Source organism: Dendropsophus ebraccatus, chromosome 3 (assembly GCF_027789765.1).
Source record: "Dendropsophus ebraccatus isolate aDenEbr1 chromosome 3, aDenEbr1.pat, whole genome shotgun sequence".
Taxonomy (NCBI): domain Eukaryota; kingdom Metazoa; phylum Chordata; class Amphibia; order Anura; family Hylidae; genus Dendropsophus; species Dendropsophus ebraccatus.
The window spans coordinates 56,553,569-56,654,933 of record NC_091456.1 but is presented as its reverse complement, the minus strand read 5'-3'; the positions used below and the strand labels follow the sequence as shown (position 1 = coordinate 56,654,933).

Here is a 101,365-nt window from a genome sequence, read left to right as displayed (position 1 = left end):
TATCATGAAAAGGCCAATAACACAGGTCAATTGTTGTCACAATCTAGTTCCTTTGTTATCAGAGTAAGAAAAACAGCTTATCTTTGATTGCACCACCATAAAAATCATTGTCATGATATTAGGCCAGTATTGTCCAAGTAGGAAAAAATACTACCTGTGTTCTGTTAGGCATGTCATAGTCAATAACATTTTTAAAAACAATAATTCAAAGAGGCTGCTGTGAAGTTGAACAAACAATATACAATACCTTTCACTTAACAAGTTAGGACAGATACTGTACATTCTGCTCCAGGAACTTTCAAAGTCATATAAAACATTAAATCAAGAAGTACTTTATTGCTCTTAAAATGAACGAGCATCAGCAGCAAATCTGCAATAAAATAATTTTACCATAAATCTAGATCATATACAGCGTAGTGAAACCACTTAGTGTCAAATGATTTAAAATGTAATTTATTCATATTCAAACAGCCCTACTGGAAGAGAAACATGTAAAATATATGTATATATGCTCATACATATATATACATATTATTTATAAAGAGATACATATTTACAAATATCATTACAATGGCAATTTCTTCTCTATCTTTGGTTTTACATTGTAAGTAAAGTATTAGCTCCTTGATTAACATCATAATAGTGAACCTATCATTCATTATATGGCCCTTTTAAATAATGATAAGGAAGGATGTAATGGTAGCCATGTTTTACTCTTTAAGGGGAAAAAAAAAGACACAAACATTCTAGAATTAAAGTCAAGCACCCCAACCTATAAAAAAAAAATCATAAAAAGGTTTCTCTAATAAAAATGTTGTGTTGCTTTAAAAGAGCCAAGGCAACTCTGGTTATAACAAAACCACAACATAAGTATTAATAATAAAAAACAGGAACTTGTCGTCTATTTGTGCATTTCTCATATTGTACTCTATGAAATAGTCTCTTGAATATCCAATTGTAACAAACATTGGAGAGAATAATAAAAGCCAAAACGTGGGCAGAAAAAAGGAAATACAAAACGGAAAAAAAAAACGCACTTAAAAAGGTTTGTACACCACATTAAAAATAAGAAAACAGTAAACATCAGGGTGAATTACCGTCTCTCTTCCAGATTACATTTCTTAAGAATCAGAACACAGTACGTTTGTAGGAAAATATAGCATCTCATCTCTGTACTCTTGGGAAAAGGGGGAGGGGAGCTGGGAATGACCGAGGAGACAGTCGTCAGTACAGAATGACTATTAGGATAATCCACAACCTTCATTGTCCAGTTTTTACACTAGATTGAATTCCCTCAGGTTGAGCTGTAAGATAGTGTCTTTAACAGCAGCAAAGACAAAGCGAATGTTCTCTGTATCTGTGGCGCAGGTGAAATGAGAGTAAATGACCTTCTCTTTGTCAGGGTTCTGGTCTTGGTAGAGCTTCAGAATAAATTCCCGAGCTGATTTGGCATCTTGCTTGGGACCTTAAACAATAAGACAAATGTGGTATCAGTATTTCAACAATAGTAAGGTCTAGACTCTCACATGCAGTTATCAGCTACATTTTAAATGGGCATTGTCAGAGAGACATGACAAATGTTTTGATCGGTAGGGGTTTGAGTGTTCAGACTGCATCCAATCAGGAGAACAAACTACATGAAGTCCTTGTGCCATGATCACTCTTGGCTCTCATTTTCCGACCTGGTCAGCCCCGTAGGCTTACATTATGCAGCCATCCAGGTCACACAACACAGAGCCGGAAGAGAACGCACTATGCACAGACTCATTCTCTTGATCAGCAGCACTCTAATCAGACCCTGAGTGATCAAAACTTTTGACATTTCTCTCGGATGTCAAAAGGTTTTTTTTTATGACAGCTACTTTTTAAATGTCAGTTTTTTTGTTTTAGTCAGGAGTGGATAACAAACTGACAAAAGTATTGTAAAAGGAAATACTTTTACTTCTCTCTTCTGTTTTCCTGAGTTTAATTAGGAAAAACTTCATGTGTAAAGGTAGTCTAGGGCCTCCTTCACATACTTATTTTCACAATAGACCTGCCACTTAAATTTAGCTGCATGAAAACTGTTAAAATACAATGAAAGACACTTTTTTTTTTTCGTGTCTTCTGAAAACAGTGTGTAAAACCATCTTAATAGAATTACAACTGGACGTGAATAGAGAAGCTATAGCTAAAGAGCAGCAAGAAAACCTGGACTGAATCTGCTTTTATGATGGGCAGTTATGTCACATGCATCAAAAAAGCCACAAACCAAAGTGTACGCAGGTTTAACAGCAGCTGAATACATTGATCTGAGATGGCATGTATTACGCTAAGTTATCACTCCGTGTAACAGGGCCTTTAGTTAATTTAGCAAAATCTTTAAACACAACTGGCTGGGTACTAGAAACCATGGTGTTCTTTGTCTTTCTTCATCAAATTAATAAGATTTTCTATTAGAAGATTCACCTCTATTAATATTTAAACAAAATAAACATTTGACTATTTTGTAAAAAAAAAAAAAAAAAAATCATAGGAAGCTTCCTTCCATCAGCTATACACCGTATTTCATTTTTTTTCTTTTTCTGGAGATAAACAGATTCCATTTTAAGAAAAGGTTCGATATTCACAGAGACCATCCTTGATAGTGACGATTGCTGTTGCTTACCATTAAACTCTGGAAAGTAGTCAATTAAATGTGAGAATAAGATTTTCTCCTCTAAAAGATCCTTCTTGTTTAGAAACAGAATGACTGAAGAATTCTGGAACCAGGGGTAGGTTATAATGGTTCTGAACAGGGCTTTGCTTTCTTCCATTCGGTTCTATAACAACATACAAATAATGTTTTAATTAATAAGCCAATACCAATCCTAAGGAAATAGTGACCAAAACACTACTGTGTGAAAGTGGCGTAAGTCATTGTCTGTGGGTCTAGTATATGGTAAGGGGTATGAAGGCAACAGTGGCTACGGTCATCACTTATTCAGCATAGATGCCAGATTGTTTTAGCCTGTCTAATATCCAGTGTGGACATTAGAATGATCAAGAAGCCAATGACAGAACACAATGCTGGTTATGTAAACCTTTTACCACTGTAAAGCCATTTTTCTATGATGAAAAGAACAAACCATCTAAAACTAGTGTACAGGATCTGCTGCAGACATCAATGTATTTAAATGATGGAACACATCATAAAATCTGCTACAGATCCTGTATCTGTGAATGGACCTTTAAAGAGGATGTACCACCCGGTACATCCTCTTTAACCTGAACGCACGGATCGATCGGCGCCGGCACGGGGAAGCCGGTGCCGCGGTCCGTTTTTCGGACCACCGCCCGGTTCCCGTGCACGGCGCCCTTCGATCCAGCGGTACCGGCCGGTGCTGAAGCACTGGAGGCGGGCCGGGCCGCACCCAGTGGGAGGGAATTCCCTCCCCTGTATGACACGGCTCGCTTAGAATGAATGGAGCCGCATCATACAGGGGAGGGAATTCCCTCCCACTGGGGGCGGCCAGGCCCGCCTCCAGTGCTTCAGCACCGGCCGGTAACGCTGGATCGAACGACGCCGTGCACGGGAATTGGGCGGCGGTCCGAAAAACGGACCGTGGCACCGGCTTCCTCGTGCCGGCGCCGATCGATCCGTGGGTTCAGGTTAAAGAGGATTTACCGGGGGGTACATCCTCTTTAAAGTGAGTTGTTGTTCAAAACGTTAGTCCAAATAAAAACAGATACATTAATTACTTTAGAGTAACCTGACGGAGACCAAGCACCAATAGTAAACCAACACAGACAAGATATCCACTTCCAATATACTGATGTTGATCCTTATTATTTTAAGGAATATAAATACTTTGCATGCATTGCATTGTGAGCAGGCCCCTCATAATTTATTCTTACAGTGGGGAAAATAAGTATTTGATACATTGCCGATTTTGTAGACCTGCGCAAGGCTGGGATGGGCTACGGGACAACAGGAAAGCAGCTTATTGAGAAGGTAACAACTGTTGGCGCAATTATTACAAAATGGAAGAAACATAAGGTGATTGTTAACCTTTCCTAGGTCTAAGGCTTCAACCAAGATCCTGCCTCGTGGAGCAAGGATAATTCTGAAAAAGGTCAGGAATCATCCCAGAACTACATGGGAGGTCCTGATCAATGACTTGAAAAGAGCTGATACCACAGTCTCAAAGCTTACCAATCGTAACACACTATGCTGTCATGGATTAAAATCCTGCAGAGCAGGCAAGATCTCCCAGTTCATACCTGTTCAACCCTTCCATAGGGAACAAACTTGTTGGAGTAAGATATTTACAGTCTGTTAACAATAAATCGCATGAGCAAGGGGGAGGAGTCTATCCTCTGAAACGTCCGCCATGGGGAGGGATGGTTTGGACTGAGGGGAGAGTACACATCAGCCTGTGAGCATGTCCTTGTGTCCTGTATGAGAAGCCTAATAAAAAGCTAATCCTGAATTTAAGGTCAACACCTTTGTGAGTATAAGTTCGACAAGGAGCAAGAGTTCAAGCGTCACAGTACAATGTATTTCCCGTACATTATTGCACACATCTTATTGTATGAATTTGTACAGTCTGTTAACAAGCAAGGGGCTAATTATCTGTAAAAAAAAATCTTTGTCAGGTTGTCGTCATTTTTCAGCCAGGTATTCCCTAGGATTCATGTAGCTGGAGGAGGTCGGCACTCCGATGCCAGGTGGTGCCTGGGTCAGGATATAGAACATCAAAAGGAAAATCCCGGCACTCGCCAACTTCTGCAAGGTGATTTATTTTACAAGTGCATATACAGACGGACGGGTAAGGACGCGTTTCGGCGTAGAGCCTTTCTCAACAAGGATTCAGACAGGGCACAAAAGGGTTACCTAGGGTTAGGTTGGAGATGGGGCCACCGACCTAGGGAAGGTATCTTCAATTATTAGGGACAGGCTTTGTAAGGGGTTTTTTTTTTGTGATAGTTTAGGACTGTGTATATATTATTTCTAGCTCATAACAGTAAATAGTGAATTTTTACTGATCTAGTCTCTTTGAGACTACAAATAACAAAAGACACCAACGCATTAAACAGAAACATAATACAAATGTTTTCAGACTTACTTCATTATCACATTCTGCAAGAACCTGATCATATTCACTCAATGCCACCAGGAAAATGATGGAGGTAACGTTTTCAAAACAGTGAATCCACTTCCTTCTTTCTGATCTCTGACCACCGACATCCACCATCCTGTTTGACAAGATGAACACCATCATTATGAATGAATGAAAAAATAAATGGATATAGGAACATATACAGTCATATGAAAAAGTTTGGGCACCCCTATTAATCGTAATCATTTTTAGTTATCAAAATTTGTTTTTTGCAACAGCTATTTCAGTTTGATATATCTAATAACTGATGGGCACAGTAATATTTCAGGATTGAAATGAGGTTTATTGTACTAACAGAAAATGTGCAATATGCATTCAAACAAAATTTGACAGGTATAAAAGTATGGGTACCTCAACAGAAAAGTGATAATATTTAGTAGATTCTGCTTTTGCAAAAATCACAGCCTCTAGTCGCTTCCTATAGGTTTGAATGAGTTCCTGGATCCTGGGTGAAGGTATTTTTGACCATTCCTCTTAACAAAACAATTCCAGTTCAGTTAAGTTTGATGGTTGCCGAGCATGGACAGCCCACTTCAAATCATCCCACAGATGTTCAATGATATTCAGGTCTGGGGACTGGGATGGCCATTCTAGAACATTGTAATTGTTCCTCTGCATGAATGCCTGAGTAGATTTGTAGCGGTGTTTTGGATCATTGTCTTGCTGAAATATCCATCCCAGGCGTAACCTTAACTTTGTCACTAATTCTTGAACATTATTCTCAAGAATCTGCTGATACTGAATGGAATCCATGCAACCCTGTGGCGTGCTTGCAGAAACGTCTTCTTTCACATCACTCTCCCATACAGCTTCTCCTTGTGCAAAGTGCGCTGTATTGTTGACCGATGCAAAGTGCCACCATCTGCAGCAAGATGATGCTGCAGGTCTTTGGAGGTGGTCTGTGGATTGTCCTTCTTCTCTCGGCCTTTCTGATATTTTTCTTGGCCTGCCACTTCTGGGCTTATCAAGAACTGTCCCTGTGGTCTTCCATTCCCTTACTATGTTCCTCACAGTGGAAACTGACAGGTTAAATCTCTGAGACAACTTTTTGTATCCTTCCCCTGAACAACTATGTTGAACAATCTTTGTTTTCAGATCATTTGAGAGTTGTTTTGAGGAGCCCATGATGTGACTCTTCAGAGAAGATTCAAATAGGAGAACAACGTGCAAGTGGCCACCGTAAATACCTGTTCTCATGATTGGATACACCTGGCTATGAAGTTCAAAGCTCAATGAGGTTATCAAACCAATTTAGTAATTCAGTAAGTCAGTAAAAAGTAGTTAGGAGTATTCAAATCAAGAAAATAAGGGTACCCATACTTTTGTACCTGTCAAATTTTGTTTGAATGCATATTGTACATTTTCTGTTAGTACAATAAACCTCATTTCCATCCTAACATTACTGTGTCCACCAGTTATTAGATATATCAAACTGAAATAGCTGTTGCAAAAACCCACATTTTGATAACTAAAAATGATTAAGATTAATAGGGGTGCCCAATCTTTTTCATATGACTGTACATTTTATAAATAAAGCTGTATTATCTCAAAGTACAGAAAAAGTAACTTAACATAATGTAAGACTTATTTGTATTCTCATTGGGCCTTTGGATATAGCAAGCAATTCTACGGATATTTATTTTAGTTCCTAGAAGACCTGGGATATATAGTTTTCTATCTGCTTTACTATGCACTTGCATGCTCAATAAGGCTATGTTCAGACTAAGTAAAATACGGCCTTGTTTTTACGTAGTGTGAACCCTGCCTAAAAAAGAAGTTCCAGGGCCTCATTTTTTAGAACTTAAGCCATTCCTTTATTATTCTATGTTTTGTTGAGCTATATGACAAACAGATTTTTAAAAGGGGTTGCCAACTTTATAGTAAAATAGTTCAGTGTACAGTATTAGTAACTGTACTTACTGTATATACTGACAGCAGCTCCCTGTGTAGCTCATAGAGCTACAATTATACACCCCTCCTCCAGGGTGTGCTGCCCTGCTCCGTGGTGATGAGCGAGTTTACAATAATAACAAGGAGAATTGCTTGCTATCTCTGCAATTTGCTTCGTTATTATTGTAAATTCGCTCATCTCTAATTCCATCCATAAGTTGGCCAAACATAGAGGAGCACCTGTGTCCCACATAGGCATGTACAGGCTCAGCGCAGGACACAGGGAGGAAAATGATCACATGCTTGGTGAGCTTATGGACAGACTCACCATCCAGCAAACAGACCAGGATGGCACAGCTTGAAGGAGGGGTGCCTAATATCAGAGCTGTAAGGCACACCGGGAGCTAGTGTCACAGTATAATGAACATTTTTACACTAAAGCGGCCAACCCCTTCAATTCACAGCAAGAACCATGCCTTGACAACTGTACAACCAATTCCCATTATGTTCTAGCACAGTTTCACAGAATTTTTGAGAGCGCAAACTAATGAGGAATTCTACTAATTTAAATTTGTATTAAATAGTCATTGCTTCAAATCCCTTGCCTTCATTAGCTTAGATCACAGGTGCCAAACCTATGGCCCTCCACTGTTGCAAAACCAAACCTTTGGATGTCCAGGCATAATAGCAATTGTAGGTTTGCAACAGCTGGAGAGCCACAGGTTTGACACCACTGGACTAGATTACTCCTGCCACATTTGTAAATCACATAATTTACCAAAAATTACTCCTTACCCCCAATAAAACCTTTATAATCTTAAGGTCCCCATACACTTTGTACTGAAGGCTTTATACCTATTAGCTAGTCAGTATTTAATGTATGTATAGTTCATTCCCAGACAACATGCTATAGATCCCAGGCTGGCCGTTGCCCTAAAATAAATAGCATCTACTGCTTTGTCACCTGCGAAATGTGCTTTCACCCTATTTTCATCAGTTTTAAGAGAATAACTTACCTAAAAATAATATTCTCTAAATCAAAAGGATACTCAATGATTCCAGTAGTAGGCACTCTGACTCGAAGTACATCTTGTTGGGTGGGAATGTAGCCAGTAACAGAAATGCGATCTATGTCAGTAAGGTAGCTAGGAGGAAAAACAATTGACAAAATAATTAACCAGGCCAATTTCAATTTTTGTGTTTTCATTTTTCCCTCCTTGTGCTTAAAAAGGCCATAGCACTTGCATTTTCCACCTAGAAACCCACATGAGCCCTTATTTTTTGCGTCACTAATTGTACTTTGCAATGACAGGCTGAATTTTTTCATAAAGTACACTGAAAAAAACAGAAAAAAAATTCAAAGTGTAGTGAAATATTTTTTTTAAAAAAAAGCATTTCTTTTATTTGGGGTTTTTTCGTTTTTACGCTGTTCGCCCTGGGGTAAAACTGACTGGTTATGCATGTTCCTCAAGTCGTTATGATTACAACGATACGTAACGTGCCGGGGTGACAGGCTCCCGACCCCCCGTTACAGCCCCCTATACTCACCTGATCCCGCCGGGTCCGGCTTCCTGAGCCGGTCGGGTCACGGAGATATCAGCTCCCGAAGCCCGGCGCACGCGCTGACAGGAGAGTCCGATGCCTATAGAGAATGACGGAGCATCGGACTCCCCATTCATTCTCTATGAGCGTATCTCATATGATACGAGATATCTCCATGACCCGACCGGATCCAAAAGCTGGACCCGGCGGGATCAGGTGAGTATAGGAGCCTGTCACCCCGGCAGGGGGGGGTGACAGGTCCTATTTAACAAATACATGTTCCTTAAAATCTCTCTATTCCCATGCTTATAGCGCTTATATCCTTTGGTCTATGAGGCTGTGTGAGGTGTCATTTTTTGCGCCATGATGTGTTCTTTCTAGCGGTACCTTGATTGCGTATATGCGACTTTTTGATCGCTTTTTATTAGAATTTGTCTGGATTTGATGCGACTAAAAATGCGCAATTTGCACTTTGGCATTTTTTTGCGCTTACGCCATTTACCGTGCGAGATCAGGAATGTGATTAATTAATAGTTTGGGCGATAACGCACGCGGCGATACCAAACATGTTTATTTATTTTTATTTATAACATGGGAAAAGGGGGGTGATTCAAACTTTTATTAGGGGAGGGAGCTTTTTATTAAAAACAACACTTTTATTTTTACTTTAAGGGTATATTCACACGAACGGATCTCGCTGCGAGCCCGGCAGGTCCTGGCAGTTCCCATACACTACATACTTGCTGCGGTCTAAACGACCGCAGCGAGTATATAATTCTGCCGCCCTTAACCCCTTCTGCTCCCTCCCGGCTCCCCCGCTGTAAGCATACTTTACCTGTCCTTGCTGCACGGGTCCGGCGTCCTGCTCTCCCGTCCGGCCAATCAGTGTGTTGCCCAGCTGCAGCCACTGATTGGCCGGACGGGAGAGCAGGACGCCGGACACGTGCAGCAAGGACAGGTAAAGTATGCTTATAGCGGGGGAGCCGGCCGGGAGCAGAAGGGGTTAAGGGCGGCAGAATTACATACTCGCTGCGGTCGTTTAGACTGCAGCAAGAATGTAGTGTATGGGAACTGCCAGGACCTGCCGGGCTCGCAGCGAGAATCTCGCTGCGAGCCCGTTCGTGTGAATATACCCTTACACTTACACTAGAAGCCCCCCTGGGGGACTTCTAGTATAAGCACTCTGATCTCTCATACAGATCTATGCTGCATAGATATGCAGCATAGATCGATGAGATAGGCACATTGATTGCTTCCGGCTGCTGCAGCCGGAAGCAATCGAGTGCCGAGCCGGGATCAGCGCCATTACGGCACAGACCCCAGACAGGGTAAGATGTGTGGATCGCTCCTCCGGGAGAACATCCCGGAGGAGCGATCCTCCCCACTAGACACCAGGGAATGGCTGCATCAAGTAATCTGACTTTGACAGCTGCATCCGATTACTTTATTAGCGGGCAAGGTGATCGGACCGTGCCCGCTAATAGCCGCGGTCCCGGGCTACAAGCGGCACCCGGGACTGCAGCGGTTCAGAGTGCGGCCGCCGCGCAGACCCGCTCTGAACACATGGAGGCGGCCCTGGACGTACGGGTACGTCCAGGGTTGTCTAGGGGTTAAAAGCAAATAATGGGTTTACGGACAAAATTGTATCCAAAATTCTATGTACCCATAGCATCCTATGAACATTTTCCCATGAGAACAAAAAGATAGACTTATACTGCAAGTACTCCTCCTCAACGGCCCGTGTTCATGACATCTAACGGCCCTATTACATGGAGAGGGTATCTGTCAAATCAGTCAGATATTGCCCCATGTAGTGCAGTTCTGGCCAAATACTTATCAAGCTGTGTAATAGGCTCTGTAATGTAGCGCCAAGCTAGCAGATCAGCACTCGCTTATACCGCAGGGTGGGCTGTGTAATAAGGCCATAAGAATCTTAAAATCTGAATGTTTAATTTAAGGAAAAAAAACAATATGTGTAACAAAAATCAGAGCTTGTTAAGATATAAAAAAACCTGAGCTGTGATTGGTTCCTAAGGGCAAATTACAACAGTTTTTGTTTTAAACAGGTTGATAAATCTGGGCCTTTAGGTTTGGGCATAATGTTGCTTCCCCCTTGCTCAAGTTTGGGGCCTTAGTTTTCTTGTTTGAGCCTGAAGTTGGTCATAGTCCTTACAGTGCACTTACTATTTAGCAGAGTCTGACAGCTGGTACTCTCTCCTCCGATCATAGCACTCCTGGATCCCAGGGTCCTCCCAGAGTTTTTTAATTGCTTCTACGTGTTTCCTTTCCAGACTGTTTACTTTATCTACCTCTACTTCCCGGACCAGCAAGGCATTTTCCTATCAAAAATCAAAAGAAGCTCAGTTGAGAGAAAAATATAAAAAAAAAATGAGTAAGTTACATCAAGCAACAAATGTGAATTCATTTTTATATAAGCAAAACCCATAATTTCCATTAGTTATGTAATAAATAATACATTTAAAAAAGATTATGTCTCACTAACAATCTCATACAATATGCCTGTTAATAAGCAGAAAGTTCTATGCCTCTAGAGGGCAGCCTTCTCCCATAAGTGATATTTGTGATCTGAGCTTTCACATATCCTAAAACAACCTTTGAAACATGGCGGCAGCAGCAGCAGCCATAGGAGAATTTTTCTACTGCTTAGAAATTTTCATTACAATAAGGCCATATTCACATCTATTCTGTTTATTATGTCACTGGTATTTGGTGGGATCCCGGCAAAAAGGTATTTCAACATATACTGCGATGTACCCAACAGCAGACCCATTGATTTCAATGGACCAAACATAATCTCTTTTCTTTTGCAGGATTTTAAAGACACAAACTAGTTTTTTGTTCCCATAAACAAAACGTAAACACTTAGAAAACAGTCCAAATATAGTTAGTTGTAAACAATGAGGTATACATCTAAATAACTTTTTGCTGGTATTCCTACATATACCAGTGACATAGTGATCACAAACATGAAACAGTCTGACACAATCTACCTTAAACCTATGGAAAACTTATGTATCAATTTTAAGAGGATGAAATAAAAACATCCACCGTCACAACCATGTGGTGAACCGACACGTTTCGAACTCAAGACGTTCCTAATCATAGTATGCATAGTGGTATACTTAATAGATCATAACAAAGTTTAAATATACTTTAAAGAATAGAAGCACATTCACTGTATTGTTCTTAAAGAGCACCATCATATTGTATGCAACTTTTACAAGGGAAGAAAAACAAGAGTCTGACTTGGAGGCTCGGGCACCCAAGCAGAAAAATAGACCTAATTTATTTTACACAAGTAAGTGACATTTCTGACTCACGTTTGTATTGGTGAGCCTACGTTCCCCACAGAAATGTAGGGTAGACATACATGAGATGCTAGCAGCTTACTGTGCCCTCCTATCCTATATGCAGGAGCATTCCATATACACTATATTGTGATGTATATGTGCAGTAAATGGACCTGACAGATGTTAGTCTATTTACATTTCACATCATCTCTGGAAGGTCTTGGTACTTGTGAACTCAGCTCAGGGTCTGTAGTAGACAACAAAAATGGCAAGAAAATGCTTCGCTCATAATCTGTATCCTCGCAAATGTTGTATAACTCAATTTACATAGCACCAAAATATTCTGCAGCTCTGTACAGAGAATGCACTGACATCTGTTCCATTCTCAGGTTCACTATCTAATCTTCCTGTCTCAGGTATAAACTTCATAAGGAGCCATGACCCTTTCATCAGCCCCCTAATTCTTGGGAGCTTACATGTGGTACTATAGCAAAAAGCAATAGGCACCTAGAAAGGTGTTTGCAAGATCAGACTACAAAAGGGTTAATGTGTAGTCTGTTGTCATGAGGACTGCAATCACTACAGCTCATGTGCAAATTTACAAAGGTGCATATACCCTTCATCTCCGAGGAGCCACCTTTCATCCATCACACAGGTTTGTAAATACACTTGTTTTCTAAAGCAGACAGCGACATTTTCAGTAACCCAGCGAACGCAGAGCTCCATAGAGTGAATTATTACTGACCCTGTTACCAGAACTTACAAGACAGAGAAACATTTCCCGCTTTAAAATAAAAAAAAAATAGACATGACCTATGTGCTTGAAGAACCTGCAACAAGTTAACTGGTTAAACCACATTCTCCAAGTTAATATTGGCGGACATACACAATGCAAAATACATACAATGAAGTGCAGAGTTGTGAGCACAACATGGGGTCATACTTCCATTCTGATGGGCAAAATAGCATAGCCTGCTTCACTTGTCTACCAGAAAACTTGCAGATCCAATAGAAGCCTATGTGATCCATCGGAGTCCATTAATCTATTTAGCAAAACAGTCCAAAAATAATTCATCATATTGTTCACAGATCCCGTAAAAAGGGGAACATCTATGACCAGTTTAGACAGAACCTTATATTTATGCACACGTCCGTCAGGTTACATGTATTTTGTTATGTAAATATCACTTGTCTTGGTGGTTTTGGACAAGTGTGTATGGTAGATATGGTAGGTACTACACCACAATAATATACCAGTCAGGGCCGCCATCAGGAATTCGGGGCCCCATACAACCAAAGTGTCTGGGCCCCCCACATTAATAAAAAAAAAAATAGTGTGTTCGCCCCACGCCTTGCTGGGAGGTATAATTTGGTTCCGATCAATTCTAGAGAACTGGCTCATATACCCCATTTTCCCTAGTGGCTTAAAATGTAACCTCTGTTATACAGTTATAAAATTGTAGAAACTAAATGTGAACAAGGTGCAATTTAAATGTCACCATACAGACACTTACTTGTATAGCTGTCTCTTGTGCTCTGTATGCAGTGCATTATATTCACCCTTGCAACATACAATTTATAGCGTGTCTACAAGCCCAGCGGGGCTCATTATGATGGAGACTAAAACTTATACAAGAGTGGGGTAGGGGTTCCCCTGTATTCAGAATGCTGTTGAGTACTAGGCAATGCCCCGTTTGGGGTTATTGAATTTCGAGGGTCTGGGGGGCTGTTTGATTTGTATATGTTCACCAATAATAATGCCCCCAGAGGTGCCCCCATACACTAATAATGCCCCCAGAGGTGCCCCCATATACTAATAATGCCCCTAGAGGTGCCCCCATATGCTAATAATGCCCCCAGAGGTGCCCCCATATACTAATAATGCCCCCAGAGGTGCTCCCATATACTAATAATGCCCCCAGAGGTGCCCCCATGAACTAATAATGCCCCCAGAGGTGCCCCTAAAAAAACAAACATCCTACTCACCTAATCCGCGCTGTGCATGCAGCAGCTCTTCCTCCTCTTCGGGCTCCATCTTGCGAGCCGCAGGGACGGGACTTCCGGCAGGCGTGATGACGTCACATGATCACGCCTGCCGGAGAGGTCACGGCCCGGCCTCCCATAGGCTGCTGGTATGAAGTGCCGGCAGCCAGGCCTGTATTTAGAGTTTATGCTGCCCTAGGCACTTTGCACGCTGAGGCGCCCCCCCCCCCCCCCATTACTGTACATGCATGGTATATACCCTGGCACTTGGGTGTCGCTCTGCTTGATGCCCGCTGTTCTCATCAAACAAATGTGATGGAGGAAGGAAGGAGGCCGGGGACGTCTTAGTTTGGGGGCCGCTTCTGTCCAGTGTCGGACTGGGGGACCTGGGGCCCACTAATATAGAACCAGTGAGACACGACATGCTGACCCGCTCCTTTCCTGAATTCATCTGTATCTGTGACAAATCCCTACATTTATACAGCTCTCAGGGTATGCTGGGAGTTGTAGTCTCTGAGAGGACAACCCTGTAATAAATCACTGTGTGCAGAGGCTCCTGGTGGCTGCAATCTGTGGGTGACAACCATTAGCCCTGAAGGTCCAGCAATACATCTGTCTACACTGTACTACAACTCCCAGCATACTCTGAGGGCTGCAGACTGTCAGTACATGCTGGGAGTTGTAGTGCCTGCAGCTGTTGTAGTTGGGTCCTATACACTGGATGCTTTGTGGCATATAAGAATACAAAGATCTGTGGGGGCTCAGTGCAGGGAAGTGACCCCAGAACATCACTAATAGGGGATAGAACAAAACATCTACCACTATCCCCTATTAGTGATGTTCTGGGGTCACGTCCCTGCACTGAGCCCCCACAGATCTATGTATTCTTATATGCTACAAAGCATCCAGTGTATAATGCACCTAGGACCCAACTACAACAGCTGCAGGCACTACAACTCCCAGCATTTACTGACAGTCTGCAGCCCTCAGCATATGCTGGGAGTTGTAGTGCCTGCGGCTGTTGTAGTTGGGTCCTAGTTTAAAAGTTTGCGCTAGTGTACTGTAGTGACCGCGGGGCTGTGTCAGTACACTACCCCAAACAATACACTGACCCATTTAGACCCCAATGGTACACAGGCTCTGCACACTATAGAAGTGATTACAGTGCAGTTACTAATGACTCACAGGTGACGTCTTCTCCGATTGCCGTCGCTTCTTGCTTTCTTCTCCATCTGGCGAAGAAGACTTCTCCGACCACAACTAGTCTGCAAGCAGGCAGCTGGGGGTGACTGGGGAAGGGAGGCAGCTGGGGGTGGCAGGGGAAGCCGCTGGGGTGAAGGGGAGAAGCTGGGGTGACAGGGGGAACGAGAGCAGCTGGGGTGACAGGGAGGGGGAGCAGCTAGGGGTGGCAGGGGGAGAATCTGGGGAGGCAGAGGGAGCAGCTGGGGGCAGGGGGAGTAGATGGGGGCAGGAGGAGGAGGGGGGTGCTGACAGAGAGGCTGGGGGGTGCTGACAGAGAGGCTGGGGGGTGCTGATGGAAAGGCTGGGGGAGAGGCTGGGGGTGCAGGAGGGTAGGCTAGGGGGAGAGGCTGGGGGTGCAGGAGGGTAGGCTAGGGGGAGAGGTTGTGGGGTGCAGGAGGAGAGGCTTTGGGGTGCAGGAGGAGAGGCTGTGGGGTGCAGGAGGAGAAGCTGTGGGGTGCAGGAGGAGAGGCTGTGGGGTGCTGGAGGAGAGGCTGTGGGGTGCTGGAGGAGAGGCTGGGGGTGCAGGAGAGGAGGCTGGAGGAGAGGCTGGGGGTGCAGGAGAGGAGGCTGGGGGAGAGGCTGGGGGGTGCAGGAGAAGAGGCTGTGGGAGAGGCTGTGGGGTGCAGGAGGAGAGGCTGAGGGGTGCAGGAGAAGAGGCTGGGTGAGGCTGTGGGGTGCAGGAGGAGAGGCTGGGGGGTGCAGGAGAAGAGGCTGGGGGAGAGGCTGTGGGGTGCAGGAGGAGAGGCTGGGGGTGCAGGAGGAGAGGCTGGGGGGTGCAGGAGGAGAGGCTGGGGGGTGCAGGAGGAGAGGCTGGGGGAGAGGCTGGGGGGTGCAGGAGGAGAGGCTGGGGGTTGCAGGAGGAGAGGCTGTGGGGTGCAGGAGGAGAGGCGGGGGGTACAAGAGGAGAGGCTGGAGGGGGTACAGGAGGAGAGGCTGGAAGGGGGTACAGGAGGAGAGGCTGGAAGGGGGTACAGGAGGAGAGGCTGGAAGGGGGGTGCAGGAGGAGAGGCTGGAGGGGGGGTAGAGGAGGAGAGGCTGGAGCTGGAGGGGGGGTAGAGGAGGAGAGGCTGGGGGGTGCAGGAGGTGAGGCTGGGGGGTGCAGGAGGTGAGGCTGAGGGGTACAGGAGGAGAGGCTGTGGTGTGCAGGAGGAGAGGCTAGAGAAGGTACAGGAGGAGAGGCTGGGGGTGCAGGAGGAGAGGCTGGGGGTGCAGGAGGAGAGGCTGGAGGGGGTACAGGAGGGGGGGTACAGGAGGAGAGGCTGGAGGGGGGGTACAGGAGGAGAGGCTGGAGGGGGGGTACAGGAGGAGAGGCTGGAGGGGGGGTACAGGAGGAGAGGCTGGAGGGGGGGGTACAGGAGGAGAGGCTGGAGGGGGGGTACAGGAGGAGAGGCTGGAGGGGGGGTACAGGAGGAGAGGCTGGAGGGGGGGTACAGGAGGAGAGGCTGGAGGGGGGGTACAGGAGGAGAGGCTGGAGGGGGGTACAGGAGGAGAGGCTGGAGGGGGGTACAGGAGGAGAGGCTGGAGGGGGGGTACAGGAGGAGAGGCTGGAGGGGGGTACAGGAGGAGAGGCTGGAGGGGGGGTACAGGAGGAGAGGCTGGAAGGGGGTACAGGAGGAGAGGCTGGAAGGGGGTACAGGAGGAGAGGCTGGAAAGGGGTACAGGAGGAGAGGCTGGAAGGGGGGTGCAGGAGGAGAGGCTGGAGGGGGGTAGAGGAGGAGAGGCTGGAGGGGGGGTAGAGGAGGAGAGGCTGGGGGAGAGGCTGGGGGGTGCAGGGGGTGAGGCTGAGGGGTACAGGAGGAGAGGCTGTGGGGTACAGGAGGAGAGGCTGTGGGGTACAGGAGGAGAGGCTGTGGTGTGCAGGAGGAGAGGCTGTGGGGTGCAGGAGGAGAGGCTAGAGGAGGTACAGGAGGAGAGGCTGGGGGTGCAGGAGGAGAGGCTGGGGGTGCAGGAGGAGAGGCTGGAGGGGGTACAGGAGGGGGGGTACAGGAGGAGAGGCTGGAGGGGGGGTACAGGAGGAGAGGCTGGAGGGGGGTACAAGAGGAGAGGCTGGAGGGGGGGTACAAGAGGAGAGGCTGGAGGTGGGGTACAGGAGGAGAGGCTGGAGGGGGGGTACAGGAGGAGAGGCTGGAAGGGGGTACAGGAGGAGAGGCTGGAAGGGGGGTGCAGGAGGAGAGGCTGGAGGGGGGGTAGAGGAGGAGAGGCTGGAGGGGGGGTAGAGGAGGAGAGGCTGGGGGAGAGGCTGGGGGTGCAGGGGGTGAGGCTGAGGGGTACAGGAGGAGAGGCTGTGGTGTGCAGGAGGAGAGGCTGTGGGGTGCAGGAGGAGAGGCTAGAGGAGGTACAGGAGAAGAGGCTGGGGGTGCAGGAGGAGAGGCAGGGGGGTACAAGAGGAGAGGCTGGAGGGGGGGTACAGGAGGAGAGGCTGGAGGGGGGGTACAGGAGGAGAGGCTGGAGGGGGGGTACAGGAGGAGAGGCTGGAGGGGGGGTACAGGAGGAGAGGCTGGAGGGGGGGTACAGGAGGAGAGGCTGGAGGGGGGGTACAGGAGGAGAGGCTGGAGGGGGGGTACAGGAGGAGAGGCTGGAGGGGGGGTACAGGAGGAGAGGCTGGAGGGGGGGTACAGGAGGAGAGGCTTGAGGGGGGGTACAGGAGGAGAGGCTTGAGGGGGGGTACAGGAGGAGAGGCTGGAGGGGGGGTACAGGAGGAGAGGCTGGAGGGGGGGTACAGGAGGAGAGGCTGGAGGGGGGGTACAGGAGGAGAGGCTGGAGGGGGGGTACAGGAGGAGAGGCTGGAGGGGGGGTACAGGAGGAGAGGCTGGAGGGGGGGTACAGGAGGAGAGGCTGGAGGGGGGGTACAGGAGGAGAGGCTGGAGGGGGGGGGTACAGGAGGAGAGGCTGGAGGGGGGGTACAGGAGGAGAGGCTGGAGGGGGGGTACAGGAGGAGAGGCTGGAGGGGGGGTACAGGAGGAGAGGCTGGAAGGGGGTACAGGAGGAGAGGCTGGAAGGGGGGTGCAGGAGGAGAGGCTGGAGGGGGGGTACAGGAGGAGAGGCTGGGGGAAGAGGGAGCGGCCGGGGGAGCAGAGGCAGGTGAGGCAGGTCCCCCCTTCCCATGCAGCTTCGGTCCGGTGAGCTTCCAGCACACGATGCCTCTATCACTGGCCGGAAGCTCACAGCTGCAGCCCCGCGGTCCAGGAACTTCTCTCCTGCTCGGCGTGATGACGTCACGTGCGCCGCTGCCGAGCAGGAGAGAAGGACCGCAGGGCTGCAGCTGTGAGCTTCCGGCCAGAGATAGAGGCAGCGTGTGCCGGAAGTTCACCGGACCGAAGCGGCACAACCCCCCCCCCAGGTGGCAAGGGGGGCCGTGCGGGCCCCCCTAGCGCGGCGGTCGGGGAGGGGGCGGCGGGCCCGCCGGGCCCCCCCCCCCCCATGTCTCTCAGGGTCCGGGCCCCATACGGCAGTACCGGTTGTACTGCCCTATCGGCGGCCCTGATACCAGTATTACCATAAGAGCAACACTAAGACTCCTCAGATTTAGAACTGATTAATTAAAATTATCAGTGAATAAAAACATTGTTTACAAAGAAAATACTATGGTTCTAAAATAAATACATGCCATATCGCCTGCATTGTTACGCCCATTCCGTAGTAATATGTATATCCCAGTATCACAAAGAAATACAGCATAAAAAAATTATACAGAGCCAGGGAATGGGGTGAGAGATAATTATACCCCCCCCCCACACACACACACACACACAAAAGTATATTCACCCCTCCACACCCTGCCAGTCCAGAGCTGTGCCTGCCATGCTGCAATGACATCTCTATATTCTCTATATACTCAGCACAAGGTAATGCTAGGTTTACACGGCAATTCTATACTTCTACAATGAAATCATTTTACCTTTCTACAATGCAGGTTTAGGTTATGTTCCCACTTTGGGAACATATCGGGGAAAGTGTTCGTCTTATTATATACACGGCACTATTAATGATCATCACTATTAGCAGCCGTCTATATATAAGGAGATGTGCATCAGAAACAAAACCTGAACACCTGCACCAAAGTGGGTTCACCTGATAAAAATCCGGAACCTTCCCTTTTTCCTGCTACCCTCTCCTTACCTTCTGTGGCACCCTTTGTGGTTATAAACTTTTGTTGATTCTAAAAGCTGCATAGGTTAAAAAAATCTAATTTAAAAAATCAAAACAGTTTAAAAGAACGGCCTGTACTATGTTAACCATGGCACTGATTTCCATGGAAAACTGAGCTTTTTCACTTTTTATTCACCTTAGAATCAGTGTGGAACACTAAGGGTCTATTCACATCATTAGCAATCTGCAAATTTTCATCCGTATTTTTTATTTTCTCTCCACAACTGTGAATTGTGACGTGTGAATAGGGCCTTAGTTTGAACATCGCTTTATTATAAAAACATTTTTGCATCTGTACTACGGCCACAACACAGACCACATATAGATCTCCTGATCTAAACTTGCCAAAGGAAATGATTTGGCCAAATGCAATCTTTGTTCAAAGATTATATGGATCCCAAAGTTATTATAGCCATACAAAGCCAACTTCAGTGCGTATGACTGAAAAATTAAAACTTTCTACTAGTGTCTTTTGTATTTTTTATAATGAGGTGTCTCTTCTAATCTCCAACTTTAGTTGTACTGTAGCTTTATTTTGGAAGTGGATGGCTCCCCCTTTTCTAGTCAACATTTAAAAACGTTGCCTTCTATTTGGAGAAATTCCAAGCCACATGGCCCACCCTGGATTCCTTCACTTCAGACTCAACTGAAATGAATTTATATGGTTTGCTCTCCTCTCTCCATTTCATAGTGTCTACGAGACTTACTGTTGAGTATTCCCATATGCCCTATTGTACCTCTGAGTTTACCTTTCTCCATTAATATGTAATATTAAAAAAGTAAAGTCCGGCGTCTGTAGAGTATGGGTAAAATAGAGTGAAACTCCAGGGGAAAAAGTAAGAATGCAGGAACGGAAACCTACACCTAAGCACAAAGTATCATTTTAACTCGATAGCTTATTTTTATAATTCTTCAGCGGAAAACCTGTGAATTCATTTGCACGCCTGAAGATTCTTAGGGAGGAAGCTTAGAAAAATAAGGGCTTGTGGGACTTGGCAGACTCCTTTTGGGTGCTACCAGGTTATTCTTTCTAAAACACCTTGTGCACAAAAGCTCTTACTGTGACGTCTTCACATGCATCTTAATAGAAATACAACTTACAAAATAATGAAAGGTTGTGTAATACATGGTTCAATTCCTTGTCTTTTCTAAGATTGATTTCACTGAATAAGAACGTTCATGTCTGTATCAAGAGAATCCATACAGAAAAAAATTGTATCCCATCTTGAATTCAGGCACATTACCTAAACTGATACATTATAGTAAACGGTGGGATGCCGCTCCAGGCACTGATTGGCTGAGTGGGCTGTCCATCAGCTATCCCCCTCCCCCCCCCAGGGGAAAATGCCTTCCAGCAGGGGTCCCAGATCCCGTGTTAGGTGGCACATCACGGGCACAGGGAGAAGTAATGCTTGAACACACTGGAATCTCCATCAAATCCAAGCAAAGACTTGTACAGTTCAATATGGAGTGGTGAGGAATAATGCTAATATACCAGTACCTTCATCTTGCCGCCTTGCACTTTCTTATGTACAGTCTCCTATGGCAGAGACAGTAAATACTCACAGCATTAGCAAGGCAAACGTCTTTTATTTCTTCGCTACATGGTATAACAAGATGCTCACAAGCTGAACATTTTCCCAAGTCCAAACCGCCTGCAGTCCAGGTGGACTTTTTGGAGGACAGACACTCCTCCTTCCTCATGCCATAAGGAAGGAGGAGGAGGATTTGTGCTCAGAAACGTCCGCCAGGGCTGCAGGTGGTTTGGACTTTGTATAACAAGATGCTCACAAGCTGAATATTTTCCCATGTACCAAAGAAATAAAAGAGGTTTGCATTGCTAATGCTGTATTGCTGTCTCTGCCATAGGAGACTATACATAAGTGAGTGCAAGGAGGCAAGATTTAGGTACTGGTATATTTGCATTATTCCTTATTACACCTTATTGAACGGAAAGAGGATCACAAAATAAAATCAGCAAAGAGCCACTAGTGTGGAAGGTTCATGTGCTTGGTTATGAAGTATAATATTTTACTTACCCCCAAAACAGTGCATGGAGAATACAACAGCACGTTTAAAACTCAAAGAGGCATAGTACATAGCACCACATTACAAATACTCACTATATACACCCATAAAACTAACATTTGGGGGGTCTAGAAAACAATAAGACTTCCATTATTGTGTTTATTAGAGTTTAGTTTAGTATAATCATGCGCCACTTGACATTTCATACATTCCCCTCATATAAGCGAAGAACGTGATTTACAAATAAGGAGGTTGTAAACAGAACAGTAATGAGGACCAACTAATCGAACCTTTCACTTAAGAGTAGTCCAGACAGATAAGTATTATTCCTGCGCTGTTTACCCGCACAGAGCCTATCGACAGATGAATAGGTCCTTTAATCGTTAACAGGTAATTGCCAGCACAGTCTTTTCCTTGCCTCACTGGTTTTGTTGTACAGTGCCACTGATGACAGCATTTCCCTATTCACATAGTGCCAGAATATAAGGGCACACAAGAAGCAGAAGTCAGGGAAGGAGCACAGGAGCTTTCATTTACTGTATTCTAGTCTATATATATACTGCAAGTAGTAGGAGAAGTATGTCAATAGGCCCTATACTAACAGCCTGGAAATGTAGATACAGACAAAGAATAGGTTATAAAGATGACATGCTTGGAATACAATATTTGTTTGGAGTCTTTGAAAAACGCTTACATACAGCAAAGAGGGGGTAAAGACGGATTTCTTGCAGGTACCTGCCTATACTGTACATATGACTCTGGATGTCTAACTTATAAGGTAGACTGTACGAAAAAGTGTGTATGTAAACTGAGCTCAGAGCTTGGGGGTGACTTCTTTTCAACACAGGACAAATAAGTTACTAGACTAGACATACACTTAAACATGCAGTTTTCCCGCAACATGTGCAAGATGTAGATTTACATCACAAAGCCCACTTTGTAACAATCTGAAATGTACAGGCAGCTTTCCCAGAACTTCCACTAGAGCCAGGGCAAACATGCCTGAGCCTGAACAATTACAACACACTTGTAAGGAAAGGGCTTCCCGTCTGTTACTGTTGAGCATGCAGTTTATGCCAGAAAGGACACACAGCTGAGCAGCCAGAGTTCACATGGCTGATCCTCCCTGCCAGGGGCCTCCTGTTACAGGGAAGGGAAATGAGATTGGATGCGATGGTGGATGACCTACATCCTGCAGGTTAATGTGTACACTTTTATCCCACAATATATGTCAGAAGGAGAGTGCATGCGCCTTGGCTTCGAGTCAGTATGTAGAGGGAAAATATTATGTGCAACAAGTGAGCCCAGCTTTCTTCTGTACCTGTCCAAATTCATCCTATACAGTGTGTGACGAAGATGGCATACAGGAGAACCGCTGGGAAAGAGGCCAACTATAGAATAGATGTAGATACTAGCAACATAGTGGAGGACAGTAAATATTTGGCTAAACCACATTAGATTTTATAGCGGGGTGCCTAGTAAACCATAAGATCACATTGTATTTAGAGGAAGTGTTTGCAAACACCGCATGTACTGCTATAGTTATGTTGTGAATAGGTAATTATTTTATATTATTATATATACATATTGAAAAAAAAAACACATTTGTGAATAATTATTAGCAAAATTTAGGGTGTGGTGTGTGTTTTAAAGGGGTTATCCAGTGCTACAATAACATGGCAACTTTCTTTCAGAGACAACACGACTCTTGTCTCCAGTTCAGGTGCAGTTTGCAATTAAGCTCCATTCACTTTAATGGAACTGAGCAGCAAAACCCCGCCCAAGCTGGAGACAAGAGTGGGTCTGTCTCTGGAAGAAAGCGGCCATGTTTTCGTAGCGCTGGATAACACCTTTATAGGGGTTATCCAGCCCTACAAAAACATGGCCACTTTCCCCCTACTGTTGTCTCCAGTTTGGGTGGGGTTTTGAAACTCAGTTCCATTGAAGTAAATGGAGCTTAATTGCAAACCGCACCTGAACTGGAGACAACAGTAGGGGGAAAAGTGGCCATGTTTTTGTAGCGCTGGATAACCCCTTCAACTCCATTTCTGCAAAAGGATTTACCGTTATGTGCTCATGGCTATGATCTTACCGCAGTCAGGAGGTAATGGTGCTTCCAGTGGGTGGCACAGATCAAGCAGGTATTAGCTGTAGTATACAGTCAACATCCAGCCATAAAGAGGGGGAACATCCCCCTAGTGTAACTGTGGATTGTGACCCCCGGCCAGCCATAGATAAAACCCTTCAAGGCCATGCTAATAACCCTACCCACAAAATAGGCACAATAGCTCCCATCTATTTTGACAGGAACACATTATTGATATCCTATAGGGAGTGAACTAAAAAAAAAAAACCTTGATTACACCAGACAGTGGCAGTAGTCATAGGAGAACTAAACACTATGAAATACGGTGATGAAAACAAATTGCTTGGTCCCAAAGTTCCAAAAAAGTTGGTCCCTAAATAGTTAACCTTATACTTGTGAGAATAGATGAAGTCCTCCACTATGGACCTGTAGTTAATAATATGCAACCACACTTAGGCTTTCTGTGTTCTCAATCCACTCCTGGTTTTGGTTGCAAAAAACTGAGCATAAATACGGTGTGGGAACATAGCCTCTGTGGGTACCAAGATATTAATCCTCCAAAATACTGTTGTATATACAAAATCTGACTGATCATTCCACTATTTCTAACAGGAAAGAATACTTCATTATACCACCATAAAAAATAAAGCACTAATAAATATTTCTGCATGTATAAGCCCAGAGCTATATTTCCCACTATATGACAATTACAGTCTTACAAGAACCCAAATATTGTAGGACTGTTGACTGTAAGACAGCTGTCAGTCATCAAATGGAAAATAGATCCCTCCATATACATTCAACTGTGCACACGTGTCTTCACCTGGATTCTGTCGTCAGAATCCTATAGCGACAGCTTATTTTCTAGAAACTTCCAGAGTTAGGGGGCCTTCACCATACACATTAGTTGGTTAGCTGGTCCTGCCAAAATCATCGGGCTCAGTTAACACAGATCTAATGGCTTGCTTAAAGCTACTCTGTTTCTACCAACCCGCTAATATCATCCATCTGATAAGAGTAAATCCTTACAGGTTGTTTCTTTTAAAGTGCACCTGGTTTCTTGGTTAGAGCAGAAAATGATGTTTTAGTCTGCAGCGCTGTGTCAAACTGGTGTGTCTGTGCCCCAGGTCTGAAACACCTCTATTTCCTTCCTCCCTACCCTCCTCATCATTAGAAACACCCCCGGCAGGATTTCTATTCATCGCTCGTCTAAACTGAAGCTGTGTCGCTACAACCCAGGTGCACCTAAGACAAGTGCTGAGAAGGAAAAATCCTGCCTGGGGTGTTCCTAATGATGAGGAGGGTAGGGAGGAAGGGAGAAGTGTCGCAGACCTGGGGCATAGACACCAGTATGACACAGCGCTGCAGTTTAAAACATCATTTTTTGCTCTAACAAAAGACACCAGGCGCATTTTAAAAGACACAACCTATAAGGATTTACCAAACTAGCGATTTGGTGGGGTGGGTTGGTGGATACAGAGTCGTTTTAAGAAAGAAAGCTGAAGCACTCATGTAATACTGCACTATATTCTAATGTCTGGTGCCAGGCACAGCAATTTATAAAATGTTAAACCAATTGATAGTGTAATTTTTTTTCCTAGAAATCTGAAGGGGTGTGCTATGCCTCAACATACCAAAGGATATGCTGGATTCAAAGCTCCAGCTAGCCCATCCTATGTTAGAAAAAAAAAAAACGCTTTGGTCTGACTGAAACTTGATTTTCTGCAATTAAAGTAGTTGTTCTGGCAACTTGTGTCTCGAAGAGAGCCAAGAGTGAGTGAACACATGCGTTACATTAATCTTTCCCTCCAAGCAGAATGCACAGCAACATTTTCAAGAGAAAACAGAACAATGTGTTCTTACTGAGCATGACTTACAATCCACCTATATTATGCTTTTTCAGATACCAAGACCTCGGCATTCTGTTACACATTCCTGTAATTTAGTGAAACTGAAGAATATCTATTGCTAAGAATTTAAATATTCAACAAATTCAAAGAAGTGACAGTAGCATGCAAGTCAGGAATTCTGAAGTGATATGTTTATGCCACGGAGGGGGTATAGGGTTGCTGGGACAATACAGTCCTACATAGAAAGCTCTAGCCATTAACCCCAGAGCCTAAAATGCCCTTAAGGACCGTAACAATTTTCATTTTTGCAGTTTAGTTTTTTCCTCCTCGCCTTCCAAGAAATATAACTTTTATTTTTCTATTTCCAGTGCCATGCGAGGGCTTGTTTTTTTCAGGAACAACTGTACTTTGTAATACCACCTTTTAATCTACCATAAAATTAATGACAAAACCCCCAAAATATCAGTTATAAGGTGAAATTGAGATAAAAATGAATGAGACAAGTTCCTCTGCAGCTATGAACATTTGCACTGGCACTTTATAATATGTATAAAAGAAAAGAAGCCGCCATTAAGTAATAAAGATTGATGCTTTAATAACTTTAGACCAATTTTTTAATCTGCCGGTTATCTATTTGATGAAGATCATGTTTAAAGGGCAATTGAGACCCCTAATACAGAGACAAAATTTCATTCAACCCTCATCACAAAATGTATACGAAAAATTTTCCAACTTTCATTTATTTAAAAAAAAAAAAAAAAAAAAGAAAAAGAAATCAAAACAAAACAAAAAGAATCAAAAGATTAATCAAAAATAACGGAGATTCACTCATAAAAGGCTTGAAATATTCTGTACTAACAATCTGTGCAAACATGTAATGCGCTCCTCAGTATACTTAACGGGATGGTGGTGTACAGTATTGAGCAGCGGGTCTTTACAGTGCATTTAGGCAATGTAGGTGTAAATTTAGGAAGAAATAGGGTGCTTGTGATGTACTCTCAAAGAGTGTTATTCAGAAGATGGTACAGAAACTAGAAACCCTGGAGTCATTGATCCTTTCTCATGGCAGAGGCCATCCAAAAATATCACAGGACACAATTCTTGCATATACATTCCTGCCATGTCAACATGTGGCAGAAAATGGAGCATAGCAGCAAATGTTTCACTTCGTAATGTAAGCTGTTTTACCAAATTCAACACAAAATGCAACTTTTAAAAGGAAAAGTCCAGCAGCCACAGCCTGCACAGCTCTGGGAGTCGGGTCGTGACATCACCATTTTATCCAGGAAGTGAAGCCTTGATGCAGTAGTAAGTCCTGGGAAAAAAGCATTTTATAAGCATTTCCCGGAATAAGTGTATATTGGTAATTTGTATAACTTTTGAGGGGTAATACAAAACTTTATTAAAAAATTTTGCCAGACTTCTCCTTTAAGGATACTGCAGTTCACTATCTGAGCTGGTGTTCCTAGAAAGGTAACATCTCACAGGAACCAGAAATGAGCCAGGAGCAGAGTGGACAGGAAGCATCAGAACTGCAGCTGCACAGGATTATGGCAGTTCAGTATGGCTTCATTTATATTTTTACAACACCCCAAAGCAAATATGAAAAAAAATTAAAAAATTAAAAAATTTAATTGTGCTACTAGAATTAAAGGGGTATTCTCATCTGCCAACCTTTAACTGTTACATATTGCAAAAGTAAGGTTTCTATTACACGGACCGATAGAGGGCCGATAATAACTGTAAGTGAGCACCGTTCTGCTAGATTGGTGCTCGTTTACTGGGCCTATTACACGGCCCGATAATCGTTTAACAAGGGCTGCATGGACATAGTTAGCGATGTCCTTGCAGCCCTTGCTTAAACTCTTTACATTACCTATCCATGCTGCAGGGCTCTTCTTGCGGTCTGCTTCTCATCAGGTCCCGTGCGCTGCAGCTCCAGAGTGGCCTGTCTCAGCTGACTGGCAGCTCAGCCAATCACTGTCCACGGCTGTCCCGGTCAGCTAAGACAGGCTGCTCTAAAGCTGGAGCGCACGGGACCCGGGGAGAAGCAGAGCGCAAGAGGAGCCCTGCAGCATAGAAAGATAATGTATATAGTTTGGAAATCGTCAGCCACCGGCCGTGCATCACTATTGCATGTAGCTATGCGCGGTCGGCGCCCGGCAATTATAGGTCCAAACCTACATCAACGATCAGCCGATGATTGTTGTTAATGGCTGATCATTGTGTTTATTACACAGAGTGATAATCGGCTGGATAGGGCCGATTCGGACGATTATCGTTCCGTGTAATAGAGCCCTAAGAAGTTTCGCAAATGCTTTTTAGTTCCTTTTGCATTTGTACCCTATAATCTGTCCCTATTGTTGAAAGCTCATTCCCTAGGTTAAGGCCCTATTACACCAACAGATTTATCTGAAACATTTTGGCAACCAAAGCCAGGAACAGACTATAAGCAGAGAACAGGTCATAAAGGAAAGACTGAGATATATCCTTTTTAAATCCTGGCTTTGGCTACAGAAATCTGTCAGAGATCTGCTGGTGTATTGGGCCCCTTACAGACAAGCACTCTTCGCTCTATGAGGGATGGCCTAGCTGCTGACGTTCTTGTGGTCGGGACTTAGGGGTGTGCGCTACGACTAGTGAGTATTCTCAGCCACCTTCTGTCTCTCCCACTCAGATCACAGATGGCTCAAGGGCTTGTGGACTTTACCTGGAGCCATTTCTGATCTCCGTGGGAGATGGAAAGATGAAGAGCTGATTCAACTCAGTGAAAAAGATCTAGACTTAAAGCCCTTCTAGGGTGTGTTTACACAGAGATTTATCTGACAGATTATTGAAGCCAAAGCCATTAACAGACTATAAAACAGAGAACAGGTCACAAAAGGAAAGATTAAGACTTATCCTCTTTTCAAATCCATTCCTGGCTTCAACAATCTGTCAGATAAATCGCACTATTACACCTGCCAATTAACTCATTAGGCCAATAATTGGCCCATGTAAAAGTGCCAGCAATCAGCAATGAACAGAAGGACGCCCACTTGCTGAATGATTGGATCTTTTGACAGCGGTAAAATCTAGCATTATAGGCTGAACATGTCTCTTTTTAAACAGTAGATGTGTGGTCAATAATAATGAATGTTAATGGCCACATGAACAATAAAGAAATTGTTTGTGCATCCTGGGCGCACAACTAATCGGGCCTTGTATTGCCACTGCAAACAAGCACCGGAAAATCGTTACATGTAAAAAGGACCCTTTCAATCTGCCTAGATCTGAATTGTTACAGTCAGTATGTTACATAGAGAAAGTCCATAAAATATATTATGGCTACTTTCTTTTTCTTTAAGATAAATAAAACATGCAATCCAACTACATAAAACATTGTTATTTGTTTTTGTTTAAGCAGAATCAAGGTGAAAATGTTCTAAAGACAAACCTCATACTTGCTGCCGTACGAGTGTAAAAATAAGGTAGATGCCCTTTAAGGAGTAAAATGCAGTTTCATAGAACTGACTGATAGCTCAAACTTGTAAAACAGGATTTGCTTCTTTGGTCAGTTTCTGCCTTCTCTAAACACTTCGATGTTTGCATACGAATAATCTCAAATGTCTACTGCTCACCGAAGCGCTACTGGCTTATTTTCACACCAATAATAATCCCTGTGGTAGAAGTCTTACAGAAAGGAAACTGGCGCATTTGGGTGTCTGTTATGTGGTAGCCCCAGTCTATTATGGTTCGGAAGCCATTGGAGCCTACAACATTGTGATTTTGCTCTGAACAAACAGATAAGCCAATGGGAATAAAACATGTGGAAATACCAGTTCTTAACAAGACAGACAAGTCTTCTCCCGAGGGCTGCCCTAAAGCTAGGTTACTGTGTAAAATCTTGGCCAGCTCACTCCAGATCCTAACAATTGAAAAGTCAGAGAAGTCAAAGGCCATATGTTACAGGGCCCTGTTGAAATGTTAAACAAATGAGCGACCCTAGCAAAGGGGTCCACAAGCATTCACAACGGCACTAACTGCAGTTAAAAAAAAAAAAAAATCCCATATGTCATCAATCCAAGAGTACCCTCCTCCAAATTGAAATTTTCTGCTAGCATTATAGTAAAAGCATAAACTAGTAATTCTAAAACATATACATGTTCTCAAAGACCAGGCAAATTGGTATTACCACCTTGGGCTAACCGATAAACACAAGGGGAGATTTATCAAACATGGTGTAAAGTGAAATTGGCTCAGTTGCCCCAAGCAACCAATCAGATTCCATTTTATATTCCTGAAAGGTGGAATCTGATTGGTTGCTAGGGGCAACTGAGCCAGTTTGACTTTACACCAAGTTTGATGAATCTCCCCCATAGTTTTGGAGCAGTCATTTTCTATGGACGTCAGACTCATCTCTCTTGCTTTGCATAAGGGGCGCGCTCCGCTTTGGGCCATGATTTCTCCGCCCAGGGACCGGATCCAGCAGCGGGACTCCGAGGGATGGTTATCTATGCCGGGCTTCGCCACGGCATCCCGACTGACAGGTTCCCTTTAAGACTTAAAAAGAGTGTGTACAGAACCCCCCCATGCTAGTACTAAATAGTAACCTGGTGAGACAAAATGAATATCACAATGTCACACTGCATCTAATAACGCTCAATGTGTCGGCAACAAGTTAGAAATTACGCCAATGTTATAGCCCTAGCCTAAATCCACCTGTTTAAGGGCACTTTTAGAAGGGCCAATGAACTGCCGATAACGAGTGCTGATCTCGCGACTACCGCAAGTTTGTGTGGCCCATTAAAGCGACTCTGTACCTACAATCTGACCCCTCCAAACCACTTGAACCTTCGGATAGCTGCTTTTAATCCAAGATCTGTCCTGGGGTCCGTTCGGCAGGTCATGCAGTTATTGTCCTAAAAAACAACTTTTAAACTTGCAGCCCTGTGTCAAGAGGGCGTGGCTTGGAGTATCTGTGCCCTAACTTTGCACCACCCCTCCAGTCACTCCTCCCCACCCTCTTCATCATTAGGAATGCCACTGGAACATTTTCTCCTGTCTGAACATTGCACAGGTGCCTTAACAATCCAGCCCATGCCAGGCTGACACAGGTGAGGAATAGGAGACAATCTGCCTGGAGCATTCCTAATGATGAGGAGGACTGGAAGGAGGGACAGAGAGGGTGTGCCAGCCTAATGCATACACAGGCCACGGCCAATTGGCACAGGGCTGCCAGTTTAAAAGTTGTTTTTTAGGACAATATCTGCATCACCTGCTGAACGGACCCCAGGACAGATCTTGGATTAAAAGCAGCTATCTGAAGGTACAAGCGGTTTGGAGAGGGCAGATTGTGGGTACAGAGTCGCTTTAAATACATCACTGTTGGCCACACATCACATGTTAACACAGGGCGTTATGCAGCCAAAAATGATTTTTGGGGGCTGAATAAAAGCTCTGATTAGCCAGCAAACAAACATTTGCTTGTTAATCGGCTGATTGCCCAATAATAGACCCATGTAAAAAGGGCCTTAATATTGTGTATGTCCCCCATATGTTAACAAAACTGTTCAGATCCACTGAGATCTGATGGAAAGTCTCTTACCTTCATCCTCGTGATGTTCTGTGCAGTTTGTAGCATGATCCTATGTCCGGTAGGACTGTTTTGAGCAATGGGGACGGGGCTACCGTGCCCAGAGCAATGATCTGGTCTGCCCTGCTTCCAGCGCTCCAAAAGGCCTTACTACAAACTGCACAGGAACGCCACAGAGGATGAAGGTAAAAGACTTAACTTCATCCTCAGCACCCCATGCGCAACAGGGAGCTATTAGCAGGTTAGCTACACCTTACCTGCTCATAGTTTCCCTTTAACCCAGAAATAATGCTCTAAAATTTTGGCAATTCCTGTAAACTGCTGTCCACTTCTAGTTTTTAGGCTCTTTGGTACAGAGAGAGACAGAACACAGGAAGTAGGGTGGTACTTAGCTAATGCTATACACAGCACAGAAGGTGGTCAGGCCTTCAAATGCATAATCTCTCAAGTACACGTCTGGTGTTGTTTGGATAGTGGGATTATGCTCTCCACTAGGACACCAAAGAAAAAGAAAAGTACAAGCACTTATAAAAACAGCGTGTTTGCACTGCAGAGAGGGAAAAAGCCTGGGCTATGCTATCCTTGTATGTACACAGTGCTGCCTCCTGTAAGTAAAATCCCCTGTGCCCCTTGCATTAATCTGCAGGCTTTTCATCAATAGCGCCAGTTTGGTGCCAAGTGTAACCCCAGTTAAATAAGCATACAGCCTTGGGCAACCTGTTAGGCCCCTGGCTGCCAGGATAACTCATACCTACTGCATATGGTGTGGGCTCAAGAACTGTGCTACCACTGTGCCACCCCCCCCCCCCCCATTTGCAGTTAAACAATTCAAAGATTGACCATCAGGGTTTGGATACCTTCATATATACACAATGGATTAGATGTATCCAACGGTGTAAAATAAAAACTAGTGTAAACTGCTGACAACAACCAATCACAGCTCAGCTTTATTATATCAGAGCTGAAAGCTGAGCTGTGATTGGTTGTCGTGATACTTGTTTCTACTTTACACAGTTGGATAAATCTAGGACAATTTTTTTTTTTTGTGTTGGATAACCCCTTTAAGATTGACACGACTAGAGAGTCTGATAGGCACTGATACTCAAGGGTTACATTCGTTCAATTTGATATCTACAGATTAAAGATTGAAAAAATAAAAATAAAAAATAAAGAGCTGATTATTTCTTAACATTGTTAAAAGAAACATTATTGTACAACTACATAAACACCCCCCAGTCCTCCTCCCTTTCCTCTACTTGTTTCATACAATTGTCTCGAATGGTAATTAGGGCTGTTGAATTTGGCCCGGATTCAAATCACAGCGCTTTGAACAGCCAAGTTTACTTGAAGAACCAGATACGCTGAAAAACATGATATGGCTTCTCCCTTTCAAACGGCTCTAGTGAGAGGAGCAGGGGAGGGGAGGGGTGCAGGAAGTGGACTGTCAGCTGGACTCGGATAGGAGGGAAGGTGGTTTTTGTTCTTCGCAGGTTCAGGCGCTAATCATTATAAAAGCCCTCACCTTGTAAAAACAGAAGAGGCAATCAAACTTTCATTACACCTTGTATATCTTCCATCACTGCTAGAAAGACTATTTCCTGTATGAAAATGCTTTTGGCAAAGAAAAAGCAGCAATTGTTTATACAGTAGCCAGGTTTTGTAATTGCCAGATATGCAGAGAGCCATAAGTGGGGATAACGTCATTGGCAAAAAAATCTGTGAAACACTCGCAGGGTGTAAAAAAACCCTGAATCGTTTACTATAATAGAAGGAGATGGCCGCTATGCACTGTAGATCATTCCGGCCTATGCTAGAACAGCAGATTTGTGTGTCGCAGTTATCCAGGCCATCGCTTTATGCTATAAAACAAATGACTGGCATGCCATCAAATCGAACAGCACGGAGAATGTACAAATGGTACTGCCATGGCTCAGTTGCTATGATACTAGGAGGAAGGAAGGAGGAAGTACCAGAGCCACACACACCGCTCTATTAAAATGAACATATTTTCTGCTCATCAGGCGAGCTCTGATCTGTCATGCAATGGAGAAGCTTATTTATCTCAATCTGACACACTTGGCCGAGAGTGCGCTGAATGAATTAAGACGTTTTCATCAGATCACACAAAGAGGAAACAGAAACATCAATGGAAAAGATGAAGAGACAAATGGCCCAGGAACTTTTTCTTTTTAAACAATGGGGGAGATTTATGAAACATGGTGTAAAGTGAAACTGGCTCAGTTGCCCCTAGCAACCAATCAGATTCCACCTTTCATTCCTCACAGACTCTTTGGAAAATGAAAGGTGGAATCTGATTGGTTGCTAGGGGCAACTGAGCCAGTTTCACTTTACACCATGTTTGATAAATCTCCCCCAATATATCTACTTTGGTCAGAGCTTGGTTCTCTAGAATAAGGGTTAGTTTTAGCTCTGTTCTACAGTAATGTTAAATCGAACGGTATAAAACTACAATCATCTACTTGTGCAACATTTTGTCATCGCCAAACTCTCTACCCGCCACGGTCCTTGAAGAAGCTGACTTGTATGGAATCCCCCCTTCAGAACCATCGACCAGCAGGATCACAAACATCTACAGTTACAATGAAGTATGCAGATACAAAAAGAAGCTCTATATGCTAATATTACCTTTTTAAGAAAATCTTTAGACGATGGAGCTGGTGGTCTTTTTCTTCCAACAAGGTTTCTTATCATGGAGCAGAGCAGTATTGAAAGCTGGCAGCTTGGGGAGCGGAGCGCTGATCAAACGAAGCACTTTGCTTCATTTAGAGGAGTGATTTGCTCATCTCTACTACCATCAAGAGCGACATCTAGAACAGTTGGCTAGGAACATGCTGCTTCTCCCATTCAGCTGAATTGCCTCCATACTAAGACTTGGTGATTCTTAAATGATTTTTCTGATTATTAGATAAACAATAAAATTCTAAATGCTGGGGACAGACCTCTGGAATCCCCACTAATATCATAAATGGTGGTCCCTGAGTCTTTTTGAGGCAGATGGACTGATGCTCCCATTACCATCCAATTTCCCATCTTAAGCACAACTAAATACCAGACTAGGTATTATGTAGGCACTTGGTAAGCCATGTTCACACTATGGGATTTTAGTGAAAAATGATGACCGTCTATTAATAATGAAAACCGCAAATGGCCGTCATTATGAATCGACAGACATCTTTTGCCATTAAATGACTGCTAGTTCCTGTAGTGGGAGCATAGCCTAAAGCTCTGTGAGGCAAAGCTAACACCCACCTGAGAAAATACCACCATAAATAAATGTTAAGCTTTTCTGCAGGCTTTATGACATATGACTAGAGTGTTTAATTCTATCCTAATCTACCCTTCATGTGATTTATGCAAACAGTGATCACACTGGAACTATGGGTACCTCTGTCCGTTTTATGAGGTAGAATTATATATACTAGTTCTTTTATGGTATGGTATAATCATATACAGGTTGTCACCTTATGATGATGTCTTCATATCAATCTAAGAAAAGGGGGGGAGTTACATGTTGTAAAACTGCAAAATGATTCACCAAAAAACACACACACAAACAACAACTTTACTGACATCATAGGGTATTCTCCACGACAGTTGATAAGTTGTATGGTGAATAAAAAAAACTATATGTATTTGTGTGTCTGATACATGAGCTTCAGAAAACAAATGTAACAAGGAATCCGAAAATCTGCCTTATTTTTAATAGGACAGCAGCTTCAGATGGTGGCGGATTCGATAACCACAGCAGAGGCAGATGCACTCGGTACAGTGGATAGTAAACAACCTTCTTTCAAAAACAACGCCAGCAAAATGTTAAGAAAATCTAAAATTTCTACATGCGATATGTTAGTCAGTCTAATAAATAAAAGCAGAACAAACGGTACATGTATAGCCAAGGCGATCTTTGTAGGTATTTCGCACTCAAGATGAGTATATCCAAAACAGCATATTATTTACTTATTTCTGGGGGGTTTTAAGCTATATAATAATATCTCTGAACAAGGCAGGAGGTGCAATGAAAAAGAACACGTGGATGGATTCATGAGCCAGATATTCGTCAAGGGTTAATGCTCGAGATTAAGCAGATTGTGTGATTTGATAATAAATCTTGCCAAGTTGCCAGAATCTCTCCCTCCCTGTGTTGTAAACAGCAGCCTGGGCTCCAATACATGGTGGTCATGGTGTTCTAGAAGTGACAGCAGCTTTATTTTTAGCCTGGCTTCTCAGGAAGTACTAATGTAAATAATTATGTTACATCAGACCCCATGGCATTGGGATTTTACACTTCACATTTCCAAAACCTGGGTTCCTCCCACAATACAACAAATCCTATTCTTCTTCTAACAAATTACATACCTTGGCAGTTGTCATCCTTTTAAAAGGGGTTGGCCACTTTATAGTTAAATTGGTCAGCCTTAAGTATTAGTATGTGTACTCATAGCACTCATTGACAGCAGCTCCCTGTGTACCTCAGAGCTAAAATCATACACCACTCCCCCAGGCTATGTTGTCCTGCTCTGCTGTGATTCTGTCCAAAAGATGGCCGACATGGATGAGCATGTGACCATGCCCTGCCCTCTGTGTCCACCAATGAGCCTGTATATGCCCTATAGAGGACTTTGGGGACAGGGCATGGTCACCTGCTCCTCTATGAATTAGAATTTTTGGCCGCATCTGTTCAGTGTTTGGTACTTGTTTTCGTCAGTATTTTAAGCCAAAACTAATAGAAGCGACAATGATTAAAATCAATATTGAACAGATATTTTCTGTTCTTTGGCCCCAAACTCAGCCTAGAAGCCTACACTTCTTGTATGAAAGTCGATCCAGTCTGATCGCAGCTTGAGCACGGAAAGGAATGTTTTTCCTTTTAGGACACACTGGCTCATACCATAGGATTTTTTGCCTTTCATCCACATCCTCTCTACACCTGGTTGAACCTTAAGGACATATGTCTGTTTTCAACAGGTAATCAGACTTGCAATATGAGAGAAATGCCGACTCCATGCACAACAATGATGGTGGTGGCTACAGTCTTTATTAAAGTGAATGTGTCGTCTAAATAGGACATATTTAAGCAATGTTTTTATGTTAAACACATTTTTTAAGAATTTTTGGCTGTTTTTTCAAAGTTTACATTTTACTATCTATACTAGAAAATAATCCTGAAGTCTTGCAGTTTTTATTATGGACACAAGACAATAGACTAAAGGTCCTATTAGACATAGCTATTTTCAACAATCAACGATCACAAATTAGAGCTACTTAAACCGTTCACCATATTACACAGAACGATCGTTACTACTATCATTTACTCCATCAGATCCCAGCAAAAGAGCAAACGATGTGGAATTATGCTGCGTTTACACGGAGCGATAATTCGCCCGATCGTACGATAAACGATTTCGAAGTAACAATTTTTTTTATAAAGATCAGCGTTTAGACAGAACAATATATCACACGGAAAATTCGTTTTGCGATCGTTTTGCAATCGCTTAAGCCTATTTCGCAAAATCGGTAAACGACTGTTTACACGGAACAATCTGCAAATTTTTTTCGAACGACGATTTAAGAGCATGTTCAAAGACCAAAATGAACGATTTCTCGCTCATCGTTTGATCGTTCGCTGCGTTTACACGTACGATTATCGTTCAAATTCGATCGTTATCGTGCAAATTCGAACGATAATCGTTCCGTGTAAACGCAGCATTACATTGACCAATTAGCGATTGACTAATAATGATTTTGGTGTCAGCACAAAACCAGCAATCAACACATGAACGATTTCTCGTTGGTCGCTTGATTATTGCTTGCATTTACACAAAATGATTATTGTTTAAATTCAAATAATATAATGATCTTTTGCACAATAATCATCCCGGGTAATACTTGGACTACTACTGTGGTAGTAGGCGGTTGATAAAAAATGTTCTGTAGAGAATTAAAGCAAAAAGTGACACCAGTAGACAGACAAAACCAAAACAACAGATAAAGCTTACAAATCAGGTCCCGGGCGTGGTAGTATGGATCAGGGTGGATTTGTTTTAAATCAAACTGATTTAAATCACGATTTAAATCACAATTTAAATCACTAGTCAGGAAGGCTTGATTTAAATCAGTGATTTAAATCAAAGTTTCTACCTAAACTAGTTCTTGCTACTTTAACATGCAAGTAGATGAAGATTTTTAGAATCACTTTTTATATTACTTTTTTCTCCCCAGTTTAATGGGTTAATCATTCATATTTGGACACCACTGTTCTGTTGTACTTAGGAAGGAGAAAAATAATCCTGAACTTAATAACAATTTAAATGGATTTATTCAACTGAAACAATAACAACATTACAGCATACGTTATTTGCTTAAACAAACATCCATGTTAACTAATTTGGCTAAAAAAAAAAAAAAAAATAGTCCAAACAATCAGAAACATATTGTCTAACTTCTTGGACTTGATACTGAAGGGGTTGATTCTGTATTCATAGGTTTGTAGAACAATAGGATTAAGGTCTTTTTCTCAACTCTGTTCATGTTGTAACATTTGAGAACATATACAGCCTTTATTCTACTGAGTTAAACAACTCAGCTTTATCTCATGATGGAAGAACCTTTGGATGGTAAAATATTTTCCTCAAAAAGCAGTTTATTGAAAAAAAATCCGATTTAAATCAAAAAAATCCGATTTAAATCAAGAAAATCTGATTTTTTTGATTTTTTTTTTTAAAAAAATCATTGATTTTTATCCACCCTGGTATGGATCAAGTAAGATACTGGCGGCGCAGCGGTAGGTAATCTATCTCCGAACATATATTTAAAAAGGCTCCTACCACAAAATGCTGTTAAACTGCTAAGACAAGATGGCTGCTCCCATAATAACATACTAAAAATAAAATTAACAAAGAGACCATGTTTCAGTATCTGGCTCTAATCAGTAAAAACAAAATTAGGAGAACATTCCCTCCTCAAACAATAATCCTCTTACAGTTATTTAGGCAAGAAGAAATAGAGAAGAGTATGTGATGAGCTCTCTTGCTCTCAAGATACTAAAGTGCTTTCCTTGAATGTCACACAAAAGAGCATGCATCTACTGCCCAATAGATTTATGGTTCAAAAAAAAAAAAGTACCGTCCACAAAGAGTTTACGGCTAAGTTCACACATAAAACAATAAAAGCTAAATTTGACTTTAATTTTGAGTGAAAATAAAACTGAACAGATTGGGGGGGGGGCTGTATTTTGCAAAAGCGGGTCATAAAAATGAGCATTTTCATTATTTGTATGGCTGTAATTAACAGTTGATGGTATTCTATACGGTGTGTGCACGGTCGGCGAATTTCCCGTTGACTTCAATAGCGTGCATTATTATTAAAATACATCTATTTTACATTAACATTACAGCCATATTATACCTTTATTTTACAATGAGTGAACATAGCCTTTATGCATTAAAACAGAAGAAATGACAGTAAGAGAGCAAGTTATACAATTAAAAGCAAGGGGTGCAAAAAAAAAAAAACACAGGAAAAAGCTTGGGGAGAATCTATATAAAACTATATATAATACCCATATTGTGAAAGTACAAGAAACCTCACCAGTAGTTAAAGCCAATCATTTTTACTATTATTATACATATCATAAAATAACGGTACACCAATAAGGTATATGAGCAGAAATCATCATTACACCAGGTCATCTAACATGCAACCAATTCAGCTAATAAAATGTTAATGCTGGATACCTTTTAAAGGTGCTGGCCAGTCAAACCCTGCTGTTCATTCCCATGCTTATCATGGGAGTAAACAGTGGCTCCTGCGAGGTAAACAGGGCCCAGCACATATCTGGGTGGTGATCAGTATATTCACATCATTGGGGTCTGGTAAAACAACCAATTCTCAAAAACAATCTGCTATGAGCATAGTATCAGATATGTCAAAGCAGCACATTAATAATATGTTAAGATTATTTTCTTGTCACAAAGCACGGGCAAGTCAGATCTGTCATGTACTCACTAGAGGGCCCACTGGCATGAATCTGAGGCTGGCACTTGGACCTCTTGAGGCAGATGTACAGTTTTAAATGCCATAGATCAGCACAGGGAAAGCACAAATTGTCCTTCAATGTTGCTAATTCTGGGCTTTCACAAATTCAATACACAGATATTAGTAGCACAATTTCAAGTTTTTTTTTTTATTGGGCGGACCGCCCCACCGACACGGTGGTTGGAAGTAGTTTGAACCGGGAGGTCGGCTGTGAGAGGGTCGAGTAAATAGATTGGAGCTTACCCGGACTTTGTCAAGTTATTACTGACTGTTTGGATGGAAAATATACGAGTTGATCCTTGTCATCTGGGGGGACCGCAGTCCATAATAGATGGATTGTGGAAACCTTTGGATTAGACAGGGCGGTTGTTCACTAGTTCCCGTATGCCGGATCCGTGGATAGCTGGTGCGAGTGGGTTTATTCCGTCTGTGGCTGGTGTGGCCCTGGACAGGGGTCGGATTGGCAGGATAAGGAGCTGAAATTGGTTGTGGTTATCGGAACAAGTTGGATAAGTTGGTTTTGTTTTTTATTAAATTTTGTCGATGTCTACAACTGATATTGTGGCGAAGCGGGGGGGGGGGGGGGGAGGGTTGGCCCTGGTCCCGTTTATTCGCCCTCGGCGCGGTGGGGGGGGGGGCACTACGCCACATCCTGGGGGGTTGAGTGTGTATAAAGTAAGCAGAGGTAGGATGGTGGGTTAAAAAGGATAGGTGTAGATAATAGAGGGGCGCCCTGCAAGTTTAACCACACGGAGAAAATGAAAAATCTTGTACAAAGACTAGGAATGTCTGGTTGATATCAGACAGGAGTAATTGTTACTTTAGATTGGGGTCGTTGCTTTATGAAGTTCCAAATTGATTGTGGGGCTGGGATAGGGGGGTATTGTTTAGGTTTGTTTTGGATTGTGTAAAATAAAAAATTATTTTTCAATTAACAAAAAAAAAGTTACTTCTGTTTAGTTTCCATTTACTTCTGTTGGATAGAAAACATGCACTATTGAGTCTACCAAAAAACTGTATGTAGAATATTATATTATAATCTGATATTTCTGTATAAAGAGCAAGGGATAGTGCTGGATGACATCAAATTGTCACTAAAGTTAGGTTCACACTGTTTTTGCATCCATTTCACTGTATCAATCTCAGTATGTTTAACCCCTTGCCTCCGCAGCCTGTTTTGGCCTTAATGACCAGGGCCTATTTTTCAAATCTGACCTGTCTCTCTTTATGTAGTGGTAACTCTGTGATGCTTTTAACTGTTGGGGTTATTCTGAGATTGTTTTTCCTTGACATATTCCTCTTTATGTTTGTGGTATACTTTTGTTGATACACTCAGTAGTTTTTTGTAAAAAGCACAACATTTGCGCAAAAATTTGAAAAATTTACGTTTCTTTATATTCAAAATTCTCTTGTTCTAAGAAAAATAGTCATGCCACATGAACTAATTATTACTGCAACATCTACATGTCTACTTTATGGTGACGTCATTTGGTGAACGTCCTTTTACTTTTTAGGATGTTAGAGGGCTTTGAAATTTTGCAGCGATTTTTCTAATTTTCAGGAAAATTTCAAATTCTCATTTTTTTGGGACCAGTTTAGTTCTGAAGTGGATTTGTGGGGCCTGTATGTTAGGTACCCCCATGAATCCCTCTACTGTAAAAACTGCACCTTTCAAAGTATTCAAAGTAAGATTTCATACGTTTATTAACCCTTTAGGTATTTCACAGAAATTTAAGCAAGTTGGAGGGAAAATTTAAAATTTTCATTTTTTGCCAGATATTCTATTTTAATCAATTATTTTCCTCTAACACAGCAAATACTAACTGAGAAATGCAACTCAATATTGATTCCCCTTATTCCAGTGTTTCTAGAAATCCCCCATATGTGGCCGCAGTGCGTCACCTGACTCAACCACAGGCATCAGACATGACAGAGACCTGGGGAATTTGGGGGCCTTTTTTTTATTTCAAGTTTTTTTTAGCCATTAAACCATGTTACAGAGGCCTTGCGGTGCCAAAATATTTGTGTAAGATGAGTTGACGTTTCCATCGGTACCATTCTGTACGACATATGACACCCTGATCATTTTTTATTACATTTTTTATGAGCTGGTATGAATAAAAAACACAATTTAGCAGCAGTTTTTCACCATTATTTTGTACGCCATTTACTATACGTTATATATGACATGTTATCTTTATTCGTCAGGTCAGTACGATTACAGTCATATCCATTTTATATAGCTTTTGTTATAGTTTATGGCATTTATGCTATAAAAACTGTTTGTGTCTTTCATAATGTAAGAGCAGCAATATTTAAATTTTTTCACCAATGGAGTTATGTGAGGGCTTTTTTTTTGCGGCATAAGTTGACGCTTTTAGTGGTACACCTTCTGGGTACATGTGACGTTTTGATAGCTGTTTTCTTTATTTTTTAGGGGGCGGGATTAACAAAAATGTTGAATTTTGGTCAGTTTTTCATTTATTTTTTTTATGGCATTATCAGGCGGGATAATTAATGTAACTGGTTAATAGACGGGGTCATTATGGACGCGGTGATACCAAACATATGTATCTTATTTATAGGGGATCATTTATAAAGGGGGATGGGGAATGTGTATATTTATTTATTTAATTTATTTATTTATTTTAATTAATGTAAGTATGTATTTATTAATTTTTTTTGTGTGTGTTTTTTACTTTTACAGATATATATATATATATATATATATATATATATATATATATTATGCAGAACAGCACCTGATCTGTGCTGTACTGCATTATATACTGAATGAGTGGTCAGTGTAACACAGTGACCGATCATTCAAACGATCAGTGCAGGGTCCTGATCGTTACTAGCCATAGTAACCCAGACGCACCGAGTAGCGTGTGTGTTACTACGGTAACCCCCGGGGGGTGCTGGGAGCTCCGAACGGGGGCTGCTTCTGGGGGGGGGGGGGGGGAGCCCTGGAAGCTCCGGGCGTGTGTGTGGGGGGGGGGGGGGGGGGGGGCGGCGCAGGATGGAGCTGGAAGCTCTGGGCGGGTGGCTTCTCCGGGAGGGGGGCTTACTTTGGACGGGTGGCCGGCTCTGGGGTTAGAAGGTGTGCTGGAACCTCCGGGTGCGCGCGGGGTGGGGGGAGGGGGATGGGTGCTGCAAGCTCCGGGCAGCGGGGAAGGTGGGCTGCTGAAAGCACGGGGGGGACAGGGGGAGCAGAGGGAGCAGGAAGGGGGGCCCGGGGAGGACATCGGCAGTGGCAGCAGGAGGAGGCAATGTGCCGCAGCCTCCTCCTGCTGCCCGATCGGCGAGGGAGCCTGCAGATCTTTCAATAGACGCTGCGGTCACATCGACCACGGCGTCTATGGGGTTAACTGCCCGGGGGGAGCACGGCTCCCCTCCGGGCAGTGGCAGCAGGAGGGGGCTGTGTGACACAGCCTCCTCCTGCTTCCCGATTTCAGATAGGGACAGTGGGGGGAGGCAGGGAAATCATGACGTCCAGGGACGTCATGATGCGTTCTAGCACTTCTTTTCATGACGTCCGTGGACGTCATATTGGGGGAAGGGGTTAATTGTAATGTAAAAAAAAAGTCAACCACGTCTGTGTATGATAAAAAAAAAAAAAATTACAAAAAACTGATCCATTTGGATACTTTTTTTTTAAATAAGTCAATAGAAAACAAATCCTGCAGTACAGCATGCAACAAGGCATTTGCTTATTTTTCCTTTAAACATAAAACATTACACGGACATCAAAAATGCAGTGTGAACCTAGCCCTACGGATTTGTTTCCATTTTTATATAGGTGTCTGGATTCCTACAAAGCAAATAGAAAAAAATAGCTTTTTTTGTTTGTCTGCTGTTGTTTTTAAGCAGATACAAACTATAAGATTATGGAAAGGACATATAAATGTGGCCACTTTTGGTCCCAAAAATTGTTTAAAAATTAGCTTTACAGAACAGATACCATCTTAATAAACCTTAAAGCGACTCTGTCCTGGTTCTCCGTTCAGCTGGTGATGCAGTTATTGTGCTAAAAAACAACTTTTAAACTTGCAGCCCTGTGTCAAATTGGCTTGGCGTAGAGTACCCATGCCCCAGGATTGTGACACCCCTCCGTCCCTGCGCCCCACCCTCCTCATTATTAAAAATGCCCCTGGAACATTTTCTCCTATTCATCACCTGTATGAACACTGCACATGAGCTAGATCGTTAAGGCACCTGTGCAGTGTTCTGACAGGTGATGAATAGGAAAAATGGTGAAGAGGGCGGAGGGGGGGGGGGGGAGGGACAGATGGGCATCGAAATCCTAGGGCATGGGAACTCTAGGCTATGCCAATCTGACACAGGGCTGCAAGTTTAAAAGTCGTTTTTAAGGACAGTAACTGCATCACCTGCCGAACAAACCCCAGGAAAGATCTTGAATCAAAAGCAGGTGACGTTACAAGCAGGGTCAGGTTGTGAACACAGAGTCACTTTAACTCTATTGGGTAGGGTTCAGTTCAAATTCTCAAGATGAAATGTAATGAGCTCAACGCTAATAGATGATCTTTGGTGCTCAGGATCCACACCTGGCTAGTATGCACTTGGTACTTCAAAAAGAATGGCAATGATCCAGCACATGTGAAGAAATAGTCTTTTTATTCCAAATATAACATGCTACAGGTAAACGCCACAGCACAGAGACCACAGGAATACAGACGCGTTTCAAGCACATGCGACTGAAACGCGTCTGTTTCCTGTGAGGTCTCTACACTGTGGCATTTACCTGTAGCATGTTATATTTGGAATAAAAAGACCATTTCTTCACACGTGCTGGATCAGTTAAAATTCTGAATTTCTTTTAAGAGGATGTACCACCAGGTACGTCCTCTTTAACCTGACACAGTGATAGAATGGCGCCATGACGGGGAAGCCAGTGGCGTGGTCCATTTTTCGAACCGCGGCCCGGTTCCCCTGTATGGCGCCGTTCTTTCCACGGTTACCGGCTGGTGCTCAAGCACTGGAAGTAGGCCGGCCCGCCCCCAGTGGGAGGGAATTCCCTCCCCTCTATGACGCGGCTCCTTTGATTCTAACGGAGCCGCGTCATAGAAGGGAGGGAATTCTCTCCCACTGGGGGCAGGCCGGCCTACTTCCAGTGCTTGAGCACCAGCCGGTAACCGTGGAAAGAACGGCGCCGTACGGGGGAACGGGGCCACGGCTCGAAAAACGGACCGCGGCACCGGCTTCCCCGTCACAGCACCCTTCTATCCCTGTGTCAGGTTAAAGAGGACGTACCTGGTGGTACATCCTCTTTAAAGGACAAGTGCCATGAAAAACTTTTCCCAGTAATTGAAGCACATTACAAAGTTATATAACTCTGTAATATGCTTCAATCACCTATCTGCCTCCCTTCCCTGTCTTTTCCCCCCGCCACCCCCCACCAGGAAGTGTCCTGACTCACACAGACCTGATTACTGTCGTCACCGTCACCAAGCTCTTCTCTCAGCTCCTTCTCCTGTTACACTAGCCTCCCCCCTCCCCTGCCTTGTCAGGTGACAGGCTTGCTCACCTCCGATTGGCTGAACAACTGCAAGCCATCACTTGTCACATCTCACTTGCTTATCTTCCCTCAGACTGACTCCGGCACATGGGCAGCTCCCCCCTCTCCTCATACCCTCTCTCCTGCTGCCGTGAAGGAGTCATGTCACTAGAGAAGATAAGCTGAGCAAGCAGAGTCACCTGACAAGGAGGGGGAGGGGGAGGCTGGTGTAACAGGACCTAGAGCAGCCCTCCTGCTGATGACTCATCCTCACAAGAAGGAGCTGCCTGGCGACGGTGACGACAGTAATCAGGTCTGTGTGAGTCAGGACACTTCCTGGTGGGGGTGGAGGGGGGAAAAGACAGGGAAGGGGGGCAGATAGGTGATTGAAGCACATTACAGAGTTATATAACTTTGTAATGTGCTTCAATTACTTGCAAAAAGTTTTTCATGGCACTTGTCCTTTAAGGAGTTTACAGCAATATGCTGATGATAAGGCAGTATCCCACCAATAAATAGAAATGTACAATTGTGTTATGCTGCCCCTGGTGTTCATTGATTCCCTTTTGAGAATGTCCAACTAATGTGCTGACACATGCTCAGTAGCTCAATCCTCTTGTACACGGATGGTGGAGTGATACATGCTAGGCTGCACCACAGCCAATAGATATCAGCTTACTAGATGCAGCCAATTCTCACCAGCACTTAAAATGTTAACTGGATGCAGTGAGACAAAATAAAGAGAACATCACGGGGAACTATTAGAAATATATAACAGGAATATTTATGAACAGGAATTAAAACCTATGTTATACCAATCTACTACAGAAAATGAATATAACATTGTGGGCACAGACGCAGAATGGTACGAATCAAGCTCTTTAACATTGTCTGCATCCCAGTTAAGGCACCATTAACTCTCCATTGTCTTATAAATACGACAGTGACTGGCTGAAAAGACTGATCTGTATCAGTTCTCATTTTGTTTGATTTAACACAGTCTTACTGCCTATTGGGACACTTGAAAAAGGTAAATTGCTCTATATACTGTATGGCTACATCATGGAGTGTTCAGCTAAAGACATACAAACATGTAGCGACAGACTATACAATGTGCTGAAATACAGCATCTATTCTGGGTTCCTGGCATAGCCTGGACTATGGCACCTGAGGATAATACTAAGCACCAGTAATGTAGTATTAAATTAGTAAGAGCCAATCTAGTTTTAAAAAAAAAAACAAAACTTTTTACACATTAGGTAGTGCCTCATAGAATCCAATAAATCATTTTTTTAATTTGCATAGTTTAATAAGTTTGACCCCCAAAACAAAAAGAAATAAGCGCATAAATACGAGGTCGGAGTATGCACAGGATAGGGCCCTCACAGTTCTGTATACTCTCTATGGAGTTGTCGAAGAAGGCTGAAAGCTGAATTCAGCGTCTCCGTAGATTATGAATGGAGCTGTAGGCCTCACTGTATTCAGCAGGGATTTCGTTGTCCCCTTTTACAAGATCCCAGGGGGCCCCAGTAGTTGCATTCTCTTAGTTATGCCCTATGTCGTGCAAACTTAGGATGGGGCACAACTATCTCAGATGGGAATACACCTTGAGGCGATGTTCACACACTGTATTTGTTAGTAAAACAACGGACATTCTTGCAACTTGCAAAAAAGCCGTTAACAATACTTTATTGCATTGATGTGTATAGAACAACGGCCGTACTGTATACAATACGGCCGTTGTTCTATGCAGCTGCACAAAATAATTGACAGGTCTATTTGGTACGGCCACAGTTCAGTGAACAGCGGCCATACAATATAGGCTGTGCTCACAGTTTAAAGTACGGCTCCTGGCCGTACTTTACACTGTGGTTTAAGGCAAATTGGAGTGCAGGCACACCCAAATGTGCCCGCATTATGATTAAAATTCAAGTGATGTTCATCCGTCCAATACTACACGTTAGACATGACACAACGGCTGTTCTTACAGCATCTGAACATTGCCTTAAAGGAGCTGGAATGCTAAAAGCATTTATCACCTATCTGTAGGCTAAAATGATTGTAGCCAATTAATGATCATATTGGTTGATCAACTTTAATCTAGGGTGTATGGACATCTTAAGGAACTGAATACTCTACTATGTCACTGGCAGTGAATGGAGTGGTTATTATGCACAGGTACTGAAGCTCCATTCACACGTAGACCTTCGGCCTGCTGTGCTCTTGACCGTTTGGGGTCCGGACTCCTTGCAATCGTTTATTCATTACATATCTTGTGGATTGGTGGTAAAAACTTTTATTGGCCTAGTACAGTACATACTGAAATCTTTCAGCCAACACCACAAATGCCGGTCCTAAAAACACAGCCATATTCCAGCCAATGTAATGTAATGTTTCTGTATATTTTTGTTGTACAAAGCAGAGGTGTACATGACAAAGTTGCTATGTTACACAGTTTGGAAAAAGTACAAAGGAAGTGCATGCAGAACACAGAGCGCTCCCCTTTCCTTCCCATGTCCGATCATCATCACATGTCCTCCAGTGTAACGCACAGTATTCCAGGACAATAATTCAAAGACAATGCCAGAAGTTCACGTGAGTCAACACAAGGCTATACGATGTCTATAATGAGAACAGGAAGTTTTGTCTCTTAATATGACAAAAGTAACAGAATCCTACCCGCTCCCCCCCAAATCGTCAAATGACAAGACCAGAGTAATGTCACAGTGTACCCGTCTAAGCATCTAGCTCTAATCCACCTGTACTTCCTTGTAACACCACTAAAACCATCTGTTAGCAGTCTATTCTAGGTCGTGCACTGCCACAGATTGTGGTTTCCATTCACTCCATGTTGTAAGTGTGTGAACCTACCTAACTAGTCAGTCTATTAAAACCTATTATTGTATAAAACATTGGATATGGAACGTCCATTGTCCAGACAAGTTCAAGAGACTAGACATCAGAACATGTAATAATGCATATGCCAAGATCCTGGTGGGTCACCTAATGTTAGACCCCTCTATTTAAAAGTGAGAAGAGTAGTCAGCTTCAGGCCACCACTAGCACCACCTCTGGCCGAGACAGGAACTGTCCAGAGCCGGACAGGTTTTCTATGGGGATTTGCTGCTGCTCTGGACAGTTCCTGGCTCAGCTACAGATTTCAGCAGAGAGCACTGTGTCAGACTGAAAATAAAACATTTCCTGCAGGACATACAGCAGCTGATAAGTATGGGAAGACTTGAGATTTTTTAATAGAAGTAAATTACAAATCCATATAACTTTTTGACACCAGTTGATTTGAAATAAAAAGATTTTCGCTGGACAACCCCTATGATATTATTACCCCTATAATATTATCAGCTCCAGCTATTAGCGCTTACAACATGTTATACTTTGTTCCAGGCTCTCCAAACATTTATCCAATTTCTACCTATTATATTTCAGAAAACCAGAAGTCGGCAGAATGACTAATTCCCAAGCTGTCTGCCTTGTACGGCACGGCCCAGCCGGAGTTCTTCCTGGACTCTTCAATTTGAACAATCATTTGACATTATTTACCTTGCAGTTTGAATATTTGACTGCTTCCTTTTGCCTTGTGTATTTCAGTGTCACCATGTACTAAAGCCAGGAACAATAGCTGCATGGTAGAATTGGTGCTCATAGCTGTAATCCAAATATCTACAAACCACGCTTCCATAGGGAGTTAAAAGGTAGGCAAATTTTGGTGGTGAAGGAGGAGGATCTAGCAAATACTTGTTAAAACAATACTTGTCATGTATGGTTACACATCAACAGGTCAGACTGTAATATAATACCATACAAGCAACAATATGAGCAGCTGTTAAACTAATGCTGCGTTTACACGAAACAATAATTGGCCCGATCGTACGATTAACGATGTCGGAGTAACGTTTTTTTCATAACGATCAGCGTTTAGACGGTATGATATATCGTACGGAAATTTGTTTTGCGATCGCTTAAGCCTATCTCAAACATTGGTTAAGTCGGCGAACGACTGTTTACACAGAACGATCTGCGAATTTTTTGCGAACGACGATTTTAGAACATGTTGTAAGATCAAAATGAACGATTTCTCGCTCGCCGTTCGAACGTTTGCTGCGTTTACACGTACGATCGTTCGAATTCGATCGTTATCGTACAAAGTCGCACATTTTTTGTAAAAAAAAAAAAGTTTTTAAAAATGGTAAAAAAAAATGCATGCAAATTAGAGATGCATGCTTTTTTTTTAGATTGTGCTTCATGACCAGTCGCTGGCAAAACATGATTTTGCAAGATACAACAAAATGCTGTGCTCCCACATGCATGAAATTGCAGGAGGTTTAGTTTCAAACACATGTGGAACCACATTATGGAGATGCACACTTATAGAGGTGCTGACATTTTTTTGTTGCCTTGCAGCAACCAATTTATCCAAAGGGCAGCCATGTTGGCAGTCAATTCTGACTGTTAAACTGTCCCTGGATATCATGATCTGCTCCTAACAACCCCCCCTCCTGTACTAATCACTCTAAATTCACGGGCATCACTGCTGAGCTGTGAGGTCCAGTGGGCAGCAGCGGGACTCTCATCCCATACGGAATTCGGGACACTTTCCTGATGTGCATCAGGAAAGCATCCGGATTTCCGGCATTTCCATGGACTTCTATAGGGGTATCTGTGCAGGAATCCTGGATGAAAATAGGACAGAGTCTATCAAATTCTGACTTATTTTCGGGAAAGGACACCCTTCAGGAAAAATCCTGACCAAAGCCCATCACAAATATACCCTATGAGTCCGGAAATATTTTCCAGACGTATGAAGGGAGCCTAACCTGGTTTCTCAGTAAAACTGGAAATCAGTCTCCTATCAACCTTACAGTACATCTATTTAAAGGCCAAGCCACCTTCTTCTAGTTATGACCACTGTAAGCACTTTTAAAGGATTAAAGGGCAAGAGCCCTGGACTGCAGCTAGGACCCCCCCCCCCAGCAAGCTATTACAGCCAGCAGTAACACATTCAGTAACTTATGCTACAGTTGTTTCTCTGTAGGACTGGACCAGCTAAGTGTCGCCTTAGCTCCCCACAGTTTGCCAAAGAGATCCTTACAAATTGTCCCTGCTTGCTACACATCAGCTTGCACTACTGCCTGTTCACTACCCCACATCTTGACCGATGCCACCGTCACTGGTTCTGAACGCTGTAATAAAAAAGCCAGTAATGTTTGGCAACAATTTTTTTTTTTTTTTAAACAAAACCAGAGTATGCATCAGCTAGTTCTAACAATAGACAAAGGCTTGATGTTATCACCCGAGTAAGTCCTACTGCAATCTGCCAGCAGTGCAGCTTTGCGGCTTTTACTCAAAGCATTTGAGATTGGTGTTTTTTATTTTCTCACTTTCTTGCTTCTGAGAGGGCCGTGTGCAAATCTGTGTATCAAAGCCTCAAACAGACCCTCATTTATTTTTAGCAGTAAATTTACATTACCAGATTATAGGCAATTTTCTTTGCTGGACTTGAAGTTGACCATCTACGCCTGTCACAGTGCAGAACCTACATAGAATCATAGGATGTATGTGAAGACCTGCACTTGTCCTTCGTACCATATTGGTAGCCTCTGTCCCTTCCTATCACTATAAAGAGTAAAAAGTGCACTACAGTACATGAGAAAGTAAGTGCAAGTTGTTAAAACTTTTAGCAAGAGAAGATAAAGCCCATGTAACTAGCATTGTACTGAGAATCACATATGCAGATACAATAGAAGTCACAACTTGCACAGCCTGGATGTGGTTGCATCTGCGTTCAGCTCTGCGGAATATAATCAATATTTCTGAAAGATCATTTGTTTACATTGACGTTGATACTAGGATATAAAAGAAATCTTTCCACTGTATTGGGCCTTTGAAAAAACAAGGCAAATCAGTCCAGACAGAGACCAACCCAGCGATCTTCCTAAATGCATACAGTATTCAGCGCATACAGTAACTAAGCAGAATTCACAGCCAGGCATGAGAAATGACAGGTGGTACCTGTCACAAGATTATCCTCCAGTGCCGCCTGTTACCTCTCTGCTAAGCAAATACAACATAGAGCTGAAATCAGAATTATGCTCTCATGCAAAAATGTAACAGATACAATTAAACCTTGAAAAAGGTGCCATGTCTCACTGGAACCCTTGTGCCCAAACTCTATGCAGGTCCTGAGCATGGCGTGTTAAACACTGATGTGTTACCTGAACAGAAGCAATTACGCACGGTAGAAATACGTCTAGAAGTATCCAAAAAATTTCTTGTGACCTCATTGTTTCAAAATCTGGCGCACAAATAGGCCAGCTCATACTTGATCTAAACTTAAAGTGTAACTGTCATTACCAACTTTCTTTTTCTCCTATTTTTACTCTCTTGCACAATCTTAAAGGGGTATTTCACTCAAACATAACTTTTCATATGTTGCCGCCTGTGGTGAGACTAAGAATTCATTTCATACTTGTTATTATCTATTTAGTCTCCTTCCCCCAGTTCTCAGCTGCTGCTTTCTGCTGAAGACACAAAAAAACTGTATGTCCGTCTCCCCGCCTCTCCCCTCCCTGCTAAGGCAGCTGATGTAAACAAGTTCCTATCTGCAACTTTGTAATGCTGGGAGGATTAAAGGGGTTATCCAGTGCAACAAAAACATGGTCACTTTCTTTCAGGGACAACACGACTCTTGTCTCCAGTTCAGGTGCGGTTTGCAATTAAGCTCCATTCATTTCAATGGAACTGAGCAGCAAAACTCCGCCCAAGCTGGAGACAAGAGTGGGGCTGTCTCTGGAAGTAAGTGGACATGTTTTTGTAGCGCTGGATATCCCCTTTAATCACAGTGAGTTCATCAGCAACTTGACTTCAGATTAAACCAGGGAAAGAGTGCTGCAGTGTGCTTCACTCCTTTACCAGCTGAAGATCAGACTCTTGTTTCATAGACTAATGAAGAAAGAGTCAGATTTGACAGCAGGGGTGAAAGCTGGGGTGTGCAACCACACACTCCCCTCCACTGTATCTCAGGTTCACAGCAGGTCTCTGCAGTGAGTCCCACTGCGTTCAATAATTATTTATGGCATGTCTGATGGCATCCCAAGTTAAAAAAAACAAAAAAAACACACCAACCGCATTCAGGAAGGTACAAGTCTTCATGCTATTATGTATCCAAGCCCACACATATTTAGATACCTAATAAATATCATGAAGATTCAAACCTTTCAGGATGGTGTTGGCGTACTTGACTTGATATTTGGCCTTTTCCCGGGATTGTTGGCCTTCTGCGGTGTATCCGCATTCTACTTTGGCATACAGATTCTATTTTTGTGCTGTTGCTATCACTTTTATGTACTGTGCCTGCTATGGTCAACAACGTAATGGCAATAAATTAATAAAAATAAATATGAAATAGGACAACACTGCCCAAAAAAAAAAAAAAAAAAAGTACAAATACTAAAAAGATTATGTACAGAAGACCTATTTGGAAACTGTATCAATCTTATAGAAAAAAACATCTTCTTTATTAGATAGATTATTAGTCTTTAAAGAAACGCGGCTTTCATTCCAGTCCTGTTCAAATACCACAGGCGCCCTTGTGACCTCTTTGCCGACTGGCCTGCAACTAAGGAGGCCTGAAATCAGGGTCTCCTAAGGATCTCTATGATATCTCAACTCAGAGATGCATTGGAGATCCCAACTTCTGTCCTTCAACAGCATGGTAAATATATGTGCCAGTCGGCTGCATGGGAAAAACTTAAAAAAATAATGTGGAAAGCTAATGTGGAAACTCCTGAATGCATGAACTTACCATGTTTTGCTCAGAAGAGTACTGTATCCTTAGTGTGTCCATTGCTCGGATCATAGATTGCATGGCAGTAAAAATATTTTGATAAACCAGCTTTGTGAATCCTCGCCGATCTTCATCTGTGTAACCAGAGCCGTGAATAATTCTCATCTGCTTAATGAAGGTGCTTTTCCCACTCTCGCCAGTGCCTGGGGATAGCAAATGGAAAGATTATTATTATTATTATTAGTTTTCAACTTCTACAATAAAAAGAGCTTTTAGACAAACAGTATATTTTCCGTTTATGTACTGTGTGGCTTTTAGGACCTGCTAGATTCTGGTTTTCCTTCCCATGCTAAAACTTCTTCCTGGAATCCGAATACAAATTATAAATCTGAGTTGAGAACTGATGCGGCCTCAGCAAACTCCTGAGAGGGGCAAAATACAAAAGCCATGCAGTTGTTTTTGCTGTTGACAGCATCCTTTTTATTAGGCTTTGTGGTTTGTATGTGCAGTCATTGCTTACTATCCCTCCCTCCACAGAATGTTTATTTTCATGGGGTTGTGAAAGCTCTACTAACCTTGCGGGTTGCAAGAGTTCTATCCATACACAACAGAATGAAACCACTAGAACTTCTGGTTCCTTGTCAACCAAAATATCTCCTAGCCCTGTACTCACTAGGACACCCTGAATACACTGGATCCCTGAGCAACTGGAAACATGGCAGTACCTCACTGAATCCCGTAGTCTGCTCCAGTAAATCCAAACCATCCGGAAAAGTATGGAGAACAAAAATAGTTTGTCATTCATGCCATCATAGAAACCTGAGACAGGATGACTTAAAGGAATATCAGTAGTAAGGAGAAACGAACAATAGGTCAGGAGACTCTAACCTGCTGTCATGTTCCCATGGAGCTGGGGACATTGAGGTTCAAAGTAATTTTCTTACCTTCATCCTCAGTAATGTTTTCATTAAATCACCTGTTGTATTAATATGTAAATTAGGTGGTTTGGTGCATTGAGGGCGAGGCCGTAACCCTCAGAGTATGGATCTGCCCCTCCCTTCACCTCCTCATAAATAAATTGATCCGGTGAGCGGAGTGGTGGCGCACAAGCGCTGTAGTCCCACCTCCAGTGCACCAAACACCTAAATAAAATTTTAACAGGAGATTTTACAAAAATGGTGCTGAAAATGAAGGTAAGAAAATTACATTCAATCTCAGCATCCACAGCCTTATGGGAAGATAACAGCAGGTTAGAGTCTTCTAATCCAGTGTAATCTTTCCAGTCTGACACGGTGCTCTTTGCTGCCACCTCTGTCTGTGTTAGGAACTGTTCAGAGCAGGAAGGGTTTTTCTATGGTGATTTGCAACTGCTCTGGACAGTTCCTGACATGGACAGAGGTGGCAGCAGAGAGTACTGTGTCACACTGGAAAGAATACACCACTTCCTACAGGGCATACAGCAGCTGATAAGTACTGGAAATCTTGAGCTTTTTAAATAGAAGTCATTTATAAGGCTATGTTCACACAGAGTATTATTGTTCAGTATTTTGGTCAGTATTTTGCAATCAAAACCAGGAGTGGATTGAAAAAATAAAAAGGCTTTATTTACACAATGTTGAAATTGACTGGATGGCCGTCATTTAATGGCAAATAACGGCTGTTATTTCAAAACACTAACAACAATTGTGGTTATTTTCAAACAATGGTAAATAGTGGTCAACCAGTCAATTTCAACATTGTGTGAACAGAGCCTTTCTGTGTTTTCAATCCACCCCTGGTTTTGATTGCAAAATATTGACCAAAATACTGAGCAATAATAGTGTGTGTGAACATAGCCTAAATATGTATAATTTTTCTTTCCCTCTGGATTACCCCTTTAAAATCACATTCACACATTGTCAAAACGCAACCCATTTATCAACCTCCAACAACTTTGCAATACAATGAAATCGTTCGCATATCCATCTGACAGTTTCCCTATTACCAGGTTGCTCTGTCTGAGTACCTGAGGAAACACATATCTGCTTCTCACATGTTAGTGAGCATGCCTATACAGCAACAACATTGGTCCAGATTTATCAGGCTGCCTGAAACCTGCCTGGTTTTGCCCATAGTGACCAGTCACAGCTCAGCTAATTGCCCATAGTAACCAATCACAGCTCAACTAATTGCCCATAGTAACCAATCACAGCTCACCTAATTGCCCACAGTGACCAGTCACAGCTCAGCTAATTGCCCATAGTAACCAATCACAGCTCAGCTAATTGACCACAGTGACCAGTCACAGCTCAGCTAATTGCCCATAGTGACCAGTCACAGCTCAGCTAATTGCCCATAGTGACCAGTCACAGCTCAGCTAATTGCCCACAGTGACCAGTCACAGCTCAGCTAATTGCCCATAGTGACCAGTCACAGCTCAGCTAATTGCCCATAGTAACCAATGACAGCTCAACTAATTGGCCATAGTAACCAATCACAGCTCAACTAATTGCTCATAGTAACCAATCACAGCTCAACTAATTGTCCATAGTAACCAATCACAGCTCGGCTAATTGCCAATAGTAACCAATCACAGCTCAGCTAATTGCCCATAGTAACCAATCACAGCTCAACTAATTGTCCATAGTAACCAATCACAGCTCAACTAATTGTCCATAGTAACCAATCACAGCTCGGCTAATTGCCAATAGTAACCAATCACAGCTCAGCTAATTGCCTATAGTAACCAATCACAGCTCGGCTAATTGCCCATAGTAACCAATCACAGCTCAACTAATTGTCCATAGTAACCAATCACAGCTCAACTAATTGTCCATAGTAACCAATCACAGCTCGGCTAATTGCCAATAGTAACCAATCACAGCTCAGCTAATTGCCTATAGTAACCAATCACAGCTCGGCTAATTGCCCATAGTAACCAATCACAGCTCAACTAATTGTCCATAGTAACCAATCACAGCTCGGCTAATTGCCAATAGTAACCAATCACAGCTCAGCTAATTGCCTATAGTAACCAATCACAGCTCGGCTAATTGCCCATAGTAACCAATCACAGCTCAGTTTTAATATTTTAATGAGCTGTGGTAAAACAAAAGCTCAGCTGTGATTGGCTGCTATGGGCCAAACCACACAGTTTTGGTTTCAGATAGACTGATGAATCTAGGCCATTATGTTTTTATTTCTAAGTCTTTCAGGCTTCTGTGGAATGAAGCTGTAAATTCAAGTAAAGTTTTTTTTCCCCAAAGCTTCTTTTCATGTTTTATTAGCTCATGGAGAAACAATGCAGCCTGCTAAGATACTTCTCAAAGAGTTACTTGTTTGCCTTTGCCATTATATGATGGATATAGTTTATAACAGTGTGACAGAGAAATTAGTAAAAATGCAGCACATGCTCCATGTAAAGTAATGCTGAAGCTCTCCCCGAATTTGTCCTGCTCCCTTGGTAATGCGGATCAGATAAATGGCAGCGTTGTTTTCTTATTTCGGAATTATGAGCTCTATTCTGGTTCTTCTGTTATGCCACGTGACCCATGCTCTGACTTCTGGCCTACACAGAAGACGCTGTATGAATCTGCGAGGCCGTTTCTCTATGCATTCCTTTCAGAATGTGTTGCAGACCACAAATAAGACAATGTATGATTCACAGAACCAGAACGCAGGTCACATGGTATAACCGAAGGCTCATTGGGGACCTCAATTCAGATATAAGGCCACCATCTACCTGATGTACAGGTAGTAAATACACTTATACGAGGGCTTCTGAACTTATGACCAATACATAATACACACTAATATGCATCACTGGACAAACACTATCTGTAGTGGGGGTAGGTAACCTCGGTGAGGCAGAGCTATATTTCTAATGATACAATAGTACAGACAACCTATAGTCAATAACTAACAAACTTTGCTGTATCATACCTCATACCGTATTAGATTGCATGAGCCATGGGGTAAGAGAGCACCAAACTGATAGATCAACGCTTGCTTATATAGCCTATTGGAAGACTTGGTACTCGTGCAGACATCACTCTTGATGTTTATGTGCAGCCCTTTTCTTTAAAGGGAACCTGTACCGGCATGTAGTATCCGTGCCCCAGGCCTTCAGTGCCTCTCTCCCCTCCTCCTGTTACTTTCAGCACCCCCATGGGCTGGATGGAGGCAGAGTGAAAGGCACCCCAGGCCTAGGGCGCGGATGTTGTAGGCCATGCCAGATTGACTCCCTGCTGCAGTTATTAAAGTAGTTTTTCTTAAAAAATACCGGCATCAGGAGAAAGGCTGACCCCTGAACTGGACTCTGTGTGAGGACCTCTGCAGTGCGGTACCGGCAATTCGGGGGTGGCTACATGATGGTACAGATTTGCTTTAAGAGAGAAGTGCAGCCAACGGAGGATTTTTTTCTTTTTAACATGTCAAACAATCTTTGCTTGCTCAGCGGTGGATTACTGGCTCTGCCTGATTTGTCAGATAATCTATCCGTACAATAGGGCCTTTAGCCAATGCTACCTTTCTCAACTAATCAGACTCCGCATGCAGATGTGTTGCAGGCTTTAGGTGCATATGTAAATCTGTCAACTAGAATTCACGTAACAAACCGATAACAGTGTTACAGCTGTGAGGGCAATGAGACAGATGATACCTTCACTAAGGGTCCTTTTACACACAGATATCTGACAGATTTTTGGAGCCAAAGCCAGGAACAGACTATAAAACAGGGAACAGGTCATAAAGGAAAGACTGAGATTTCTCCTCTTTTCAAATCCATTCCTGGCTTTGGCTTCAAAAATCTGTCAGATAACTGTCCAAGCTTTCAAAGCATTATAAAGTGTTTTGGGCTGGAATGCCTCCCTGAACCCCCTTCCCCTCCAAAATGGGAGCAACCTAGGACTCTCACTAATGGCACATAACCCAAGCGGTCTTTACACATCCAACCTGATGCATTAGGACCGCTTGGGTTGAGTGACCACTTGGATATCAATGTGTGCTTTTATTTTTTGTATTATATTACTAATGTGTTACTGTTATGTAGTTTCTATTGTGTAATTACTTGTGTTCAGCACCTGTGAGTTGCTCTAGTTGCACTAACAGTACTAGCAACACTCAGCTCCAATGGGGTAAGCAGTGGAGGACATACTCCGCCGCCCCGTCTGCAGTGCAGAGACAGCGTATCTTGCATTCTTTGTCTGAACACATACTATGTAATCACCCTTTTCTTTGGAACGAATCATCTGCCTTTCAATTGTTTCTTATGGGAAAATTTGCTTCGTTATATTAGTGATTTGAATAACAAGCAGCACGTTCAAGTAACATAATTGTTTCACTGTATTTAACCAAGGTTCCACTGTGTTTAAAGTGACTGTACCACCAGGCCCAGGCAGAAGCACTGGAGGAAGGCCGACCCACCCTTAGTGGGAGGAAACCCTAGCCCCTCTGTGATAGGGTTTCATTGATTCTAATGGAGTCACGTCATGGAGGCTTCTTCCCACTAGGGGTGGGTTGGCCCGCCTCCAATGCTTCAGCCTGGGCCTGGTGGTACAGTCACTTTAACTAAAATCTTAAAAGAACTAATTGGGTGGAGCAGAGAAAGGAGTTAGTCAAGGATGTGTTAGTATGGTAACGGAAACACAAAAGCATCTCTGCCGGCTATGGTTAAAACAATTACATGGCTTTAGTCCAACATTTTAGGACTACAAACTAAAAAGTCTTTATTGTTAAACTATATATCAGTGATCTACTTTGGATCGGTCACATCTGACATAGATGCATAGAAGGCATGAGCAAGACTCTAGAAGCATATTATGGATTGTCTGCTATACGGAAGCACATAGTGTAGCTTCACCCCCAGGTATACCAGCCACACCTTCCTAACCAACCTGAGTCTGTGATATGCCCGGAGCAGTGATATAAATGCACTGCTCACAGCAGACTGTTTTTCACACTCAGGCCACACCTAGTACCTAAACAATGGTGACACTTTGCAGATATTCCACGCTTCAGTGCCCAAACAATAATGAAGGCTAAAGAACAGTAACAGCAAAGTGACAACCTGTATTTGCCCATACCATTGGGCCCACCACACAGAATTACCCAAATAATGCTTGTAACCACATAGCCCTGACTGTATATAATCACATTCATCCTGCATTGTTATCGGTAGTTATTGCTAAAGCAGTGCATACAGAGATATGTCAGCCAGCCGTCTTCTATAATCCAAAGAACTTTTCTTCTTCTTTGGCACTGGAGTGCAAGAACATACACTTGTGTAGCAGATCAACAACTACTGGCATGTAGCCATGTATCAGCGTCATTACAGTACAAGTGATCCAGTATTCATATACTTCCCACTGTTTTTTAATTTAGATGTTATGTCAGAGCAAAAGGGTGGCACACCAGGCCTGTGCCAGAAATGTAGGACTTAGGAACAGGTAGTCACCCAGGTGCCAAAAGTGGCCACACAGGGTATAAAAGATTTATTGTCTGCAGAAACAGTATATTCCTGTACCGATTAAAGGTCCTTTTAGACGGGTCGATTATTAGCAAGGCGCGTTGCTAGAAACGTTTCTTTGGCCGATAATTGGCCAGTGCAAAAGTGTCAGTGATCAGCCGAAGAGCAATAAACTGCCCGTTCCTTGGCTGGTCACATCTTTTGTGCAAGCTTTAAAGCGAATGTACCATCAGTACATTCGTTTTAAGTTTTTCACATGGATAAAATGGCGCCGCCGTGGGCAAGCCGATGCTGGGGTCCTTTTTTTCAATCGCGGCCCGTTTCCAGCATACAAAGCCGTTCCCTTCCCGGGCACAGGACGGGGCTGAAGCACTGCAGACATGCCGGCCGGCCCCCAGTGGGAGGAAACCCCCGCCCCTGCTCCAGTCCATTGACAAGCCCCCATATTAACGTTGTGAAAAAGGATTGCAAGTACTAACTACTTAGTGATGACAAAACATTAATTATGTGAATCTAGGAAGCGTATCTGCATCATGTGCTCCCATCTACATGAATGGGATAGAACTCCAGTTTGCCATCCTTGAAAGCCTTTCAAGAAGGTTTGCAGATACCAGCCATCAACGTGCCAGACAGAAGCAGCCAAGGCACATCTATATTCCATAAACAATGTTCTCCATATACCTAAGATATCTGTCAGAAGCTTTTTATATTGACGGGAGGTTTATTTATTCACATGCACACTTTTACAACTCCGCCTGCAGAGTGTCAGTAAGTCTGTAAATGGATGCCGAGACTGTATTGTGCATCTGACAGAGCCATATCCTAACCCAAGTCTGTAAGCATACCTCTGGTTCAAAGCTGAAACATACAAGCCAGATACAGAATATTCAACATTGGTTATGTATGGCCAAAAAAGTAACTGCATTGTGTGAAGTCGCGTGCACGCGCACACGCGCACACACACTAACAAAGTTAGGGATTTGGCTTGCGGGTGAAATTTCATGATGACCCTAAACTGCACTCCAACCTTTACATGTGAACCTAACGTAACCTTCTCTAAACTTCTGAACACACACGTCCAACTGTTCAATGTTTCAGTAGTTTTTGCACAACTTGCGATTAGATGGTGGTATTACAGTGTGGGCAGTTGTGTCTAGTGAATACAGATCTGCCCTACACTTTGTAAATGATACAATGACAAGCCCAAACTACTTGAACAATATCATCCAGTCATTGTGCTTCTGCATGAACAACGCAGGCCTAATTTCATCTTCATGGACGACCATGCTCCAGCTCATTAAGAAATGGCTACTGGAGACTGGGGGACCTCAAATGAAGTGGCCTGCACTTTCTCAATACCTCAATCCCACAGAAAACCTATGTGATCAGGTGAGTTGCGGTGTAGAGGCTCGTAACTGTGAACAGCATGATGATGTCAAGCTGTAATTGATGCTCTAGGGTACATGACAAGTTATTAGGACACTGCGGGAGATTTATCAAACCGGTGTAAGATAGAATTGGATCAGTTTCCCCTAGCAACCAATCAGATCCCACCTTTCATTCCTCACAGACTCTCTGGAAAATGAAAGGTGGAATCTGATTGGTTGCTAGGGGCAACAAAGCCAGTTTCACTTTACACCAAGTTTGATAAATCTCCCCCTTAAGTATTTGGTGGGGTATACCCATCACCCTTGTTGGTTTTTACTGTAATAAATAGTTTGAATGTCCTACTTTCATGATATAATATCACTGTAGCATAAACCTTTTCCATAAATTTCACCCGCAAGGCAAATGTCCCTTGCTAGTGTATGTTTTAAATGTGGCAGTGTACATTATTCTGCTCATAGAACCCACTGCCACTAGGAAATACTGTCAAAGTAACATCCATAGGAATGCCATGACCCAAGGTTTCACGTACCCATTGGAGACACTTCTGGAGGTAGACAGGGGCCGACATGGGCACTCTGACTGGTCTATGGATACATTACTCCATACACAGCAAGCTGCAATGCACTATGGATCCTGGTAACTTTCTATCATAGTCAGCATAAACTTTTTTTTTTTGCAATCGGTGCAATTGTAGATGTTTTGTTAGATTTAACTAGATAGACTAATGGTACTTTTACACTGAGCGATAATTTGCCTGATCGCACGATTAACGTTTCCGAATGAACAATGTGTTTTTCATAACGATCAGCGTTTAGACGGAACAATATATTGTATGGAAAAATCGTTTTGAGATCGTTTTGCTATCGTTTAAGCCTCTCTCACACATAGCTTAAAGGGGTTATCCAGCGCTACAAAAACATGGCCACTTCCCCCTACTGTTGTCTCCAGTTTGGGTGGGGTTTTGAAACTCAGTTCCATTGAAGTAAATGGAGCTTAATTGCAAACCCCACCCAAACTGGAGACATCAGTAGGGGGAAAAGTGGCCATGTTTTTGTAGCGCTGGATAACCCCTTTAAATCAGTGAATGACTGTTTACACGGAACGATCTGCAAAGTTTTTACGAATGACCAACGATGATTTGAGAACGTGTTGAAAAATCAAAATGAACGATTTCTCGCTCGTCGCTTGATCGTTCGCTGTGTTTACACGGAACGATTATTGCTCAAATGCGATAGTTATCGTGCAAATTCGAAAGATAATCGTTCCGTGTAAAACCACCATTAGCTTTGCTCCACACATGCATCAATGAACCTCTAAATACTGTATCTAGACATCACAATTTAACCTTTATCAAAGTAGCTTAGATACTTAAAGGGGTTGTCCAATCTTAGAAGCAATAAATTCTGCTTCCTCCTAGAAAGGGCACCTCTTCTGTCCTCAATTTGGCTGTGACAACTCAGTTCCATTGAAGTGAATGTAGCTGAAATGTAATACCTAACATAACCTGAGGACAGGGGTGGTGCTGTTTTAGTAAGAAAGTAGCTGTACTTTTATTCCTGGATAACCCCTTTTAAAGGTCCTATTACACAGCACAACTATCTGGCCAATCAGGCAGATATCGCCCTGTGTAAGGGTCCATTTCCACAGAAAGATTATCTGACAGATTATCTGCCAGAGATTTGAAGCCAAAGTCAGGAATGGATTTGAAAAGAGAAGAAATCTCAGGCTGATCTCTGTTTATAGTCTGTATCTGGCTTTGGCTTCAAATCTTTGGCAGATAATCTGTCAGATAATCTTTCTGTGTAAATGGACCCTTATAAAGACAACAATCAGCCAGAACAATGGGCTCATAGGCTGATTGTTGTCTTTCAACACATTTAAAATCATTGGCTGTCAGCCACACCTCCCTCTGTATAATAGCGAATGCGTGGCTGGCGTCTGATTAAAGGGACACTCTGTTGTCCGTTGTCCGAAATTAATAAAGAGGTTCTGCTTACCTGTCCACCCTCCCTTAGGGTCCCCCACTGATCACAACCTCCATAGACAAACCATTCTCTGCAGTGACAACCGCCCAGTGATAGGCTAGGCAAACAGTCACTGCCGAGATGGGATTGTCTGAGAAAGTGCTGTCAGGGAACCCAGAGACATGGCAAAAGGACCCCAGGGGAGAGTGGACAGGTAAGCATCACATCTTTATTATTTCCTCTATACAAACGCCGGAGTTCCTTTATTAAAGCAGGGGCTGCATGGAAAGAGCCAAGGCTAAATTCACACGTCCTCGGGAAGTGAGCGCCAATGTAGCAGATTGGTGTTCGCTTACCTTCTGGGCTGGGCCCTCTAATACGGCCATTACACTTTTTCAGTCCACACATCATCTTTAAGATCTGAATGTTCCCTTGCGGTCCTATGCATCCGCCCCTTGACAGATGCCACTATCACGACACATGACCTTGTCAGGGAACATCCTAACAAAATAGGATTTTACAATATGCTACTGACAGAGCACTAGGTATTCAGCAGTAATCTAAAAGAGATCCCAGCAGGGAGTGCTGCATTTTCCTACATTTTCCTCACAGGCTGAGGACTTGAATCTGTATTACACTCATATGAGGGCAGCCTCAACGAAAAGTAGCTCATCAATTGGATCTCTGGTGTGGAATCACGTGGACAGGTGAAAGCTCCTATTTAGTAATTTGCAGCTTAATCTGTCTTCTCTATGCAAACAAACCAGAAGTAGTTCAGTATACTCATTATGCAAATACAGTCAAATCTGTGTGCCAACACCGAGCTTTTGCATACAATGTTAAAAGTGCCAGATTGAACATTTAGCACAAACCCTCTGGAGGCCTTGTAGGAAAATGGGAGGTTTTAAACACTTAAACGATAAGTCTACCGTAACTTGTCCGCCGTATAATTATATAATAAGTGCTGGTACTTTTACTTGTAAAAACAGGCTGTCATATTGGAGGGACTTGCATCCGTTCTGATGATTTGTTTAGACTGCACTGACTGTATAAACTTTACAGCTGCAAGGGGCAAGTTCGATAATACTACAAAAAAAACAAAACCTCATTCAGTTTCTAAAAGGAGAAAATTGCTAGTTTAGCAAAAACATTACAGAACTCTTGATAACCTAACCCTAACTAAATATCTAATTTAATTAGCTGTAAAAAGTGTGCCTGTCACTTTAAAGGGAATCTGTCACTAGGATCCATTTAGATCATTTTTTTTTTTTTACAATGGAAGTCAATAGAAAAACAGATGCACACTAATGCATCAATTGTTTTCATCAGTTTTTTTGCAAAAAATGGATGAAAAGAACGGATTGAAAAAAGGCAGTGTGAACCTAGCCTAACAAAGCTCTGTTCTGCTACTAGCCATAACAATCCAAAGTAGTAATACCCTCTCTGGTTAACAGCTGCAACAAAAGTAAGGAAGTGTAGTTTTATTCTGAAGATGTTCTGAGAAGAGGAGTTCATAGGTATCTGTAAATCCAGCATGCACCATGTGATGCTCAAAGAATTAAACCTGTTACATAATTCTAATCGTGATTTAAAATCTAAGTCTAGATTAATTCCTAGAAGTCTATAGTCTTTAGCATTAAAATCGTCAGCAATGTAGAGAATGACGACAACTGTTACATGTATATTTTTTGTGTGCTGCAGGTTTCCTTTAAAATGGCAACGATTGCTGTATGTTATAAAGACAACTGAATGGTTGCGGATGCAAAATGTATGAGTTTTCATGGTGCAGCTGTGTCAGTACAGTAGCATAAGGACTGAGGACAGCCGTGTCACAGAATGGCCGCTGTTTGTGAAGTTCAACCCGGATGAACTTCATTTCTTTTGAATTGGAATGTGGGCACATTTAGGAGTTCCATTTAACCATAGCAGACAATGTAAAGTGCAGCCGGAGCAGCACTTTACATTGTCTACACTGTCAATTTCGTGCGGCCGCTATTCAATAAATAACGGCAGCACAAAGTTGACATCAGTTTTAAATGTGCGGCTGCATGAAATCCTGACCGCAGTGTATACTGTGTGTATACACTCCGGCTAGGATCCCATAGAAAACAATGCTATTGGATTTTTCACTAAATAGTTGTTGCAATCCTGAAACAAAGCCCATTAGTTAATGAAAAAATACATTGTGTGAACATGGTCTTAACCTAATTCAGCGCTCCTGGCATCATCATTAATTATGATGCCGGGAGCTCCACATTTCGTTCCGCAACACATTGTATGTATTACTATTCTGACAGAAAAAAAAACACAGATCACTAGACCAGGGGTTTCAAGACTCTCCCCAATACATGGCTGCAATTAGAGATGAGCGATAAGCTGTCTGCTTGCTCCATGGAGAAGGAGGATACGTCCAGAGGACCGCTTAAAAAACACGGATAAAATGCCATATACAAACTATATATTGGCCAGAAATCCACAGATAAGAAACGGGCTCTAATCGGGCTTTAATATAAGAAAACAGAAGAACACTTTTTAAGATAAAGAATGAATAGAATCACAGGAAGTGGTAAGAAACAACAGCTTATCATTTATTTTCTACCATGAGTTCATCTATGGCATAAAATGGCTAATGCGCCTCAATAAGAGTTCCCTATAATGCAGCAAGTTATTATTTGAAAGAAGTTTCCTTTACTACCGAGTTAGGATAACAGTCCAACAAACTCTTATGGGGAAAGAAAAAAAGTCAATTTACTAAAGATCTAGGAGGAACCCCACAAAGGCTGCAATTCCTGGTGAGCTGGAGCACCAGGATAAGGAAGAAAACCCATATACGCAGAAAAAAAGTAATTGAGCGATGTGCAAACTTGTAATTCAACATATTTTCAACAATTATTTTCTCTAAAAGGAAGAGACTGCCCATGGCCTATCTAAACCACCCTAACAGCATCAATGTCAGAATACTGACACGTCTGATGTATCTGATGATCTACAACGATAACAAACTACTCTTAAAACACTTCAGTAAAAAAAAAAAAGAAAAAAAAAGCTGTTTTAGGGGCATGGGTGCGTGTAAGGCCTTATTCACATATCCTGTGAAATTGTAGGGGACAAACTAATAGAAGTCTATGGGATCTATGTTTTTCACTGATTCTATAGATGACACATCTGTGGAATCCATTAAAAAGAGGGACACCAGCAGCTCATTCGTCCCCCATTGCCTTGTTCCCCTGCCTCCCAAACCGGTGTGGTCCCGTTCCCGATGCATGAACCAGTTACCGGCGCACAAACTGGCGTGGTCCTCCGGGACCACAGTGGTTCGTGTGCCGGGCACCAGGTAACCACGCTGGTTCATGCACCAGGAGCCGGGGAAACATGGGACCATGTGCTGGTTCGTGCACCTGGAACCTGGAGATTAGCACCATTAACTAGCACTGTACAATTTGCACGGATGCGTGGAAAACACGGACACGGATACAATCATGGATGGTTTTCCACGGATCTAGCAAATCATACTCCTTAAAAATTACTGGACGTGAATGAGACCTAAAGTGTCTTCATGTAGCCTTATTCACATGTTCAGTGATTTTCAAGGCCCAAAGATGAAGTCCCCTATCTACCTCCGTGATCTGTGATTGCATCAGTTTTGCATCCATGTCCATGTTTTTCACTGATCTGTTTAAAGCTTTTCAGATGACTGATTATATCGCATTCGTGCTATCCGTGAAAAACACGGATCTCATAGACTTCTATGAAGGGATCTGTGCAGTCATCTCATCGGAGTTACAACATGTCCTATCTTTTTACAGAATGGACCGCGGATCCAGAAAAAAAAAAAGAAAAAACCACCAATGTGTTAACAGCTGAATAGAAAGCAATGTGCTATAATATTGTCCATGATCACAGATCCTTGATCACAGACAACTTCACTAAACGTGTGAACAGTTCTTCAGTTTCACAAGGTAAATACAATTGTGTTCCCTGTGAACTAAAGCTGTACTCTAAACATGGCCACGTTATACAATTACGCTGTACTTTAGACAACACAGCAAGGTAATAAATAATCCTTACTAAGTCTTATAGAAAGCTTAGAAACCTGGACAGATGGGCAACTTTTTGCACAAGGATTTTTTTGTACTATCTCAACCTTTTACAACATTTCTCCCCAGCAAACCCAATTAGCTTCCTCTTCATCTACCGCCCTAAACAGGTCTCAGTAATAACAAATATTTGAAAAATATATTGAATATTGGTACACCAGCTACATTTCCTCTGCTCTCTCTCAGGTTAGCTGGTCCACTTTACTATGTGCACCCATGACCTATACTCATTTTTTTTTTGTTTATTCAACTATGTTATTCCATCTGTGACAAGCATGAATGAATTAGATCAACTACCCCCACCTCGTCCTCTTTCCTGTTTTTCCTCCCTTCCTTATTACCCCTGAAAAGTTTGTGTAGTTAATATTTGAGTACTATGATATCCCGTCTACCTGTTTGTTTTTCTTTGCCCTATTTTATGCTTTTTTTTTTTTTTTTTTTTTTTGTAAACCAACAGATAAGCCGATTTAAATAAAAAAAATAAAAATAAAAAAAACTCCACAAAACTGTGAAAATTAAGGCCTATAAATTTCCATGTCCTATTTTGGTCCCTATGTCATTGATTTGTATATTTTGCATAGAAATGTAAACACGAATGTTTGAGTTTCTATTTGTCATTAACAAATCCAGGGAAGAATGGACCAATATGCCTCTTCACATAATGCATCTATGTAAATCTCTGTATATTCAGCTCTATATGCATAGTAAACATTGCTTGCACATGTATGGCGCTCTAGAGGATGCAGCAAAGGTGTAAATATATATTGTATTGGTTTACACCTCCATTATTAAATTCAGCTGTTTCATTCAGATCCTTTGCCCCAGGTGTTCAAAATCCAGCAACTACCACTGCCGTCTGCCTTTGCAAACATTGGTGAAGGTCATTCTAAAGAGTTCAATGAATTCCAAAGTGGTACTGTAATAGGATGCCACAATTGCAACAGGTCGACTATGAGAGGTATTATTAAAAGGGGACATGCTTAGGTACCACAACAACTCATCAAGAGACCATGTGAAGCTACACAGCAGGTTCACACAGGGCTAAGGCACATTGGGGGTGGGGGTGGGGGTGGGGGTGGGGAAGGATTTCAGCATCATTTTACGTGTGTCTGACGTAGAAAAGTCGCTAATTTTTGCACAGCCGCTGCATTGTGCAAAAAGAAAAAAAACGCAACCTTTCTAAAGTTTACACCACTCAGTATAGATCTACTGATAAAGTTTACACAGTGCTCTCAGAATAGGTCTATTGGTACGTACATTTGCAGTGCCACAGCTAATTTAAAGGGGTTATCCAGCGCTACAATAACATGGCCACTTTCTTCCAAAGACAGCACCGTTCTTGTCTCCAGTTTGGGTGGGGTCCTTTAACTTAAGGCCGTATTCCACGGGTCGACTTGAGGAGCAAACCAGCCCTCTCATCGCTCGTTTGCTTCTCGTTCCCTGCTCACTGCCGCCGCTATTACACGCGGCAGCAGCTAGCGGGTGAGTCCGGGAAGGGCAGCAGGGGGGCTGCCCGGGGGATTGCTAGATCGTCCGGGCAGCCCTTAGCATACAGCACCATCTGTTGCCGGCCCTCCTATTCCACAGAGCGAAGGCAGCAGATCCTTGTTGTATCAGTCGTTTGTTTTTCAACATGTTGAAAAACAAACGACTGCAACGATCAGCCATCATGAACGAATACCACCGATAATCGATCCGTGGGATAGGGCCTTTAGTTTTATTGAAGTGAATAAAGCTAAATTGCAAACCACGTCTGAACTGGAGAAGAGTTGTGCCGTCTCTGTAAAAATGTAAATGAAAATGGCACAAATTACACTTTGAAATGGTGCAAATGTGAAGACATGCCATTTTAAAAGGATGAAATAGCCATACACCACATTTATGATACTGCCAGTATCATTTTAATACATTTTGGCATGGGGACATAAAGTGCTCTAGAGGCATAATATAGAAAATTTCTAAATCCCCTCGCTCTGGGCTCTAATGACTCAATAATGGCAGAGTTCTAAACCTTATTTGGCATTAAAATAAGCACTAAAACTGTTCACCTTCTGGAGCTTCATGGCTTGGGCTTCCATGGCAGAGCAGCTGCAAGAAAGCCTTACATAACTAAGCACAATTCCAAGCGTCAAATGGAGTGGAGTAAAGTATGCCAACACTCTATTCTGGAGTAGTGGAAGGGTGTTCAGTGACGTGACAATATCACTCCTCACTCCAATATCACTTATCATGTCTGATGAATAAAGCTAAGTTTGGGGAACATTACCCATAAATTCCAACAGAGACACCACAAAAGTAATCCCAGAAGAATGGACGCATAAATGCAAAGAGAACCGCTTCATATTATTAATGCTTATGGATTAAGAATAGGATGTCCTCAAATCTCACATAGGTGTGATGTGTAGGTGTCCCAAAACATGGTGTATATATGAGGCCCCACATTTTTATCTCTAATTATTAATGTGTTTCTAATAGTCAACGTTGTTATTTCTAGCATATATGTTATTATTCCACCAGTGATATGACGTTTGGCTTCCTTTCTCATGAAACATTTATTCTAGCACGACCAAGACATAGCTAGCAAGTCATCCATATACTTTTTTTTCACCTTGGCAAGCATAAAATGTTGTTTGAGTCAGACCTTGAAGCCCATAAAAATATTTAAACTACAGACTACTGCTACCTAAAACCAAACTAAATAAGCACAGCTGCTAAGTAAAATGTATATAGGTTCAGTACTTTCACACATTCCAGGAGAGGCCCACTCCTCATACATAGCCTTCCTATTCTCCCTGTTCACTGACTGACTGTTACAGAAAGGGGACAATAAGCCAGGAGGATCATTACCTGACCTAAACTACACCACATAATCCCAACATTTACATTTTGTGACTACTATAAGAAAAGTAAACACCCTTCAGTACAAATAAAGCGGCCAACAACCAACCATGCAACTCCGCATTCATTTAATCCATCTAGCCCACACACGTAGCAACCACAAGATTAGGAAATAAAGTACACATTCAAAACCATTTAAATGGTAACTGTACTTTCAATAAAACGTTTGACATATCATAGAGACATGTTGGAAGTTTTAGTCAGTGACCTTTTGGGGGAGTGAAAGCGGAGACAACGCCCCACCCCACCAGCAATGCTGTACCTGTTGATGTAAATAAAGGGTAAAAATTTGGGACTACTCTGTTAAGTCTATTTGCCCACAAACAGGACTGTGCATCCAATCCCTACTAGTCTATAAAGGGAGCTTTATCAATAATTTAATAATATGGAAGAATTCCATACTGCCATGTGTCCTGCTCTGTGCAGCCATCCAAGTCACATAGCACAGAGCCTGGACAGAACGCACTGTGCACAGACTTCTCATGACTTGTCCTCCTGATCAGTCATGGTCTGAACGCTCAGACCCCTAAACGATTAAAACATACAAGTACGCCACTTGCCACTGTCTCTAACATGCAACGCAGCTTCTGACTGCATTTAGTCACATTGTGAATCCATGCTATGACAGGGGCGTCCGGTGTTGCTAGGCAGTGTGCACCATTGCTGAATACACTGTCAAGCAAGATAGAAAACATTGCGGGCTCTAAGCAGGTAAGTATGGGGCCACGGAGAATGCACGAATTGGACATACAATAGAGGCATTGTAGGAATACTCAGTATATTTCTTTACATTGCTATGTTCATACTAGAAATGAAATGAAGTGAGACTTACAAAACTGCATGTCAACCCCATAAGTACAAAGGCAGAGAGAGAGATGGGCACTCAAACAAAGACCTAGGGGACTATTATAAGCAAACACCAGATACTCATACTGATCAATGCAGCCACAACAACCGATCAGCATGTCACAATTGTATTCTGGTGCTGATAGGACCCCAGACATCGAGATGGCAGATAGTAGGTAATAGAACACACTGCTAAAACACAGTTTTGACAGCGGCACCTAAATGGTTAAATAGCTGAAATGGATAATCAATCCGTGTTGGCTATTAGCGGCAGCCACCAGCTACAGAGAGGGCTTGTGTTGGGAGCCCTCTCTATACCACCCCCGCGATGCCATGATAGGCATCTCATTTATTTATTGTTAAGGGTGCCTTCACACGTACCGTATCGCAGCGGATTTCCCGCACAAAACCCGCATGGTACAAATAAACGCACATAGTATGCTGCTGCGGAAATACATTGCAATTGAGTTACATAGTAGTCATTATCACAGCGGGTTTCATTGCGATAAACTCGCAGTGTGAAATCTGCTGCGATACGGTACGTGTGAAGGCACCCTAAGAGACTAAATATACACATTTTAATTCTGGTCTGTTTTCTTTGACCCATTACCACTCCAATGCAATGTATTCACCGCCCCAGGGCCCACTGGTACAGGCCGCACTCCCACTGCAACTGCATAGGACTCCCCATGTATCCAATTACCAACCATGTGATAGGATTGTACGATTCTGATGGTTTTCATGGCAACCAGAGGACAAAACAAGTACAGTATGTTATACTGCACCACCACAGGCTGGGTCTCACAGACCACAACTGTCCGTAATACAAACTTAGCCCAATCCTGGCACATATGGAGATTTTTTTTTATATGTGCAGATCTAGCGCCCTGCTTTTGAGGCCCGGGTAAAGAAATACGCCTGAAAGTCTAAATATGCTAGTGACCTGGTCTGGTGCAGTGGAGATGGCCCCAGTGTCCTGCTTTTCTGCCCACTCAAGACGCCGCCTAATAAATATGCAAGAGGCTGGGAGCAAACGTAAGTGATTCAGCATCATGAGCAGGGAGAGTAGTGAGCACTCGGGGAGATGGGACTGCCTCCAGTGCACTTGTTCACTCTGTAGTACAGTTGCCCAACAGCTGATTGGTGCACATGTCGGGTGTCGCCAATTGAAAAACTCCCATTAGGGGTTAAAGGGTTAAAATAAGATGTCAAGGAACACATTTATTTTACTACAAAACTATTACATATCGAGTTGTTCAAGCAGTCAAGATTACTACATTTATTAACTTTAATCTTTTCAAGTCCATAGGTCAAAGCAATCCTCTTATTACTAATCTTATAAAAGACAGGCACAGTCATTGATAAGAACTATACTTGACTATCGAGTGGGTGACCTGTCACACAGCAACAGGCACCTTATTGAGCAACTGTTCTTCAAATCCCATTGATAGGAAACGGCTGGCTAAATTCTGCACATGGTGTAAAATATAAGACATGGATTTGATGCAGAATAGCCAGGGATGGCAAAGGCTCAGCACTGTGATTTAGTTGGTTTACCCCAGCCAAAGCCATCTTGGCTGAAGTTTATTTTAGCAGAAGACAAGTGGAGATCATACAGAGCTTCCATACGTAGACACGCACTTGCATTCAAATCCTATAACCAATCCTTATTAAAATTCCATTCCTGACATAAACTAGTCACAGAGTGCACAGTAAGGGTATACATCCCTATCTGTTTATTCTACACAAGTGGAGATGAGCAAAGTTACAGTAATATCGAAACAAAGCCCTCCGTTATCTCTGCAATTCACTCATCAGCCTGCTGCCGCTCTGCTCGGGGGGCCTGGAAAAGCAGGATCCAGTCCTGGAAAACTGGGAGAAGCTTCCCAGGACTGGATCCAGCTTTTCCCAGCACCTGGGGAGGAGCGGCACCAAGCAGCAGTCAGTTAAATTGATGCAGGCTGATGAGCAGATTTCCAAGACAACTAAGCAATTTGCTTTATTACTGTAAATTTGTTCATTTCTATACACAACCGCCACAAGTAGCCATGTGGCCATTATAGAGGATATAAAGGCAAAAAATTAAACCACATTAGATCTCTGCAAGCATCAAATAGTCGTACATATAAATAAATCAATAAATAAATAAACACATAATCCACCTTTAAAAATGAAAGTTATAATCATCCTGGTTGCAATAGCAACAATCCACATAATAGATATAATAATATTACTTAAATAATGATAGATTACTTAAAATATCAGACTACTGACCTGGAAGAAGCAAAGGTCCAAATTTACTATGCCCGCTGTGCCAAAATTTTGGCACTGCCTGCGCCAAAACTGTGGCACATTGAATAAACTGCACATTTATTATTATGCTTGTGCTGGTTAAAAAAAAAAATTATATATATATATATATATATATATATATATATATATATATATATATATATATATACATACATACACACACACACACACACACATATTTTGTGGTTGTTCTTTCTGGCTGAGCAGTTGCTCAGTACTACCGTTCCCAGAAAGCATTGCATTCCCGCAGCTGTTTATCACAGTCTTTCTTTCCATTCTTCTCCTGCCAGTTCCCCACCACAGCTGCTGCAGAACATCTCATTTTAGTGCAGGCTATTGCATAACCAGTGAAGCTGCAGCAACTGCAGTTTTTACTTCCTGTCTGGTTTTTTTTCTGTATCTTTACTCATCATAAGGCACAGTCTTTGACCAAGCCTTACAGCCTTTATCAGTGTGTGTGTGTGGTGACTTCACTCAGAGATGGGGCTGGAGCTCTAAGACAAGATCAGAGGATGATGCATTGTCTTGGGAGAGGAGGAATAGTCAGGGAGCTGGACACATTTGTAGTTCTTATATTTCCTATTTCCTCTCAGGAAGCATGCAAAAAAACAAAACAAAAAAAACCCGCTTAAGCCAATACATAGAATAATTTTGAGCGCACTTTGCACATTACACTCTTTTAAGGCAATGTCCCCACAATGTAAAATTAAGGGGCAAATACCGTCCATTGTTGTAAAACAACAACCGTTATTAATGATTATGATCATTACTAATGTCTGTTATCTTGCAACAACGTCTGTTTTTTACCCTTTTTTTATACATTGTGGGAACATAGCCTGATACAGCCCACATAAATACAGCCAAATAATAAATGTGCGCATAAATTGCACGAATTACTAAAAGCAAAAAACTTAAAGGCTATCTGTCATGACATTTAGAAAGTAAAAAGAAAAAAAAAACAAAAACAAAATATATATGGTTGATGCTTGCCTTATTTATACGATTCATTTTGATTTTAATATTGCAGCTCCAGCAGTCCATTTAGTAACCCATTGTGCTGCACAAGCTTCTGCATTTCACTCTGAGCCGGTGGCTGGGCCTTTTTAATAAATAAAGTTTGCCTATTGTTATGTGCACACTACAAAATATGTGCGGAACTTGCAAGCGGAGTGCGCGGCAGACTCCGCTTGATGTTCCGCCTGTCCCACAGGCTCAATAATATTCTCAGACAAAATCCACCGTCTAGCCAAAGAATTGACACGTCAATTCTTCCAGACACCAAGTGGCAGCATTTGATTTCATATAGAAAAAGAGCAGTAAAATAAATTAAAGGGGTTATCCAGCGCTACAAAAAACATGGCCACTTTCCCTCTACTGTTATCTCCAGATTAGGGTGGGTTTGAAACTTAGTTCCATTGAAGTAAATGGAGCTTAATTGCAAACCACACCTGAACTGGAGACAGTAGGGGGAAAAGTGGCCATGTTTTTTTAGCGCTGGATAACCCCTTTAAGTGACTTGCAAAGATAAATAAATCAATAAATAAATAAATAAACACATAATCCACCTTTAAAAATGAAAGTTATAATCATCCTGGTTGCAATAGCAACAATCCACATAATAGATATAATAATATTACTTAAATAATGATATAGTTCTTCGGGAAAGCAGTTCTAACGCCCCAAAATGTGTGCGATGACAATCTAAGCATACCTGAGAAATTTAGGTTTTATTAAATTATAAACAGTAAGCTACTAAAGCCTGAAGTGTCCAATGGGCACAGGTTCTAAAGTGTACAGGCCTGCGTTATCACCGGCAACCCCTCCTCTACACTCATCATCCAACATCTTTTTCAGGAAATGTTCATAGAGGTGGAATCTGCTGACAGATTTTCTACTAATATGTGTTTAAAGGGAAAATGACTGCTTGGATATGCGTATATTGGTGCTGCCAATTTTCCATTTTCCAGTTGGAGATCCCACAAAAGGTGCACACACCTGTGACACTGCCAGCCCCCTCCTCACTTTCCGGCTGCTGCTGTATCTTAAGGCTGCCGACCGCCACCCACCTCCTCCAGAATGATTGACAGCTAGAGGAGGCGGGTGGCAACCTGAAGATACAGCAGCGGCCGGAGGGCGGGCCTGATAGTGTCACAGACCCGCCTCTCAGCCTCAGCATAAAGAACATTTTTTAGCAACACGCCAAATCATAGAAGGTATGTATACACTGCTGGTGTGACCGTCACTGGAAAGATGGCAGCACAAATATATGCATATCCGAGCTGTCAGTTTTCCTTTAAAGTTGCTATTCAGATCGATCTGATCTGTTTGTTACAGAAATGTCACCCTGTGTCTCCTACTTGCTGATAATAAGCATATTACAATATGTAGGAAAGAAGTAGGCGACAAGTTAAAGTTAAGGACTGCAGAATAAAAGCCACCATAAACTTTAAGGCTATGTTCACACTACGTATATTTGAGGCTGTATATTTGAGGCTGTATAGCAACCAAAACAAGGAGTGGATTGAAAACACAGAAAGGCTCTGTTCACATAATGTTGTAATTGAGTGGATGGCCGCTATTTAATGGTAAATATTTGCTGATATTTTAAAACAACGGCTGTTGTATTGAAATAATGGAAGTTATTTACCGTTATATGGCGGCCATCCACTCAATTACAACATTGTGTGGACAGAGACTTTCTGTGTTTTCAATCCACTCCTGGTTTTGGTTGCTATGAGGACCTGACTTGAGGACCAAATACAGCCTCAAATATACATAGTGTGAACCCAGGCTAAATAAGGAAAGCGCATCCATCCATCAGTTATGTCTACCACCACCCATCCTCCCCATACACAGGAACGTTTGGCATGGCCAAGCATTCCCGTGTTCTCTACGTGGACTGGTAAGGCACAGTGAGACTGCTCTCAACGCAGATTCTCTTTCTCGCTTTCTGAACAAAGTGGTCAGCTGTGATTTTCCACGGCCAACCCCTATCACCACCAACATCATCTGTCGCTGGTTGTTCAGAATGGCCCTATACACCTTAGATTCATGTACGAATCTGCCTCGATTCGGCTGTCTAAAAATCGAAGGTGTATAGGAGACTGCACAAGTTGTTGTTTTTTCCTCCAAAGAGGCAATTGTGTGTGCATAGCACAGATTTGCAGAAGTAATAAAATATTTTTTATTTAATGTATGGTATGAGAAAAACTTTTAATCGCCTGCCAGACCCTCCCCCCACCTCATGCAGATCACCACTTCCAAGTCCATTTATTTATCTGACCAGATCTCTTTTATCCTGCCAGACAAGCCCAGTAACATCCTCAGGAAGCCATAGGAAGCAAACCCTATGTTTTACAGTATGATTGCCGTTTTAAGAAAGACATGAGTTCCAGCTGACGAGAATATCAAACATCTGTGAAATATTTTTAAAATTAGGTTCTGTCTGCCAGACAAGGATTGAAAAATAATAAAAGTAACAATGTAGCAATTTTACAATAGTTCAGGGCACAGACATTAACTATTTGTAAAAATAAGTGCGGTACGTCAGTAAGAAAAGTTTTATTAGGCTAGGTTCACACTGCGTTTTTGCAATCCGTTTTTTTTCATCCGTTTTTTGCAAAAAATAAAAAAAAATTATAAAAACGGATGCATTTGTGTGCGTCCGTTTTGATCCGTTTTTCCATTGACTTCTATTGTAAAAAAATGATCAAAATGGATCCGTTTTTTTGGGCGGACACAAAAACGTAGCTGACACTACTTTTGTGTCCGTTAAAAATAAAAAGGGATCCGTTTTGATGCGTTTTTTCTATAATGAAAGTCAATGGAAAAACGGATCAAAACGGAGATGCACACACAGTTTTTTGCAAAAGAAAAACGGATGAAAAAAAAAACAAAAAACGGATTGCAAAAACGCAGTGTGAACCCAGCCTAAGATAGGCCTCATCCACACATCAGTTTTTTCTGTCCGTAAATCAGGATGCTGATTTACAGGCAGAAAAAGGACCCATTGATTTCAATGTTGTCATCTACACACCCACTTGGAAAACAAATCAGTTTCTGACCGCCAATACATTCCGCTAAAAAAGTAGGACCTGCCCTTACACAGTCCTTACAGAGCAGGGATGGGGAACCTTTGGCCCTCCAGCTGTTGCAAAACTACAATTCCCATCAAGCCTGGACAGCCAGTGGTGGATTCACAGCTTACACTGCTGCACTATAGGTATAGGAGTCCACAATTACAAACAAATTTAGGGCTTACTGATTCCTATTGGGCTAGTCGAACAATCTGTAGTTTTACGGACGCATAATCCATTCTGCTAAAAAAATAGGACATGTTCTAGCGCGGAGCATAATTGCAGAACAATTAGCCAACAATCCGCATTTTTTGCAGACTTTACGGACTACAGATACAGTCACTGAATGTGTGAATGAAGCCTAAATGCTAATAATTTTATTTTCCTTGTGATTTTTCAGGAAAGGTCCAAAAAACTTTTGCTTAATGCCCTGAAATGGTTAGTGTAAAATTTCAAGCCAGAGCCCAAATAATAGGGCAGGGATGGGGAATCTGCAGCCCTCCATCTGTTCCAAAACTACAACTACAACAGCCATTTACCATCAGCCACAGAACGGAGAAAGAACAATTCTACATACGAGCAAATTGCCTGTCTAAATGAAGCAAAGCGCTTCATTTGCTTGGTAAGCGGCTTATAGGCCACCTGCCTTTCAACGCTGTTCCGCTCCTGTGTGTGCTGGGAAAAGCTAGATCCAGACCTTGGAAATTTCTCCCAGTTTTCCAGGACTGGATGCAGCTTTTCCCAGCACCCGGGGAGGAACGGAAGGGAGCGGAACAGAGTTGAAAGGCAATCGACTGATAAGGGGGTTGCCGATCAAACAAACCGCTTTGGCGGGCAGTTGACTCGTCTCTAAACAATGCCTTCTTACATTTGGGCCTATCGAGATTTCCCATGCTGGCCAAAATACACTGTGTGCCAGTGACTGAACAATACTATTGTCTCTACTCTATTCATTATCCTTTATTGGTCGCACTTGGAAGATTACCGGCCAATAACCTATTGGTGTAATATCGCACGTTTAAAGAGCATGCACGATGTAAGGATAATCCGGACAGCCCCTCCCACAGCTCCCCGCAACCCCCCTGCTTGCTGCCTGTGCGTGTAATAGTACAGACATAAGCGGGGAAGGAGGCGGAAGCAAGGGCTGACCTGACAGGTCGACACTCTCTGCCTCCTCAATATCGTGCCATGTAATACAGGTAGTCTATGTAAGGTGTAACGTAAGGTAGTCTATTAATATGTTATATTATAAATCTAAATGTACCCAATTCTGCTAAACCAAGGATAGAAATGTTCAAAAAAAAAAAAACCCATATAAAAACACACACAACTGGCAAAACTGTAAAGATCAAAGATGCAAGTAGATTTACCAAAGGATTGTGGTATTAAGTTTCCATGGAAATATTCAAAGTACAAATCAGTTCATTCAAATTCCAGTATTTAAAACAATTATTAGGATTACCTTCTTTGCACGTGTCTTTTAAAGGGAATGTAACACCCAGATTTTCTTTTACTGATTAGAGGCAGATACTGAAACATCTTTTTTTCGGATTGCAATTTTTTTTGTACATTGTTATGGGGGCTGCCATTTTGAAGAGCATTTAGTGATACCCCATGGACACAGACAACAATAGACAGGACCTGCCACACTGAGATGAATGCAAAACTCTGTGCACGCTCTGTGACCTTTGAAGAGGTCATTCCACAGGAAACTGCAATTGTTTTATACTGGTGCTATCTATCCACTGGTGTCACCTTTCACTGTAATGTTATAATAATTATTGTTATTTGTATAGCGCCAACGAATTCTTCAGCATTTTTCATACACACAGACACAAAATACAGGGGTTACATTTACATAGAAAATAGTGTGTCTGTCCCTATTGGCATGATTATATCTTTGCGCTACTGTACTGACACACTGTGTCATTCCAGTAAAGTGAAAATTTGAACAGTTTCAGAGCTCACAGTATCAAAGAATAGTGATGAGTTCTGAAGTCCGGTCCATAGCACATCATCAGTGCACAGACCATAAGTTATGGTTCCCTAAAACAAACAAAAACAGATTATATATATATCAATTGTCTAGAAATATTTATGGGGAGGGCACCACCTAATGCCTGTACATGAAAAATAAGGTGCTGCAATGCTAATACAACTATGAAAATACTCATATAATAATAGTACAATATACTGTATATACTTTAATATATACTTAATATTTTTTATTGTTTTTGTGTATTAATAAACTCTACATTTTGTACTCTTATAACGGCTGCACTTTTTAGTGCTATTCTTTTCTTTGTTGGCTTTTTCATAAATATACATCAAGTGACGGCTCCTCAGAGCAATAAAGACACAAGGTTTTATTTTCTATATACATAATTTTGTGGTAAAAAGATTATATTCTGGAGAAACATACCCGTGACCTGTCTTATCAACATGGTACTGCTGGCAGCCTGCTAAACCTTGTAGAGTAAACACTGCAATCAAATTGTAATTCACAGCAATTCTTAAGGAAATAAGGCTTTGTGAATGTTAGCCATGTCCAAGTACAAGTCTATGTGAAAGGAACATTGCACCTTTATTTACACTGCTTCAGCATTAATATGCGGCTGCACAACAATGGCCAACAAAAGGAGAAAGAAAGGAGGAAAAATAAAAACACACACACAAAACGCGGAGCAAGTTACTGAGAAGATCAGGAACTAATGAAAGAATTACCCTTAGGGTATAAACCCACACACCGTATACGCAGCAAATACGCAGCAAAAACGCAGCAAAAACGCAGCAAATACGCAGCAGATGTGAAGGTGAAGATTTGATGCTGTGTTCAGTTATTTAGATCTAATCTGCTGCGTATTTGCTGCGTATCGCAGTAGTAAATACGCTGCATATACGGTGTGTGGGTTTGTACCCTTATTTGTCATTTGTTAACCCCTTAAAGAAGAACTATCAGCAGATTGGACAAACCTGCCGACAGCCCCCTACTGCACTTGGCGCCATTCCCGTGCTGTTAGTGTAATCCACTGCTCCACCCCCGCTGCGCAAGCCTGCTTTCTTCCCAAGTAAAGGCCCTATTCCACGGAACAATTATAGGCTGTATTCGGCCGATATTGGCCGATAATCGTCCCGTGAAATAGAGGACAACGATCAGCAGACATTGTTCATGCAGTTATTGTGGCAGCCCCGTGCCCTACAGTATTATCTGCGCCCTAACTTTGCACCACCCCTCTGTCCCTCCTCCCCACCCTCTTCATCATTAGGAATGCCACTTGAACATTTTCTCCATGCTGAACATTTGCACAGGTGTGTTAACGATTCAGCCCATGTGCTGGGCTGCCACAGCTGTTTAATAGTAGGCAATCTGCCTGGAGCATTCCTAATGATGAGGAGGGAGGGGAGGAGGGACAGAGACGTTGTGCCAGCCTAATGCATACACAATCTAGACCACTCCCGTAGGGCACGGGGCTGCCAGTTTAAAAGTCGTTCTTTTAGCACAATAACTGCATCACCTGCCAAACGGACTGCAGGACAGATCTTGGATTAAAAGCAGATATCTGAAGGTACAAGGGGTTTGGGGGGGGTCAGATTGTGGGTAAAGAGTCGCTTTAAGTTTTTGGTAAAGTATAATATATATGTAACTCAATCCAATTTGTATTGGATCAATCAGTAAGTTGTGTTTAGTTCTTGATCCCCTGCTCCCAACGTAATCCATCAAGCTTCTCATCTGGTTATCCACTGTGGCCTGTTATTACCTCTATCACTATTACATTAGGCCTCTGCACACGGCTTTTTATGTGCATGTTATTATTAGAACTTACATAAAAAATAAAGTTTATATAAGGAACTAGGTTGGTGGTGCTTTGAGCACTACATTCCTACAACTTATGCCTTTCTATTTATAAAATATAAAAAATGCATTTACAATTCCTCGGGTAAAAGATTATTAGAACCACTGGAATCAACTATCAGTTCCAGCCGCCAAACCACCTGTTGGTTCCATCTATTAGGAAAAAATGAAAGCAACCCACACTTGATTGTATCATATATTGCATTCATTGTTGTATTAGTTTTTACCTCCTTTACACTCTGGGGCCTGCTCACTCCACGATTATTGTTTTTTTGTTACACATCTATTACTGTCCTAGTCATCAGTTCATGACACTTCATCCTAGGAAAGTTAGTGGGTCGGGGGGGGGTTATCCCATGGTAGATTATCCCACAGCTGTAAACCACTATTCTTCCTATTCCCTAGGACTTGTCACCACTGTGCAAGGGAAGCACGTTGGAAAATAAGGGATACTACAATATCATTTCTTAGGGTGTGTTCACACATATAGGATCTTCAGCAGATTTGATAGCGGAGATTTGAAGTTGTAGATACAAAGCAAATTTGCTTTGTATCTGCAGTTTCACATCTGCTCCATCAAATCTGCTGCAGATCCTGTACGTGTGAACACACCCTTACTATAACCTGTAATTTCAACATATGCCACAACTCTCTCTCTCGCTGACATCAGACTGATTATCTTTTTCTGACGGCAATAATCCACACCTTCTAGTGAAGGGTTAGTCCCCCCAGCATACATAGAAACCTAAAACAGGGGGTCCCCCTTAGCAGCAGGCAGGGTCATATAGGGGATACATTTGTACCTTATGAACCTCACCAATGTCTGTCTACTCTTTGTTACTCTAGTCTTTGTTTAAAATAATTGAACGCTGTAAGACGTATTATAGCTATCCCATTACAGTCCTTAGATAGTCCACGGTCCCAAGATACCCGGGGACTGGGCCTTTTCCCTCACTTATTCTTTTCTTTCCTTTTTCCATTCTTCTCCTGTAACCCTTGTCGTTCCCTAGAGACTCTACCCCAACCCCCTCACTCCCTTTTTTAACCCCACCACCTTTTTTTTTCTCCTCCCTTCCCCTGTTCCACACCTCGGCCTGAGATTTCAGCTCTTAAGGTGGCCATACACCTTCAATACCTGAAAGCCAAACAATTGGTTTTTCCATCACGCCAGAGCCCTATCACTACCTAAATCTGTTCGTGGTTGTTCGGGCAAACCCAATACACGTAATATTGATGCAAGTGGTAGGTACAGCCGAGTAGAGTATAAGATGTATGACCTGTACTCTTGAATCTCTTAATGTTCAATCTTAGAGACTTAACACGTCTTAAACGTTCACAGATACATGCAAACAAAGTGAGCTCACATTTCGTTATTACAGAAGACAAATGCCATCAGAGACATAATATACCCAATGGAAGTCTAGTCCTAATCCTGAATCTAGATCACAGTGGGTTTCTATCGCTCTGCATAAATTGCTGGTATACATTTTTATCTCTTTCATAAAGTTACATAATGTTATCATATAGTTAATGAAATGTTTGTTTGTTTTTCACACAGCCCCTCTGCTGCCACCAATGGCCGTGTCAGAACCTGCATGGCTCTTTTTTTTATTATTATTACAATAGGTCCTGAGCGAACTGGGTTCGAGTCGATCCGAACCCGAACGTTCAGTATTTGATTAGCGGGGGCTGCTGAACTTGGATAAAGCTCTAAGGTTGTCTGGAAAACATGGATACAGCCAATGACTATATCCATGATTTCCACATAGCCTTAGGGCTTTATCCAAGTTCAGCAGCCACCGCTAATCAAATGCCGAAAGTTCGGGTTCGGATCGACTCGAGCATGCTCGAGGTTCACTCATCTCTAGTCCTCTTCTATTTAATAAAAAAAAAAAAAAAAAAAGGTAGATCTTACTATCTACTATTTGTGTTTTATTTTTATATTATTCATTCATTTATACAGCTCAAATACACTAAAAAGCAATGTACAGAGTTTTTAAGTCCCAACAAGATTAAGTGACCATCTTTTTTTCTTCCAGATTGTTGAAGGAATACCTGGAGACAACCCATACAAACCATGGGGAAACATACAAATTTCCTCCAGATATTGCACTTCGTTGTATACAAACCCAGGACCCCAAACACTGCGAGGTAACCTGGCTAACCACTCAGCCATCATGCTTGTAGGTTAGCATGTGACCAACACATCCTAAATGTACTTTTTGTTTGTTTGTTTGTTTTTTTATTTGTCTGTCCTGACAGATCTGCCCAAGTCATATAAGTGCTGCCAGTCAGATAAGTGCTGCCTTGTCACAGAACAGGACAATAGCACATTCAAATAATACTCTAAGATATTACAAATTGTATCTAGAAAAAAATATAATGTACTCACTTAAAAATACATGGATTGGGTCTCCATAGCAAATTAATTAATCAAAACTAAACTAAAGCCTGAGCTGACTGAGTACAATAGCAATAGAGTGGGCCCTGCAGCTGGACTCTGGAGCAGCGGGAAGGTGTTATCTGCAGTGACCAATCCCACAATACCCTAATCTCACTCATTACACTGGGTTAAGGCCCTATTACACCAAAAGAGGTCTGACAGATTATTTTACAGATTTTTTTCAGCCAAAGCCAGTAATGGATTTAAAAAGAGGAGAAATTTAAGAGCCCTATTACACTAACAGATTATCTGGGAGGGAGGGGGAGGTAGATGGCACTTCTCTCCCTCCCTGCTCGGTGCACTGCAAATGTATTCAATGAATACATACATGGGATACTGAAATCACAAAGTACAGTACATAAAATTACATACATATCAAATGATTCAATAGAGTGTCCAGCAGGGGCGCACTATATATAGAAGTCAAGTCAATGGTACTAAGGTACTAATTGACTTCTATATATAGTGCGCCCCCTGCTGGACACTCCATAGGAATTACACCATTCGTCGTGACGTCACTGCTTCTAAAAGAATTCTAACACTTCCTGATACACTAAATTAAGGGAAATAGCAGTATATGAGCATTTCCCATAATTAATGTACATTAGAAAATTGTATAACTTTCCATAAGTAATAGCATAAAAAAATAATTTTGGCCGGACTTCTGCTTTAAGGAAAGACTGAGATTTCTCCTCTTTTCAAATCCATTCCTGGCTTTGGCTTAAAAAAATCTGTCAGATAATCTGTTGGTGTAATAGGACCCTTAGGGCCACATGTATCATCCGGCGGACGGATGATTTTTGGCGGAAAGTGCCGATTTGCGTATTATTTTATACGCAAATGGCCGATTTGCGAATAAAATAATCGCAAATCGGCACTTTCCGCCGAGTACGCCAGGGGGCGGAAAGTAGGCGGGAAGTGGGCGGAACGGAGGGCGCGGACTCAGAGTCCGCGCGATTTATCATCCGTTCCGCCCAAATGTACGCCGAAAACCTACTCCAGTCCTCAGCTGGCGTAGGTTTTCGGCGGTGCGCACCGGCGCGCACAGGATTTATGTACAGGCAGTCCGCCTCTACATAAATCCCCGTACCGCCGGAGCTGCGGGGGCATTTTTAAGTCCGGCGTAAAAAACGCCGGACTTAATAAATGCCTCCCTTAGTCTTATCTTTACGACCTGTTCCCTGTTTATAATCCATTACTGGCTTTGGTTGAAAAAATCTCTCAGACATTTTTGGGTGTAATAGGGCCCTTAGGCAGATGACAGAAGGTTTCCTTCTAAAATACAGAATGCCCCTGCAGTTTTTGAGCCAAAGGTAGATTCGAAAAAAATGGAAAAATAATAAGGAAGGGGTTATGCTTTCTGCTGGATCCACTTCTGAATTTGGCTCAAAAACTGCACTGTAAGTTTAAGGCTGCGTAACCCGTACCAGCCAATCAGCGCAGTTCTGTGTGTGACACCAGCTTTATGTGGTAAAAGTTGAAGGGGCGCTCCAGAGAAGACAAGCATTTTTAAATCTATTAGTGTCAAAAAGTTATACAAATCTATTAAGTACTTCAATTAAAGGGTTTGTCCAGTGAAAATCAAGTCTTATCATATTTATTAGCTGCTGTATGTCCTGCAGGAAATTATTTTTTTTTAGTCTGACACAGCGCAGAGGGAATCTTTAGGGTACAAACCCACTTGACGTATTTGCTGCGTGAATCAGTCTTAAAAATAAGCAGGCAAAACGCAGGTTGGCTTTATACGATTGTTCTGCGTTAAAATACGCAATTGCGTATTTTTGAAGCGTGAAGCTTGTTGTTAGCAAAGCATCAGTTGTTAACAACCTGTGCGAAAAACGCATGTAGCTTCACGCTTCAAAAATACGCAATTGCGTATTTTAACGCAGAACAATTGTATAAAGCCAACCTGCGTTTTGCCTGCTTATTTTTAAGACTGATTCACGCAGCAAATACGTCAAGTGGGTTTGTACCCTTAACGAAGGTTTAATAGGAGACGATGCTATATTCTTTGGCCCCTCGGACAATCTAAAGATCGCATGGGGAAATTCCTCCTACACCCCCCACTCTTCCCCCCCCGTTGGCACGTGTAATAGCGCCAGCAGCGAGCGGGGAACAAGGAGCAAGTGATCACTGATCTGACAGGTTGGCCCAGGTAATAGGTCCTTTAGGGACTAAGTGTGTGCATGCTGTAGTCTGCAGGGACAATAATCAGTGATTGTTGAAACCACAACACCTACTAAACAGAAAACTTAAACTATAGGGGGAATAAATTAAAGATATATAGAGATAGATATATAACTTTTTTTATCTGCTCGATATTAAAAGTGGTTTACGTTGTCATTTATTTGGCAGACCCCTTCCCTGGCCAAAATCGCGCAGTCTCACAGTGCTTATTTGTGCACCACTTTTGCATAAAAAAAGTAACAGCTTTAATTTTAAAACTCCCCAAACTTAATTCATTTGTGTCAGGTATTCAGGATTTTCCAGGGAATCTTTTGGGTTTTGGTTTTCTGGTGTAAAACCCTGCAAAGAGAGTGTCTCTCTCAGGGTCCCTGCCACCAGGTTTAAGCTGCCGTCAGAAGACAACATAAATATCTGGTGACAGAATCTCCTTAAGTTGTAGAATGTTACTTTTCCAGTAAGTGCACATCCCCAAACCAGTTCTATCTTTTACACCTGCTTTAGAGGATGCGGTAAGTAAAAGTTCCCCAAGGGAAATAGATCACTCATTCAGGGACTACAACATTTACAGCAACTCCCTAATGGATAGTATGTCTTGCAAATTGCTGCAATTACAATGATTAGCCTAAAAGGGTCAGAGAAATAACATTGGTCTCTACTGCAGCGCAAAGGCACAGGATGGCCGTTCACAGGGGCCCTTTCTTCTCTACCACTAAAGTGAGCAACTGCAAGGATTCTTTTGCACTCTTCTAGCAGAATCACTGTAACCTGCAAGACTGAGAGGGTGGCTACATAAACATAAAAGTAATTTGTTGCTTACCTGTCATTTATGCTTGAGCCTAAGGCCCTATTCACACGTCCGCAACTGCGGACAGAAAATAGGATCAATGGGGGACATTTACTAAGGAGTCTAATATGTGTGACTTCTAATGAGGATTGGTATTTTGTTCCAATATTTTGTGACTGATTCATTCAAATGTAGCACTGCCATAGTGAAGGTATGTAAGTAAAAGGTTGCAAAAAAAGTCGCAGAATAACAAAAATTGCGCAGTTATATTCACCTGGTACTGACCAGACGTAAGCCTGCACCTGTTTGAGCAACTTTTTAAAAAGTCGCAAATGATGAATTGGGCACTAATCCCAGACTATACGAACTTTTGGGTGAATACTCAAAACAGGCAGATTGAAAAAAAGTTGCAGCTAAAAAAAATATTCACCTGTCGAATACCGGTTCATAAATAGAACTTAGACTAAAAATGGGTGAAAAATCCAATTATTCACCAAAAAGGGCGCAAATTTCTCCCAATGTATTTTAATAGCCTCATTCACACATCCATAGTTGTGCACAAGGCTGCTATCCGTACCACCAAAAAAAAAAAAAAAAATGAAATTACTCCCTAGTTGCACCAATAGAACCCTATGGGAACCATATTTTTGAAGACCCGCAATTCACAAAAAGACTAGATTTTGGGGATCAGCAAAAAAATATGGGTGCAATACGGATGGAAATCTGCAGATTGATAATGAAAAATAATGGACATAAATTTGCAGAGTGAAAAATATACTGACATGTGAATAGACCCTAAATAGTTATCCAGGATTAGAAATCACTGCCACTCTTGTAGTCAGTTTGTGTGTGGTATTGCAACTGCAGTGACGACCTGGTGACACATGTTTTTCTAGTCCTGTATAATCCTTTTTAAAAAGTTTTCAAGTTTAAAAGACCCATTTCTCTATACCCTATTAGGATTCTGTGTTAATAGATGGGCGTCCTCTGTTCTGGATGCTCATCTGATGACCAGAGCACCTCACACTCTGTATGACCTGTCCTGTATTACATGGATAACTCACTAATGAATGGGCACTGTTGTAATGATTCGTTTTTCTTGTGGTCGCTACAAGGTAACGGAACACATGCTGCAAGTTTTCTTTAAATTACTTTGTGATCAGTTTATTATCATGAAGCCCCTCTAACAAGCATGGACTGTCCAAAGTAAAGAATCCTTTGAATTGAAACTAATAGCAGGTTAGAAGAATCTAACCTGCTGTTATGTTTCCATAGCACAGGGGACGCAGAGAATGACGGTAGTTATATGACCTTCCTCCATAGCTTCTTCTAACCTGCTGTTAGTTTCCCTTAAAATGGTCACCACACTTTGTATCTTTTTGAAAATGAAAATGCTTCTTCCTCCTCTTATAATGCTTATACCCCTCCTCTCTAAAAACACTCTTTAGAGAGGAGACAAAGTATCAGCTCACTAAATAAGGTTACATGCTGCCTACAGAAGTTTATACAGAGGGGAGGGGGAGGATGAATTAGGTGCAGCCAGACAGGGGCAAAAACACACAGAGGAGCTGCTAAAAGATCTACCAGTGCTGGATTCACAGCTTACACTACTCAGTACTGCTGTATGTTATCCATACTGATGATACTTTTGAGGGTGCTGGATCGCTGCTCCAGGATCTCCGCCAGGCTGCGGAATCTCCTGCAGGCCTCCGTCACGGCTTAGTAATGGACTACCCACTCAGCCAGTCAGTGACTGGGGTGGGAGACCGAGTTGCGAGGTCATCAGAACTCGGGGGAAAATTCCTTCTGGCGGAGGTGAACTGTGAACTGGTACTTTGTGGGCAGGGGCAGAGGTGAGTAACACCTACCCTATCCCGGCTGTGATATTTTTAAAGTCAAGTGAGGCAAGACTTTTCCACACATGCCGGACGATCATTCGGCCTTCAGTTATTGAAGGTGTATAGGGACCTTTACACTACAGACTTCAGGAGTGTAGCCAGGGGTCCGGAAGCCTGAGAAGCAGATGGGAGCGCGGCCAGGTAATGTATTAGCCCGGCAGCCATGGGTTAAGTGGAAAGGAGCTACGTTCTCGTGGAGATGTAGTGGAAATCTGCTGCGAGAATGCAAAGCCACAGAAATTGACAGTACAGAGTATCGCAGCAGATTTTGCATGAAATCCGTTGCAAAGCGGTACGTGTGAAGGCACCCTTAAAGTAATGTGTAATAACTGCTTTCAACATCCCCCCCCCCCTCCATCTTTGTTGATCAAATGCAAGGATAACTCAATCCGGTCTATATCATCCCTTGACAACATTCACAAATGCCTTTAAATACTAGTTAAGCTGCTGCTTTTGCTGTGTATACAGCTAATCCATAATTGTTTAACCTGTAACATGCAACAAGACTACTATAGAGATCTAAATTGGCTGAAAAGGAATCTCTGTGGGACTGGTTTGACAACACTGCCATAAAGAGAAGAGTGGACTTTGTAGTCAAATGAATATTTCTATATTATAAAGGGATGACATATTGCTAGGATAGGCAATTGCTTTATAATCAGTGAGGGGGCTTCTTCTAGGACCCCCACCAAACCTGGGTATGAAGCAGCATGTGCACCAATTTGGCCCCTGGATGGTTCTTCACAGCAGTGACACCTTTCTACTGTGCAGGGGATGAAGTTGCAGCGGTGAGTCAGCACTGTGGCTCCTTCTTTCTCAGGACAGATGGGGGTTCGTGAGGTCAGGCCTCAACAAATTCTAGTGAAATACCACAACTTGATCATATGGGAATACCCCTTTAATCCTTACATAGTTTATAGCCAGTGTGGTTGCTAAGACAAACACAAGTAAGCCTTCCATAGGAAGATATAATATAAAGTGTACAAACCTTTTACCAGACCCAGCGACACTATGGACTCCTATGTTCAAGTCCATGCCCATCCTATTAAAGGGGTTGTCCAGCGAAAATCTTTTTCTTTCATATCAACTGGAGTCAGAAAGTTATGTAGATTTGGCATTTACTTCTATTTAAAAATCGTCAGTCTTCCCATACTTATCAGCTGCTGTTTGTCCTGCAGGAAATGTTGTTTTATTTTCAGTCTGACACAGTGCTCTCTGCTGACATCTCTGGCCGAGACAGGAACTGTCCAGAGCAGGAGAGGTTTTCTATGGTGATTCATAGAAAACCGAGACAGTTCCTGTTTCGGCCAGAGATGTCAGCAGAGAGCACTGTGTCAGACTGAAAAGAAAACAACATTTCCTGCAGGATATATAGTAGCTAATGGGTATGGGAAGACTTGAGATTTTTAAATAGAAGTAATTACCAAATCTATATAACTTTCTGACACCAGTTGATTTGAAAGAAAAAGATTTTTGCTGGACAACCCCTTTAATTCTGAGGGTTTGGATGCAGAAAACAAACAATTAAAGATCATTGCTACATTTTTTAACCATATGCATCTAATGCTCGTAATGATTTTTGAAGCTAGGGATCACAACCGGTGGCAACAAAGTATGCTCTTCTGAACCATAGGAACGTCACAGGGGTAGGTTCTCTGCCTATGACCCTCCTTTATAATCCGGTGAAGCTGCTGCTATAACCAGCTATTATACCGGCACCAACTCATTACAATGAGCACCATGTTTAAACGGATATTCCATGTGTGTAAATCCACAACGCCAGTGGTCAATACAGCAGATTGCTGAGTTTCAGGAACCAGACACAGAGTGTTAGTCAGCTAGTAAGTGAAGCAGCCTATGTCTGAGAATAGATTGTGGTGTTAGTTTAGGAATACACCTAGACTTTTTGCAGTAAGGGTAAAAAGAATATGTCAGCTGTAATTCATATTCCAAATAGCTGACACTTTAATATCAAGGGGGCACATGGTACCATTCATATGTCCAGCTGTACTTCCAGGATGCTTTTATTCTTTGATGTCTCCTCTCCCCCCCAGCTTGATTGACACGTGGAAGCAGAGTGCCAAGCAGGGTCAGGTAAAGGAGGGGGGAGTAAGGAGAGGTTACAGCTTGCTGCACTTCAAGCTGAATACATGTACTACAGAATAAAAGTATTTTTCTATCTTCTGGAAGCACAAATGGATTGATAAAAAGTACCATGTTTCCTTGCCCCAACAGCTATGTAACAGTGTCAAGGAGTTGGAATGTGAACTACAGCAGACAGATTCCCTTTAAGATAGCTCCCCATGTACTGCATCCGCAGCGGATTTAACGCTGCGAGTTTGCAGTGAAATCCGCTGCCGATCCCGGTAATGTGAAGTGAATAGGACACATACCAGCAGCGGAATTTTTATTAAACTGCCAGTATGTGACCCTGCCCCTTTAAGCCCGGGCAGCACTGATTGGCTGATGAGGAGAGAGGGGAGTCGGGAGCCTCACACACAGCGGCAGCACCGAGCAGGTAATGTATGCTCCAGGCCGGGGACTGCAGGGAGGTTAAAGGGGCTAGGTCACATACTGGTAACGTAATGAAAATTCCGCTGCGGGTATGTGAACCATTCACTTCACACTACCAGGATCCGCACCAGATTTCGCTGCAAACTCGCAAACTCCGCTGCGGATCCGGTAAGTGAGAGGCACCCTAAAGGGGTATTCCAGCTAAAACTTTTTCTCTTCCTCCAAATCAACAGGTGACAGAAAGTTATACAGATTTCTAAATTACTTCTATTTAAAAAATCTCTAGTCTTCCAATACTTATCAGCTGCTGTACTCTTTGCAGTCAACACAGTGCTCTCTGCTGACACGTTTGTCCATGTCAAGAACTGTCCAGAGCATTTGCTGCTGCTCTGGACAGTCCCCGACATGTACAGAGATGGCAGCAGAGAGCACCATGTCAAACTGGAAAGAATACGCCACTCCCTGCAGGACATACAACAGCTGATAAGTACTGGAAGACTCGAAATTTATTAATAGGAAGTAAATTACAGACCTGTATAACTTTCTAACACCATTTAATTTGAAAACAACTTGTTTCACTGGAGTACCCCCTTAAAGGGGTTATCCGGCGATAAAAAATTATTCACAGAATAACACACATTACAAAGTTATACAACTTTGTAATGTATGTTATGTCTGTGAATGGCCCCCTTCCCCGTGTCCCACCACCCCCACCCGTGTACCCGGAAGTGTGGTGCGCTATACATTACCTGTCACGTGCCGACCACGGTCTCCGATCCTCAGCAGTGACGTCTTCTTCGGGAGGCCAGCGGATCTTCCCGAGTGCCGGCCGCCCTCTGCAGCGTCATCCGAAGCTCAGCCGCGATTGGCTGAGCATAACTGTGCTCAGCCAATCGCGGCTGAGCAGCTGATGACATGGCTGCGTCATCAGCCGCTCAGCCGCGATTGCCTGAGCTCAGTTATGCTCAGCCAATCGCGGCTGAGCTTCGGATGACGCTGCAGAGGGCGGCCGGCACTCGGGAAGATCCGCTGGCCTCCCGAAGAAGACGTCACTGCTGACGATCGGAGACCGTGGACGACACGAGATGCGGTGAGTATAATGCACCACACTTCCGGGTCTAGCGTGGGTGGGGGGAAACACGGGGAAGGGGGCCATTCACAGACATAACATACATTACAAAGTTGTATAACTTTGTAATGTGTGTTATTCTGTGAATAATTTTTTATCGCCGGACAACCCCTTTAAGGCCCTGTGCATGGTTTAGGATTTGGATTATTTGCCTCCTTGCAACCGGTATGTGACTTACTTATTTTCCATGTTTGGTTTATCACGTCTGCATTAAAAAACTGTGGCATAATCTACAAGATAGATGCTCACAGAAAATAATTGGACAGGATTTTGGAGCAGAATTCACACAGAGTTGCCAAGGACTTGCTTGACTGTAGCAATTTTGGACTTTAAAGCTACTTAATGCACCAAAATCTCTATGTGAATCCAGCAAATAAAATTCCCCAAAACTCGTATAAAAGTATCATCTGCGCAAACAGTTGGTGTAGCTTAGTTGCAGGCTGTCACAACAGTCTGTGCCAAATTTTTACTAAAAAAACAAACAAAAAAAAAAAAACACACACACACACAAAGCCTGCGGCTCATAAAAATGTATACCAAAAAAATGCATGGTGCACCTTATTCATTTAACATTCACATCTGCACCTGTACAAATGTACTTATGCTCAAGGCCAGTTTTATAGCCTGCATGTAAATTTTTGGCTTATTGTGTCCACAATCTGTCATACGTAGCGATGGTAAGCCCCATTCAGATAAATGGGACAGTCACAGAAATTTCTACAACAAATATGTACTGAATCCTTATTGCTCTTGTTATTACCGAACAGAAGTCAATGGCTGAAATTAACCCCCCCCCCCCCCCCATATTCTGTTTTTGTGTAGATTGTGGATTTGTTATGGACAGATATTTTCACAATATTCCTAAAACAGCAAAAATAAATTAATAACAGAACAAATACAAAGAAAAATGGACAACTTAAAACACAGATAAAAACATAGAAAATGTGGAGTTGAAACTGCAACAAATTGTTTTGGAAGAAAAAAAAACTAAGCATCCATATTTGATCATCTGAAGTCAGATTTTTTTTTTCCTTTTAAAAAATGTGTGTTGTGTTTTATCAACACAATAAAATCAATTACTGATTCCCATTGTTGAGGAAAAACATCACCCAAAAGGGTTATCCCCCTCCACAGTTATCTCTCCTGTCCTCCCCATACACAACAACGTTCCACACAGTCAAACGTTCCTGTGTTCTCTATGGGAGGGGAGGGTTAAGCCACAGCCAGGCTACACTGGTGTCGGCTTTTCTGTTCAAGAACATAGGGGGCCTGGCAGTTTTTTTCCATCATACCCGAGCCCCATTTTTTTTTCCTTATTTCTTATCATGTTTTCACAGTATTTAAAAAAAAAACAACTATGCAGCATTCTGAAACTTAAAAAGTTGTTGTTTAGGTTGTTTTTTCTTGGTAATGTGATTATTTTTTTCTATATATTTTTTTGAAAAATAGGAGGAGAAAAGGGATGTTACGAATGTAACAAAATGGAAAGCAATGCTACCAAAATGCTTTAAAAGAAAATTCATAGCACTTTCTATTAGACTTTATAAAAGAACGATAAAAAAAAGCCTGAAAAGGTATGAGGTATGTGTGCAGGTGGCTTAAACAAGAATTCAAAATAACTCCCAGCATTAAAGGGGTTATCCAGCGCTACAAAAACATGGCCACTTTCCCCCTACTGTTGTCTCCAGTTTGGGTGGGGTTTTGAAACTCAGTTCCATTGAAGTAAATGGAGCTTAATTGCAAATGGCACCTGAACTGGAGACAACAGTAGGGGGGAAAGTGGCCATGTTTTTGTAGCGCTGGATAACCCCTTTAAAACAACTAGAGGATATACATGTGCTGGTTGTAGGTACCTGCCGTGATGTTTCCTCCCCCGGTCAGCATGCAGTCACTCCTGCCACCAGAGGTTCGGGTAACTATGGATACGACCATGCCAGGTTACTTCTCTGTATGATCTGAGTGGGGCTCTGACCTGGCGTGGTTGTACCCAACCGGTACTTCCTGCGCCAGGAGTGACTGCATCGGTGAGGAAACATCACGACCATCACTTATCTGTGCCAAAATGTATTAACAAACTTAAAGGTGGGTCCACTGACCAAAAAGAGACAGCGTGAGTTACTATGTACAGGGCACTGCAGCCGGCTGACTTTGCTTCCTGTAGCTGGCACTGGGCTCACTGCATCAATATGCCAACACAAACACTGCCTGGAAGTAGATCACGGAATGGTCAGTAATGCAACCATTTTATTTCTCTTTGCTGTCTGAGTATATGACGGCTGGGAACTGATGAAGGTTCTCATAAATAAAAATAATTAACGTTACACCGGCTATAGGAGAATCATATGACCAAAATAGTCAATATCAGGAGCCATGCTTATCACAAGTAAGGGTCCATTTACACAGAAAGATTATCTGCCAAAGATTTGAAGCCAAAGCCAGGAAAGGATTTGAAAAGAGAAGAAATCTCAGGCTTTCCTTTATGACCTGATCTCTGTTTATAGTCGGTTTCTGGCTTGGGCTTTAAATCTTTGGCAGAAAATCTGTCAGATAATCTTTCTGTGTAAATGGACCCTAAGAAACCGGTCTGCTGCCAATAGGAACCAGAGGGCGGCTTTCCATTCGCCAGGGCAGCTACAACTATGACAGCTTTACTTATAAACGTTTGATAAATCTGCCGCAATGTATCTCATAATGGAGGAGGCTACGTCCACAACTACTGCCGGGAATCTGCCGCAATGTATCTCATAATGGAGAAGGCTACGTCCACAACTGCTGACGGGGATCTGCCGCAATGTATCTCATAATGGAGAAGGCCACATCCACAACTACTGCTGGGGATCTGCCGCAATGTATCTCATAATGGAGAAGGCCACATCCACAACTACTGCTGGGGATCTGCCGCAATGTATCTCATAATGGAGAAGGCTACATCCACAACTACTGCTGGGGATCTGCCGCAATGTATCTCATAATGGAGGAGGCTAAGTCCACAACTACTGCCGGGGATCTGCCGCAATGCATCTCATAATGGAGAAGGCTACGTCCACAACTACTGCTGGAAATCTGCCGCAATGTATCTCATAATGGAGAAGGCCACATCCACAACTACTGCCGGGGATCTGCCGCAATGTATCTCATAATGGAGAAGGCCACATCCACAACTACTGCTGGGGATCTGCCGCAATGTATCTCATAATGGAGAAGGCTACGTCCACAACTACTGCTGGAAATCTGCCGCAATGTATCTCATAATGGAGAAGGCCACATCCACAACTACTGCCGGGGATCTGCCGCAATGTATCTCATAATGGAGGAGGCTATGTCCACAACTACTGCCGGGGATCTGCCGCAATGTATCTCATAATGGAGAAGGCGGCTACGTCCACAACTACTGCTGGGGATCTGCCGCAATGTATCACATAATGGAGAAGGCCACATCCACAACTACTGCTGGGGATCTGCCGCAATGTATCTCATAATGGAGAAGGCGGCTACATCCACAACTACTGCCGGGGATCTGCCGCAATGTATCTCATAATGGAGGAGGCTACATCCACAACTACTGCCGGGGATCTGCCGCAATGTATCTCATAATGGAGGAGGCTACATCCACAACTGCTGCTGGGGATCTGCCGCAATGTATCTCATAATGGAGAAGGCGGCTACGTCCACAACTACTGCTGGGGATCTGCCGCAATGTATCTCATAATGGAGAAGGCGGCTACGTCCACAACTACTGCTGGGGATCTGCCGCAATGTATCTCATAATGGAGAAGGCCACATCCACAACTACTGCTGGGGATCTGCCGCAATGTATCTCATAATGGAGAAGGCCACATCCACAACTACTGCCGGGGATCTGCCGCAATGTATCTCATAATGGAGAAGGCTACGTCCACAACTACTGCTGGGGATCTGCCGCAATGTATCTCATAATGGAGAAGGCGGCTACATCCACAACTACTGCTGGGGATCTGACGCAGGTTCATGTTGCAGATTTTTAGCCATTTACTTATATTGGTCAAATCGTCCGCAGTATGTGTGAATAGAGCTTTGTGCTGTACAAGTTATCAAAGCCTAACAGGACTAGTCCAGGACTACACAATGGGCCGGATTTATCAATCTGCACAAAACCAGAAATGTCTGTGATTATTGATAAAGCTGGGCCCATGTGTTCATCTGTGAGAGCTCTGCTACCCATGGATATGGCATAGTGCCACTTCCCAACAATAGTGCCAGTCCAGGCGATAGGCATACATGTACAACATACTAGAAGGAAGCTAAAGAGCCTCAGCAACGTCATCCTCAGGACTGATGGGGGGGGGGGGGGGGCCCGCAGAAGGACCCCCAACAATCAGAGCTAGAACTCATGGCACATTAATGTCACTTCCAAAGCGTTCTGCTAGGGCATTGCCCAACTGTGAGCCAAAATCTGGATCTGAGACAAACCCTGGTCTATGGTTCAGTGGCCACCATTGTCTGGCAGCCCCCAGTGCCAGTGTCTATGCCCATCTCACACCTCAGTGCCAGTGTCTATACCTATATCACTCCATCTATGCCAGTGCCAGTGTCTATGCCCATCTCACACCTCAGTGCCAGTGTCTATACCTATATCACTCCATCTATGCCAGTGCCAGTGTCTATGCCCATCTCACTTCATCTATCCCAGTGCCACATTAGAACCTCTCTGGCCTGTCCAGTGCCAGTGTCTATGCCCATCTCACTCCATCTATCCCAGTGCCAGTGTCTATGCCCATCTCACTCCATCTATCCCAGTGTCTATGCCCATCTCACTCTATCCCAGTGCCAGTGTCTATGCCCATCTCACTCCATCTATCCCAGTGCCCATCTCACTGCTCAGTGCCCATCTCACTCCATCTATCCCAGTGCCAGTGCCCATCTCACTCCATCTATCCCAGTGCCCATCTCACTCCATCTATCCCAGTGCCAGTGCCCATCTCACTCCATCTATCCCAGTGCCAGTGCCAGTGCCCATCTCACTCCATCTATCCCAGTGCCAGTGCCCATCTCACTCCATCTATCCCAGTGCCAGTGCCCATCTCACTCCATCTATCCCAGTGCCAGTGCCCATCTCACTCCATCTATCCCAGTGCCAGTGCCCATCTCACTCCATCTATCCCAGTGCCAGTGCCCATCTCACTCCATCTATCCCAGTGCCAGTGTCTATCTCACTCCATCTATCCCAGTGCCCATCTCACTCCATCTATCCCAGTGCCAGTGCCCATCTCACTCCATCTATCCCAGTGCCAGTGCCCATCTCACTCCATCTATCCCAGTGCCAGTGCCCATCTCACTCCATCTATCCCAGTGCCAGTGTCTATCTCACTCCATCTATCCCAGTGCCAGTGCCCATCTCACTCCATCTATCCCAGTGCCAGTGCCCATCTCACTCCATCTATCCCAGTGCCAGTGCCCATCTCACTCCATCTATCCCAGTGCCAGTGCCCATCTCACTCCATCTATCCCAGTGCCAATGCCCATCTCACTCCATCTATCCCAGTGCCAGTGCCCATCTCACTCCATCTATCCCAGTGCCAGTGTCTATGCCCATCTCACTCCATCTATCCCAGTGCCACATTAGAACCACTCTGGCCTGTCCAGTGCCACCCTGTGAGCCATAACAATGTACAATCCAACCCCCTCACAGTGCAGCCAGGCCTGGGGGGTTAACCCTTGCAGGGATCAGTCACTCCATGGAGTGGGCAGGACGGATATCCACAGGCACGCGTGTGGAGCCCCTTCCTGGGCCCGGATCGGGGGGTGCAGGTGAACCTGCCGCCTCCTGTGTACTGTGCACACTGAGCGATCAAGGGTCAGGACTCCATGCGTGCGTCTTGTGACCTTGCTCCGATCACTATCTCTCAGCAGAGACGGATCAGCAGCGGCCGCCTATGGGAGTGTGTATGTGTATGTGTAGGGGCAGCCAACCTGCTGCCCGCCAGCTGCTGGGGGACTACAAGTCCCAGCGCTCCGGCACACGGGAGGATGTCATGTCCCCATTAGCGGTAATGAAGGAGAAGCGGCGGCGGCGGCACTCACCCAGCAGCAGCAGCTTGAGCTCCCTCCGCGCATCCCTCTTGTCCCTGCGGAGCTGCCGCTCGATCTCAGCGTTAATCCTCTGGGACTCCTTCTCCTCGGCGGACAGGCAGCACCCCGCCATGCTCAGGACCTCGCTCTAATCCCGGCTGGTCACACACTCGCTCCCGGCAGCCAGGGACAAGGCGCGCGGTGTCCGCTGGAAGTTCTGCTGCTGCTGCTGCTGCTGCTGTGTTCCTGCAGAAAGTTCAAGCAGAGGAGGAGGGAGGGGAAGCGAACAAAGCCAAAGAATCCCTTGTTTCTTCCTTCCTTGCCCTGGGGAAGTTTGCCGCGTCCTCTCCTCCAGTGTCACAGCGGCTCCCTGGCAGCGCTGCCTCCTGCGGGCATGTGTGAGGCACGGGAGCCGCGGGGGGCACGATGGCAGCGGAGCTCCTCTTCTCCTCCTCACAGCAGATGGACGGGAGCCCCACAGGCAGCGAGACACGGAGGGCTGGAGGTGGGGGAGTCAGTCAGCACATAGCCACTCCAAGCCTTCTTTTCCTGGAGTGGAGTATAGGCGGGGAGAAAGGGCGGCCCTCTCCTCAGGCTGCTGCCTCCTCCTCCTCCAGCGGCAGCGCCGGGCAGGGCGGCCGGGCCTGGCGGGGTCTATGCTGCCGACCCACAACCCTTCCCCTGCCAGCCCTGAGAGGACCTACAGATAGTACTGAGCCTACACACCTCACCGACACACAGTGTACAGCTAATCCCAGGACATGGGCCTGATATCTCCATCATACATAGATATCTCCATTATATATATATATATATATATATATATATATATATATATATATATATATATATATATATATACTACAGTGAAATGATAGAATCAGGAATTTGATCAAATCCCAGGAACTGATGATATGACCGCACCGTTCCATCATTTCCCTAGGGAATAGATCAAATCACTGACCCCTTTCAAGGAAATGATTTTCCCCTGCGACATAGAATTTGCTCACCGCATCGCTTCTCTGCTCCCCCAGCCTGTCCGCTCTACCCTGCGACATGCCTCCTGCTCCCCCAGCCTGTCCGCTCTGCTTCCCATCTGCCCCAACGCCATATACCTGCCGGGAGGTGTGCCGCTCTGCTCCCCGTCCACTTCTGGTCCTGTCCGCCCTACCCTGCGACATGCCTCCTGCTCCCCCAGCCTGTCCGCTCTGCTTCCCATCTGCCCCAACGCCATATACCTGCCGGGAGGTGTGCCGCTCTGCTCCCCCTCTGCCCTGCCATGCCACATGCCTCCTGCTCCCCCAACCTGTCCGCTCTGCTTCCCATCTGCTCCAACGCCATATACCTGCCGGGAGGTGTGTCGCTCTGCTTCCTGTCCGCTTCCGGTCCTGTCCGCTCTACCCTGCGACATGCCTCCTGCTCCCCCAGCCTGTCCGCTCTGCTTCCCATCTGCCCCACACGCCATATACCTGCCGGGAGGTGTGCCGCTCTGCTCCCCGTCCACTTCTGGTCCCATCCGCCCTACCCTGCGACAGGCCTCCTGCTCCCCCAGCCTGTCCGCTCTGCTTCCCATCTGCCCCAACGCCATATACCTGCCGGGAGGTGTGCCGCTCTGCTCCCCGTCCACTTCTGGTCCTGTCCGCCCTACCCTGCGACATGCCTCCTGCTCCCCCAGCCTGTCCGCTCTGCTTCCCATCTGCCCCAACGCCATATACCTGCCGGGAGGTGTGCCGCTCTGCTCCCCCTCTGCCCTGCCATGCCACATGCCTCCTGCTCCCCCAACCTGTCCGCTCTGCTTCCCATCTGCTCCAACGCCATATACCTGCCGGGAGGTGTGTCGCTCTGCTTCCTGTCCGCTTCCGGTCCTGTCCGCTCTACCCTGCGACATGCCTCCTGCTCCCCCAGCCTGTCCGCTCTGCTTCCCATCTGCCCCACACGCCATATACCTGCCGGGAGGTGTGCCGTTCTGGTCCCGTCCGCCCTACCCTGCGACAGGCCTCCTGCTCCCCCAACCTGTCCGCTCTGCTTCCCATCTGCCCCAACGCCATATACCTGCCGGGAGGTGTGCCGCTCTGCTCCCCGTCCGCTTCCGGTCCCGTCCACCCTACCCTGCGACAGGCCTCCTGCTCCCCCAGCCTGTCCGCTCTGCTTCCCATCTGCCCCAACGCCATATACCTGCCGGGAGGTGTGCCGCTCTGCTCCCCGTCTTCCCTGCCATGCGACATGCCTCCTGCTCCCCCAGCCTGTCCGCTCTGCTCTCCATCCACCCCAACGCCATATACCTGCCGGGAGGTGTGCCGCTCTGCTCCCCGTCCGCTTCCGGTCCCGTCCACCCTACCCTGCGACAGGCCTCCTGCTCCCCCAGCCTGTCCGCTCTGCTTCCCATCTGCCCCAACGCCATATACCTGCCGGGAGGTGTGCCGCTCTGCTCCCCGTCTTCCCTGCCATGCGACATGCCTCCTGCTCCCCCAGCCTGTCCGCTCTGCTCTCCATCCACCCCAACGCCATATACCTGCCGGGAGGTGTGTCGCTCTGCTTCCCGTCCGCTTCCGGTCCCGTCCGCCCTGCCCTGCGACAGGCCTCCTGCTCCCCCAACCTGTCCTCTCTGCTTCCCATCTGCCCCAACGCCATATACCTGCCGGGAGGTGTGCTGCTCTGCTCCCCGTCTGCCCTGCCATGCGACATGCCTCCTGCTCCCCCAACCTGTCCGCTCTGCTTCCCATCTGCCCCAACGCCATATACCTGCCGGGAGGTGTGTCGCTCTGCTTCCCGTCCGCTTCCGGTCCCGTCCGCCCTGCCCTGCGACAGGCCTCCTGCTCCCCCAACCTGTCCTCTCTGCTTCCCATCTGCCCCAACGCCATATACCTGCCGGGAGGTGTGCTGCTCTGCTCCCCGTCTGCCCTGCCATGCGACATGCCTCCTGCTCCCCCAACCTGTCCGCTCTGCTTCCCATCTGCCCCAACGCCATATACCTGCCGGGAGGTGTGTCGCTCTGCTTCCCGTCCGCTTCCGGTCCTGTCCGCTCTACCCTGCGACATGCCTCCTGCTCCCCCAGCCTGTCCACTCTGCTTCCCATCTGCCCCAACGCCATATACCTGCCGGGAGGTGTGCCGTTCTGGTCCCGTCCGCCCTACCCTGCGACAGGCCTCCTGCTCCCCCAGCCTGTCCGCTCTGCTTCCCATCTGCCCCAACGCCATATACCTGCCGGGAGGTGTGCCGCTCTGCTCCCCGTCTGCCCTGCCATGCGACATGCCTCCTGCTCCCCCAGCTTGTCCGTTCTGCTTAGCAACTGCCCCAATGCCATATACCTGCCGGGAGGTGTGCCGCTCTGCTCCCCGTCCACTTCCGGTCCCGTCCGCCCTGCCCTGCGACATACCTCCAGCTCGCCCGGCCTATCCGCTCTGCTCCCCATCCGCCCCAACGCCATATACCTTCTGGGAGGTGTGTCGCTCTGCTCCCCGTCTGCCCCGCCGCCATATGCCTGCTGGGAGATGTGCTCCTCTGCTCCCCGTCCAGCCCACCGCCATATGCCTGCCGGGGAGGTGTGCCACTCTGCTCCCCCGTCCGCCGCCATGCCTGCCAGGACTTCCCATCCGCCCTCACCGCCATATGCCTGCAGGGGAGGTGTGCCCTTCTTCTCCCCGTCCGCCGCCATGCCTGCCAGGAGTTCCCATCCGCCCTCGCCGCCATGTGCCTGCCGGGGAGGTGTGCCGCTCTGCTCCCCCGTCCGCCTCCGCCGCCAAACATAGAGCCGGGCGACTCCCCAATCGTTCATTCCATCATTTCCCTGAAAGGGGTCAGGCATGATGGAACAGCGTGTTCTTTTCATCATTTCCCGGGATTTGATCAAATCCCTATATATATATATATATATATATATATATATATATATATATATATATATATATATATATATATATACACACATATATACAGTGCTAAGCTTCACATACCCCACTACACGTGCCCTTTACTATTACCACATGGATGGCTGAAGACCTGGAGGACATGACAACCATATTACTGTACATCAGCATGTGGAAAATACTACAATGAATTTGATGATTTCCCATGAGGGGTCACCACATTACTATAGATGATGGCTGAGGGGCCATTGCACAGATTTTGCTGCAGGGCCAGAAGCATCAGGTTACAACTTATATAGAGAGACCTTTCCAAATGATCACCTCCAGATGTTTCTGTGACCCCCCTCATGTCCTGGAAGTCCCCCTACCTCTTCAGCCCTTGTCTTTGTGCATTGTCCTCTAGAATGCTATGTACTTGTATTCCCTTAAGAGGTAGTATATCAT

At 43.6% G+C, this 101,365-nt stretch overlaps 1 protein-coding gene across 1 annotated transcript; it reads right to left on the bottom strand.

Annotated features, from left to right (window-relative positions):
- Positions 1-432: 432 nt before the first annotated feature.
- LOC138785648 (guanine nucleotide-binding protein subunit alpha-14) lies at positions 433-97,630 on the bottom strand. The gene is made up of 7 exons (XM_069961811.1): positions 97,068-97,630; positions 52,190-52,374; positions 10,758-10,912; positions 8,048-8,176; positions 5,088-5,217; positions 2,648-2,801; positions 433-1,465 (listed from the first exon to the last, which is right to left on the bottom strand). The coding sequence occupies exons 1-7, from the start codon at positions 97,186-97,188 to the stop codon at positions 1,275-1,277; spliced, it is 1,065 nt and encodes a 354-aa protein (XP_069817912.1). The 5' UTR covers positions 97,189-97,630; the 3' UTR covers positions 433-1,274.
- Between the last annotated feature and the right edge of the window lie 3,735 nt (positions 97,631-101,365).

What these genes read in the sequence shown, in the direction of transcription:
- LOC138785648 (XM_069961811.1), bottom strand. Translation starts at nt 97,188, where the DNA reads ATGGCGGGGTGCTGCCTGTCCGCCGAGGAGAAGGAGTCCCAGAGGATT. An exon ending in ACTCTTCTGAGCAAAACATG is followed by an intron (nt 10,913 to 52,189) that starts GTAAGTTCATGC and finishes GATTTTTGATAG; the next exon opens with GAAAATGCCTTGCTGGTCCG. An exon ending in CTGTCAGACTCTGCTAAATA is followed by an intron (nt 8,177 to 10,757) that starts GTAAGTGCACTG and finishes TTTTCCTCCTAG; the next exon opens with CTACCTTACTGACATAGATC.